The 115,622-nt window shown below is 29.4% G+C and overlaps 10 protein-coding genes and 2 non-coding genes across 26 annotated transcripts; 2 read left to right on the plus strand and 10 right to left on the minus strand.

The window, feature by feature from the left end:
* Window positions 1–12,766: 12,766 nt before the first annotated feature.
* LOC114178336 lies at window positions 12,767–16,029 on the minus strand. 11 transcript variants are annotated; one of them, XM_028064378.1, is made up of 5 exons: window positions 15,893–16,029; window positions 15,565–15,640; window positions 14,152–14,357; window positions 13,448–13,535; window positions 12,767–13,230 (listed from the first exon to the last, which is right to left on the minus strand). In XM_028064378.1, exons 2-5 carry the CDS (start codon window positions 15,618–15,620, stop codon window positions 12,936–12,938), a joined length of 645 nt encoding a protein of 214 aa, XP_027920179.1. In that variant the 5' UTR covers window positions 15,621–15,640; window positions 15,893–16,029; the 3' UTR covers window positions 12,767–12,935. The 11 variants fall into 11 exon arrangements, with proteins under 11 accessions (XP_027920179.1, XP_027920493.1, XP_027920095.1 ...); XM_028064692.1 differs by having other exon boundaries at window positions 14,152–14,362; XM_028064294.1 differs by having other exon boundaries at window positions 15,565–15,647; window positions 15,893–16,026.
* A 445-nt stretch (window positions 16,030–16,474) lies between these two features.
* LOC114178252 (phospholipase D alpha 1-like) lies at window positions 16,475–20,226 on the minus strand. The gene is made up of 4 exons (XM_028064098.1): window positions 20,065–20,226; window positions 19,835–19,900; window positions 17,126–18,998; window positions 16,475–17,019 (listed from the first exon to the last, which is right to left on the minus strand). Exons 1-4 carry the CDS (start codon window positions 20,152–20,154, stop codon window positions 16,577–16,579), a joined length of 2,472 nt encoding a protein of 823 aa, XP_027919899.1. The 5' UTR covers window positions 20,155–20,226; the 3' UTR covers window positions 16,475–16,576.
* Window positions 20,227–21,757: 1,531 nt separating this feature from the next.
* LOC114175289 (phospholipase D alpha 1-like) lies at window positions 21,758–25,011 on the minus strand. Of its 2 annotated transcripts, none has more exons than XM_028060071.1 (5): window positions 24,987–25,011; window positions 24,776–24,878; window positions 24,450–24,530; window positions 22,462–24,322; window positions 21,758–22,315 (listed from the first exon to the last, which is right to left on the minus strand). In XM_028060071.1, the coding sequence occupies exons 2-5, from the start codon at window positions 24,869–24,871 to the stop codon at window positions 21,873–21,875; spliced, it is 2,481 nt and encodes an 826-aa protein (XP_027915872.1). In that variant the 5' UTR covers window positions 24,872–24,878; window positions 24,987–25,011; the 3' UTR covers window positions 21,758–21,872. The 2 variants fall into 2 exon arrangements, with proteins under 2 accessions (XP_027915872.1, XP_027915880.1); XM_028060079.1 differs by having other exon boundaries at window positions 24,776–24,872; window positions 24,987–24,999.
* An 11,560-nt stretch (window positions 25,012–36,571) lies between these two features.
* Window positions 36,572–37,749, plus strand: LOC114163186 (ethylene-responsive transcription factor SHINE 2-like). The gene is made up of 2 exons (XM_028047334.1): window positions 36,572–36,862; window positions 36,998–37,749. The coding sequence occupies exons 1-2, from the start codon at window positions 36,783–36,785 to the stop codon at window positions 37,521–37,523; spliced, it is 606 nt and encodes a 201-aa protein (XP_027903135.1). The 5' UTR covers window positions 36,572–36,782; the 3' UTR covers window positions 37,524–37,749.
* A 9,079-nt stretch (window positions 37,750–46,828) lies between these two features.
* LOC114192384 (RNA-dependent RNA polymerase 6-like) lies at window positions 46,829–52,558 on the minus strand. Of its 3 annotated transcripts, none has more exons than XM_028082102.1 (3): window positions 52,392–52,558; window positions 48,447–51,184; window positions 46,829–48,061 (listed from the first exon to the last, which is right to left on the minus strand). In XM_028082102.1, the coding sequence occupies exons 2-3, from the start codon at window positions 51,162–51,164 to the stop codon at window positions 47,162–47,164; spliced, it is 3,618 nt and encodes a 1,205-aa protein (XP_027937903.1). In that variant the 5' UTR covers window positions 51,165–51,184; window positions 52,392–52,558; the 3' UTR covers window positions 46,829–47,161. The 3 variants fall into 3 exon arrangements, with proteins under 3 accessions (XP_027937903.1, XP_027937896.1, XP_027937911.1); XM_028082095.1 differs by having other exon boundaries at window positions 52,388–52,557; XM_028082110.1 differs by lacking the exon at window positions 52,392–52,558 and adding an exon at window positions 52,222–52,327.
* Window positions 52,559–56,993: 4,435 nt separating this feature from the next.
* On the minus strand, window positions 56,994–57,097 carry LOC114165684. Its single transcript, XR_003599755.1, has one exon. It is a non-coding gene; the product is annotated as a small nucleolar RNA Z279/snoR105/snoR108 (small nucleolar RNA).
* Window positions 57,098–64,896: 7,799 nt separating this feature from the next.
* On the minus strand, window positions 64,897–64,999 carry LOC114165676. The gene has a single exon (XR_003599753.1). It is a non-coding gene; the product is annotated as a small nucleolar RNA Z279/snoR105/snoR108 (small nucleolar RNA).
* A 1,299-nt stretch (window positions 65,000–66,298) lies between these two features.
* Window positions 66,299–67,720, minus strand: LOC114180802 (chaperone protein DnaJ-like). 2 transcript variants are annotated; one of them, XM_028067093.1, is made up of 5 exons: window positions 67,494–67,720; window positions 67,292–67,398; window positions 67,129–67,192; window positions 66,900–66,996; window positions 66,299–66,754 (listed from the first exon to the last, which is right to left on the minus strand). In XM_028067093.1, the coding sequence occupies exons 1-5, from the start codon at window positions 67,540–67,542 to the stop codon at window positions 66,676–66,678; spliced, it is 396 nt and encodes a 131-aa protein (XP_027922894.1). In that variant the 5' UTR covers window positions 67,543–67,720; the 3' UTR covers window positions 66,299–66,675. The 2 variants fall into 2 exon arrangements, with proteins under 2 accessions (XP_027922894.1, XP_027922901.1); XM_028067100.1 differs by having other exon boundaries at window positions 67,292–67,389; window positions 67,494–67,700.
* A 25,814-nt stretch (window positions 67,721–93,534) lies between these two features.
* Window positions 93,535–97,333, plus strand: LOC114184652 (short-chain dehydrogenase TIC 32, chloroplastic-like). The gene is made up of 8 exons (XM_028071970.1): window positions 93,535–93,827; window positions 95,769–96,000; window positions 96,118–96,197; window positions 96,289–96,442; window positions 96,542–96,620; window positions 96,785–96,869; window positions 96,963–97,009; window positions 97,109–97,333. Exons 1-8 carry the CDS (start codon window positions 93,707–93,709, stop codon window positions 97,280–97,282), a joined length of 972 nt encoding a protein of 323 aa, XP_027927771.1. The 5' UTR covers window positions 93,535–93,706; the 3' UTR covers window positions 97,283–97,333.
* Window positions 97,334–98,012: 679 nt separating this feature from the next.
* Window positions 98,013–99,184, minus strand: LOC114184658. Its single transcript, XM_028071976.1, has one exon. The coding sequence runs from the start codon at window positions 98,773–98,775 to the stop codon at window positions 98,416–98,418; it is 360 nt and encodes a 119-aa protein (XP_027927777.1). The 5' UTR covers window positions 98,776–99,184; the 3' UTR covers window positions 98,013–98,415.
* Window positions 99,185–99,310: 126 nt separating this feature from the next.
* Window positions 99,311–103,502, minus strand: LOC114184645 (UNC93-like protein 3). The gene is made up of 10 exons (XM_028071962.1): window positions 103,091–103,502; window positions 102,796–102,959; window positions 102,241–102,304; window positions 102,041–102,154; window positions 101,895–101,942; window positions 101,076–101,326; window positions 100,869–100,959; window positions 100,406–100,518; window positions 100,183–100,306; window positions 99,311–99,762 (listed from the first exon to the last, which is right to left on the minus strand). The coding sequence occupies exons 1-10, from the start codon at window positions 103,337–103,339 to the stop codon at window positions 99,571–99,573; spliced, it is 1,410 nt and encodes a 469-aa protein (XP_027927763.1). The 5' UTR covers window positions 103,340–103,502; the 3' UTR covers window positions 99,311–99,570.
* Window positions 103,503–105,174: 1,672 nt separating this feature from the next.
* LOC114176652 (eukaryotic translation initiation factor 3 subunit A) lies at window positions 105,175–111,865 on the minus strand. The gene is made up of 14 exons (XM_028061765.1): window positions 111,734–111,865; window positions 111,097–111,170; window positions 110,509–110,990; window positions 109,802–110,017; window positions 109,326–109,694; window positions 109,193–109,222; window positions 108,091–108,318; window positions 107,819–107,980; window positions 107,356–107,577; window positions 106,970–107,176; window positions 106,683–106,889; window positions 106,461–106,541; window positions 106,051–106,252; window positions 105,175–105,810 (listed from the first exon to the last, which is right to left on the minus strand). Exons 2-14 carry the CDS (start codon window positions 111,140–111,142, stop codon window positions 105,389–105,391), a joined length of 2,874 nt encoding a protein of 957 aa, XP_027917566.1. The 5' UTR covers window positions 111,143–111,170; window positions 111,734–111,865; the 3' UTR covers window positions 105,175–105,388.
* Window positions 111,866–115,622: the final 3,757 nt, after the last annotated feature.

The following is a 115,622-nucleotide window of genomic DNA, read 5'->3' on the forward strand; positions in this document are numbered from 1 at the left end:
ATAAATCTTTTTAATAAATTTGCGAGAAAAAACTCATGTAATATGAAATTTTTTTATTAATGTCTAGACTTCTTTTAAATTAAAAGTAACGATAGTTTAACAAATTAATTACTTATGCTAGATTTTTTGTTTTGTGTTTTGAGTTTGTACCTTCAAGAATATATACTGATTTAAATATTTTAAATATATATTAAAAAATATGATTATTAAAATTAGTGTATTTTAAAAATACAGAACATTGACAACTCAAAAAAATTAAAAGATAAACTAAATTATGAAAGTTTGTTTACACCGATAATTGTATGTTTGAATGGAAATAAAAAAATATGTGTGCTACATTTAAATGTTATTTCATGTGGAAACAATCAATTGCTTTATTCATTTTTATATATAGCAAACTCAGTTTTTATTCTTAGACATGAGATATTTTTTGTTTTTATTTTTCACACGTTATTTTATCAATATCTAGTATTCACCTTGTTATTAAAAATTAATTATTACTTTCATATATTTTATGTACTGTTTTATTGTATGCTTATTTTAAAATAATTTTTATATATAAAATGTAAACTTAACTCAATTCTTTTAATATATGATTGGCTAATTCGCTAATTAATCACATGTCTTTCTGTACCAGCGGTATATACATTAACATCTCTTTAATTATTTTGGAATTTGAATAATAGATATAAAATCATTTGTTATATGTTTGACAACAAAGTCTTGTATATTCATGTATAATTTTGATATATATTCAGTAGTGTGTGTTTGTCAAGCTGATCAAAATGTATCTAGTATACTTCAAGATTTGTTAGATCTAAATATCAATTCTAATGAATACAAAAATAACAAAAAAGAAATCTTTGAAAAAAATAATATTAAATATATTTTATTAGAAACTATTATTTTATTTATTCTAAATAGTTTTGTTTAATATGTAAAATTAAATTTATAAGTATTGGAGAAAGTTTATTTACACAAATATTAGTGAAACTAATAATATATAGAGAGAGATAGTAGTGGTAAACAAAATTACTTACTTGCTTACTTTTTAAGTAATATAAATATTATTTAAGTGTTATACTGATTTATTTATATAAAAATATTTATAAAATCTTATTCATCTCATCAATATGAAGGACTTACACATTGACATAAAACAAAGATTTCTAAAACTCTACATATATAAGATCTTAAAGGAAAATAGAGATATTTTATAACAAAATAAATTTTACTCAAAATCAGTATTTATTTAATTAAAAATGACTTATACATGTTCACTTTCCAGTGATCAAATTTGAATGAAAAAAAAAAACTACTAAAAATATCTATAAGACTTAAAAATAATAGAGAAAAATAGAAATTAAATAAAGAGACTCAATAAATGAAAAAAGTAATAATAATAATGATATAAAAATAACTAAAACGAACAAAAGTAAATATTCCTGGGTTTAAATATATTTGTTATCTTCTAACTTTTAGTGAAAATTGAAATTAGTCTTTTTTTTTTTAAATTTTGAACTAATTTAGTCACCTATCTTTAAAAACGTGTAAATTTAGTCATTTTAACTAAATTTTGTTAAGTTTATTTGACGTTTCAAACATAATTTATAATAGTATTTAAATTGTTTACACCGTTTGACATATCTTTGTTTCAATATTAACTCAAATACTATCATGAACTGTCTTTAAAACGCAAAATAAACTTAACAAAATCTAGTTAAAAGAACTAGATTCACACATCTATAAAGTTAGAGAATTATATTGTGTCTTTAAAACGTAAAATAAACTTAACAAAATTTAGTTAAAAGAACTAGATTTCCACATTTATAAAGTTAACGAATTATATTAGATCAAAATTTTAAAAAGGAGACTAATTTTATTTTTTATTAAAAATTAAAAACATATTTAACACTGTTTACGATCATGATATATGAATATTAAAAAGACTGAAAAATTGCGTTAAGTGTAACTTTATTTTAATCTGATATAATTTGAGTTCAAATTTTCTAAAACCGAATAACTTGAGCTCAATCTATCTGTTTATATAAATAGGTCAAATAATGTCTGTATAAGATATTAATGACATGACCATGTTATTACCATTCATTAAGAAAACACGTTAAAATCAAGAAACTCGTTGAGGACATTCAAGTCCACTTTGGAGGCTACAGGATCGCCATTTTTTCTACTGTTCTCTCTTTCACACCTCTTTTCCTCGTTTTTCAACAAATCAAAATTATATAGTTTGGATAACATTTTTCTGAACAACAAACTTTTAACAATTATTAATTTTCACTAAAAACAAAGTATCTTTATTGTTGTATTTATTAATTTTTAGGACTATACAAATTATTGAAAATTTTATCTTCTAATACGAAACTCTATTTAAGAAATTAATGTGTCTATTAAACTGATGTCATCACAGCATAGGATGTGGTAATATATAATGTATTAACATTTTTTGTGGAATTCAAAACAATTAAGTGATGGATGTTAAGTTTTGGTGGTTTGTGTCCTATATTTTGTCTAACTCATTATTATTGTTATCTATTTTTTATTTTTTATTTTTTGAGTCTTTGATTGTTGTGGTAGTGTTGGCTATGAAGCAACATCACCATGATTTGCCGCTGTAAGTCTTTGACAAGGAAAATAAGAGACTTTGAACTCATGCCACTTCAACTGTCACTATCATGCACCAACAATTTATCTTTATTCAAAACTCCTATTTTTACATTCACACTAACATTCATGCATACAATTTTTACATCTTTACCTTATTTTGATTTTATTAGTTAAAATAAGTTTCGTTGTACAACATTTTTTGATTTGAAAAAGAATGTCATTTAACATTCTAGTGGATATGTGATTTTTTAGGAAGAGAAAGATAATAAATATAAAAAGCATAAATAAACAAAAAATAGAGTCTACAAATCATATGTAATTGATTTTAGAAATTAATAAATATATGTGTCTTGTGCGTGTACAAGTTTTTCTTTTTAATTAATAAAAAATAATAAATAGAGTTTAAAAGGAATTATTATAATAAGTACATCTATTATTTTATATAATAAGTACATGAAATTAAATAATTATGTAAAATATTTTATATAATAAGTACATGTATTATTTTATTTTTATTTTACTGGTCGGAAAGTAATAGGGGGTGGGATATAGGGATGCTTCTTGTATATTGAAAATATTAGAAAAGTAGGATATATAAATGTTTTAGGACAATGATTAAAAATAATTAATATGTATTAAATCTTATAAAAATTCATATAATTAATTGTGATATTGAATGAATTCTAATTTAATAATTATTAATATTTTTTTTTTAAGGTTAAAATGTCTATAAATATTATTTTATATAACATTTTCTTTGATTCACATAAATAAAAAATTAAAAAATAATTATATTTTAATATTGTTAAAAATAAAAATATAATTAAATGTAAAAAATTTTAAATTAACAAAAATACCAAAAAAGAAAAATAGTGTTTTACATCCAACAAGTTAAAAATAAAAACAATTAAATATGAATGCAAGATTTCACTAAGAAAAAAAGTATTGTTAAAAAATTTGAAAGGATAATTTTATCTTTATAAAATATGTTACAAAAATTTATATTATTTTAATTAATAAAATTAATTATTTTAATTTTTAATATATAAATAATAAAATCAATAATACGTTAACCAAGTGTTTTTCAGATCCGATTAACATTCTCTTTAAAAGAATAAATAACAATAATTAATGATAAAAAATGAAAATATTTAATGTTGAGCATGTTTCTTGTTTTCCCTGAAGTTTAGTTTGGGTTTTTTTTCATCAGCAACACATTTTAAGGTTTTGGGCTGAAATGTGAAGATAGGTCCAATAACCTGATCATTAAAAAGTCCATTAAAATGATGTCAAACATGGGAAGTAGAAGACAGTAAATTACTTCTAAATACTATATATTTCATTTGTTGAGTACAGAGATGTAATGTTAATGAGATTTAAATCTATTCTATCTTTGTTTTATAATTTCTTGTACACAATTTTGTTCGGAGGCATTTAAAATAAATAAGAATTAGTTTAAAATATAATAAAATGATTTAAAATGTAGAAAATATATTTATTTTTCTACATAATGAATATATTTATGATACAATGATGATTATGAACGGATTTAAAAAGTCTATTAAACCGGTGTCAAAGAATCTTAAATTGTCGGTCCCAACATTGTGGATGAAGACCACAACTAAAGAGACATGTCGGAAACATCAAGACAAGCTTGAAATTTGAATAGTCTTCTTCACCAGAAAGAAAATTGTACTCTCAATTTGAACACCATAATTATTATTTTTTATTTATTTTATAGTATGTCCAATTCTACTCATGTTTTTCTCTCCTATTTGATTGAATTGGTCATACAATTTATGCATTTTTATTTAGTCTACATGGTCTTTTAAAGTTTATTCAAAATAAAAAAATGTTTATATTTGGATAAATATTTGTTCATGGTCTTAATTGGGAAAGAAGTTTGAAGATCCCATCAGATTATATTCTTGTTCCAACATTAGTCGTTGCGTTCATAAAACGTTAGTTTATTATTCCAGGATTCATCATATACTGTTGGAAGAAAAAGAAAAGAAAATAATTTGTTATTAAATTTAATTAATTTAATTTTGAAATATTTTGTAGGAACAAATGTAGATAAGGGAGTTAGAATGGATTTATTAACTTAAACTAGGTTTGTAAGTTATGAAACATATTATACTGAGAAAAATATGAAAAGCTAAATCTACAATTAATCAATGATATGAAAAGTTTAAGTTATATAGGTGAAAGAAAATAATTGATTTATCTCTAACATTAATTATATATTTTGTTACTAGTCAATTATTTCCCCCTTTCACATAAAAATGGTTACATTAATTTCACATTTTACTGGAACATGTTGCTTCCACAGCACTTCCATAATGTTAGTATACAACTAGTGATGCATGCTGATCTTTGATTCAAACAGTTCATTATATTAGTTTTACAATTCCAAGTCCCACATCTCTTGTGTTTTGAATGAAACCGTTCATAAGACTAGAATGAAATTTTAATTTGAAAGATATAAAATAAAGATGTCTTATAATTATAAATTAACTCTATACTGTTATGAATTAATGGTCGTCCATTGATTTATACAATTACTCATATGATTGATAATCATATTATTCATTACTCTTTATGATGTAATATTTTGTATTTACTATTTGATTTTATATCCTTTCTGGGTTACCATATTGTACCTATAAATAGGACTCGTCCTATCAGTAATTAGACACACATAAAACCAGAAGTTGCTCCCTACTCTCTCATTCTCTATTCTTCCTCTCCTTTGTCTCTCTTATTACCTTTATTTTATAACACGTTATCAGCACGAGGGTTATCCAACTGAGCGTGAAGGCATATTTTTTTTTTCTTTCTCCCTAAGAACAACGCTCTATATTCCTTAATCGAGGTTCTTTCTAATCTTTTTCTCATTCACAAACTTTATCTCATTTTTTTTTGTGTAATGATAATTGTTTGATTTATTTTTCTCTGTCATATTATTATTATTATTATTATTATTTGATTTTAATAATTTCATACATGAAATTTGATTATATTAATATTTTATGTGCTAGTTCTAAAACATGTCAAATCTTGCAAAGCTTGAATTTGCGGCCCTTGATATTTCGGGGGACAATTATTTATCATGGATTTTAGATGCTGAGATTCATCTAGATGCAATGGGTCTGGGTGATGCTATTAAAGAAGGAAATAAAGCATCTGAACAAGATAAAGCTAAAGCTATGATTTTCCTTCGTCGCCATCTTCATGAAGGGTTGAAAATTGAATACCTTACTATAAAAGACCCTTCTGTATTATGGAAAAATTTAAAAGAAAGATATGACCATCAAAAGACCGTGATTTTGCCAAAAGCTCGTTATGATTGGATGCATTTACGGTTGCAAGATTTTAAAACTGTAAGTGAATATAATTCTGCAATGTTTAGAATTACTTCTCAATTGACTCTATGTGGAGAAAGAATTACTGATGAAGATATGTTGGAAAAAACATTCTCAACTTTTCATGCAACTAATTTGCTTTTGCAACAACAGTATCGTGAAAAAGGTTTTCACAAATATTCTGAATTGATTTCATGCCTTCTTGTGGCTGAACAAAATAATGAGCTCTTGATGAAAAATCATGAGGCCCGACCAACTGGTTCTGCTCCATTCCCAGAAGTGAATGCAGCAACATCTGATCCATATAATCATGGACGAGGTCAAGACCATAATAATAATCGTGGTCGTAATTTTGGCCGTGGTCGTAGCCATGGTCGTGGTCGTGGTCGTGCTATTAATCATGGTCGTGGACATGGTTATAAAGGAAATTTCAAAGAGAAACTTCATCAACAGAAGTGGAACAAGAATGCGAAAAAGGAAAAAGAAAGGGGTGAAAATAATGGCAAAAAGGCTGAAAATATATGTTACCGTTGTGGTAGTAAAGGTCATTGGACCCGTGCCTGTTATACACCAAAGCATCTTGTTGAACTCTACCAAGAATCACTTAAAAAGAAGAATGTAGAAACACACTTTGCTTATGAAGATGGTGATTCTGATTATGGTCATATGGATACTACTCATCTTGATATTGGTGATTTCTTTTCTAAACCCGATGGAAGCATTGATCACCTTATTGGTGATGGGAGTGTTAGAAAATAGTTTTATTTTATGATTAATTTTTAAGACAATGTTTTATATTTAATTCATGTTGCTTTTATATGTACAAGTTTTTATGTTTTTATGAATAAAATCCTCTATTTTATTTTATTTTTTTTTTCTTTCTCTCCTCTTACAAAGTAATCTCTAATATTGATATTTATGTTTATATGAAGAATGAATATTGGCATTAACACCAATGATGAGGATCTGTGCCTTGCTGATAGTGCAACAACTCATACAATTCTCAAGAGTAATAAATTTTTCTCTACTTTGGTAATGCGAGAAGTCAATGTTAGTACTATTTCTGGTACTACAAATATAATTGAAGGCTCTGGAAGAGCTACAGTACTTCTGCCAAGAGGTACAAGATTGCATATTAAAAATGCATTTTATTCTCCTAAGTCCAATAGAAACTTATTAAGTTTCAAGGATATTCGTCTAAATGGATATCATATTGAGACAAATAATGAAGGAGATGTTGAATATCTTTATATCACTCAAATTGAGTCAAATAAAAAATGTGTATTGGAGAAATTATCAGCCTTCTCTTATGGCTTGTACTACACATATATTAATGCGATTGAGACGCATGTTATTGTAAGCCAGAAGCTTACAAATAAGAATGAATTTCTTGTTTGGCATGATCGGTTGGGTCATCCTGGATATATCATGATGCGAAAAATAGCTGAAAACTCATGTGGACATCCACTTAAAAGTCAAAAGCTTCTTCAGTCCAATGATTTCTCATGTACTGCATGTTCGCAGGGAAAATTGATAATAAGACCATCACCAGAAAAAATTAGAAATGAGTCAATCTCATTTTTAGAACGAATACAAGGTGATATTTGTGGTCCAATACACCCACCATGTGGATCATTTAGATATTTCATGGTATTAATTGATGCGTCCACTAGATGGTCACATATTTGTTTACTATCAACTCGAAATCAAGCATTTGCTAAGTTATTAGCACAATTGATCAAGTTAAGAGCCCACTTCCCAGATTATCCAATTAAGAAAATTCGTCTTGATAATGCTGGTGAATTTACATCTCATGCTTTTAATGAGTATTGTATGTCAATTGGAATTGAAGTTGAACATCCAGTAGCACATGTTCATACTCAAAATGGACTTGCAGAATCATTGATAAAACGTCTAAAATTGATTGCACGACCTTTACTTATGAAAGCTAATCTTCCAATGACTACTTGGGGATATGCAATTCTGCATGCTGCAGTATTGATTCGCATCAGACCAACAAGTTATCACAAATACTCTCCTTTACAGTTGGTTTTTGGTCAACAACCAAATATTTCTCATTTAAGAATTTTTGGGTGTGCTGTATATGTCCCAATTTCCCCACCAAAAAGGACTATGATGGGTCCTCAAAGACGTTTGGGAATATATGTTGGATATGATTCTCCATCGATAATAAAATATCTTGAACCATCAACAGGTGACTTATTTACAGCTCGATTTGCTGATAGTCATTTTGATGAATCAATTTTTCCAACGTTAGGGGGAGAAAGAAAGAAACTGGAAAAAGATATTGGTTGGAATGAATTATCATTATCTCATCTTGATCCTCGTACAAAAGAGTGTGAACTAGAAGTTCAACGGATAATTCATTTACAAAAATTGGCCAACCAATTACCAGATGCTTTTACTGACACAAAAAGGGTAACTAAGTCGCATATACCCGCTGCTAATACTCCAATCAGAATTGATATTCCTGTTGGACAATCTAATATAGCAAATGAATCTCAAACACGCCTAAAGCGTGGTAGGCCTTTGGGTTCCAAAGATAAAAATCCTCGTGTGAGAAAAAGGGAAAAAAGGCAAGATGGCCTAATCGAGGGGGTAAAAGTCCCAAAAGATTCTTTTGACATAATCAATGATTCGGTTCCAGAAGAACCTCAGGTACCTGAAATTGTTGAAAATGATGAGATCTCAATAAATTATGTCATGAATCATAAAATATGGAATCGAAATAAAGTCAATATTGACGAGGTTTTTGCATATAATGTAGCAAAGGATGTCATAAGTGACAATGATGATCAAGAACCAATGACAATTGAAGATTGTCGGCAAAGAAATGATTGGCCAAAATGGAAAGATGCAATCCAAGCAGAATTAGATTCGCTTGCTAAACGAAAGGTTTTTGGACCTGTAGTTCGCACACCTGAGGGTGTAAAACCTATTGGGTACAGATGGGTTTTTGTACAAAAACGAAATGAGAATGGTGAAATTGTTAGATACAAAGCACGGTTAGTTGCTCAAGGTTTTTCACAAAGACCTGGTATTGATTTTGAGGAGACATATTCTCCAGTATTGGATGCAACAACATTTAGATATTTAATTAGCCTTGTTGCACAAGAAGGTTTGAATTTGCACCTCATGGATGTTGTTACAGCCTATTTGTATGGCTCTTTGGAAAATGATATTTATATGAAACTCCCTGAAGGATTTAATGTGCCCAACAAAGCAAATTCTAAAAAGGATTATTCAATAAAATTGAATAAGTCCCTTTATGGATTGAAACAATCAGGACGTATGTGGTATAACCGTCTAAGTGAGTACTTATTAAAGGAAGGGTATAAAAATGACCCTATTTGTCCTTGTATTTATATGAAAAGATCCGAGAATGAATTTGCCATAATTGCTGTTTATGTAGATGACATAAACATAGTTGGAACTCCTAATGAGCTCACAAAGGCAATTGATTGTTTAAAGAAAGAATTTGAGATGAAGGATCTTGGAAGGACAAAGTTTTGTTTGGGATTACAAATTGAGTATTTAAACAAAGGTGTTCTTGTACATCAAGAAGCTTATATAACGAAAGTGCTTAAAAAGTTCTATATGGACAAATCACATTCACTATGCACTCCAATGGTGGTGAGGTCATTAGATGTTGATAAAGACCCTTTTAGACCTCAAGAAAAAGATGAAGAACTACTTGGTCCTGAAGTACCATATCTTAGTGCTATAGGAGCACTAATGTATCTTGCTAATTATACTCGACCCGATATAGCATTTGCTGTAAATTTGTTAGCAAGATATAGTTCTTCACCTACAAGAAGACATTGGAATGGAGTAAAACAAATACTCCGTTACCTTAAAGGCACTATGAATATGGGCTTGTTTTACCCAAATGATTCAAAATTAGATCTAATGGGTTATGCAGATGCAGGTTATTTATCAGATCCTCATAATGGTCGATCACAAACAGGATATTTGTTCACATGTGGTGGCACAGCGATTTCATGGCGATCTGTGAAACAAACAATAACAGCAACATCGTCAAATCATGCAGAAATTTTAGCATTACATGAGGCAAGTCGTGAATGCGTTTGGTTAAGGTCTATAATTCAACATGTGCGACAAACTTGTGGTTTATCCTTGGGAAAAATGAAACCAACAACGATATATGAAGACAATAGTGCATGCATTGCTCAATTGAAAGAAGGATATATTAAAGGAGACAGAACAAAACATATTCTTCCAAAATTCTTTTTCACTCATGATCTTCAAAGAAATGGTGATGTAGAGATCCAAAAGATTCGCTCATGTGAAAATCTAGCAGATTTATTTACAAAGTCTTTGCCAAGGAGAACTTTTGAGCAATTGGTTCATAGGATTGGACTCCGCCATCTTAATGATGTAAGTTTACATGAGGGGGAGAAATTAGAAGATGCAAAGAACAATATTATATAGAATGATGTACTCTTTTTCCTTCACTAGGTTTTTATCCCAAAGGGTTTTTCCTAGTAAGGTTTTAACGAGGCACATTCTTTTATCAATGGACACCCAAGGGGGAGTGTTATGAATTAATGGTCGTCCATTGATTTATACAATTACTCATATGATTGATAATCATATTATTCATTACTCTTTATGATGTAATATTTTGTATTTACTATTTGATTTTATATCCTTTCTGGGTTACCATATTGTACCTATAAATAGGACTCGTCCTATCAGTAATTAGACACACATAAAACAGAAGTTGCTCCCTACTCTCTCATTCTCTATTCTTCCTCTCCTTTGTCTCTCTTATTACCTTTATTTTATAACATATACAAAAATGTAGTTATTTAAAAAGTTTAAAATGCACTAAAAGAAAATATTATATTGTTAAAGGAAATTTGCTGATAAAAAAAATCTATCAATAAAACATTTATTGACAAATCTTACAAATAGATTTTAAAATTTTAATTATTAATAGGTATTTCTATTGGTAACGAATCTTTCAATAAATTTGTTTATAAAATTTGTAAATAAAATTATTTGATAATGCATATACGGATATTTTCATTGTTGAAATAGTAGCTTTGAACTTTGAGTGTGTGGTGATAAACTTCGCTAATAAATTTGTCGATAATTGAACTTTTTTTTTAAAATCTATTAGTAATTGAAGACAAACATCACTTCATCAACCCTAAAACTTGACCACCTTATTATTAGAAATTTCAAAAAAATTCGTATTCATAGGTATATGTGAATAAAACCTACAACGGATAAAAAATGAATATTGTAAATGAATATTCGCGGATAACGGATATGAGTATATTTTTATACCCGCATGTTAACGGGACAGGTACAAGTATCATAGTGTCCGTACCTAGGAGTGGCAAAATGGGCTAGCCCTACCCGTTTTGGCCCGACTCACCTGTGGCCCATCAAAAACGGGCAGGGTCGGGCTGAGCCGCCACCAATAAACGGGCTGGATATTGTAACCCGTCTCGTTTTCGGACGGGCTGGCCTGTCTTTTTTCTTTTTTAATATTTTTAACTTTTTGTTTATAAATCTATTTTATATATATAAATTTATTTATATAATATAAAAAAGTATTATTTTGTAATTATTTTTAATTTTAAACATAAAAAAATAAAAAAATATTATAAAACGGGTTGGCGGGCTGACCGTTTTGGCCCGCTAAACTGGTGGGCTAACGTGGGTCGGGTTACAGCGGTTTGGCGGACTGAAAATTTCAACCCGACCCACCCTTTTTTTGGCAGGCTGGCGAACCAGCCTAGCGAGCTTGGCCCATTTTGACATCCCTATCCGTACCCACTATTCTCTAATTTAAATTTAAAAAAAATAAAAAAATGATTAAAATATTAACACATTAATTTTGAATGAGTTTTTTTTAATTAATTGATTTTAAAAAATCTCAATTTATTTGTAAATTTTCATTGATTACTATTTAAATGAGTTATTTGCACTTTGTTTAAAATTTAAATTTATGAATGTTATGCATTGTATTTTTATTTGAATTTATGTTTAAAATATATTGTTCAATATTAAATTTTTCTTTTGTAAATACTCATAGGTACCCGTGCATAATGGATATCCGCATAAATAAGATACAGATACGAGAAAAATATTCATCCAACAACTAAGATATGTGGAAGCTAGTATCCGTAACCTACCCGCCCCACGTACCTACTTATTACCAGTAACTAATAAGACACGTTGAAATCAAGAAACATGGGCATTTAAGTCAACTTTGGAGGCTCCAGGCTCACCATTTTCTCTGCTGATCTTTCTTCCAATTCCACACATCTTATCGTGATCTTTTAAGAAATATAAATCATTATACTTTAAAACACTACTTTTTTTCATCATTTTGTTTTATCTGACTATGCTTTTACTATAATATCAAACACTGCTTTTCTATTAAATAATTACAAGTTTATATACAGCTGCATTTTACTACTATTTTTCCCTCTACTCTACACCCTTTCATCTTATGAAAGTCAAGTTCTTAATATTAATTGCACCATCAAAAAGTATCATTACCGTATATGCATGGTAATTTATATGGGAACCTTAAACTACATAAAACAAATTGGAGTAGCATAAATTTAACTCTATTTACAAATCGTAAAAACAGATTTAACAAATTTATATGAATCACCTCGTTAATTACGCAGAAATCAGAAATGAGGACCCCAGAAGAAAAAATAAACCCAATTAGTTAAGAGCTAACCCATTTAGCTTTTGAAAAAGGTTATCCTTGTACAATTATCCTTCTGCAAAATCTAAGGAAAAAAACCCTGTTTTGTCTGCTTAGTCATATAATCCTTCCATCTCCCAAATATCAACAAGAAATTCAACCATTTCCTGCCAGGTTATGATATTGTAATCAGTTAGGAGCATTTCCTGAATCCTTGTTCATGAATATCAACAGAAAATAACCAAGTAAGAATGCATGAATGAGAAGAAACCTGCATATGTTTCAGTTTTATAGGACAAAGTCATGTGTTTGCATCTATTTCTTTCTTGATAGACATTATAAATGAGAGAGGCTGGATTAAAATTATTAAAGAGAGAAATAGACACTAAACTTGTAAATGACCTGTCATGTACATGGAAATGAGAAGAGACAATCCAATGCATGCAAGAACTTACTCCAAGAGGAATGGGCCGAGGAAAAGCCTTGTCGGTTCCCATTAGATTCTCATAAGAGGTATTCCAACTATAAAGTCAAAACTCTAGAATTAGAACTTAAACAAACATTTTGAGAAGTGACTTTGATCACTGAATTGAATCCTATAGTTATTGATCAATTCCACCTCTCCACCAGTTTCCTGCTCTTCCACCTTATCCGTGCAAATTTTTACTTACAAAGATTTTTATGGTCAAAAAAATTAAATTCAACGAAATAACATAGATATCCTTGTATATTTATTTACCTTATTAGAGGTTCTCCAACTTCTTTCTTTTTCTGGGACCTTTTATTTCTAACCCAATATCGCCTCATTTGGTTCCAGAGAAGAAGACCTGCATATAATGTAATAATAATCAGTTGGAGATATGTTAGAAAGTGTAAGAAAATGCAAGACTGAAAGACATCAAGTAAAATGAAAATAACATCAGAGACGTGGATCAAGAGAAATCCAGAAAACTAGATTTGTACTTCAAGTTCCATATATGGCTATTACATGTAACTAAAGAGATTACATCAACTTGAAAGAAAATATAGTTTACAAGAAAAATGTACACAAATAAAGGAGTAGACAATCAGTGTCTGTGTTGCCTGAGGGAGAGAAACAAGAGAATGAAAAGCAAAACAAAAGCTTAAAGTGAAAGTTGCATGGCAGAACCAGCATTAAAAGTGTGGAATTCAAGCTATTTCAAGGCATTGGAATTGTAATTGTAACTGTCCCCCTACAGGGTCAGGGTTTTGAATTTGAAAATTCCATGAAAATACTAAGATATGTGACAGTTAGGAAATAAGTCTTGCATGGCTCTATCAACAGTTTGAGCAAGATTGTGTCCGCATCAGAGAAAATGGCTACTACCAAGATGATACAAGATGAAAAGCACCCTTAGATAATGAGATTAACCAATAAGCCAATAAAGATTATAGATAAGCTGACTTTAAGAAAATACTTGCCATCATTGACAAATTCAGAAGAATCAATCTGAATGCCAGAGCTACTTTGAGGATCAGAAGGTAAGCCAATTGATGCGACGCTTTTCTGGGATTGAAATGCCCTCTGATCTATTTCCAAAGCACTGCTGCTCCAAAAATCTTCTGATATGTTGCTCATTCCTTGGCCTTTAATCGTAGGAGGATTTGGGAAGCATCCCAGACAACTTCTGCTCTGTTACAAAGCAGGTTTAACCACAAGCTTGATTAACACAAACTATAAACCATATAATCAGTCTACCAGCTTTTATTAAAAGAAGACAGTGTTGTAGCAAAGAGTTCAATGTACCAGTTAAAAATTAAGTTGAATAACTCAACCTAGCATATGGATGTTCAGTCCATCTACTGTATTTTAGTTCTCATTGGACCTAATCAATACCTTGAGGAAATGTAAAAGCGATAGGATGGAACAACCCACTTTGAGGGCATATTCACTCAAATTATTTGGTATGATACTTTTTGTGGAGGCTTTCTCAGGTCAATTAGCGTAGTGAACAAGTATGAATTTACTCCTATATCTAGTGTCCTTCTCCTTTACATTATAAGGAAACAGACGTTGGATTTCAGTTTCTGTTTGCATACTACAGTCAAGTCAACAACAACAGTAAAAAAAATGGAAGAACAGAGGAGCAACATATGAATATGATAAAGTCATCAGCTATCAATTGGAGTGAACAAAAAAAATTACATGAACAGCAAGATACAATCAACAAGGCTTAATATAATTTCTCCTCACATTGAAACTCCCCTTGTAATTGGGGAGCCTTATCTTTTCCATGGCACACAAAAGAACTAAAGCAAGCATGGAAAAACAGAGAAAAAGGCATAACAGTTTTGTTCACAGAGCATCTTCTCAATTGACTTAACAAACAGAACCTAGAATACCACGAAACTCAGTAGGCCAGCGAAATTCTATGTTTAGTGTTACCAGATTCAGAAGAACACGATAAAGAGCAACAAGCTGTAAACTTTTTCAAATTTCCCTGATCCCCCGATCTCACACTTGATCAGAAAGCAAGGCAGTACAAGCAAAGATTCCCATATAATTAAACAATTACTAAAAACTAAAGAGATAAACCTTAAATTAAATTACTCAGCAGTGGTAAAACAGTTTAACAAGATCAAACTTTCAGTTTCCAATAATTGGAAAAGTTAGATCCCAATTTCTGACTTCATTTACTTCCACTAAATTGTTCCAAAAACAAATACCCAAAGCTCACTCAGAAATCCGCTAACGACATATCTATTAGAGGGATCTCCTAATGGTTTTGCCAAATTTGGCAGAAGCGTACAAGTGTATTGATATGAAAAATACAATCCTTTAAAAGAAATAAATTCTGGTACCGAACAAAGAAAGAGAGGGAACAAATAATTTACCCCATGCAAGCGAGAATCTGACAGAGCCAAGGTGGAACGTATCCACAGATATGCATCTACGGAATTCTTAGCAGATCTATCACCTCAAATTCCAAATCCAGGACGAAGATTATTCAGTAACGTGCATGCACGATTTTTTCTTTTCCGTTTATTTTGAAAAAAATGAAGAGGCAGAGAGAAGTTCTTCTCTCTCTGAATTTAATAAAGCAAAATAGTACTGTAGCAAATAATAAAGAGGATAAAATCCTCTGTTCTAGTTGTTGGCACTTTGGTTTCAAATAATAACAATTTAGCAGAAAAGGGATAAATTTGGAATAGAATCAACTACCACTTCAGTGAGAAACCTCAAACTCATCAACGGAATTTTATGCCCTCATATTGGAAATACAGATGGGGTTAGCCATAAATAACAGCTTTCGTTTCTTCACCAGAATGCTGAGAAGAATCTTTAGCATGATATACTATAATTAACAAATTACAGGTAATTTTTTAAATGCAAAGTATTGCTAACGAACGCATCATATCACAACTTTTAATATTCCTTAATAGTATTTTCGTTAAAACTATCCCCACTTCTTAGCGAAAAAAAAAACACAAAATTTAAAAAGTGAATTGAATTTAAATAAATTCACATAAAATCGTAGTCAAATTCTCACTCAAATCAAAAGTTTAGAGTAAAATAAAGTAATTAATTTCGTACTTAAACTAAGAGACTGTCCTCTCTAACGCATTATTAATTAGTCTATCGTGTCGACTCTATACAAAGAAAAAAGACGATTAATGATTTGAATTAGTGCTTTTAAGTTTGATTCATGATGATGAAGCAATAAGTTGTTGGTCTTAGTAATACTATACTCGGTCAACTTTAACAGAATTTGTAATTTTTGTGGATGAAGAAAAGAATTGAAATTAGAATATTTCATTTCTATTTTATTAAAAATGCAATGATGTAATGCTAACTAGGAGGTGCAAATGTACATTATTGCTCTTGATCCCTCCTTTCTATGAATACTTAGGTAGTGAGAATCGAAGGAAGGAAATATGAATAGGAACCCAAAATCCGAGCTTTGGTGTCAGGAAAATGTTCAAAACGAAGAGATGTTATGGTTCCATCGTGGGCGACATGTATAGGGTAGCGCATGAGGTGGTGGAATTTTGTAGGTTCATCAAATGTTTCCTTAGAGTACATGTCCCAGTTCTCCTCTGCAAGCCTATTCACAAGACCTATGCAATCCAAATGTTCTGGGTTGTCGAAGATTTTTGAGTCAAAACCATGGTCCCCAAGGTGCTCATACCACAGTGCACGTCGGAATCTATATATCTCCCCTCTTGGTCTTCCATTCCATGCTAGATGACGTGGTTGGAATGCACCCATTGCAATCTCACTGTCTCTTGAACCCTCCATTGATCTTTGATTTATGTTAGCAGACCCAACGATTATGTATTCGTCATCAACTGAGGGAACCAATACACACACTGTTAATCATTTGTCAAATCTTTCCCAAACATGGAACAACAGTTGAAGATCTTAACTTTAACATAATGGTGTTTGATCTCATACCTATCATCATTTTGGAATGAACATAGATCATGAACCTCCTTGAATTTTGTGCTCTTCTGTAGTCACTCTCAGGCTCTGGTTCCTGTGGAGGAGTATACTCTCCCGGTTCCTTATGCTCCCTATTGCCAAGGCAAAAAAATGTCAAATAATCTCGAGGGTGTGCTTGAATGCCGAATTTTACCAAGGCTTCAGCAATTTCGGAATACATCATCTCCATGGTTCGTCTCTGCCAATCTAATATTGCTTGAACCGACTCGCTTTCAGGTACACCTTCAGGCCACATTGGGATCACTATGTACACAGAAAACCTCTCTTTTGCTTCAATCTTGCTCACAATCTTCAATGTCAACTCCTTTGGTATAAGATGCAGAGCACCAACGTTCTCAATCACAAACTCATTAGTTGGGTGCCAAGCATATGAACTCCCTAGGAAGTACTGGTTCTCAATGTAGACGAAGTTTTTTGCACGCCTGATAGCATTAATGTACGCATCCTGAATACTTCTCTCAATCATGTTGTCTTTCCCACTAACAAGGCCTAATTCAGCAACTTCTTCCGGGGCTTGGGGAAACCCCAAAGCAGCACCACCATCAATGGATCTAAACAGCTGAACATTCCATGTGTCTTCTACTCCCACTTCTGATTTTTGTGAATCAGATGGGTGGACTAGAATGCCATCAAGATCATCAAGCGAGAATAGATGTTCCTTCCCAACTTGCTTCTCCCACCTTTGCTCAAAGTTGTACAGAACATCCCAAGCAATAGGACCTTCTAGCTTGCAATGAATGTCGTGCCATGGCTCTCTTGGACCACCTTTATCAATGGAAGCATTTGGAAAGTTTGGTTGATGGAAATCGTTTCTATGCACCGTATTCAAAGTTGAAAATAGAGGATGGTCCCTGGTGTCATACCTCCCGTCACAGAGATCAAGACCACCTATGAAACTCACCACACTTCTTCTCTTCTGTGATGGCCCTACAAAACCTGCATCAACGACCACACTCTTTTGGTGATGAGTGAACATAGTTGATATTTGAAGTTCTTGAATCATGCTTTTCCCATCATCCGGGTTCCGTGGACACAGAACACAATGCACCTTTGTGTTTCTAAAGTAAGCAGCAGTTTCCTTATCATGAGTTCCCATCAAGCCATCTTTGGTCAATTCTGGTACAGAAGTTCTGTCATTCCAAATAAGCAGAAGAACTCTAACACCTTCATCGGCCTTTTTCTTCAGTAACTCCCCGAGGGTGATATTTGATTCTTCCTTGTCCCTAACCAATGCTATTTCAGTGTAAACGGACCAACCAGTTATGTAAACAAAATGCTTAGCATCCATAATGGCAGTGTAAATGTCCTCCCAACATCTTGCGGGCAAGTAGTCTTTTCCTTCGGATATTGGAATGTACGGGACAACACCAACGCCACGTGGGGCATGAGCATCCTGGTACAAGGTAACATGACAACCTTCTCTCTGATTGAAGAATGTACGGGGAACTCCAGAAAACGGCATGCGAATTCCCTGAGACCATGAACATGTTGGGTCCTGAGTGACGCTGGTGAATTGCACGCTGACGCGGATTTTGGAGTGACCCGGCACGGGACGATGATCTTCTTCGTCTAATATCTCAACCCACCTCTTAATTATGGGGCCCTTGCGAACTTGCTCCACAGGGACATAGGCTCTTCCGATTAGAGTTGCTCCGATCGGGTTACCATCTTTGACAGTGAATATGATGTTTGAGATACGATGTGCAGAGTAGATTTCGAAGCTCTCGTTCCACTTTGGGTTTGAGGGTTGGTTTCCTATCATTCTCGTTCGTCCAACCCTTGCCTTGTCCAAATCAACTGTTGCATACAATCTTGTCCCAACAATCTTCCTCAAGTTTTCACATGTTTCCATTGAACAAAACAAGATTCTACTCTTAGTACCCTCTCTTGTCAAAATTAGTTTTAGTGTTGCATTGTTAAAATTGTTGAAAATAATTCTGCATCTCCCCCCATAATGTTATTTTCATCTCGCTCACAGACTAAATAAGTTATTTAATTGTTCGAAAGATTAGCGATGAAATTCAATTTGATCAAACAAACTTCAACCAAAATCATATTTTTCTGAAAAAGTAATTGTCGCATTTTGAGTAAATTGTTTCTAAACACTTGTTCCGTCTACAATATGAAATACTTGCCATCATTGAGTAAATTTGATCAAACAGACTTCAACCAAAATCATATTTTCTTCTTTAAAAGTTTCGATATATAAGTTTATATTTTTCATAAACACCATAATTAAAATGCTATGTATTAATAAATTTAAAATATGATTTTTAAAATTTTAATACTTTTAGGATTATTTTTTAAAATTCAAAATAATTGAAACAAAAAATCTATAAACATGAAAATTGTAATATAAAATAACTTCTCACATTTAAATTGAAATATTACGTTCTCAAAGCCCATCATAGAAATAAAAAATAAAATAAAATCCAGTATTTCTACATTTTCCAAAACTAGATATTTCACAAGTAATATTTTAAAACTTGTAACAAAAACACAAATATTGCATTCCCATATTGTCAAGTTTCTAAATTTCGAAGCCAACCCAGTCTTATACATTTACTAATGAAAAAGATGAAGTATATACGTGAGTGAAAAAGTGAAAGAAGTAATGTGATAGTGTTAAAAGATTGAAAAGTTGTTGATTGGTTAACATACCTCAGGCCTGCACAACAGACAACCCTTGACTTGGGCTAGAAATCTCTTACCCTTGTGTGTTGTACCCTTTGTTCCAATGTTTTTTAAAGCAGATGAAAAGAAGGAAAAAGAAACATAAGCATGTTAATCTCTGTGAAAACTAATGCAGAAGGCATTGACATGAACGAAAAAAGGTTGTAACATGAGATGATTGTACTGAGAAAAGTAAAGAGTTTTAATGAGATAGATACCTTCTGACAGAAATCCAAATGACATCCAGTATGCAATCTATCAACTTCAAATATTGTTACCTTAAGAATCCCGTGTAGCAGCTCAGGCATTTTCTTTCACAACTTTATATATTTGTTACCTTCTATGCTATGATCTGCACCATAACCATAGAGGGTAATCAAATTCAGTCAAATAAAATTTCAGTTTTTGACGATAATGTATATAAATAGAGAGAGAGAGAGGTGAAAAGAGAATCTTGGGAATGTTCTGTTTGAAGAAAGAGATGTGTTTGGAGAACAAAACCAAAAACTAGAATCAATTCTCTCCTTCGCTTGTAAGAACCATTTGTCTACTTCAAACGGACTAGGTAAGGTGGTTTGTCCACCACCCAAGTTACCATTTTTTGCATTTAATTAAATAAATTAAATGTATGAATTATCGAAGGTAAAAGTTTTGTCAAGTTTACCATCAAATATTTTCGTGTATAGTTCGAAAAGTACAAAATGAGCAACACTAATCATCAAAGTGAAGCAACAGGTATTATGTTTCTTTTGAGGCAAAGGCTAGGCAAGTGATCTTAGATCTCAATTTCTGGGTTAATTTACTTACATTAAATTGTTCCAAAACCAAACATCCAAAACTCACTCAGGAATATCGATGAGATCTCCTTGTGGTTTAGTCAAATTGGAAAGAATCGTTGAAGTATATTGAATTAAAAAGTTCGATCTTTTTAGCTTTTGTTTTTCTGGGACGAAACAAGGAGGAAAACAAGTAAGTTTTCCCATGCAAGTGAGAATCTAACAGAGTCAAGGAGCCAGCGTGTTACATCGAGGGTAAGGCTTGACTTAAACATAGATGACTTCAAGATAATTATGTATTTTTATTTATAAGACTAAGTTTTTTCACCTCACATACAGTATTGTATTGTGTGGGGCTAGGTTGGTGAATGATATAAATGGTATGGTCTCATCGGCCAAGTTCACAGTGACTGAGCGATCAAATCAAGAGAAATGAATTGTGAAAATTACTTTAAAGAAGATTTTCAGATATGTTGTCAAATGTTCAAAAATATTTCATTTAGTCCGTTGGTTAGTTTCTAATCACGTACCACGTGTGAAGTCAATAGGTAATGTTTTATATTTAATTTAGTTTTTATATTTTATATTTTTTTAATTTTATTTAATTTAATTTTTTTTAAAATTGAACAATTTTGTCTCTCTAAATTAAGAGAAAATTTAATTTTTATATAAATATTATATTAATATTTTTATTAAAATTCACATTTTTATTAAATATTTTTTATTGAGGATTATGATTAATTTAAAATTTGAACGAAAAAGATAAAGATGAAGACTAATATCATTGATTAAAAATTTAGAGAGGTTAAAAATAATATCATTGATTAAAAATTTTAACCTCTCAACATCTTACATCAATGATATTAATCTTTACCCTTACAATTTTTAATAAAATTGATACAATTTAATCTTTTCTGTTAAATTTCTCAATAAAGTAAATCATTCTCATTTTGATAAAAAATCATTCATCCATTTTAATTAATTTAAGGGATCGACCATATTATATCAATTTTTTCAAAATCAAAATCAAATTAAAATTAATAAAAATTAAAAGACAAACTTAATATTTTTAGACATATCTAAACAATAATTAAACCCAAATATAAATCGGATAATACGAAGAAAAGAGTTGTACTTAGACACTAAAGGCGTAACGTTTATTATGATGGAAATGGTAAGAACAGACATTTACATGAACATACATTCTTCGACACCCTCTTCCCAACAAGTAATTACATATGGTTTATAAGCTAAGTGGTGAGAATCGGAGGAAGATAATCTGATTTGGAACCCAAAATCCGAGCCTTAGTGTCAGGAAAATATTGAAGCCCCGGAAGGTTCGTTATGGCTCCATGCTTGGTTACTTCTACGGGATAACGCATGAGGTGGTGAAATTCTCTATTCTCATCAAAAGTTTGCTCAGAGTACACACCCCAGTTGGTTTCAGCAAGATTATTCACAAGCTTCATGCATTCTTCGCTTTCAGGATCGTCGAAAATGCTTCTATCATCAACATCTCCGAGGTGTTCATACCACAGTGCACGTCGAAATCCATATATCTGTCCTCTGGGTGGCCCATTACACGTTAAATGCCGTGGCTGGAATGCACCCATCGCAATCTCACTGTCCCTTGCTCCATCCATCGATCTTTGGTTTATGTTCGCAGAACCAATGATTATGTATTCATCATCAACTGAAGGAAGCAAGAGTCACCACAACACAACTTCTTAATCTCATGTCACGACCAAATACAAAAGTACTAAACAATGTAACATAAAAATGTCGGAAAACTTTGGTGCATATAAACATAAAAAAGTGGTCTTGGGTTGGATCCCTTACCTATCATCATCTTGGCATGAACATAGATCATGAATCGCCTAGACTTTTGTGCTCTGCAGTAATCAGTGTCGGGTTCTGGTGCCTCAGTGGGAGTGTACTCGCTAGATTTCTGAGCCTCACGGTTTCCAAGGCAGAAAAAGGTCAAGTAGTCTCTCGGGTGCGCTTCAATTCCAGTTCTTTGAATGGCTTGAGCTATATCAGCATACATCATCTCCATTGTCCTCCTTTGCCAATCTAGTATTGCTTGAACTGAACCACTCTCAGGTATGCCTTCTGGCCACATTGGTATGACAACATACACAGAAAATCTTTCCCCTGCTTCAATCTTGCTAACAATCTTCAATGACAGCTCCTTTGGTATGAGATGCAACGCACCAATATCCTCTACTACTATATCAGATGCTTGCCAAGCATATGAACTCCCTAGGAAATATTGGTTTTCAATGTAGATGAAGTTTTGTGCTCTTCGAATAGCATTTATGTACGCATCTTGAATACTTCTTTCAATGATGTTGTTGTTCCCACTAACAAGGCCTAATTCAGCTGCTTCTTCTGGGTCTGGGGGGAAGCCAGAAGCTGCACCACCATCAATGGATCTGAACAACTGAACATTCCATGTTTCATTATCATTGGTCGTTGCCGCAGTGGTTCGAGGGACAAAGTATTCATTAAGCATGCTCGAAGGGAATAGATGCTGATTCCCAACCTGCTTCTCCCACCTTTGTTGAAAATTTGACAAAACATCCCAAGCAACATATCCTTCTAACTTGCAGTGAATATCATGCCATGGCTCTCTTGGACCACCTTTCTTGATGGAAGCACCTGGGAAATTTGGCTGATGGAAGTCATCTTTATGCAGTGTGTCCAAAGTTGAAAACAGAGGATGTTCCTGAGTATCGTATCTCCCATCGCAAAGATCAATGCCACCTATGAAACTTGTTATTGTTCTCTTTTGTCGTTGTCCCACCGGAGCACCAACAAATTGGGTATCAACAACTACACTCTTCTGGTGATGAGTGAACATTGTTGAAGTTTCCAGATCCTGCACAATGCTTCTTCCAACATCCGGGTTCCGCGGACACAAAACACAATTCACCTTTGTGTTTTTGAAGTAAGCAGCAGTTTCTTGATCATGGGTTGCCATCAAGCCATCTTTCTTGAAGTCTGGCACAGATGTTCTATCATCCCAAACAAGCATGAGAACCTTAACACCTTCCTCAGCTTTCCTCTTGAGAAGTTCCCCAAGGGTGATTCTCTTGGGCTGCATGGGGTCCCTAATCAAGCTTATTTCAGTGTACACAGACCAACCAGTTATGTAAATAAAGTACCTAGCCTCCACAATGGCACTGTAAATATCCTCCCAGCATTTCCTAAACTCATAATTCCTTCCCGACAAGGGAATCCACGGTTGAAAACCATGTGAAACATGAGCATCTTGGTACAAAGTAACGTTGCAGCCGGTTCTTTGACTAAAGAAGGTGTGGGGAACTCCTTGAAACCTCGGACTTCTTATTCCTCCAGACCAGTTTATGTCATTCAAAACATTAGAGAATTGCATTTTGACATGGATTTTAGAGTCACTGGGAATGGGGTTGCGATCCTCGTCCAATATTGGGACCCATGTGTCCACTATGTTACCTTTGACGACTTGCTCAACTGGGACATAAGCTCTTCCAATTAGAGTTGCATCAATGGGGTCTTTTTGTTTGACAGTGAATATAACATGGGAGATCAAATGGGCACAGTATATCCGAAAGGTATCATTCCACGTGGGGTTGGAGGGTTCATCATTTACCACTTTAGTCCTTCCAACTCTTGCCTTATCTAAATCAACTGTTGCATACAGACCCGTTTGGGTAGACTGTGAAACGTTATTACATGTAAAGAATTAGACTAATCAGAAGAAATTTAAGCTTCATACTTCAAATTAAATGTCAAAAAAGCCTAAATAAATAAATAAAAATAGAGTTTCTCCAAAATTAAGGTACCCCGGGTTGGCCTTGGCATTGACAGAACAGACAACTCTTGAGTTGGGAAAGGAATCTCTTCCTCACGCTTCGATTTGTACCCTGTTTACAAAATTCAAACCAGACATGAACAAGAAACAAGAAATAATTTTCACATAATCCTTATATACTACACTATATTTGACAAATACAAAACTAGTTCATTTCTTCATTAATATCGTATATCATAAATGAAGAGAAAGGAAAATATCATTTTTTTTTTGTGTAATCGGAAAGAAAAAAAGATATGTATTGTGACTACATTTGACGAAAGAACAGAACAGGAGAATTTGGGTTAAGGCATGAACCTTGCAGCAGAGATTGAAATCGCAGTCGTTAAGAGTTGGCAGTGCATCCACCTCGTATATGGTCACATCGAGCGTTCCATGCAGCAAACGCGACATTCTGCAACTGGCGAGAAAGATATTTAGCTTTTACTTTCCACAACACCAACACATGCATGCATGTTACAGATTTTATAAAATAGCTAAAATCAATGCAAAAATGGAAGTTGCTTACATGGAAAAAGTCGACGATATACAGTTCGTATGTTGAAGGTCTCTTCATGGAATGCATTTATAGAAAGAGTAATGGATGTGATGTGATAAATAGTGTGTCTTAATTCTGAAGCAAGAGATATACTATGCAAACAAACATGGCTTTGAAGAATAGAGATTCTTTTGCAATTTCTCAACTAAGGAATTAGTTCTCACCTTAACATTCAAGGAAGAGAGTATTGTACGAGAATGTTTGTTTTCAAACATATTCCGCAGTTAAAAAGTATTTGAAGCAAGTAACAACAGTGACTCCTGTACGATGCTATGACTTTTTGTGTGTTTCTGGGTCCATTGTTGTTGTTAAGGTTCAGGTTAAGGATTTTTGTTTCTAGTGAATTGAAATGAGTCCAGTCACAAAGGGATTTCACAAAATCAAGGTACTGTTAATGTGTGAGAATGGGAAACATATGGAGAAAAATATGACAGAACTTTCAACTCTTACTTACATGAACATAACATCACCATCAATTGTGTTTTTCTCTGTGTTTAACTCAATTTGTCTATTTTTGTACAATATGTAACTATACCACGCACAGTTAAGTCCTAAAACCATACAAAATTAAAACAAGACAAAATAGTACAATGTTTAAATCTACTAATTAAATACTTAAACGGGGAAGTTTTTTACAGAACATGTTATTAAAAAATTAAAATGATTATCTCTCACACGTTAATTTTTGTTTTTATTAGTTATATTAACGTATAAGAATTGTTTTATTTTGAACTTTTTTAGTTAAATATGTTTTAATATTTCTGAAAAAAAAAAACAATTGAATGAATAATGTTTCACGGAAATCTGGGACATAATATTTGTGGGAATTTAAGTACAGGAAATACAATTTTATACTTTGAATTGGAACAAACATCTCTTAATATTTATTTCTAAAATAATAAAAATACTTTTATATTTTTTTAATGAAAAAGTATACCCTAATTTGATTGGATTTAAAAAAATTTATCTAAAGTAAATATAAAAGACAAATGCACTTCGATTCCATTTTAATTCAGCATAAATAAAGTAATACTTTACTTTGAATTGATTTTTGCGATTTTTTGTTATTATAAAATTATGAAATGCTTTTTATAAAAAAAGTAAATTTTTAATTAAAATAAATCATTTTGTATAAAGTTAGCTATTTTTGTAATTTCAGTTCTCTTGTATATTCATAGACGAACTACATCATCTTACAGTTATATCCTACAATACATAACATCTTCCTTATTTTAATTATAAATATAATATAATTAAATTAGTAACTTTTAATATATTTGTTAATACCTTGAAACTGGAATTACATTTGTTATATTTGATGAGTTAATAACTTGAATAGCACATTTTTATGAAATTTATACGTCTCGATTTAATAGAATAATTCTAATAAATAAAATGTCACATGTTTATAGGATAAAGTAGAGTAGCGACATAAGTATATAAGAATCAACCATTACAGTCATCTATAATATACCAAAAGGTTGGATCCTCGCACAACAAAATACCTTGAACATAGACTAAACATGAAACAATTTACAAAAGGTTGCTCATAGAGCAATGAAATTAAAATAATAGTTCATAAGGAGAAAGGCTCAACAATGAGTAATAAAGAACCAATGAGTCTAACTAAGTAGAAATATCTCCGTCAACATCACGATCATCCCGAGTCTCCACATCTGCTCACACCAAAGATTTGGTGATCATCGCAAAAGGAAAACCAAACAGGAAACAAACACAACAAGAAAAGGTAAGCTAAAGAAATTTTTTTTTCTTAAAATATAAATGAGCAAGCATATTATGAACAAATAAATCAGTAAGCATATAAGGCATGTGATGGCAAACAATAAAGACTCACTAACTCAATTATCCGGATACATATAAGAGATCATATTCGTTTGATGTCTGCACTTGTGGTGACCTCAACTGCTCTGCAGAGTCATTGCCAATGGGTTTCACCCTACCACGCACAAGGTTAGTCCATGATCATCTAAGGTCATTATCCTGTCAGAGTCTAGGACCTCTTGCTATTCTCACCACTTGAATCAGTCTGCTCTATGTGAGTCTGATTGATTCTTTAGAGTTTCAGGATGCAACCTTGCTTGAATCCTTATCTGATTATATACACTACAACACCACCATAAAATCTTGCTAAGAGTCTCATGGAATTATGTGTAGCTCATACCATATCCATCTTTCTCACACCAAATCCACATGTTATCTCAAAGCATTATATTCTCATGCCAATGCACAACCAACCCACCAAATTCATATTTCATTTCATACCAAGCACATAAATCTTAGCTCAAAATATCCCATAATACATACAAAGTCACTAGTTCATGCTTATAAGAGTAATTCAATCCATCCACAAGTGAAATCACAGAGTTTGGAGCAAATCTGCATCATTCTCGCTCAAGCGATAGGGTCCCCTCACTCAAGCGACAGGGTCCCCTCGCTCAAGCTAGACTCTCCTCACATGGGCGAGAGCTCAAACAGATGGTACAGTGCATCACTGCGAGTTTTCGCTTAAGCTAGACCATCTCGCTTAGGTGAGACTGCTCTCACTTGGGCGAGAATTCTCGCTTGAGCGACAATTCGCGCAGAGACAAAGGAGAGTTCTATGTTATTCTCGCTTAGGCTAGAGGATTCTCGTCTAGGCAAGAATAGCAGTTTCTCTCTTGCTCCTGCATGCAACATCAGAATCCGTCCAAAAATACATATATCATATTATCACACCATCACAATCAACATCCAAGCACTTGAACAAGAAAACAAAACCAAAACAAGCAACATATTTTAAAAACGTTCAAAACCCTAACTTTCCTTATCTTGACAGATGCTAGCCCAGCAAGAACAAGTCCCAAAAAAGAACACTACAACACAATTACAGTGGAAAACAAAACCAAGGGAGACGAAACTGAGACCCTATCATATATTACAGTGGAACCAAAGCTTCAAAAAAGAAAAAACAAGATGTAATAGGGGTTGGGGATTGACTTGTGTAGAGGAAGGAACGTTCTACTAACAGCTCACTCGAAGGAATACGTAGCTTAAGGCCTAGCAGAGCTCCTACTTCAGAAAAAGGGAGAAGGTAAAAGAGTTGTTTTTAGGTGAGGAGACAAAATGGGAGTAAAGGAGCAACTGAAAGGGGTCATGAAAAATAAGTGGGTTGACCCTGGGCCCTCTAGTAAGACTAAGCCCAAAACTTTTGAGACAAAAAGTGGATTTTACGATCTTCGCAACAACAAAAAATTTCAATCTCGAAAATTCATTCATCGGGTAGAAGAGAAACTATGTTCTCCTCATTTTCTCTTACCACAATCACCTAGACTTGTTTGACTTATGAACCTCAACATATTAACTAGTTGAAAAACCTTGCCTCTATGCTATGTGATATGGTGCTTAACTGCTTAACAGTGTAGATTGGTCTAGCCACTGCTCTCAAAGAAACTACTCAACTTCAAACCTATCGCTTGAAGAGACTTTTATGTCCCACCAACCATTTTTTATGAAATACTTTTTATAAAAAAAAGAAAAATTTTAATTAAAATAAATCATTTCATATAAATTTAGTTATTTTTGTAATTTCATTTCTCTTGTATATTCATAGACGAATTACATCATCTTACGATTATATCCTACAATACATAATATCTTCCTTATATTAATTATAAATATAATATAATTAAATTAGTAACTTGTAATATTTGTTAATTTAATAACTTGAAACCGGAGTTACATTTGTTATATTTGATGTTAATAACTTGAATAGCACATTTTTATAGAAACTATTATTTATTAATTATAGATATAAACAAAGTGGAAGAGATACAATTATTTATTAGCCAAACTAGTAAAGGAGACACTGTATGACAAAGAAATAAAAATTTGATATATTTTGATGTTGCATGTATATTACACATATATTTAAATTAACTGGGAGTTGTCTTTTGCGATAAACAAGTAGCGAAGTATTTCAAATGATTAAGCATGTGAGATTTTTTATTTTTCTATGCAGTATAAAAGATTTTAATCCATTTCTTATCTTTGAAATAGGACATGAATTGACAAAAAAGGATATAGTAGAACAGAAGTTCAATAATACACATGATAATTTGGAAATATATTACATTTTTAATCAGTACTAATTTAAAATTATATAAATTACGTTTTTTTAAGGATTGGTTATACGTTTTAAATTGATAAGACACATATGTTTAACTATGCAAAAAATATAAGTTTTTCTAAAATTATTGTGAATGTGATGTAATAGCAATTTAATTGAGGCTTTTGCTTTAATGATCCATTCCTTGGCTTGACTTTTATTATTCTTTTATTTGCTCAATAAATATTTCGGGCCCCGATTCTCCATGCTTGATAAAATTCCAAACATTCATTTTTCTACTATGTGTATGAACAGTTGAATTATATAATGAAGATGTTAACCAACTGAAACAGGTTGATAAATAATTAATGAGCACTACTTTCATTTTTTTCATTAAAATTTGAAATAAATAATTTTATTAACTAAAATAATATAAATATATATAACAGATTTTATAAAAACAATTTTTTTTAAAAATTTTTAAATAATAATTTTATGATATAAAATAATTGTTTTAGAATTTTTAAAATTTTTAATAAAAATTAAGAAAAAAAATATCTCTTTAACATTTTATTAGACTATGAAGGATGTTACAAAGATCATCTAAAAATAAATAAAAATAAACTTAATAAAACTTCAAATTAATACTTTAATTATTTTTTAAACTCTTTAAATATTTAATATTATTTTTTGTTAGTTTTTATATTAATTTAATTCTTTTATGTTTAATTATTTTTTAATTTTTATTAACATTAACAAATATATAATTATTTAATTATTTTTAAATTTTATTAATAAATATTAAATAAAATATTAAAAAAATTGTACAATATTTATTCATATTTTATTTTCTTTAAAGAGAACAAAATTATACTAATAATTATTAAATCAAATTTAATTTAATATCATAATTAACTTGTGTAAACTTTAATAGATATTAATTATTCTGGTCATTTAAGACACCGGTACCTATTATTTCATTCCTTAAAACGTTTTACACTCTACTTTTTTTATAGAGAATAAAAAAAACACCAATGACAGAGTGAAAGTTTTTCATTGAAGAGAACGCAAATCTTTATAAATAATTTCATTCCACCACTACCAAAATTTTTATAATTAAAATTTGTGAAAAACACTCAATATTTATAAGTAAAACTTTATTTTCAATATTCATTACATTAAATTAACTATTAACTACGTTATTTTAATTTAAAATTTAAAACCTTAAATTATTTATGCTTCTAAGTTATAGATAAGAACTAGGAACGGTAAGAAACCTTCGGTTACGAATGAAGATGACAAATGAATATATCTCTTTGGTTATTATTTAAATTTATCACAATTTAAACAATAAACTTTTATATTAATAGGATAAAAATAATACTTGATTTCTTAAATTGAAATAAGAACGTAAATATATGTATTTGTCATATTCTCGATGCTTGTTTTTCATTCATACTTATCGTTGTTTTAAGTTATTAAAATATTAAGGAATCTAATATTTATTATTTTTTCTTGTATTTTTATTTTTGTAACTTATTTCTAAATTTAAATATAATTAATTATAATTATTTAATATTCAATCAATTATTATTTAACATTAATACAATTGTAATTGTTTTTTAATATTTAATATTAAAAAATATATTATTTTTATATTAAATACTTATCTTACCAACAAGAAATAATAAAAAAATAATATCCACTACACAGATATCTATAAAAATATATCTAATATCCATTTGCAAATACTGCGAATACAATTTTATTTTTCTATTTTATTAAGTAATGGTAGATATTCTCTGTCTCCTTTAATTGCCGTAAGGTGACGTATACCACAACCCAGAGAATAGTCAAATTGAGTGAAATAATAAAATTGGAATTAGTTTGGAGATTTCTCAGAAATGGCCAAACATGCAGTACGGAAGTTTAATTAAATGCGATGGAAATAGTAATAATAAAAGTCACATTTCAACATAAATTTGAAAATCACGTCACATTGTTTAGTTTGACCGTCTTATTGGTAGCAGTTATTATTATTAGCTTAACTACATTCAGATTTTTTTTTATTTACTCTGCATAAAAAACTGCCGTGAATCAGTAATATTTTTTTATTTACTTTTTGCATGAATAAAATATCACGATATTTTTTATTCTAACATATTATATTTATTTAATTATTACTATCATCATCATCATTATTATTATTATTATAAAAAACACATTTGTATTAAGTTGATTATGATGTGTATATATTTGGAGAGAAACATGGAAAGAGAATTCAGGGTCTGTTATGTTTGGAGAAAGAGAAATGTGGTTGGGAGAGGAAAACAAAATCTAAAATAATAATAATTAAAATTTGCTATTTGTCTCAGACTTTTGTATTTACTGTATTACTGTTTGTATTTGTATTTCCACAAACTGTACACAAAATTAAGCTTACAAAATAAAAAAGTTTATTTCGAGACACTCTCGGTTAGAATGCTTTCATTGCACATTTGTTAACTTTAATTAAAATGCTTGATCAAAAACTTAAAGTCGTTGAAGAATTAACGACGTCATAAAAAAATTAGCCTATTTTTAAATATTTAATTATTAAATATGTTTTTAAATGACTTTAGCCTTTTTATTGAACTTTTTACAATAAGGAAACACCTATGAGAAAATAAATTAATTAGAATTAAATATATTTGAAAATTAAAATTAGTACATCTATGAAACTTTGGTCTTAGTTTTTCAACTTTTAAATATGCTAAATTTAGTTTTTTTTAATCAAATTTTATTAAGTTTATTTGAAATTTCAAATACATTTCATGATAGTATTTGATTTAACATTAAAGCGAAAATGTGTCAAACGGTATAAACTACTCAAATATTATCTTGAAATGCTTTTGAAACGTCAAATAAATTTAATAAAATTTTTTTATAAGGATTAAATTCACACATATGTAAATATATGAGACTAAATTGGTCTAATGTTTCAAGGAGTGACTAATTCTAATTTTTACTTAAAGTTAAGGAATAACAAACATATTTAACCCAATTAATTACCAGGTCAATTGCTTTATAAAGTTTACATTGATATATTTAAGGATGATGATTAACAAGAGTCTCAAATCGAGCCAATTCATAAAATTGATTAATCCATCTTATAATGAACTAAAAACGAGTTAATTCAATCTAATGTCTTTTGGCGAAAGAAAATTTTTGATAAATAAATTACATACTTATTATTTTAATTTATTTTATATATTTATTATAACAATATAATCAAAATTGTTTTTCTATTTATTTAAAATAATTAAAAGTTAAAGTGTCAATTTGAATTTTTTTTTGAATATCTAAATATTACCACTTCTGGACTTATAATAAATTTGTTAACACCCAATAGTAAATTATAAGATGGATAGAACTTAATTAAAGCTTTAGAAAAATAAAGACAACGTGTTATTTTTTGTTATAATTGAGAAATTAATTTGTGGTAATGTGGAAATTCTTTTAAGAAATGAATTGGTGGCTAAGTAACCAATAAGGATGTGGGACTTTTCTCAAATATTGAGATGTTAACAGCAGCCTCTCCTTTATTATTGATGGCCCATACGCATTTTCTATGTCTCCACTATCGCTATCACATTATTTCAACAACAGTAGGTGAAATCCACCTAATATTGCAAGGCTTATCACCAGATATTTAATAAAAATGCTTTTATCAAATTAAAGAATAAAATAAAGAATGTAATTAAAGTTTCAAATTTTTAATTATTATATCGTAACAAAATAAAAAAAGGGAAAAATTTGTGGAAGGTTCAAAATTTTGCCCCCACAATAAATAGCTCCAATGACGAAGAGACACTTGGATATGTTTGTTAAACAATAAATTAACAACCTTCTACTAAACGCCAAAATATGACGATGACTAAGTCAATTTCCATGGAATTTTGATTTTTTTTCTTTCGTAATATAGCGATTATAATTAATTTTTGATGTTTTAAAATATATTAAAAAAAATATTTAAAATATTAACACAGTATATTTCTACTATATTTTTAATATTTAGTAGGGGACAATAAAAAAAAATTAATAAAAAAATATTTAGATTTATTTTTATGAATGAAATTTTACACTTTTCTCACTATTATAGTGTACATTATTGTATCCATAAGTGGTTCATTATGCCTTAAACCACACGTATAAATAAAGTGGATAAAAATAGGAAAAGCAAAGTGGTTACCATAATCATAAACCAAATTTCAACAAATCAACTAGTATCTTTAATTTGAGCCCTTTTGTTTCAAAGTCTTTTTGACTTGGAAAAAAAATTAAAGAGCTAATTCTTTTAGGTATATTTTTAATTTTGTATTTTAGACAAAAAAACTGTTTTTCCTCCTTTTTCCTAGTAATATATATATATATATATATATATATATATATATATATATATATATATATATAAAACATTTCTATGATGATGATAAATTATTTTTAATAAAATACATCTTTAATTGTCTGAGAACTATAGGAGCGAAAATGTTGATTGTGATAAAAACAAATTTATGTGAGAAATAAGTATTTGTTAAATTATACTTAAATAATCAATAATAAAAATATCCCTTTGTTTTTTCAATTTTCAGATTTCTTGAATTTGTTTTTTCACTATTAATCTATGTATCATTTTGAAAATTTTAGATGATATTAATTCCTTTTGGTCCATTGTACTTTTCCTTTATATCTAATGCTTAACTAATTTGTACTTGTACAGCTTTTATGAAGTAAAAATAATGAGGTAAAATAAGAAATCTAATAAATTATTAGAATAAAGAATCTTTGGGATATTCATGGATCGTTATGTATAATCCATAAAATGTATAAAAAAGGATAAGTGATTTTTTTAGTTCTTTATGTTTTAGTTTCTTTTTGCATTTAAAAGTCTTAAATTTAATACTTTATGTTTTTTATTTGTTTAATGTTTTGTCCAATAAATATGTTTTTCGTATGAAACTTTTTCACATACCAAAAATTCACATTTGGTTATGAACTTGACTAGGTATGAGAACATTGCTCAAGCAACTTTTCTGGCCTGAATTTAGAAAGTTTCAAATTGAGAAAGTTAAGAAAAATTGTACTTGGGTTTTGAATCATACACCATTGGGGCAAGCTTAAATGAAACTAATTATATAAGTACTTATGGTTTTTGTGTAATAAATTAGTGCATGAAATTATTCAGTAAACGATAACTAAATTTTATGTATATTTAAATTTTTGTTTTCTATATATGTGATGTTTTATATTTAAGAGATTTATGATAATAGGGATAATCAAGGGTGTGAGAATAGTATTTTAGAGAGGTGTAGTAAACAAACTTAGGTTTGTTTTAGGTTATAATAGAAAAGTAATAAAATGGGATCAATTTAGTTGTGTGGCGTGTCATTGTAATCAATAACATTTCTTTATTTTTCTTTTTAAAATAGAAAACATGTTATTGCTTTTTCATTCTCTTTCTTCTTTCTTTTCAAATTTCCAAACCTACTCTAAAGTCTCTCTTTTTTCGTTGTTAAAGTCACTACAATACGTTAAATAAAGTTTAATTCTCTAATGTTAGAACTTCTATGGACATTAGTCACTCATCATTTCCTTTAAACTATGTTTTTCCTAGGATACAAGGAAATCCAAATAAAGAAAACTAGTAACATTTCAACTTAGGTTATGATTGATTAATTGATGCGGACTGATTTGTGAGATATTTACATATCAAATTAATTAGTACAAATAATTAAGTTAGTCAAGTTGTTCTTTTTTAGTTGATATTGAGTTGTGTTTTGTAATATTATATGAATAATGAATAATCGGGATCATGAACATAATTTAAAGTTCTAGGATTTTGATATTTTTTACGTATATTTACAGTTTTTACTTAAATTTGAAGTTGTTACTAATTTTGGTAAGTTAAGTTCAGATTTATTTTAACTTGAAACTTGAATTATAATATTCTACTAAACTTTGAACAATTACTTGATAATCATGGATAATCCAATATGTTTGGACTTCATGAAATATATAATAGGTATTTAGTTTCATGCATTTGAATTCAATATAGTTTTTTAAAAGTTGTCAGATTTTTTTAAAACTATTTTGTTTTATTCCTTTCTGTTCTTAGTGAGGTAAGAAATGTGTTAGATGCATTGTGTGAAGCTTTGTTTAATAACTCAATAGAGTTCTATATAATTCATTTATTTATACTATTTAGTTCGTTTGGTTATGTTTGTTTTGTAATTGTGATGTTTTACTTATTTTAGGTATTTTGATGAGATATTGAAGTGATGGATTTCAAATCAATTATAAGATTCCAAATTAATTATCAACTAAAATCATTTATCTTCATGGGAGTAGTTAACAAATCAATTATCTCAATTGGCTAATCAAATGGACTATTAGCAAGACAAAATCGATTATCATTTTTCAATTCAGTAAAATGGATTGGATATATTAAGTTGAGAATGTTTCAATTCAGTAATTTGTTATTCTCACCCTCTCTAATAACTTGCATGTTCATCCTTTTACTTCTTAAAAAAATTATTAAATACTTAGGCTTAGAGTTTCCAATATATGTTTTTTTTCCTTAAAAAAATTAAAACGTACACTTGTATCATTGTTATTAGTTTATTTTGAAATCGATTCTAGCATATATTAATAAAATTGGACCCAACATATATTATATGTTGGTATTATTATATGTTTTATATGTTTGGTTATATATATATATAATAAATAATAATAATATTAATAATAATAATAAAAATAATATATCAATTTTAATTATAAGAGTAAAATTTAAATTTATATCTTAATCTATTAAAACTTTATTTTTTATCTATCACATCATTTATATCACTTACAAGGTTTTACAAATTTTACCTCTAAATTCATTTACTTTCACCCTAAATCTCTTTAAAAAATACATCAGATTTCATTCTACAATAAAAAAAATAACACACATTTCACCTTCCAATTCACTTAAATACATTCTTTCGGTCTCGTTCAAATCAATACTCAACGTATCCTGTAACTGATTCCTAATAATGAAAAGAGTTAGGATTTTAAAAATCTGCATTAGTCTAAGAGAGAAGAAAATAGGGATGAGAGATGATCCTAGTTTGGGAGCTATGAAAAATAGGAGATGATGGGTGCATATGAAGGAGAAAGCTTTTCTGTAACAGATATTAGGAATCGGTTGACTCCATGGTAAAAACATTACTTGACGTAACCATGAATAAGACAATCCATGAGAAAACATTATCCGTTAAGAATTCACGTGATGGAAAGAGTGAGCTGAAAAGGTGAAATTACAGGGTAATATATATTTTTGACATTCCGTGGGTGGAAATGGAACACAGGTTGTGATTGCATAATGTGTGTGGGCAGAAGGAGGCCTACAAGGTGGTCATTAATTTGAGTTGTTAAGGAGGCATGGATTTATCAAAGTGGTGCAGGTGAAACTTTTATTGCTTCTCTACTGTTCACTTCAACTTTCCGTCCAATCTCACCGACAACCCACATATATTTCATTAACACTTGTTAAATACTTACACTACTCTTCTTTTTCTTCCTATTAATCCCTCTATTAATTCCCTTCACCTCTCTTCCTCACTCTCTCACGCGCCATTATGGTACAAGCCAAGAAGTTCAGAGGAGTCAGGCAACGCCAGTGGGGCTCCTGGGTGTCAGAAATTCGCCACCCTTTGCTGTAATCATCTCATTAATCTCCAACACCAACACAATATACAATGCTGCTTCTTCTTCTTCTTTTTCTTCTGTTTCTTCCTCTTATCTATTACTAATCCTTTCTTTCTCTTTCTTTATTTATTTCTCCTCACTGCAGCAAGAGAAGGGTGTGGCTTGGGACCTTTGAGACAGCTGAGGCTGCAGCAAGGGCTTATGATCAAGCAGCCATTTTGATGAACGGTCAGAATGCCAAGACTAACTTCCCCACTTCAAAGAACCACCCTCAACCTGACTCCGCCGCCGCCGCCGCCGCTGCCACTTCTTCTGCTGCTGCTTCTGACAACGCTTTCTTATCTCCCAAAGCTCTTTCCGAACTCCTCAGCACAAAGCTCAGAAAGTACTGCAAAGACCCTGCCCCTTCCCTCACCTGTCTCAGGCTCGATGCTGATAACTCCCACATTGGAGTGTGGCAGAAAGGTGCAGGACCACATTCTGGCTCCAGCTGGGTCATGAGGGTCGAGCTTGGCAAGAAGCAGACCCAGGGTGAATCAGCATGGTCCCCCAACAGTGGTGCTAATCACACTGCTGCAAACAGTGAAGTAGTCGTAGAAGAAGAAGAAGAGGAAGAAGAAGAGGATACACTCGCTCTGCAGATGATCGAGGAGCTACTCAATTGGAACTAGAAACAAAACAACCCTTCTGCACCTTCTACTTCTTCTGTTATTCTGGTAACCCCGCAAGGAAAAAAAAGGAACCTTAATCCGTGTCATATATAGTTTCTTTTCTCATGTCATCTCTCTCTCTCTCTATATATATATATATGTATATCACTTTCAATTCGTTTACTTTTGTGTTTCTGTAAAAATGTTGTCAAAAGTGCTGATATGACGATGCCCAGTTTGATAGTTACTTAATACACTTTGCAATATTATGATTGGTGGTATTTAAGCATCCGAATTCATCATCAAATTGGGATCAAGAAAAGGAACTCGGTGTATGTAAGTGTCAATTTTAACTATTCCTTTGAAGTAACACATCGCCTGGGGAACAATCATGGATACCATCCCGATTACTATATATACATGCATGGGTCACAGGTTTGCAATTATCGATACTTAATTCAAGCAATCATTGTGAGAACTAAATCTATTTTTAAAACAGCAACATATATTCTGATCTTAATCATCAATTTTTTTTTTCTTCTTTCAGCTTTGTACTTCTCTGTCTCTTTCCTGAATCATGTTACACTGGAATTCAGTTTCTATCTTTCCCTCATAAGCCATCACACTGTCTTACAGCTGTATGTCAAAATATATTTTACTAAGAACTATTCTTTTTTTCATCTTTCTTTTATCACATCATAGTATTCATTATTTATATTTAACATTCTATTCTTTTCAAAATAAATTTGATGTTCATCAAACTTTTTTTCTAACTCACGAATAATCCAATATGTACGATTTTTAGTATATATTGAAAGTCTTAAGATTACAAATTTTTGTCCAAATATGTATTAGATTTTTCTTTATGAACATACTTTTAAAGCACTAACTATTATTATACCATAATTATGATTATCCAAATATGTAGACGTATAATTTTTTTCTTGTCTCATTTTGTTTTTTTTTATTCACGTTATTTTATTTTCTCTCTCTTCATTTCCCTTTCTTCTTAATAAAATACATTTTTGACAAAACTTTTTAGCATGCATTTCTACTTAATAGGAATATGCTAACAGCATATCAAAAAATGCCCCCAAAATATAATTATACATTGACATACAGTTAAAATTCGTTCACATTTGTAATAATTATTTGATTGGATGAAGTTTATAGATCAACTTTAAATCTTATGCTCAAAATTATGAATGTTTAAATGTGTTATAATATTAATTATAGAAGTTGAAATATAAAATATAAAAAGTATTTAAAATTGATGTATTCAATATTAATAACTATTTAGTATTTGTGTTATTATAAAGATGTAAAATCAGCATTTTCAAAACTAAAATTGTAAAGTATTATTTAGATTTAAATGCATCTTAGGAAAGATTAAATATCTTAACAGTTTTATCAATGAGAAAAATATTTCTGGATTTGATTACCATATACATAATAAATTTATCACCTAATTTTTCGTTACAAAAAATAATTAAAATTATTTTTAAATACTTTTAATATATCATACAATATTAAAATGTTGTAACGTAATTTTTACATAATAGATAAATTGTTGTCATCTAAATAATTTATAACTTCTTCTGTATATAGACTATAACTTTTATCTGTTTTCCCCTACTTTTAGATATAAAGTCACTCTCTATACTATCTGTGCTCCTTCTTGATTTTCTATTGGTGTTCCTTGCATGTACTCAAACTACCAATTTTATTATCTTTTTTTCTACAGCAGATGTTATGTCAACTTTCTTTGAAACACATTTATTTCTATTGTTATTAAATGAATCTATTTATCTATTGCAACATTCTCATATCTATCAAATACATTAAATTTATTCTCCTGCTCATTTTTCACCACCCAACAGTGTATCATATTCAAGAACAAAAATTGTACTTCTAGGGTGAAAATTTCTTCAGTTGTACTGTCTCAATTAATAATTATAAACTCTCATCATTGTATGTTTTTATGAATTCAGAATATGAAAATAACAACATAGTCCTTTTTTCTAGATTTTGAATTGGAGGAATTACTATTTTACTGTATGCAATAGTTTAAATAATATATAATAAAGGACATAATGATTTCTTTGTATTGGAAAAATAATCTTAAAAATCTCTCTGAAATTGAATTATATTAGAAGAAGAAGAGGAAAAGTCTATGCACCTAGACACCTTTTACACTACCATTCATAAAAAAGTTTTATAAGATGACTATATCTTGTAAACTTTAAGATAACTCATGAGTCTACTTGTTATATTACTCTTATTTTTAAATATTTAATAATAATAAATTCAATATGACACACTCAGTTCAACTAAATCAAGTTTAATTTTTTTATTAAATTAAATTTTAAATATTTCATAAATTTGAGTATTTTAATTTTAAATTGATTTTTATTAAATATTTTTTACTTAAAACTTTTTATATTTTTAATTAAGTCTCTTCCGTTTATCTTTTTATTAATTAAGTGATGTAATTGTTATTTTATTACGTTATTTTGTCATCGTTAATCAAGGTGAACTAATAATATAACCGTTCCTTGTTATCTTATTATGTAAGTGAACAGTTCCTTGTTATTCAACACATTTAAAAATAATATAAATTATTTATTGTTTTTGTATTGTCTATAATATAGTTTTATATTAACCAGAAAATTACACATTTTTTAACCATTAAAGATAAATAAGTAAGATGACGAGAGATAAGATAACAATCATATTTCTCTATTAATGAAAACAATTAAACATGAACTCAATTATAAGAATTTTGAATAGTGGACACGGTTGGAAGTCACACATCAACTAAAGATAACACCAATTCACAATATATAAGTGGGTGCAATCCTTATCTTACAAGCCGGTTTTATGGGTTTGAGTTAGGCTCAAAACTCACTTCTAACATGAACCAGTGTTTGCATTTTTGGACATTTTGTTCCTTCCGATATTGGACCGCTGACTAGAGATAAGGTCAATTCAGAATATATAAGTGGATGCAATCCCCACCTTACAAGTCTACTTCTAACAAACAGACACAAAGTTTAATAAATACTTTCGTATCTCAGAAGACCTTTTCTATAATTTTCTTACAAAAAATTGTAATTTCATTAGAATATTTCTATGAATTTGAATTTTTTACAAATATTAACAGAAAATTTTTAGTAGGACATAAAATAAATTAGCATGCCTATATTCTTAGGATATCATTGTTTTCAAAATTCCTTACCTCTGAGGTTTGGTTTAGAAATTTTGAGGAAAGTTCTTCTTCCTTGTTATAAAAGGCAGAAGTTAATGTATGAAAGGGATGCAAAAGGGAAAATAACATGCACAAGGACCAAACTATACCAAGTTTTAAAGTACAAAGATAATGAAAATAAAATTGTAATGATGTGTATTTTTCTTCTTGGTTTGAGTTCTATGAAACCTGAATGTAACTTTCATTTGCAAACCTGTCCAGCTTTTTTTTTCTAAAAAAATGTTTTCAACATATTTAAGTTAATTTTAATTTATAAAAAAAATATTTAAGTTTTCTTCTTATAAACCTTTTTAAAGAGGTTTATTAAGAAGTTCTTTTACCTAAATTACTTTGCCTATAATCTCATGCACAGATTGTACATGTTTATAAGTGAAAGTTCGTACGACAACGATAAAAATTCGACTATGAAAATAATAGAAACTTTTCAACTATAAAATCACATGCCAGACTCCATTTTCGTCTAAAAGTAACTGTGATAACAATTATATTGATGTATCTAACTTCCAAGTTGAGCAATAATGGAAAGGCTGTGGGGTTTTCTTTCAAAAAATCATGTGTTAGCGAGTCAATGCAATTTAATAGACTATAAAAATGATGTCACTTAGTTTTTTAAAATCAGCAACCTATCTTTTCTTTTACAACCAGATTCTCTGTTGTTTGAATGTTGTTATTTTCTGAACATTAAAAATATATTTTAATCTGTTGAAATTAATGATAATTAATGTGTTATAAAAATACAGTAGAAAAACAGTACAAAAAAAGTTCAACCGAGAATCCAAATTTTTGAGCAATTAAACTGACTTCAAATTACGAATTTTTTTGTATTATTCGTACTTTTGACATGCAATTATTCTAATGTTTTAAAATATACTAAAAATTTTATTAATACATCAAAATTAATATACTTTGAAAACACGACATAAAAATAATATTGAAATAATAACAAATATTTCAAAAGAAGTTTATCATAAAGATACAACACCAATAAAATTGAAGTTCAATCCAAGTAACAAATGGATAGAATTAAATGCTAATTTGCGTATTTAGTTTTTTAAGCAACAAAATGAATGGAAGGTGGTGGTTATAAGGCATGATCTAATTTTTGTGGCCTACATTTAGTAGAAGTTAGGAAGGGTAGATGCCACGAATTTTGTAGTATATGATAAAGAAGAAATTGACATAAAGGAGGAGATGACACAAGTAGCTGGATCATCAATAAATGCTCCATGCATCAAGGAGCAAAGTAGTATATGCACACTGTTTCCATTACTATGATGAGAAACCCTTTTTATTTTTTAGGGTTAAATTTCAAGGTCTTGGCATTGCAATAGTCATCATGCTATATTAATGTCATTGATTAAAGGTTGTAGAAACCACCCTACACATCGTCTCAACAGTGTCTTCATGTACTTTTGTGGGGGCAACTCCTATTCAACCATTCATTTCACACAAGTTTAGTTGGTGGCCGTACATCGCCATTTTCCAACCCTCTTTCGTTTTATGCAATTTCAACACACATTTTCATGTTTCTCAAATCAAAGCCTTCCCTTCTCAACACCACAAGATGCCAAATCATTCGTACATATATACTTTATAGTTTAAGAGGATGCACAACAGTAGTAACAAGTGAAATCAAATTTCTTTCGATTTATAAGAATGTATTTGGATAATTTGGTGGAAGTTTAAGTCTAAAAATGAGAAAGTAGTGCACCATATAAGGATCAAGGCCCATAAATCCATTGTTTTAAGGTTTTAAGTTGAGAATGATATCAATGCCTTATGTAGTTGAGTTCAGATCTCATTAGTGTTTGATCTCCCCAGTGATACCTCTCCTTATAAAACTTAACAAGTGATATCAGAGCCGATGGTTAAAACTGGCTCAGACGACCCATAAACTGCCTTAATAACATATCTTAACAAAATTTGTTATAAAAAAAAAATGTCCTTGTAACCAAATAAAGGCAATAAAGACTTTTCCAACATATGCATTGAGAACAAATAAGAAAAAAAAATCAAATGACAATGTAAACAAGTACAATGAAGAACCTTTGGATGAAAAAAATCAGACTCGTACAATGAAGAATAAAAATATCAATATCACATCATTATAATAATTAAATCTTTATCTTTTGGTTTATATTTCTTAACATGAAATATTTTTTAACATGAAAAATATAGAGATCTAAAGATAAAATTTGCAAATCTAACTAAACTAAAGAAAAAATTTCTCTGATCAATAAAGAACACAACCAACAAATATATAAAATGCACACAATTAAATAAAATAAACCAAAACATTGTTGTAAATGTTGAAAACACAAACAAAATCTATTTTTTGTGGCGTATATGCTCAGTGGTCTTAAAAACTTATTCATAATGTATTGTGAATCCCTCATAATATAACAAGAATTTTTCAATTATTCTCGAAAAACTCATAACTAGTAAGATAATTTCTTAAAGAGTAAGTAAATTCAGGATTATAAAAGAATAAAAAGAAAGAAGAAAAGTGGTTAAGAGATGAGCAAATGTGTCTCAAACAAGTGCTCATATTGAGCAAAAATTAAGATGATTTTGGCACTTAACTAGTTTTGATGGTTGATAGTTTTATGATAATTAACCCCAATGTAGTTTGTTTTTGCAAAATGGAACACCAAAATAGACAATCAAAGGAAAATAAGAAAAATTGACAAAAGTACTACAAAATTGGGCTAAATTGTGTTGATGCGGCTGAGCGGCAATGATGAGCCACAAAGCTTTTGGAGAGTCCTTTTTCGGAGCTCTTTGGTAGAAATTTTTAGGAGAGTCTTAAGGAACTTCTACAGTATATTTTTAGAAAATTATGGCCACTCAAAGCTTTGTATTTGTTATCATCATGAGAAGCTAAACTCTCTAGTGTTGAGAGATCATGTAACCCTTTGAACTCTCTTGTACTGGTCCTGTTTCATTTATCTAAGAATGTTTTTGTCTACATGTTTGTAAATTAGTTTATGCATATTGTAGATAAATTGATCACTCCTCTTATATCACTCGCTTGGGATTGAGTGAGAATTGGTTTCAAGTGATGGTCCAACTAATTCTCCTCCTAATTTTAGATGTTAGGAATATATCTAAGGCCCTAACTAGTTATAGATCCTGAACGTGAAGCAAGTGGTTCATTCAAACAATCACTAAAGAATCATATTGAAGTTTGATGATCTTAAGCTTTAGATGTCATGAATAGATCTAGAGTTACATTTAAAGAGCACTTTGGAGACATGAATAATTGCATCTTGATGTATTAAAAGATGATTAGTACAAGAGAAATAAATGGCGAAATCAGATCTCAACATGTCTTATTATATTTCAACTCTTTTAACTACAATATGTTTTAGTTCAATTCTCACACAACTCAACCATTGTTTTAATCCAATCAAACAAGTTTTAAACATTATGCATTCTTCTAAATCTATATAGATACGACACTTGTTGTACTACATTTGTCCAGTATATTTGCTGGAAGATTGATTGCGTTTTGAGCATAACTGGCTGCTCCAGAAGAGAGGGAAGTGATCTATATATAGAGAGGTTTGAGACTCCTAACTAACAAAAAGATCCCAAGACTTGCAAAGAAGATTTCTCTACACGTCTTTGGACAATCCTACAAATTAAAACCTACAAAATTGAATCACTATTGTGGACAATTCTTTTTCATATCTCTAATCGATAATAACCTTTGAAAACTAAAAATCACATGAACTTGTTCAATCAGATCCAACAATGAATGGATTTCCAATTATAATTTAAAACTATGCACCTTCGTGGATAAGAGAATCACAAAGAGTTTTTTTTCTTTTATATGTATTTATTATCATACTTTTAGTAATGAGTTTTTTCCACACATAACGCAACTCTAATTTTATATTTAAATAAGTAAAATAAATTGTTCTCACCTATGACAATATCTGAGGTGAATGAAATTCTCAGAAAGACGGATTGCTTTTCAAATAAAAAATCGAATTCCTAACAAAACTAGAAGAGATATCCATATGCAAAAAATATTTTGATACTTAAATCAGTAAAAAGACATATGTAGTAAAAATGTATAAAGTATTCAACTACTTATATATAAATTTAAGAAGCCCATCAAATTTGTTAATATTTGATACGTGATAATAAATATATAACAGAAAATTAGGTTATGACACCCATTTCTGAGATTTTTTTAAGTCATCTAGGAGATTATTAAAATATGTATTTTCATGTATATGTATATGTATATAAACATCAAGATTAAATATCTTACTACATGCATAAGAAGTATAGATATTTGTGAATTATATCACACAACATTAATTAACATCAATTATTACTTTACAGCCACCAACATATCATTCTTGATGTGTACGCACAAAATTTAAGTCTCTTATATTTGTGCAGATATAAACCACATGATACCAACCATAAGCTCTTTTCAGTCCAATTTGCACAGTCTAAAAATATTTATTTATGCTTTGAGTCTTAGAGCCGAATACATAATTGACTTATGATGTCAATTTACTTACTTTGGATGATTTTTTAACAAATATTTATAAGAAAAATAAAATAAAATAAGTCAAGTTTCTCTCAAAAATTAAAATAAAGTGATATACATAAGAATTCTAAACAAGAACTAAATTAAAGTTATCTAAACAACTAAGCATCTAAATATATACTTCAACAAAATTATTAAATAACAATCAAATTTTAGAGACAAAATATTTAATCATTATATTTTGACTAAGTTAAACATAATTTTATAAACTAAAAATTATTAATATCTAAAATAGTTTTTATTATTAATAAAAAAATATAACTGATTTGTGAATTAGAGTCTAAATTGATTTCTAACATTAGTTACCAAAATTTGAATTAACTTACTATTATTTAAAGGTCGGATCAAGTTCGATCAAGTTCAGATTAGGTTAGTTAGACCCCAAGTGAGACTAATACAAATTGAGTCAAATTTGGCCAAGTTGACTTCGGTCTGTGTTGGGTTGTAACACTAGATTGAGGTCACGCCAAACTAAATTGGATTGATCTCACATCATGTTAAGTCGAGTTTACTCAAACCCAAGTTGAACATGATTGATTCAGACTTAGATTGACCCAAATTGTGAAAACTAAAATATGAATTTGAAAATATGAAGAATTTAATTTTCTTTTTGGGTGAAATTCAAAATTCTTTTATTTTGAATAATTTAATTACTGTAATGAATTTCTAAAGTTTTAGTTTGTTTCAAAATTCCTTATCTAAACAACATATTTTGTCCTAAGATATTCCAAGTTCTCTTAAAATGACATATAAAAACACATTTTTAGTGTTGTGATATAGTATAAATAAGCAATACTTTTAAAAAAGTTTAGGATGTGTAAAATTTACATTATTTATCTATCCTTAAATAGACATTAGGGATAAAAAAAATTAGTGATTTTAAATTTTTAAAGGAGGAAAAACAAGGAAAAATATCTTTCAAATATTAAAAAGAAAGTTCATATATTTTATAAATATTGAAAAGTGATTTCTAAATAAAAAAAATGCAGAAACTAAAATAAAAACACACCCATTGTAAAGAGAATGAAACAATGAAAATTGAAAGTAGTCATTTTTTGAAATTTTAGATTAATTTAATCTCCATATTTAGAAATGCATAGATTTAATCCTTTTAACTAAATTTTGACATTTCAAATGTGTCTCTGAGCTAACATTAAAGTGAGAATGTATCATGAAAAATGTTTGAAACGTCAAATAAACTTAATAAAATTTGATTAAAATGACTAAATACACACAATTCTAGAATTGAGAGACTAAATTAAACAAAAGTTTCAAAGATGGATTAATTTAAGTCTTTACTCAAAGTTAAGGGATAAAAAACATATTTAACCTAAAATAATAATATATTTTGTACATTTTGCCTAGGTAAAGTACTTAGTAAAGCACAAATTGAAACATAAATGTATACATGTGCAATGTAATTCTGCCACATGAACCTCACTGCTAACTCATGACCCGCTTTAATTCTATGGCATATAGTTCTAAGAATTTTAACAATAATTATAAGCTATTGGCTAGAATACATATGAACACTTCACACAAAGATCTGATGGTACAATGTACGTTTAGAAAGCTGAAGCAACATAATATTTGAAATCACACTCAAAAGACTAGTAGTAGAACATATACTCAACGTACCAAATGAAACTAACTACAGTCTCAAAAGCAAATGCAATTCCTGGCTTGGAAACAATCCCAGACACAAATAAATTAGTTTAAGTGAAGACACATCATAAGTGATATACAATACAACACATGCTCAGGAAAACATTCGGGAATGGCAGAGTGGCCTTGTGGCAGGAGCAAGATAGATCAATGGAACTATAACCTTTCTGATAGATACTTTGCCAGAGAATCAACTGGCTTAGTTGAATCAAAATTTCCAGATTTCCGATGGCGTTCCCTTATCTTTGTGCGAGCTAGGTAATCAACTGCAATCCAAGGAAAACTCAACATCACCGTGCTTCCCAAACTATCAATCTCTTGGTTCCCTGGGGATTTATCTTGCAGATCAAGGGACTTTTTGACCCAATGAGGATGATATGTCACCTGATACCAGGCCGAAGCTTTCTGCTCATACAACGAATTTTTTTCTTCCTCGCTTAAATCTCCAACATCTGAACTCAATCTCTCAAAAATGTGCCTAAATTCCTTTTTCAGGGCACTGTAGGAGTGCTTCAGCCTCTCCTTAAGCTCCCCTTGCTTCCTACTGTTGTATTTTGGCATGGACCATATCTGTCCAGTGACAACTTCCTCTTCTCTTTTCACTTTATATTGACCAAGTAACCCACTCAACTGGCCGTCATATGCACATTTTTGCTCCCACGACTCAACAAGAAAATCAGCAGATCCTGGAACCTCAAGATCTTTATCATATGGTATATCGCCAGTCAGAAAGTTCAAATAGGGTGCATCAATATCTTCATCATAAGCATCTTTGATACGCCGGTAAAGTCTACCCAGAATTTTCTTCGACCTGTAAGACTGGTGATTCTCTTTCCCCATAAAATCAGGGTACAGTTTTGGTTTCAGATGATGAGGCATGGTGACAACCTTCCCGGTCTTTGGAAAATCAACAGCAGTAGCTGCTAGCTCCGCCAAGTGTATGCATTTCTCATCCAATGCACCATAGTCACTGGAATCAGCATGCACCACATGTGCGTTGCAGATAGCACCCAAATTTTCATTTACCATGTTTCTGACAAAAAATTCTATGATGTCCTGCAGTGAGAAAGACAAAAACTCTTTAAATTGCGGACTCATTTTTGCAATACATCGTCAACAAGAAAAATCACACCATATGTGATACAAGACAAACTAGAGAACAAGATGAAGAGCATATAAACATGTGCAAGAGAACACATTTGCAACATATACCTCAAACTCTATGATTTCATGTGACTGTGTGTAGAATTAGATCCAAGTCTCATTCAAATTACTAATCAAATGTGTGACATTATGAATAATTTATGCATAAAATTAACAATACTAATTTAATGTTCTCCGTGTATAGAACAAAGCATATATATATATATATATATATATATATATATATACTGCTAGTTAATAGGGATCTTAATGCAATGACATTCAAAAAAACACGTACTCGAGTCATGACTTGACGTGTCAGAAGTTTGCTTTCTACAGCGGCATACTCCATAGGTATCCAGCTCCTCTTACTAGGTGGAATGAGATTATCATCCCATGTGACAAAATATAGATCCCCGTCAAGGTCACTTCCAGAAGCTTCATTTGTATGTGGTCTGTCACCCTTCTGAGGAAAAACAAGACAATCACATAAATGATGTAAATCGGGGGCATCAACTGCCTCCAGAACTCGTACATCACCTGGATGAAGACAAGGATTTTTGGCTATAACCACAAAACCTTTAACTACTTGCAGGTTCTTTGTCTCTGAAAACCTTGACCCATGCTTTGAGAAACAATTCTCAAGAGAAGGAGTAGACACTTGAACAAAGCACTGCCCCTGTTCAAGCACACCACACTCATCTAAGACTCCCATCAACCATCGCCCAGATGATACAAAAATCCTGGACTTTTCTCTGAGTCCCCAAAGCTGTGCAGCACGTGTAGAAGTTAACATACCTCTAAGATGAGGTTCTGTTAGGGGACTGAAGCCGCAACTTAACATTATTGCTGCAGCATTCCCATGCTCAGCACATGATTTGGTAAGAACGTCAAAAGCGATATCTGCATCCACAAGCATTTGGTTTAACTTCCAAAGCATTGCCTCCTGCATTTGCCAAAATATATCATCAGGCACACCCAGTGCTGAAAGCAATGTTATAATCTGCCTGTTAAGAAAACCAGGCTGAAACCTAGTCCAAGCACAGATCTCCAAGATAGTATGAGAAGATTGAAACTTGTCCATACTAGGCCTCAAAGAAAGTCTGATCCCATCCCCTTTAGCAGGCCAAGAAGCCACAACCCCTTTAAAACCAGCGTATCTGATCTGGTAAGCAGAGGGTATATTGTCCAATTTCAATTTTTCTGCTACTTCCCTTGCAAGATCAGGAGAGATAATACCAATTCCATCAGAGAAAACGTAATTATTCCGCTCAACATCAGGTAGCGAGAAGTTCACCTCATTTGCAACAACTTCAACTGTTGCATAGGTAGATGAGAAGCATTGTCCCATCCTAGCAGCACACTTTGCAACATTCTTCTGATTAAACTTGCCCATCCAACTCCGTATTTCATCACATCTTATCTTTCCTTCAGCAAAAAACCAAGCAGAACGATCTCTAAGTTGATTGGATGAAAAGGCTAAAAATGAATATTTTCGGCCACAAAAGGAAAATCCCTTTTCCAAGATGGTCTTTACCCTATTATATATTTTTGTCTTTTGAGGGAAAGAGTTTGATGTGATTTCCTTCACAATAGGAGCAACATAATAGTTAAGGGCATTCACATTAATTGTCTGCATGCCTTCATCCATAAAGGTGACTCTCAAGAAACAATCTGAAACTTCTCTGAATTTTCTGAGAACCCTGTTGGACAGTTCAACTTCAGGTGGTATACAATACGCTTTTGATGGAGTAATAACCAATCTTCTAACCTCAACCACATCATCCAACTTTTTAGAGATCTGATAAAGTTTTGGGTTTCTATGCAACCATTCTTGAACTAATTTTAGCCTCTTAGTTGCATCAAATACCGGGCGCTTGTAAGAACATAAATGCTTCAGGGCAGCCACATTGAGCTCCTTAGATTGATTTCTTAGCAATTCGAAAAACCCATCAGACAACCTGTGTTGATTGAATATGCCTTTATGTACGATAGCATTGACCAAAAACATTACGTCAAAAGAAATGTCCTTCTGATAATCTACATAAAAGAAAGCATCTGACATCGGCCTGCCAAAATCAGGTTCATTCAGTGCCCTTAGGGTGGTCTGTTTAGGTGGAAGCTCTTGTGTTTGCACTCTCTGAGCTTTCAGATAAAGCATGGCCTTCATCAATTTTGCACCATGCCGAGGAGGGATTGAAATTTTATAAAAATTGCATCGACCAATTGCCCCACTGGGAGTAAAATCAGTGGTTCTAATCCAAGGATCATCATCATCCAGTAAATCATATGGTACTAAATCTTCAATGTCATCCTCGGCAGTTCTGTACCAAACCCAAGGTGAAGAAGCTAGGTGTAATAAAACAACGAGATACGATGTATCATTATATCTCCTTATCTCATTAATGTCTCTAACCAGGAATCCCACCTGAAAATCACACTTTATAACTGCCTTTTTCTCTATACCCTTGAATGAGAATGCAGTATCTCTAGTGAAACAAAACCTGCACATGCCATCAAAAGGATCCACAAGAAATTTTACTCCTTTATCAGGTCCTTTCCAAGCAACAGAAAACTCCCATGGGCTAACCAATGTCCCAATTTCAACAATTACATCAGACATCTTAAAAGGAGTTTTAGTTCTCCTCCTTTTATTCAGGAAGTATGGATTTTCTGGTCCACAGCTGACCTTTAAGGATTCATTCTTTAAAAACATATCACAACTACCTGAAGCATTCAGGGCAGCAGTCACAGATTCTGAAGATGCAAAATGCACGAAGGCATGAGGCTTGACTTTCATATAGTCATCTGTTCTCGTAATCTTTGCGGTATCAGTGATATTAAATTCTGGATATGACTCTGGAGGGGTCCAAGAAGTCTTTAACCTACACCTGTAAACAAGTCCAATTTTATCCTCCAAATAATTCACCAGATCACTTGCTTTTACCTCACTGCCAAATCCACCAATGCTGATCTGAGTCACCACTGAATCGTTATCACTTGCTTCTACGTCCATGCCTCAATAGTCAGCAAATTCTAAGCCACAAAAATTTGCATGTTAGATTAACCTTTTCAAAAAATTCTATCAAGGAAAACCTTCTTCACAGACAGTCACCACATATCTTACCTCACCACTTCTACATTATTTCTATGCTCCAAAAAAATATGCACTAATAAAACTAACCTTTCAGAAACAAATTGCACCTTGAACAGACCATCACGGCCTGACTAAAATATGAGAACAAAATTTCTCACTCTAACAGTTTATAGTGCAGCAGAAGAATGAAACAATTTAACTCAAATCAAGAAGAATTTGATTAAAATTCTTTAAAATAATTACATTATTAAGATTCAGATTGACTAAAATAATTACAAATCAGAGGTTTTAATCATGTGTTTGGATGGGCTTATGGCAAATTGATTTTGAATGCAAGGTTTTAAAAAAGATTTCAAACTGAGGGGCAATGGCCACAACTTCTGACATTTTTGACATCATAAGGCCGCAGTTTTTAGTAGAATCCAGAAGAAGGAAACCACGGCAAATATCTTCAAAAAGAAAACTCATAACAAAACAGAAAATGAATATTTGAAATAAAACTCCCTAGCTCAGCTACTAAATCAATAATTGAAATAAAATTACAAGAATATAATGAGATATAAGAAAGACTTTAACAGTTACTTAACAAGAAATCTTGACAACAATGCCTTTTGGAGTACTCACTGCCGGAGATATTAATTGAAAACTAGTTAACTAGTTTGGTTTTTGGGTTTCATTTAGTTGAAAATCGTAGTTAGTCGGACTGTTAGACTATCTGTTCTATAAACAGAGTTAATTCTCTATAATTTTGAATCTTTTATCATTCTAATCAATACAATTAGTTTCTTTCTTGGTACTCCATTACTGTTCTTTGAACTATGATTAGGGGCCACATCAAATGGCTGTAACATGCATCTCCTATCATAAAATTCTGACACCCACAATTCAAAACACAATCAAATACCAAACCCAATGCCAAAAAGAAAATCTGCAGACAAAAAGAAGAAAGCAGAGCCCATTAGTGCCAAAAGCTTACCCACTAACGAAACTAAAGTCAAGACACCGTTTTTATCAAATCAAGAAACGCTGAGTATTACTGGCAATAACACCCTTTTGTTTAGAAAATGGTTGATAAATTCAGGTTCACAATGTATGCATATTTGAAAAAGAGAAGTGAACTATGAAGATAGAAAGCGATTTACCTGCCTGTGTTTGAAGGTGTGGAGGGATTGCGATTGGGCAGTGGAATTGCAGTTTGACGAGTCAAGTGTGGTCCGATTTATGTTTTCGGATACTTCCTCACGAAGTTTATATTATTTGCATACATAAAGATTCTGTGAGTCAGTGTCTTTGTTCTGTTTCTTTTCTATTCAACTGCTACATTGCGCTCTCCACCCTCCAATCAGTGTAGCCATTTTCATTTCACTCTTAGGGCTAAAAACAATTTAATCACAGTTAAAATATTTGTTAGAGATAATAGCGAATGAAAATAATTAATATATATTATTTTATGTAACTTTGTGTATTAATCGTAATAAATAATTTCAATATTTAAAATAATTTCAATAAAAAGAAATAAGATAGAGCATAATGCAGTCCAAATTGATTTTTTTTTTTTTGCTAAATTGAAATAATTGTTCTACTGCAATGAAAAGTAAATGTAAATTTTGTTTACAGAATTATGTTCGTATAATTTTGACTTAAAATAATTATGTATAATTTTAAAATCATCATCGTCAACCTTATTTTCATTGAATAAGTTATTAAGAAAGTAAGTACGATAAGGAATAAATAAGAAATAAATATATTTATTTGTGACATGAATAATTTAATGTTATACGCCTTTAGTTTTAAATATTTGTAAACTACGTTTTGCATTGTATTTATTATCTTTCTATTTTTATTTAAAAGTATCATTTCAATTATTTTTTGTTTTTATTTTTAAAACAACAACATATATTTAATGTGTGAAAATTAATGTAGAAAAGTGATATCAAATCTTTTGAATGCACAATTTAAAAGTAGTAAATATGTCTTCTTTGTTTTCAAAAGGAAAGCATGATAATAAATCTTTAAATATATATTGTCCATTTTGACTACATTTTTTTTTGGTAATATTTAATCTCATATTTTTAAAATATGTATTATTAAAATAAATAAATAGAAACTTATAAATACATATTTAATAAATAAAATATATTATATAAAAAAAGTTGTTCTTTAATTTGCATGTAATGTGTGTCTCCTGTTTATACCAACATGACATGTTATATAACCTTATATCTTCCAATTTCATTAAGTTATGTACTGAATTACTTCATTCTTTTATTGTTGACGTTTTGACATTACAATCATGAAAGATCCTTCTATAATACAATCATGAAACATCCTCCTATGATAAAATATAATGAACTTTTATTATATGCTTATTCCCTTTGATAGAAACTGGACCATTTTAATAGGATGAATTGAACAAAGTTCAAGTCAACTTCATGGCAACACACAAAAAACTTAATTGGATAGATTCTTGCATTGAGTGCAACCCAACTTTTTTGCATATCCAAACCAAACAGAAAAAAAAGCAAATATTATAAACCCTACAACAAAAGAAATAAAAACATAAAAAAAAAATTGAATTGTGCTTGTACGAGTTTTATAAACTTTTTCTAAAACTCAGGAAATATCATCTATAATTTCCAAGAGTAAATAATAATAAAAAAAACATACGGCAATGGTTACAAAAACTAATATTTTCACAAATATCAAAGATTAATGATGTGTTCATTTATGGGTGAGTAACTATTGAGAGGAAATGAAAACGATTTATTAGCAAGTGAGATTTGAGTTTTAATAGACAGATTTGAGAGTAAAGAAAGGTGGAGATTTATAGGATACACATATTTTTCAATTTCGTTTAAAGTGAGATCATGTTTTCTTTATTATGGATGACAATATGGGTCAATCCGACCCGTTTAGGCCTATCCCACACTTGACCTACAAATTGTGGACTGGGTTGGCCCATCCCGTGTTGAAAAGTTTGGTCCGTCTCACATAAGTTCTGGCTTGCGAGTCGGTTTGTTTTTTTTCTTAATTCTTATGATATAACTTTCACTGTTTAACAAATTGAGAAACGTTAACAAGTTCACAAAATTAAACAAAGACTTTGGAAAGTTGAATGATAATTAATAATTCAACATTTCCATCATATTCATATTTGTACTTTGAAATACACAGTGTATTCTTCAAATTTTAGCATATTTAAAAATACATAACACTTCTTTTTCACTCATACAAAAATTTAGAATGTTCATGCAAAAATTCAGAAAAAAAGTAATCAATATATAAAAATGCAAGTTTTTTTTTACCTAGAGTACGAGTTATGCAAGTCGAGGTTTTGGGTCATCATGCTTAATATTATCACTCCTATTCTTCATGTGCATGGTGTGTTGAAGCATTGCTTTTTCTTTTCTTTTGGTACATTGTTCCGTGCATTCCCCAAACCCAAGATGAGGCACACCCAATTCCCCAAACCTAAGATGCCTCACATCCAACATAAGACATAAACATAAGAGGCCGTGTCTAGAAACCATGAATTATGAATTTATGTGTTTTTTGAAGCTGCAACTTTTATGGACATCTATGTTCAATGTTGCGAATTTTATGAACATATAATGTATTTTGTTAAAATTCCAAAACAATTTTTATGTTTAAATGGAAGTGTTATAAAATTTATTGTTGTTGCTGCTATGTATCAATTATTCATGAACTAAATAGTGTTTACCGATAGATACGATAATGATACTAAATGGATGGAGTAGCTATAAATTAGCTACTTGCCTAGTGTTTATCAACAACATGGAAGAATATTATTTTGGAACTTTTATTTTAAAGATAAGGACATATTTAAATTCCATATTCAGGTTGCCATGATAGATTTTTACGAAGGAATAACAAACTTTTCCGATTTATATCAATAGATAAATCCATAACTGATAGATTTCTATAAACACAAAATTTCCATTCATTTAACCTTTTCATCATAATGCAAACAATGCAACACAATCACTACAGGATCATAATAAATAAACTTACACCTAGACTACATACATGGCCTACTTAGAACCTACTTAGGGACATACTACTTCAATCTTTTCATTCACATTCATACAACCCATTCTTTTTTCGTAGAATTCTCAGTAATATTGACAATAGGGTCACATTCAATATACCAAAAATACAAACATCCCTATCAATACTTTCACCCATTTCTTTAACACTTTAACATCTTTCTCTAAATTAAATATCTTCTTCCTTTGTCTCAAACTGGTAAAATTCATTTGGTCACTAACATCTTTAATGCACCATTTGAAGTAATTGTATCCAACAAAATTTTCACTTTCACTATATTATTCAATAGAAAACATAACATGAGGGTTAGGACAAAGGTAAAACAAACCACTATACAAAAGAAATTTTTCATTAATGTTAACTTATAGTTAAGACAACCTTAAAATTGTTTTCCCGCATTCTTTATAGTCTTTGTCGTTCTCAACAATGCAAACTCTCCATAATTACCAATGTGTGTTATCCTAAAACCCCTCGACCCAACACCACTAGAGGAAATGTTATGATTTTACATCCTTAAGGATTGCATGAACAAGATGAAAATGAAGGATACATAATCATAACTCACCTTAAATATGTGTAAACCAAAACCCTAAGATAAAGACAAACTAGAATGGATTAGTACAACTTTCACATTTTTTCTTTATAAAAAGATAGTAAGTACGTCACCTTTTCGATTTCTACTTAATAGCATGTCATTTATTTTAAATTAACAAAGATAATCAAATAAAATGTTTTTTTAAAAAAAATAGAGGACTGAATTAAACAAATAAAAAACTTGTGTCTATTAAAAAATTCAAATAAAATTAGATGACCAAATTAAATATTAAGCCTATATTAAAATTAGTTTATAATAATAAAAATAATGTCATTTTATAAATATATTGTTTTATAACTTTTCAAAACTTATTATATCTATTAAATTATTACTGAATTTTTATAAATATACGTTTCATTTCTATTTTTTATTATTTTTATTTCTCATTTTCCCATATTTTAAACGGAATATTTTTAATAACGGAAAATATTTTTAATATACCTTCTCAAGTACTGTCTTTTGTGAAAGTTCAAGTTTTTAAGTGTCAGGAAAAAAAAAAGTTGAACAAGAGAGGAAAACCTTGATTTTATACTAGGTAGTGTGTACATAGCCCACCTTTTATTAAGTTTTTAAGAAGTCACAATTTAATTCAACACATCCAATAAAAGATTAGGGTTATCACTTAATATAAAGATATGAAGTCACCACTAACATAATATGAGTAAAGACTTCTCCCAGAAAACACGAAAATTTAAATAAAAAGATAATGAAATAACTCTAAATATAATTAAAAATGTTATTTAATATCCAAATTATGATATTAATAATAATTATTAGTATACTTTTATTTTTTTAAATTAATTTTTAAAAAGACAGAAATATTTATATAAGTGTTATTAATAATTATAAGATAAAAATATTTATAAATATTATCCATGATTGATAATATATTTAAAAAAATATTTAAATTTTAATGTTGTTAAAACTAAAATATAATTAAAAATAAAAAAATTAATAAAAAATAAATATTCTTATATTTTAATAAGACTGTTAAAATTTTACAAAACTTAAAAGATAGACAACAAATCAAACATCAGATAAAATATTTAATTAAATTTTAAAACAAACTAAAATGGCATGAATTAGGGATCAGAAAGGTCAGAACGAGAATGCCACACAGTCGTAACCAGGCTGGAGCGGGCATCCCTCTTGCATATTAAATGCAAGTATTTACCACTCATCACATCCCATTAACTGCCTGAAGGATCATACTTACAAAATACAAAACTTTAAATAATTATACATCTTAGTTTATCTCTGTTTTATAGTATTGGTCGATGTGGGACTTATCTACTTCATAACACATGCCCTTCGACGTAATAGAAAAAGAACACATTGAATCAAAGTTATTCGGATAATAAGTATGTGTTGTGAAAAGTGTATTGAGATACAATTTTTTTTCTAATGTTAGTTTTTTTAAGTGTTCTTAAGTTTCCTAAACCATGATAACAAGTAGTGGGACTGTCTGTGAGAAGTCTATTATACTATTAGTGAAAATTTATATGAAATTTATAAAGTATTTTATAATTTTGTTTATACAAAATTATTTATTTGCAATAGAATGAGATTAATGAATTTATAATTTTATATTTATAATGAAATGAGATATATAAATTTATTTTTATAGAAGATTTAATTAAGAACTTTTAAGAGTTAAGTTATAATAATTTGAATTTAATCTTATTAAAGTAACTAAATTTAAAAATGACTATCCATATTTTCTTATCAATTTTCTAGGTCCTTAAAACATAAAATTTAGAGAGTCTACTCCATGTTTAACTCTTAATGTCTTAATATATGAATTATAAATATAAGTTTACTAAGACTAGATTCCTCTAAAAATTTATACAAAAATATGAGTTTTTAAAAAATGAGAAAAAAAAAATTGAATGAATATGATTGAAAAAAATTCGGACAAGATATTAGTTGTTTCATCATTTCTCTTGTACTTTCTTATTTCACCTTTTTAAAACATTTAATATAAAAAAAATTCACAAACATTTATAATTCAATTTATTTCTAGGTGAGAAATTTTTACATAAGAACAAGAGAAACACATATTTAGGAACAAAATTGTGAGTGCGAGCAACCACACCTTGAGATACCTTGATGTGAAAAAAAGATTAGTCAAAAAAATCATAACAAGGGCAATAATAACTCAAATGTCCTGAAAAAACAAATATCTATATACAAAACATTGATTATATATATATAGAAAAATCAATTACAACTGATTATCTATTGAGTTATGTATTATTATATATTGAGTATCAATTAATATATAATATATGATAATCAATTATATTATATCTGTAATATAATATAACAAATAAAATGATAATAATCTATATCATTCCATAAAGAGATAAACTAGTTTGATGTAAACATTTTATTTTTCAATTTTATTTTTAATAACTAATTTTTTGAAAGAAATAATTGTCTTATTAATTTTATTTTGGTATAATTAGTCGCATAGTACCCAGTTTGGTACTGAAGTTTCTAATTGGTACCCGGTTTTAAAAAAGTCTCAATTACGTACCCAAATTAGTTTAAGTGCACCAATTGAGTCCAAACCGTTAAATCTTCCGAAACGGCGTTTAGAAAGTGGTGAGGTGGCAGTGCAGAAGCGATACGTGTCAAATAATAAGACATGAGTGGTTGAAATTATAATTGTACAGTGTCCACGTGGTATTTACATTTGAAGGAGATTTGCCCCATTTTTGTTGTCTTCTTCCTCCCGTAGTATCTGCCCTAATCCAGATCAATTTTTTCTGCATCAATATCCGCACAGTGATTTGGTTTTTTCTGCATCAATATCTGCATCAATATTCGCACAATATCTTGTGCCCTAATTTGGTTTGTTCTTCCACTCGTTTTCCAATTCCGCAATGTCTCGTAAAGAAGGTTGTGGCTGTTCTTCGTGGGGTTCACAGCAGCAAAGCGTCTCCTCCCCTGGTGGTTGGAATAGGGGTTTGGGTGAAAGACCAATGTGTTATTGTGGGGAGGTAGCTGTGTTGAGAGTTGCGAAAACTATTAGGAATGCTGGAAAAGAGTTTTGGGGCTGCCCCAACTTCAAGGTTTGTACATTGATTTTAATTTCTTTTTCATTCATTTTGCAGTGGTGGACTGTAATCAGAGGCTGTGTGTTTTTCTTTGTATTTTGTAAGCAGCGGAGTGGTGGCAATGATGTATTTAAAGGGTGCAATTACTTCAAGTGGTTGAATGAAGATAATGGAGATGAAAAAGATGCTACCATTGCTAGACAAAGGAGAAAGATATACCATATGGAAAAGTCACTTGTAATTTCTAGAAAGTGGGTTAGGTTTTTAAGTGGGATTATAATTTGTTTGGGTTTGATCAATGTAATATTGGTTTGGAAGTTGATACACATCCCATGAAGTGCTGTAAAATTCAGTTCTGTAGTGAGTAGGAAGTTATGTAATTGGTCTGTATTTTGTTGTTTGCTTTTGTAATGAACTGTTTTTAAATGGACGAGAAGTTTGAGAAAGTGGTTTGTATTATTGATTTATAATGAACCATGTAAGTAATATAAAATGAATCATATTCAGAACAGAAAGGAATGAAGCATATAAGTAATCCAAAATGGTATTAATCATAAATAACCATGTTCTTCAAAATACATAACCCCTACACGAAAATACATAACATTGTTCTTCCAAGAAGCTGCTGCACATTAAACTTAACAAACAAAATGACCATGTTCTTCAAAATACATAACCCCTAGACCAAAATAAATAACCATGTTTGGGTTAAATAGGTGCTGCAATTACACATTAAACTTAAGAAACAAAAAAACCATGTTCTTCAAAATACACAACCCCTACACCAAAATTGTCCCAACCCCGTTCTTCCAAAAAGCTGCTGCAATTACACATTAAACTCATTGCTTCGAAATTGGACCCCTCCTATATGATATTTTTTCTCTGAATGTGGGCCTTGTTGGTGGGTCACTGACATTGCATGAAGAAATCTGAGTTGTTTGAGTTCCATGTTGTGGTTGTGATGGTAGAATAGGCGCAGTTGCAGTAATCTGTGATTGAGTCACCTGCTGTGCTTCAACTGGTTGTGTTGGCTGAGATTCAGTGGGTTGCACTGCTTGCCCTTGGTGGGATTGAGTACCTTGAGTTTCACTTGGTTCTGTGCCTCCTTGTTGTGTAGCAGATGGAGTTGGGGTTGGTTGCTGCTGAGGTGGAGGTGCTTGGGGAAATTATTTCGTTTGTGTCCAAGCTGTCTGCATATGGCACACCTTTTACGCGTTCCACCTTGTCGTACTTGTGTATCATCCTTCCTCAGCTCCCAAGACTCCAACCTGCGTTTCTTTTTTGGTCTTCCAGGAAGGATTCTTTTGGTAGGAGGCAAAACATCACAGTATGATGTCATTTCCCATAGGTGAGGACCATTAACGGGGTAGATCATTGACAAATAAGTCTCTTCATAGGTTGACTTCAGAAAGTAATGTGGCAAGTAATCCTCTCCATTCAAATTTAGGAATCTCATGGCAGTCAAAGCATGACAGCAGGGGATTCCTGTTATGCTCCATTTGCGGCAGCTACATTCCCGTTTATCTATGTCTACTACAAACTTTTCCCCAGTGATGCAAGTGTGACTGACCTCAAACAGCTTTTCCCCAGACCAACTGCCAATAAACCAAAACCAAAGTGAGAGTCATGCACAAACGAAAAATGAGAAATAAACAATGAACATTTTACCTTGGTATCCAATACTTAGTTTTTTCAGTCTCCTTCTCTAGTCTGCTTTTTATTTTTGGGCAAATGGGACCTTCTACTGCAGCTATCTTTTTCCTATTTGATGCCCATCTTTTCATGAGATAAATGCGTATTTCTTCCATCATGGTAATGATGGGCTTACTCCTTGCATCCACTATTGTGCTATTGAAACCCTCAGACATGTTGTTCACAACTGTATCACAGGCTGGTCTTGGTACGAACCTTGATCTCGACCAAAATCTAGTTGCAAAAGACAGAATGATAATACCATAACCAATAAGACAAAATGATAATACCATTACCAAATAGAAAATAATAACATGTTTTTTATACACTTGCCTCGGGGAATCTGGATCAGGTGCTTAAAAGCATCTAAATTCAATTCTTTAATCTCCCTCATGACAGCCTCCCATGCTTGAGGATGTGTGCAATATGCTGCTTTCCATAATAACCGTTTCAGATTTTTGCCTGGAAACTTCTTCCTGAAATTAGAATATATGTGTCTAACACAAAACCTCTGATCCACACCAGGCAACAATTCCTGCAATGCTGGCAAAAGTCCCTACAAGAAATGAAGTGGAAATGATCTCATTAGTGGATAACAGTTCAAATAAATAACTTTAAACAATGTAGCAATTAAAATATGTTACTTACTTTTTGCTGGTCAGACATAAATGTGAATGTCTGACAGAACTGAGCCCCACCAAGGTCTTCTATGAGCAATTCGAGAAACCAAGTCCAAGTCTCTTTATTTTCTACTTCAACTACCGCATATGCTAATGGTAGCATCTGATCGTTGCCATCTCTGCCCACTGCAGTTAACAATTCCCCTCCATATTTTCCCTTTAAGAAACACCCATCCACTCCGATGATAGGTCTACAAGAAATGAAGCTATCCTTTGAAGCTTTAAGACAAACATACAGCCGCTTGAATATGGGATTGCCTTCATTCTCATCCACATGAACTTTAACTGTTGAACCTGGATTTGACTTTAGCAGTTCATGAGCGTAATCATACACTCGCTTATATTGTTCTCTGAATGATCCATCAATGTTAGCATATGCCATACTCTTAGCCCTAAAGGTGGTAGACCTCGACACACCAATATTCCATTTCCTCCCTATTTTGTTCTTCAGATCAGTTAGCTTAATATTTGGGTTCTCTTTTAATGTCTTTTCTAGTCTCCCACTTAACCACTTAGAAGTCATTAAACGGACATTAAATTCTCTACTACATGTGTGGGTGTTTATAATCTTCCTAAGTTGCCATGTATTTTGTGCAGCCTTATAAGCACAATACGCATACCATTTACACTTACCTTTGGCACCTAGACACTTCACACATATTCTTCTTTTATCATTTCTGAATATTTTTAGTTTCCTCCCACTATGGAGACCATAAGTTCTTATTGCATCTGTAAATTCTTCCTTTTCAGCAAAATAGGTTCCAACTTCCCAATTGTAGTCCTCCATGCTTTTAGGCATTGAAAAAGTCCCAAAGTGACCGTAGTTGTCTCTATCCTGATCTGTTGAATCACTATGGTCACCACTATCTAATGTTTCAGACTCCCACTCATTATCAGAAATCCCTCTGGCATACACATTTTTATCTTGTGACATTGTCCCAGTACTAGCACTTGCACCAGGCATTTCATGGCATCCAACACTAACCTCGTGTAGTTCATCATCCATGTCATCTCTATCAATCCTAACATCATATAATTCGTCCTCATTCATGACATCACCTTCAGACTCAGTCCAACTACTAACCTCGTACTCATCATCCTCCTCATTGCCTGTCTCTCCACCAACTTCATGCTCACCATCCTCCTCACCAACTTCTGTATTCACCTTATCAGCCAAGGCCTCCTCACCATCCCGAACACATACTTCTTCATTACCCACACCATTCTCCTTATCAGGCAACTCCTCTTCACCATCCCAACACATACTTCTTCATTACCCACACCATTCTCCTTATCAGGCAACTCCTCTTCACCATCCCCAACACATACTTCTTCATTACCCACACCATTCTCCTTATCAGGCAACTCCTCTTCACCATCCCCAACACATACATCTTCATTAGCCACTCCAATATCCCCATCACGTGATTCATTTTCAGTCTGAACAGCAACTTCTTCCCCAGCAACCCCACCATCCCCCTCCACAGCAGGTTGGTCCTCTATCATATGAACAACTTGAGGTTCACAAACAAAGTGGACCACATACAGGTGCACTTGACCATTCAGGGTGGCTATGTTCACCATATGACACGCACCTCTATCATCATTGAGCAACTCCAACCTTCCTTCCAACACAGACCCCCCACCCACCGAAAACCACAATTCCTTCACATTCACATAACCCATCTCCCTCAAAATTGACATAATCTCAAAGAAAGACCATCTGTCAGGGTCACACAACAAAGTACTACTATCTCCCACGTATTTCAGTGAACCCTCATTCACAAACCTTCCCCCATGGTGAAACACTACTTCAAAATTTTCGTCGTTCATGGAACTACTATATGCCTAACTTTATATCCCTGCCACATATACAAAAAAACCAAACAATAACACACAATTTACACTCAATACCACTAACACACCAACACACCGACAATAATTAAGAAACAGGGACCACACCACATGCCCAACACCGTCACCGTCACATGTAATGGCGGACAAACCAATAAAGTTATACTGACTCAAAGGCAACAAAAATAGACAACATTGAAAGTAAAAATGCTTGAAATACACAGCGCCTAAACACGTAAATAACAAATCTTCACAAAAAACAACCCTAACATTAGAACCCTAATAACAAAATCAAACAAAAACACAATACTAACCTTTCGTTATCAATGGCCGACAAGTAGTTCTAAACTCTCCGCTTCAGTGTTCCAAATGCACCTTCAATTTCTCCATCAACTCGCGAACAATCGAGCACCACTTCGTCTCCCCTACCTCACCTTTCCCCAATTTCACCTTTTTTTCCAGCGTTTTGCCACTTCTTTTTAACTTCTCGCCCCTAATTCTTATTTTCTTTCTTTTCTTTTTTTATTTTCGTTCTTTTTTTTTCATTACAAGACATATTGAATATTCTGCCCCACATTTCCACGTCAGTCAAAATTGATCACCACGTGTTCCAAATTTAATTCAGAGACCAACCACTATCAGTCAACGTTAACCTTTCTAACGGCGTCAAGTCAAATGGACTCAATTGGTGCACTTAAACTAATTTGGGTACGTAATTGAGACTTTTTTTAAACCGGGTACCAATTAGAAACTTCAGTACCAAACTGGGTACTATGCGACTAATTATACCTTTTATTTTTGAAGTGATTACTTTTAAAATTTAATTATTTTTTATTACTTGATATTTTCTAAAAATTTAATTATTTATTTAAATTTAAATAACCATCACAATAAAAAATTACATACAAAATATAAAAAAAAAAAACTTTTTTTATAAACTTTTTTTATAAAATTATTTATATTTACTTTTCATACATATAAACTAAACATGTATTTTTACAAATAGTAAATAAAAATAATTATAAATTAAATTTTTAAAATATGTAATAATAAAAATTAATTAATAAAAAATTGTAATTAGTAATTGATTAAAATTATTTTATAATAATAAAAATATTATTTTTTATTTAATAAATATATTATTTTGTAATTATTATATTTATTAAAATTTTCCTAAATTTTTATAAATACACGTCTCAATTATCCAGTTTCATTTCTTTTTTTTCTCATTTTACTTTTCATTTTCACATCCTAAACGAATTATTTTTAATATATCTTTCGCAAGTGCTGTCTCTGTAAAAGAATTCAAGTTTAAGTGTCACTGAAAATAAAAATAGTTGGAAAAGAGAAAACCTTTATATTGGAGGGAGTGCACATAGTCCACTTTTATTATGTTTTTAAAACGTCACAATTTATTTGAACATGTGCAATAAAAGACTATCACTTGAAAAAACAACAAAATAATGCTTTGAATCCACTGGCATAACATTAGTGACGATAATAAAACATTCCTAGAAAAAATCATTACATAATTTGAAAGTAGAAGATAAATTAAATTAAAATATTAAAATAATTAAATTATATATAAATAAATAAATAAAAATAAAATAATTATAATTAACTAATATAAATAATAAAAGAATTATAATAAATTAAAAAATTTATCTAACTTCAGAAGAAATTAATAATGGCATTAAATAGGGATCAGATAGGTCAAAAAGAGAGTGCCCACTGTCGTAACCAGGCTGGGGCAGACACCCCTCTTGCATATTAAATGCAAGCATTTGCCACTCATCACATCCCGTTAACTGCCTGAAGGATCATGCTTTAGAAGGATAAAACTTTAAATAATTATAGGTCCTGGTTTAGCTCTATTACATAGTATTGGCGATGTGGGACTATTTTACTTCATACCACATGTTCCTCGGGACATGATAAGGTTGCAAAAAATCTAGTTAAAACAGGCTGAATCAAAGTTACTGTTTGATGAATTAGCATAGAATATTTGGATATGATCCATCTAATTACAGAACTACAGCATTTGGTCCATCCACAATTTATGACTTGGGCACCAAGTGAATTTTTATCAATCCTAAACATCCTATAGTATTAGTAGTAGTAAGGAAAATGTTCAAGACTTGAGATCAAAAGTTGAACTATATTATTTTAACAGTCTTCAGGTCTTCATAGTATTATACGGTTATCACTCACAACACGGTGAAGCCTAATCATATTCTCTGTGGAACATTACTGATGTTCCAACTTCAGTATTAATATTCTAATTCCAGAACCTGAAAAATAGCATTTTTTGTTTCCTTTATTTACTTTTAGTCTAATCCTCTCAACTCTACTAACATTCTTGTGCAAAACTGAACAATTGATCAATCATTAGTAGAGTTGCTGTCATGAAGTTCTGGAAGATCCTCAAGAGGCAGATCCAGTAGTTCTGTAGAAAAATACTTGGAGAAACAATTGAAGTTTGTGTCCGAAGATTTCTCACTCCACTCCTTGAGGATGCTAATGAGCTCAACCATTTCCTCGCCCTTTTTCTGATTTTATGAAATTCTGAGGGGGTTTGGTGATGAATTTGTAAGCAGATATAGGGAAGATATTAAAGAAATATGATAACACTGGTGCACTACTTCGCTTGTTTTTTATCCAAACAAAGTCCCTGATGCATGTTCTAAAAAACTTGCTGAAATTGATAACATGAACACTTTCATCAGCAGAAGATTAAGTGTGGTTGGATTACTGTTTGAGCATTCAAAAGTCACTTGAAGAACATTCAGAATCACACTGACTTGTTTGGCAATTTCTTTTTATGTTTCATTGAGTATTAAAGTATTAAAGAGATCCAAAGTGTGATTATATTCAAAGCAATCTTTTCCATGCATTGGATAAAGTTTCAGTTTCATTCAACCAAATCTAACTTTTTCAACGGTAAACACACACTAACTTGGAATAAATTAGGAGTTGAATTCAACTCTAAGCTAGCATCTTCTCACTGCCTCTTCTGCATCACTAGACTTTATAATAGGTTTAAAAATTCTTCTACTTATATACTACTTATCTTATTTTTTGTACTTAATATAAAACTTCCAATTCACCTTGAATTGTGTTCCCCTTGTATATTTGATGACCATCATAAAAGAAACAAACCCAAACTTGAAAATTGAAGCATGCCTTGTACAAGAGTATTCCCCCAAGTGCTTAAAATATATAGTCCCACGTTGGATTGAGTAACTTTAAGTAATTTCAAAAGGACTAGCAGAGCTAATATGATGAGTTTTGTTTAAATGAAAGGAATCTCAGAGAGCTGTCGCAGCCACACTGTTATGTTTTTTGTTTTTAAACAACCATTGAAGTCTTCAAGTGAACTTACAAGTACCAAATATAAAATCTGCAGAGTGAAAGTGTTGAAGACATGTATATGTGTGCACAGACATATAAGTATTCACAGCAATTCAAGGACTTTGTTCCTACTGATCGTAAGTGCTCAAGAAGCCACCAACAAAGCCTGCACCATTGCAATTTCCGCATAACATCTCCTTCCTTCCTCTACAAAAAACAGAAAAGATTGTAAGGTGAAAAACAAAATGTTGTTCATACACCATTCAAAATTCAAAGACAAACCATTGAAGAAGTGAAATTTTAGAATGTATGAGATAGAACACAAGCAAAATGGAATGGTTTATTTAGGTACCCGCAAAGCCAACAGGAGTCACCAGCTTTAAACTGTCCATTGAAAATATCAACAGAGTTCACCCCATTGCCTTTGCATTGAGAGCATTGAACTGCTCCTGTTAATCACACAACAAAACCAAAACTTTCAAATCATAGATACTTTTCTTTTCTTTTTCTTTTTGTCTTTTTAAGTGTACTATTTCAAATCCTTTATACATCTTCTGGTTCTAAAGTCACAAGCATCTTACCATTCCCATCACAGTCAGCACAAATCACACTATTCGGTTTGGTGTTTCGGTCTTCTTTTGCAGCCTGTGTGAATAGAAACTGACATTAGCTTATACAAACATGGGATTTGAATCTCCTCGTGTGTCATTTCTAAAGGAAACTTATTTGCAAATGAAAATGTACCTTAACAATGACAGGGCGATATTTGGTAGTGAGAGGGCCAATAAACACATAATTGACTCCAATATGCTTTGAATTTGCATGGCTTTCTATGCTAACACCTAAGGATTCTAAAGTTTGAGCACAGAAATAGCTTACTTAGAATCAAACGACGAATATAAAGATATAACACAATACAGAAATTAATATATGCAGACGGGTGAACCTGATGGTGGTGTAGCTCTTGGGGAACTTAGGCACAGGGCAGGAAACATTGGAAGATTTAGAGTATAATAAGACTGTAATTTGTTTAAGTTTGACAGCGTAATGAACAATTGAAGTGATAAGGTTAGATAATTAGGAGCTGTTGGAGACTCAGAATGAGAAAAATGGATTGAGATATTAGTGAGATATTTTTTTCTTTTCTATGGTAAGAATGGAGCTCAATTATGTTATGTCCCAACTCGTTTTGATTCTAGAATGATTATTCAGTCCTGTAGGACCCACTCACTCACTTTGAAGGCGATGTTGTATGGAGCATTAAAATTTGAAATCCACTCTGTTTTATTTTGTGTATATCAATTTTCATTTTAATACATGTAAAATAATTAAAATAGCAAAACTTTTTTTCAACTTTAATTAATAAATAAAAATATTTGAATGTAAAATTTTAAATGTTAACATAGTTGAAGTGTATATTAGAAAACGTAATTTTTAAAAATATATAATTTTCAAATATCAAGTATTTCTATACTACTTTTACATTCGGTATTTATGAATATTTATTAAAATGAAAAGGTAAATACAAAGAAAAAAATAAAATTAAATATTTCATTACATGTATGTGTGTTTGTTTGTATTTTGATTGCTATTGCCATTTAAACAAATTTAAAAAACGCAACAAACTTTCACCCCTAGTGTAACCCCATTACCTTCATATATTGTTTCACAAAAGTGCAAAATTGGTATTTAAACTGTATGTTATTTATAAAATCTCATAAATATACATTAAAATATATACAAAAACATATAAATTTGTTATTTATGACATTAATAAAACTACTTTAATATATTATATTCATAGTAAAAAAATAAATAGTTGTCAAACATGAATATTTGAATAATTCTTAATTTGTATTACTTAGTTTCAATTATTTACACGTTAAAACATGGTCACGACATGTCAAAATATTCGCATAAAGAACATACAAGTAAATTATCTAAATTCATTAGTATACAAAATAATTATTAATCTAGAATATTATTAAAGAAGTTTTTAAAAAATCTCATGAAATTGGATTTCTCTTAAACTCACATAATTAATAAAACATCCATCGATTTTTCATCACATAATATTTTCATCTACATCTATGTTCACCGCATAATATTTTCATCTACATTATATTATCAATCATTCATTTGTGTTTTAATATCAATTGGTCACTTGATCTTAACATTCACTTAATCATTGATACATGATTCCTCCTAAACCACCTTCTTATGACTTTTCAAAATTTTCATTTTTATAATTCACTATGCATTCATTTTCCAAAACACAATGAACATCAAAGGTTATAATACAAATACTAATCAATCTAAAATAATTTGTTATATATATATATATATATATATATATATATATATATATATATATATATATATATAATTGAAATTATACCTCTTTTATGTGACATTCAAACACTATTTTCAAATATATCTCATGTAAAAATAACATTATAAAAACTTAACTCAAATTAGTAAATCTCGCTGAACTCGTTGTTTTCTATAAGATTTAATATATTAAGAAATTACAAGTACCCATGTAGTATAATTTTCATCACATGTAATACTTGTCAAAATAATTCTCATTCCCAAATCAATCCATATCTATACCAAAAGGAATGAAAGGCCAAATCCGGGAGCATCCTCCTTTATTTTCCTATCTAAAAACATCATGTTGGTATGAATGCAATTTAAGGCAAGTTTTCCACTTTAGATTTTGTATTAGTCTTTCATCTCATACTGTCAATGATTTTTTTATTTATGTAATTTTAAATGGTTCCCAATGTTCCATGTCACTGTAGTTCTCTAAGGCATTTTCTTTCTAACACTTAACATTCAGAAGTTTTGACGAACGCCATATCAAAATTTAAAAGTCTAATAATGTATAGAGGTGGCAATTTGGCCCAGCCCACAGGATTGGGTCCTGGGCCATGTGGACTAGGGCCAAAAAAGCCCACATTGAAAAAAAAACCCCTATCAAAGAAGTCCACAGGGCTAAAAACTTTACAAAAGCCCTGTGGGCTTGGGCCAACCCATGGGCTTTCATCTTTCACATGAAAAATATATTATTTTTTAAAATATATTACTATCTGTGGGACAGACCAAACAAACCGGACAAACACGACAACCATAATAGGTCGAACAACTCGAACCTGCATGACGACCTCGACAAGAACAACGACTTGAACGGGCCCGGTGATCCCAAAAGGCCCAACGACCCGAACGGGCCCGACGACCCGGACGAGCCCGACGACCAGGACAAACCCGACGACTAGGAAAAACCCGACAATACGGACGGGCAAAACGACATGAATAGGTTTTCTTAAATTTTATTTTCTTCAACTTTTTGAATTCTTTTTTAAAATTTTATCAACTTCTTGATCCTTTTCAAATCTTTAATTATATTCTTGAAATAGTTTTTGCAAAATTTTACTCATCATATTGAGTTCTTCTCTTAAAATTTTGAAAATCTTTTTCTTGAAATCTATGTTATCATTTTTCCTAATTTTTTTAAACTTTTCAATTTCATTAACTTCTTGAATTACTTATTTTTACACTTTCTTTACTTAGCTTTCTTTTCTTCAATTTTATTTTCTTAAACTTTTTCAATTCTCTTTAAAGTTTTTATCAACTTCTTGATTCTTTTCAAATCTTTAATTATGTTCTTGAAATGGTTTTTGCAAAATTTTACTCATCATATTGAGTTCTTCTCTTAAAGTTTTTAAAATCTTTTTCTTGAAATCTATTTTCTGACTTTTTCTAATTTTTTTAAACTCTTAATTTTCATTAACTTCTTGAATTACTTATTTTTACACTTTCTTTACTTAGTTTTCTTTTCTTGAATTTTATTTTCTTAAACTTATTCAATTCTTTTTAAAGTTTTTAGCAACTTCTTGAGCCTTTTCAAATCTTTAATTAAATTCTTGAAAATGATTTTTGCAAAATTTTACTCATCATATTGGGTTTTTCTCTTAAATTTTTTAAAATCTTTTTCTTGAAATCTATTTTCTCACTTTTCCTAATTTTTTAACCTCTTCATTTTCATTAACTTCTTAAATTACTTATTTTTACACTTTCTTTACTTAATTTTCTTTTCTTCAATTTCATTTTCTTAAACTTTTTGAATTTTTTTTAAAGTTTTTATCAACTTCTTGATACTTTTCAAATCTTTAATTATGTTCTTGAAATGGTTTTTGCAAAATTTATCTCATCATATTGAGTTCTTCTCTTAAAGTTTTTAAAAAATTTATTGAAATCTATTTTCTCACTTTTCCACATTTTTTTAAACTCTTAATTTTCATTAACTTCTTGAATTACTTATTTTTACACTTTCTTTACTTAGTTTTATTTTCTTCAATTTTATTTTCTTCAATTTCATTTTGTTAAACTTTTTGAATTTTTTTTTTTAGTTTTTATCAACTTCTTCATACTTTTCAAATCTTTAATTATGTTCTTGAAATGGTTTTAGCAAAATTTTACTCATCATCTTGAGTTCTTCTCTTAAAGTTTTTTAAATCTTTTTCTTGAAATCTATTTTCTCACTTTTCCTAATTTTTTTAAACTATTAATTTTCATTAACTTCTTGAAATACTTATTTTTACACTTTCTTTAATTAGTTTTCTTTTCTTGAATTTTATTTTCTTAAACTTTTTAAATTCCTTTTAAAAATTTTATCAACTTCTTGAGCCTTTTCAAATATTTAATTAAATTCTTGAAATGATTTTTGCAAAATTTTACTCATCATATTGAGTTTTTCTCTTAAAGTTTTTAAAATATTTTTATTCAAATCTATATTCTCACTTTTCCTAATTTTTTAACCTCTCCATTTTCATTAACTTCTTAAATTACTTATTTTTACACTTTCTTTACTTAATTTTCTTTTCTTCAATTTCATTTTCTTAAACTTTTTGAATTTTTTTTAAGTTTTTATCAACTTCTTGATACTTTTCAAATCTTTAATTATGTTCTTGAAATGTTTTTATCAAAATTTTACTCATCATATTGAGTTCTTCTCTTAATGTTTTTAAAATTTTTTCTTGAAATCTATTTTCTCACTTTTCCTAATTTTTTTAAACTCTTTATTTTCGTTAACTTCTTGAATTACTTATTTTTACACTTTGTTTACTTAGTTTTCTTTTCTTCAATTTTATTTTCTTAAACTTTTTCAATTCTTTTTAAAGTTTTTATCAACTTCTTGATCCTTTTCAAATCTATAATTATGTTCTTTAAATGGTTTTTGCAAAATTTTACTCATCATATTGAGTTCTTCTCTTAAAGTTTTCAAAATCTCTTTCTTGAAATCTATTTTCTCATTTTTCCTAATTTTTTTAAACTATTGATTTTCATTAACTTCCAATTACTTATTTTTACACTTTCTTTAATTAGTTTTCTTTTCTAGAATTTTATTTTCTTAAACTTTTTAAATTCCTTTTAAAGTTTTTATCAACTTCTTGATCCTTTTCAAATCTTTAATTATGTTCTTGAAATGGTTTTTGCAAAATTTTACTCATCATATTGAGTTCTTCTCTTAAAGTTTTTAAAATCTTTTTCTTGAAATCTATTTTCTCACTTTTCCTAATTTTTTTAAACTCTTCATTTTCATTAACTTCTTGAATTACTTATTTTTACACTTTCTTTACTTAGTTTTCTTTTCTTGAATTTTATTTTCTTAAACTTTTTCAATTCTTTTTAAAGTTTTTATCAACTTCTTGATCCTTTTCAAATCTTTAATTATGTTCTTGAAATGGTTTTTGCAAAATTTTACTCATCATATTGAGTTCTTCTCTTAAAGTTTTTAAAATCTTTTTCTTGAAATCTATTTTCTCACTTTTCCTAATTTTTTTAAACTCTTCATTTTCATTAACTTCTTGAATTACTTATTTTTACACTTTCTTTACTTAGTTTTCTTTTCTTGAATTTTATTTTCTTAAACTTTTTCAATTCTTTTTAAAGTTTTTATCAACTTCTTGATCCTTTTCAAATCTTTAATTATGTTCTTGAAATGGTTTTTGCAAAATTTTACTCATCATATTGAGTTCTTCTCTTAAAGTTTTTAAAATCTTTTTCTTGAAATCTATTTTCTCACTTTTCCTAATTTTTTTAAACTCTTCATTTTCATTAACTTCTTGAATTACTTATTTTTACACTTTCTTTACTTAGTTTTCTTTTCTTGAATTTTATTTTCTTAAACTTTTTCAATTCTTTTTAAAGTTTTTATCAACTTCTTGATCCTTTTCAAATCTTTAATTATGTTCTTGAAATGGTTTTTGCAAAATTTTACTCATCATATTGAGTTCTTCTCTTAAAGTTTTTAAAATCTTTTTCTTGAAATCTATTTTCTCACTTTTCCTAATTTTTTTAAACTCTTCATTTTCATTAACTTCTTGAATTACTTATTTTTACACTTTCTTTACTTAGTTTTCTTTTCTTGAATTTTATTTTCTTAAACTTTTTCAATTCTTTTTAAAGTTTTTATCAACTTCTTGATCCTTTTCAAATCTTTAATTATGTTCTTGAAATGGTTTTTGCAAAATTTTACTCATCATATTGAGTTCTTCTCTTAAAGTTTTTAAAATCTTTTTCTTGAAATCTATTTTCTCACTTTTCCTAATTTTTTTAAACTCTTCATTTTCATTAACTTCTTGAATTACTTATTTTTACACTTTCTTTACTTAGTTTTCTTTTCTTGAATTTTATTTTCTTAAACTTTTTCAATTCTTTTTAAAGTTTTTATCAACTTCTTGATCCTTTTCAAATCTTTAATTATGTTCTTGAAATGGTTTTTGCAAAATTTTACTCATCATATTGAGTTCTTCTCTTAAAGTTTTTAAAATCTTTTTCTTGAAATCTATTTTCTCACTTTTCCTAATTTTTTTAAACTCTTCATTTTCATTAACTTCTTGAATTACTTATTTTTACACTTTCTTTACTTAGTTTTCTTTTCTTGAATTTTATTTTCTTAAACTTTTTCAATTCTTTTTAAAGTTTTTATCAACTTCTTGATCCTTTTCAAATCTTTAATTATGTTCTTGAAATGGTTTTTGCAAAATTTTACTCATCATATTGAGTTCTTCTCTTAAAGTTTTTAAAATCTTTTTCTTGAAATCTATTTTCTCACTTTTCCTAATTTTTTTAAACTCTTCATTTTCATTAACTTCTTGAATTACTTATTTTTACACTTTCTTTACTTAGTTTTCTTTTCTTGAATTTTATTTTCTTAAACTTTTTCAATTCTTTTTAAAGTTTTTATCAACTTCTTGATCCTTTTCAAATCTTTAATTATGTTCTTGAAATGGTTTTTGCAAAATTTTACTCATCATATTGAGTTCTTCTCTTAAAGTTTTTAAAATCTTTTTCTTGAAATCTATTTTCTCACTTTTCCTAATTTTTTTAAACTCTTCATTTTCATTAACTTCTTGAATTACTTATTTTTACACTTTCTTTACTTAGTTTTCTTTTCTTGAATTTTATTTTCTTAAACTTTTTCAATTCTTTTTAAAGTTTTTATCAACTTCTTGATCCTTTTCAAATCTTTAATTATGTTCTTGAAATGGTTTTTGCAAAATTTTACTCATCATATTGAGTTCTTCTCTTAAAGTTTTTAAAATCTTTTTCTTGAAATCTATTTTCTCACTTTTCCTAATTTTTTTAAACTCTTCATTTTCATTAACTTCTTGAATTACTTATTTTTACACTTTCTTTACTTAGTTTTCTTTTCTTGAATTTTATTTTCTTAAACTTTTTCAATTCTTTTTAAAGTTTTTATCAACTTCTTGATCCTTTTCAAATCTTTAATTATGTTCTTGAAATGGTTTTTGCAAAATTTTACTCATCATATTGAGTTCTTCTCTTAAAGTTTTTAAAATCTTTTTCTTGAAATCTATTTTCTCACTTTTCCTAATTTTTTTAAACTCTTCATTTTCATTAACTTCTTGAATTACTTATTTTTACACTTTCTTTACTTAGTTTTCTTTTCTTAAACTTTTTCAATTCTTTTTAAAGTTTTTATCAACTTCTTGATCCTTTTCAAATCTTTAATTATGTTCTTGAAATGGTTTTTGCAAAATTTTACTCATCATATTGAGTTCTTCTCTTAAAGTTTTTAAAATCTTTTTCTTGAAATCTATTTTCTCACTTTTCCTAATTTTTTTAAACTCTTCATTTTCATTAACTTCTTGAATTACTTATTTTTACACTTTCTTTACTTAGTTTTCTTTTCTTGAATTTTATTTTCTTAAACTTTTTCAATTCTTTTTAAAGTTTTTATCAACTTCTTGATCCTTTTCAAATCTTTAATTATGTTCTTGAAATGGTTTTTGCAAAATTTTACTCATCATATTGAGTTCTTCTCTTAAAGTTTTTAAAATCTTTTTCTTGAAATCTATTTTCTCACTTTTCCTAATTTTTTTAAACTCTTCATTTTCATTAACTTCTTGAATTACTTATTTTTACACTTTCTTTACTTAATTTTCTTTTCTTAAACTTTTTCAATTTTTTTAAAGTTTTTATCAACTTCTATTTAAAGTTTTTATCAACTTCTTGATCCTTTTCAAATCTTTAATTATGTTCTTGAAATTTTTTGCAAAATTTTACTCATCATTTGAGTTCTTCTTTAAAGTTTTTAAAATCTTTTTCTTGAAATCTATTTTCTCACTTTTCCTAATTTTTTTAAACTCTTTTTTCATTAACTTCTTGAATTACTTATTTTTACACTTTCTTTACTTAGTTTTTTTTTTGAATTTTATTTTCTTAAACTTTTTAATTCTTTTTAAAGTTTTTATCAACTTCTTGATCCTTTTCAAATCTTTAATTATGTTCTTGAAATGGTTTTTGCAAAATTTTACTCATCATATTGAGTTCTTCTCTTAAAGTTTTTAAAATCTTTTTCTTGAAATCTATTTTCTCACTTTTCCTAATTTTTTTAAACTCTTCATTTTCATTAACTTCTTGAATTACTTATTTTTACACTTTCTTTACTTAGTTTTCTTTTCTTGAATTTTATTTTCTTAAACTTTTTCAATTCTTTTTAAAGTTTTTATCAACTTCTTGATCCTTTTGATCAAATCTTTAATTATGTTCTTGAAATGGTTTTTGCAAAATTTTACTCATCATATTGAGTTCTTCTCTTAAAGTTTTTAAAATCTTTTTCTTGAAATCTATTTTCTCACTTTTCCTAATTTTTTTAAACTCTTCATTTTCATTAACTTCTTGAATTACTTATTTTTACACTTTCTTTACTTAGTTTTCTTTTCTTGAATTTTATTTTCTTAAACTTTTTCAATTCTTTTTAAAGTTTTTATCAACTTCTTGATCCTTTTCAAATCTTTAATTATGTTCTTGAAATGGTTTTTGCAAAATTTTACTCATCATATTGAGTTCTTCTCTTAAAGTTTTTAAAATCTTTTTCTTGAAATCTATTTTCTCACTTTTCCTAATTTTTTTAAACTCTTCATTTTCATTAACTTCTTGAATTACTTATTTTTACACTTTCTTTACTTAGTTTTCTTTTCTTGAATTTTATTTTCTTAAACTTTTTCAATTCTTTTTAAAGTTTTTATCAACTTCTTGATCCTTTTCAAATCTTTAATTATGTTCTTGAAATGGTTTTTGCAAAATTTTACTCATCATATTGAGTTCTTCTCTTAAAGTTTTTAAAATCTTTTTCTTGAAATCTATTTTCTCACTTTTCCTAATTTTTTTAAACTCTTCATTTTCATTAACTTCTTGAATTACTTATTTTTACACTTTCTTTACTTAGTTTTCTTTTCTTGAATTTTATTTTCTTAAACTTTTTCAATTCTTTTTAAAGTTTTTATCAACTTCTTGATCCTTTTCAAATCTTTAATTATGTTCTTGAAATGGTTTTTGCAAAATTTTACTCATCATATTGAGTTCTTCTCTTAAAGTTTTTAAAATCTTTTTCTTGAAATCTATTTTCTCACTTTTCCTAATTTTTTTAAACTCTTCATTTTCATTAACTTCTTGAATTACTTATTTTTACACTTTCTTTACTTAGTTTTCTTTTCTTGAATTTTATTTTCTTAAACTTTTTCAATTCTTTTTAAAGTTTTTATCAACTTCTTGATCCTTTTCAAATCTTTAATTATGTTCTTGAAATGGTTTTTGCAAAATTTTACTCATCATATTGAGTTCTTCTCTTAAAGTTTTTAAAATCTTTTTCTTGAAATCTATTTTCTCACTTTTCCTAATTTTTTTAAACTCTTCATTTTCATTAACTTCTTGAATTACTTATTTTTACACTTTCTTTACTTAGTTTTCTTTTCTTGAATTTTATTTTCTTAAACTTTTTCAATTCTTTTTAAAGTTTTTATCAACTCTTGATCTTGATCCTTTTCAAATCTTTAATTATGTTCTTGAAATGGTTTTTGCAAAATTTTACTCATCATATTGAGTTCTTCTCTTAAAGTTTTTAAAATCTTTTTCTTGAAATCTATTTTCTCACTTTTCCTAATTTTTTTAAACTCTTCATTTTCATTAACTTCTTGAATTACTTATTTTTACACTTTCTTTACTTAGTTTTCTTTTCTTGAATTTTATTTTCTTAAACTTTTTCAATTCTTTTTAAAGTTTTTATCAACTTCTTGATCCTTTTCAAATCTTTAATTATGTTCTTGAAATGTTTTTGCAAAATTTTACTCATCATATTGAGTTCTTCTCTTAAAGTTTTTAAAATCTTTTTCTTGAAATCTATTTTCTCACTTTTCCTAATTTTTTTAAACTCTTCATTTTCATTAACTTCTTGAATTACTTATTTTTACACTTTCTTTACTTAGTTTTCTTTTCTTGAATTTTATTTTCTTAAACTTTTTCAATTCTTTTTAAAGTTTTTATCAACTTCTTGATCCTTTTCAAATCTTTAATTATGTTCTTGAAATGGTTTTTGCAAAATTTTACTCATCATATTGAGTTCTTCTCTTAAAGTTTTTAAAATCTTTTTCTTGAAATCTATTTTCTCACTTTTCCTAATTTTTTTAAACTCTTCATTTTCATTAACTTCTTGAATTACTTATTTTTACACTTTCTTTACTTAGTTTCTTTTCTTGAATTTTATTTTCTTAAACTTTTTCAATTCTTTTTAAAGTTTTTATCAACTTCTTGATCCTTTTCAAATCTTTAATTATGTTCTTGAAATGGTTTTTGCAAAATTTTACTCATCATATTGAGTTCTTCTCTTAAAGTTTTTAAAATCTTTTTCTTGAAATCTATTTTCTCACTTTTCCTAATTTTTTTAAACTCTTCATTTTCATTAACTTCTTGAATTACTTATTTTTACACTTTCTTTACTTAGTTTTCTTTTCTTGAATTTTATTTTCTTAAACTTTTTCAATTCTTTTTAAAGTTTTTATCAACTTCTTGATCCTTTTCAAATCTTTAATTATGTTCTTGAAATGGTTTTTGCAAAATTTTACTCATCATATTGAGTTCTTCTCTTAAAGTTTTTAAAATCTTTTTCTTGAAATCTATTTTCTCACTTTTCCTAATTTTTTTAAACTCTTCATTTTCATTAACTTCTTGAATTACTTATTTTTACACTTTCTTTACTTAGTTTTCTTTTCTTGAATTTTATTTTCTTAAACTTTTTCAATTCTTTTTAAAGTTTTTATCAACTTCTTGATCCTTTTCAAATCTTTAATTATGTTCTTGAAATGGTTTTTGCAAAATTTTACTCATCATATTGAGTTCTTCTCTTAAAGTTTTTAAAATCTTTTTCTTGAAATCTATTTTCTCACTTTTCCTAATTTTTTTAAACTCTTCATTTTCATTAACTTCTTGAATTACTTATTTTTACACTTTCTTTACTTAGTTTTCTTTTCTTGAATTTTATTTTCTTAAACTTTTTCAATTCTTTTTAAAGTTTTTATCAACTTCTTGATCCTTTTCAAATCTTTAATTATGTTCTTGAAATGGTTTTTGCAAAATTTTACTCATCATATTGAGTTCTTCTCTTAAAGTTTTTAAAATCTTTTTCTTGAAATCTATTTTCTCACTTTTCCTAATTTTTTTAAACTCTTCATTTTCATTAACTTCTTGAATTACTTATTTTTACACTTTCTTTACTTAGTTTTCTTTTCTTGAATTTTATTTTCTTAAACTTTTTCAATTCTTTTTAAAGTTTTTATCAACTTCTTGATCCTTTTCAAATCTTTAATTATGTTCTTGAAATGGTTTTTGCAAAATTTTACTCATCATATTGAGTTCTTCTCTTAAAGTTTTTAAAATCTTTTTCTTGAAATCTATTTTCTCACTTTTCCTAATTTTTTTAAACTCTTCATTTTCATTAACTTCTTGAATTACTTATTTTTACACTTTCTTTACTTAGTTTTCTTTTCTTGAATTTTATTTTCTTAAACTTTTTCAATTCTTTTTAAAGTTTTTATCAACTTCTTGATCCTTTTCAAATCTTTAATTATGTTCTTGAAATGGTTTTTGCAAAATTTTACTCATCATATTGAGTTCTTCTCTTAAAGTTTTTAAAATCTTTTTCTTGAAATCTATTTTCTCACTTTTCCTAATTTTTTTAAACTCTTCATTTTCATTAACTTCTTGAATTACTTATTTTTACACTTTCTTTACTTAGTTTTCTTTTCTTGAATTTTATTTTCTTAAACTTTTTCAATTCTTTTTAAAGTTTTTATCAACTTCTTGATCCTTTTCAAATCTTTAATTATGTTCTTGAAATGGTTTTTGCAAAATTTTACTCATCATATTGAGTTCTTCTCTTAAAGTTTTTAAAATCTTTTTCTTGAAATCTATTTTCTCACTTTTCCTAATTTTTTTAAACTCTTCATTTTCATTAACTTCTTGAATTACTTATTTTTACACTTTCTTTACTTAGTTTTCTTTTCTTGAATTTTATTTTCTTAAACTTTTTCAATTCTTTTTAAAGTTTTTATCAACTTCTTGATCCTTTTCAAATCTTTAATTATGTTCTTGAAATGGTTTTTGCAAAATTTTACTCATCATATTGAGTTCTTCTCTTAAAGTTTTTAAAATCTTTTTCTTGAAATCTATTTTCTCACTTTTCCTAATTTTTTTAAACTCTTCATTTTCATTAACTTCTTGAATTACTTATTTTTACACTTTCTTTACTTAGTTTTCTTTTCTTGAATTTTATTTTCTTAAACTTTTTCAATTCTTTTTAAAGTTTTTATCAACTTCTTGATCCTTTTCAAATCTTTAATTATGTTCTTGAAATGGTTTTTGCAAAATTTTACTCATCATATTGAGTTCTTCTCTTAAAGTTTTTAAAATCTTTTTCTTGAAATCTATTTTCTCACTTTTCCTAATTTTTTTAAACTCTTCATTTTCATTAACTTCTTGAATTACTTATTTTTACACTTTCTTTACTTAGTTTTCTTTTCTTGAATTTTATTTTCTTAAACTTTTTCAATTCTTTTTAAAGTTTTTATCAACTTCTTGATCCTTTTCAAATCTTTAATTATGTTCTTGAAATGGTTTTTGCAAAATTTTACTCATCATATTGAGTTCTTCTCTTAAAGTTTTTAAAATCTTTTTCTTGAAATCTATTTTCTCACTTTTCCTAATTTTTTTAAACTCTTCATTTTCATTAACTTCTTGAATTACTTATTTTTACTTTCTTTACTTAGTTTTCTTTTCTTGAATTTTATTTTCTTAAACTTTTTCAATTCTTTTTAAAGTTTTTATCAACTTCTTGATCCTTTTCAAATCTTTAATTATGTTCTTGAAATGGTTTTTGCAAAATTTTACTCATCATATTGAGTTCTTCTCTTAAAGTTTTTAAAATCTTTTTCTTGAAATCTATTTTCTCACTTTTCCTAATTTTTTTAAACTCTTCATTTTCATTAACTTCTTGAATTACTTATTTTTACACTTTCTTTACTTAGTTTTCTTTTCTTGAATTTTATTTTCTTAAACTTTTTCAATTCTTTTTAAAGTTTTTATCAACTTCTTGATCCTTTTCAAATCTTTAATTATGTTCTTGAAATGGTTTTTGCAAAATTTTACTCATCATATTGAGTTCTTCTCTTAAAGTTTTTAAAATCTTTTTCTTGAAATCTATTTTCTCACTTTTCCTAATTTTTTTAAACTCTTCATTTTCATTAACTTCTTGAATTACTTATTTTTACACTTTCTTTACTTAGTTTTCTTTTCTTGAATTTTATTTTCTTAAACTTTTTCAATTCTTTTTAAAGTTTTTATCAACTTCTTGATCCTTTTCAAATCTTTAATTATGTTCTTGAAATGGTTTTTGCAAAATTTTACTCATCATATTGAGTTCTTCTCTTAAAGTTTTTAAAATCTTTTTCTTGAAATCTATTTTCTCACTTTTCCTAATTTTTTTAAACTCTTCATTTTCATTAACTTCTTGAATTACTTATTTTTACACTTTCTTTACTTAGTTTTCTTTTCTTGAATTTTATTTTCTTAAACTTTTTCAATTCTTTTTAAAGTTTTTATCAACTTCTTGATCCTTTTCAAATCTTTAATTATGTTCTTGAAATGGTTTTTGCAAAATTTTACTCATCATATTGAGTTCTTCTCTTAAAGTTTTTAAAATCTTTTTCTTGAAATCTATTTTCTCACTTTTCCTAATTTTTTTAAACTCTTCATTTTCATTAACTTCTTGAATTACTTATTTTTACACTTTCTTTACTTAGTTTTCTTTTCTTGAATTTTATTTTCTTAAACTTTTTCAATTCTTTTTAAAGTTTTTATCAACTTCTTGATCCTTTTCAAATCTTTAATTATGTTCTTGAAATGGTTTTTGCAAAATTTTACTCATCATATTGAGTTCTTCTCTTAAAGTTTTTAAAATCTTTTTCTTGAAATCTATTTTCTCACTTTTCCTAATTTTTTTAAACTCTTCATTTTCATTAACTTCTTGAATTACTTATTTTTACACTTTCTTTACTTAGTTTTCTTTTCTTGAATTTTATTTTCTTAAACTTTTTCAATTCTTTTTAAAGTTTTTATCAACTTCTTGATCCTTTTCAAATCTTTAATTATGTTCTTGAAATGGTTTTTGCAAAATTTTACTCATCATATTGAGTTCTTCTCTTAAAGTTTTTAAAATCTTTTTCTTGAAATCTATTTTCTCACTTTTCCTAATTTTTTTAAACTCTTCATTTTCATTAACTTCTTGAATTACTTATTTTTACACTTTCTTTACTTAGTTTTCTTTTCTTGAATTTTATTTTCTTAAACTTTTTCAATTCTTTTTAAAGTTTTTATCAACTTCTTGATCCTTTTCAAATCTTTAATTATGTTCTTGAAATGGTTTTTGCAAAATTTTACTCATCATATTGAGTTCTTCTCTTAAAGTTTTTAAAATCTTTTTCTTGAAATCTATTTTCTCACTTTTCCTAATTTTTTTAAACTCTTCATTGAATTACTTATTTTTACACTTTCTTTACTTAGTTTTCTTTTCTTGAATTTTATTTTCTTAAACTTTTTCAATTCTTTTTAAAGTTTTTATCAACTTCTTGATCCTTTTCAAATCTTTAATTATGTTCTTGAAATGGTTTTTGCAAAATTTTACTCATCATATTGAGTTCTTCTCTTAAAGTTTTTAAAATCTTTTTCTTGAAATCTATTTTCTCACTTTTCCTAATTTTTTTAAACTCTTCATTTTCATTAACTTCTTGAATTACTTATTTTTACACTTTCTTTACTTAGTTTTCTTTTCTTGAATTTTATTTTCTTAAACTTTTTCAATTCTTTTTAAAGTTTTTATCAACTTCTTGATCCTTTTCAAATCTTTAATTATGTTCTTGAAATGGTTTTTGCAAAATTTTACTCATCATATTGAGTTCTTCTCTTAAAGTTTTTAAAATCTTTTTCTTGAAATCTATTTTCTCACTTTTCCTAATTTTTTTAAACTCTTCATTTTCATTAACTTCTTGAATTACTTATTTTTACACTTTCTTTACTTAGTTTTCTTTTCTTGAATTTTATTTTCTTAAACTTTTTCAATTCTTCTTGATCCTTTTCAAATCTTTAATTATGTTCTTGAAATGGTTTTTGCAAAATTTTACTCATCATATTGAGTTCTTCTCTTAAAGTTTTTAAAATCTTTTTCTTGAAATCTATTTTCTCACTTTTCCTAATTTTTTTAAACTCTTCATTTTCATTAACTTCTTGAATTACTTATTTTTACACTTTCTTTACTTAGTTTTCTTTTCTTGAATTTTATTTTCTTAAACTTTTTCAATTCTTTTTAAAGTTTTTATCAACTTCTTGATCCTTTTCAAATCTTTAATTATGTTCTTGAAATGGTTTTTGCAAAATTTTACTCATCATATTGAGTTCTTCTCTTAAAGTTTTTAAAATCTTTTTCTTGAAATCTATTTTCTCACTTTTCCTAATTTTTTTAAACTCTTCATTTTCATTAACTTCTTGAATTACTTATTTTTACACTTTCTTTACTTAGTTTTCTTTTCTTGAATTTTATTTTCTTAAACTTTTTCAATTCTTTTTAAAGTTTTTATCAACTTCTTGATCCTTTTCAAATCTTTAATTATGTTCTTGAAATGGTTTTTGCAAAATTTTACTCATCATATTGAGTTCTTCTCTTAAAGTTTTTAAAATCTTTTTCTTGAAATCTATTTTCTCACTTTTCCTAATTTTTTTAAACTCTTCATTTTCATTAACTTCTTGAATTACTTATTTTTACACTTTCTTTACTTAGTTTTCTTTTCTTGAATTTTATTTTCTTAAACTTTTTCAATTCTTTTTAAAGTTTTTATCAACTTCTTGATCCTTTTCAAATCTTTAATTATGTTCTTGAAATGGTTTTTGCAAAATTTTACTCATCATATTGAGTTCTTCTCTTAAAGTTTTTAAAATCTTTTTCTTGAAATCTATTTTCTCACTTTTCCTAATTTTTTTAAACTCTTTTTCATTTTCTTCATTTTCAAACTTCTTGAATTACTTATTTTTACACTTTCTTTACTTAGTTTTCTTTTCTTGAATTTTATTTTCTTAAACTTTTTCAATTCTTTTTAAAGTTTTTATCAACTTCTTGATCCTTTTCAAATCTTTAATTATGTTCTTGAAATGGTTTTTGCAAAATTTTACTCATCATATTGAGTTCTTCTCTTAAAGTTTTTAAAATCTTTTTCTTGAAATCTATTTTCTCACTTTTCCTAATTTTTTTAAACTCTTCATTTTCATTAACTTCTTGAATTACTTATTTTTACACTTTCTTTACTTAGTTTTCTTTTCTTGAATTTTATTTTCTTAAACTTTTTCAATTCTTTTTAAAGTTTTTATCAACTTCTTGATCCTTTTCAAATCTTTAATTATGTTCTTGAAATGGTTTTTGCAAAATTTTACTCATCATATTGAGTTCTTCTCTTAAAGTTTTTAAAATCTTTTTCTTGAAATCTATTTTCTCACTTTTCCTAATTTTTTTAAACTCTTCATTTTCATTAACTTCTTGAATTACTTATTTTTACACTTTCTTTACTTAGTTTTCTTTTCTTGAATTTTATTTTCTTAAACTTTTTCAATTCTTTTTAAAGTTTTTATCAACTTCTTGATCCTTTTCAAATCTTTAATTATGTTCTTGAAATGGTTTTTGCAAAATTTTACTCATCATATTGAGTTCTTCTCTTAAAGTTTTTAAAATCTTTTTCTTGAAATCTATTTTCTCACTTTTCCTAATTTTTTTAAACTCTTCATTTTCATTAACTTCTTGAATTACTTATTTTTACACTTTCTTTACTTAGTTTTCTTTTCTTGAATTTTATTTTCTTAAACTTTTTCAATTCTTTTTAAAGTTTTTATCAACTTCTTGATCCTTTTCAAATCTTTAATTATGTTCTTGAAATGGTTTTTGCAAAATTTTACTCATCATATTGAGTTCTTCTCTTAAAGTTTTTAAAATCTTTTTCTTGAAATCTATTTTCTCACTTTTCCTAATTTTTTTAAACTCTTCATTTTCATTAACTTCTTGAATTACTTATTTTTACACTTTCTTTACTTAGTTTTCTTTTCTTGAATTTTATTTTCTTAAACTTTTTCAATTCTTTTTAAAGTTTTTATCAACTTCTTGATCCTTTTCAAATCTTTAATTATGTTCTTGAAATGGTTTTTGCAAAATTTTACTCATCATATTGAGTTCTTCTCTTAAAGTTTTTAAAATCTTTTTCTTGAAATCTATTTTCTCACTTTTCCTAATTTTTTTAAACTCTTCATTTTCATTAACTTCTTGAATTACTTATTTTTACACTTTCTTTACTTAGTTTTCTTTTCTTGAATTTTATTTTCTTTTTTTCAATTCTTTTTAAAGTTTTTATCAACTTCTTGATCCTTTTCAAATCTTTAATTATGTTCTTGAAATGGTTTTTGCAAAATTTTACTCATCATATTGAGTTCTTCTCTTAAAGTTTTTAAAATCTTTTTCTTGAAATCTATTTTCTCACTTTTCCTAATTTTTTTAAACTCTTCATTTTCATTAACTTCTTGAATTACTTATTTTTACACTTTCTTTACTTAGTTTTCTTTTCTTGAATTTTATTTTCTTAAACTTTTTCAATTCTTTTTAAAGTTTTTATCAACTTCTTGATCCTTTTCAAATCTTTAATTATGTTCTTGAAATGGTTTTTGCAAAATTTTACTCATCATATTGAGTTCTTCTCTTAAAGTTTTTAAAATCTTTTTCTTGAAATCTATTTTCTCACTTTTCCTAATTTTTTTAAACTCTTCATTTTCATTAACTTCTTGAATTACTTATTTTTACACTTTCTTTACTTAGTTTTCTTTTCTTGAATTTTATTTTCTTAAACTTTTTCAATTCTTTTTAAAGTTTTTATCAACTTCTTGATCCTTTTCAAATCTTTAATTATGTTCTTGAAATGGTTTTTGCAAAATTTTACTCATCATATTGAGTTCTTCTCTTAAAGTTTTTAAAATCTTTTTCTTGAAATCTATTTTCTCACTTTTCCTAATTTTTTTAAACTCTTCATTTTCATTAACTTCTTGAATTACTTATTTTTACACTTTCTTTACTTAGTTTTCTTTTCTTGAATTTTATTTTCTTAAACTTTTTCAATTCTTTTTAAAGTTTTTATCAACTTCTTGATCCTTTTCAAATCTTTAATTATGTTCTTGAAATGGTTTTTGCAAAATTTTACTCATCATATTGAGTTCTTCTCTTAAAGTTTTTAAAATCTTTTTCTTGAAATCTATTTTCTCACTTTTCCTAATTTTTTTAAACTCTTCATTTTCATTAACTTCTTGAATTACTTATTTTTACACTTTCTTTACTTAGTTTTCTTTTCTTGAATTTTATTTTCTTAAACTTTTTCAATTCTTTTTAAAGTTTTTATCAACTTCTTGATCCTTTTCAAATCTTTAATTATGTTCTTGAAATGGTTTTTGCAAAATTTTACTCATCATATTGAGTTCTTCTCTTAAAGTTTTTAAAATCTTTTTCTTGAAATCTATTTTCTCACTTTTCCTAATTTTTTTAAACTCTTCATTTTCATTAACTTCTTGAATTACTTATTTTTACACTTTCTTTACTTAGTTTTCTTTTCTTGAATTTTATTTTCTTAAACTTTTTCAATTCTTTTTAAAGTTTTTATCAACTTCTTGATCCTTTTCAAATCTTTAATTATGTTCTTGAAATGGTTTTTGCAAAATTTTACTCATCATATTGAGTTCTTCTCTTAAAGTTTTTAAAATCTTTTTCTTGAAATCTATTTTCTCACTTTTCCTAATTTTTTTAAACTCTTCATTTTCATTAACTTCTTGAATTACTTATTTTTACACTTTCTTTACTTAGTTTTCTTTTCTTGAATTTTATTTTCTTAAACTTTTTCAATTCTTTTTAAAGTTTTTATCAACTTCTTGATCCTTTTCAAATCTTTAATTATGTTCTTGAAATGGTTTTTGCAAAATTTTACTCATCATATTGAGTTCTTCTCTTAAAGTTTTTAAAATCTTTTTCTTGAAATCTATTTTCTCACTTTTCCTAATTTTTTTAAACTCTTCATTTTCATTAACTTCTTGAATTACTTATTTTTACACTTTCTTTACTTAGTTTTCTTTTCTTGAATTTTATTTTCTTAAACTTTTTCAATTCTTTTTAAAGTTTTTATCAACTTCTTGATCCTTTTCAAATCTTTAATTATGTTCTTGAAATGGTTTTTGCAAAATTTTACTCATCATATTGAGTTCTTCTCTTAAAGTTTTTAAAATCTTTTTTTCAAATCATATTTTCCACTTTAAATATAATTATTTATTAATTTTAAACTTAACTTATTTACAAACTTTTTTTTATAAAATGATTTATCTCTTTCTTTTTTTTATTTGTCAACAGTTATTCTCTCATTTTTTCTGGTATATTTATTTTATTTTAATAAATAATTTTAGTTTATATATTAACTTAATAACATTACATTATCATCATCTACTATATTTATCAAATTAAATATTGAATAATTTAGGTTTAAATACATTTTCGTCCTTATTTTCGTAGTGTTTGTTGCGGATGGTCCTTATTTTGACAAAATGTTTAAAATAGTCATCATTTTTACCGAATGTTTAAAATGGTCCTCATTTTCGCAATTCGTGTTTTATTTGGTCATTTTCTGTGACACCGTTTAAATCAGTAATAGAGCAATGTACATGTGTCACTGTTTGTATTAAGTTGCATTGGGGTGTGTTACATGTACTGTACAGGTGTGGTAATTCATAAACCATAACATCACAACAATCCAAGCACAAACAAACCCCAAAATATAATTACGAAAACCCTAACCTACGAGCAAACACAACCCAGAAAACCCTAAACCCACTTACCTCGTTGATGATGATTAACTGGAAAATTGAAATGAAGAGCGCGACTGCAATCCAACGATGAAATGACAAGTATTAGCTACTTCCTCTGCAAATTCGAGCTCAAGAAAGACGATTATGAAGAAATCGCCTCCAACAATGAAGAGCGCGACTGCAATCCAACTTAAGCCCTAATTGCAAAAATTCTCCCAAATTGAAAAGTTAACATTAATTAGTCATTTGTACAGTACACGTAACACACCTCAATGCAACGTAATACAAACAATGCCACTTGTATAATGCTCCGTTACTGATTTAAACGGCATCACAGAAAATGACCAAATAAAATACGAATTGCGAAAATAAGAACCATTTTAAATATTCAGTAAAAATGAGGACCATTTTATACATTCTGTCAAAATGAGAACCATCCACAACAAACACTACGAATATGAGGATGAAAAAGATATTTAAGTCAATAATTTAAAATGAAGATAGATATGAAAATAGGAGATAAGATAACATACACACTCATTATATCTTCGTACTGTATTTGAAAAGTTAAATATAATTATATTACTAAGTTGGAAAATTTTTGTAAAAATGGAGAAAATTCAAAGAATACCCCATACTCATTTGTTCTTCTGCTTGATTGTGTTTTCAGAATACACTAATTTTAATATTTTAAAATATATTATCAACTTTTATTAATGTATTAAAATTAATATACACTATAAGCGTATAAAACAATAATACTAAAGTTCTACCAAAGAAACTTAACTGAGAATATGTTCTGACAAGATTTGTGGTCTTTGTTTCTAAATATTGATTTTTTTAATTTTTGGGAGTCGGTGGTGCCATTGTGGGTACCCCTAATCGTGTCCATGCTAAAGCCTATTCTGCTGTTGGTGCTGTTTGAAGGAAAGCCATGAGCATGTGGAGAATTAAATGATTTATATTTAACCTGTTTATAGTTCCAATGGCAGATAAGGATAAGAAGAAGATAATTTTTTAGACTCGCTCCTATCTTTTAAATTGAGGAAAAATTATAAATTTAGTGTACTTTTTGTTGTAATTTATTGATATGATAAATATTAAAAAAAAATAACCGTAGGTAATTTGTAGTTAAAATGAATAATTTTCCAATTAAAAAGTAATGTCTCGATGTATAGTTAGCTTATTTTAATTGGATAAATAGTATTTTTCAGCATAACTTCTACTTTTTTTTTAATTTGATATACTAATATTTCACGATTAAGAGGAGTGAATCGGTTTTGACAATCTTTACCCAATTTTAACATTTTCAAAATTGTTTTGAAAAACCTTGTTAAAGTAATTGAAACAATATAATTAGATGTTTAAAGTTTAGATTATTTATACCATGTCAAAAATATAAAGGAGAAGATAAAATTACACAGAAAATATTTATACTGGTTCGATTTTTTAGAGTCTACATCCAGTTTCTCCTAGCAAACCACAATTAAAGAATTATTTCACAACATCTCAAAGACTTACAAGATTTACAAAGTTACATAGCAAATCTTAACTCTAAGAAAAGAAAACTATACAAGCAAAGTTATACCACACACTCGTTTCAAACAAAATAGCAAGCTTAGACCATACACTTGCTTCAAACACAATCAACCAATAATACAATGAATTTCAAACTAAAACAGAATACAAAAATACAACTTAGAAATCAGATTGAATACACATTTGTCAAATTTTGAGTTTCCAGTTCCAAGAAAATATTCAGCCCACTTTCTTTTTCTTTTGGTTGAAAAACGTTAATGCAGCAAGTGCAGTGATCTATTTTTATATGAATCAGCAGCTGTCTGAAAATACCTAGTTGACTAGATTATTTGGCTAGTTGACTAGAATAGTATCTTAGTCGATTATCAAGACAACAAAACAACACTTCTTAACTATCACACATATACTACTAGTCTTTTCGACTAAGTGTGATGCAATTAACACATACATCATGTCATATATCATGTTCACACACACACACACACACTTGTATGTCTTATTTGAATTTCAACATTCTCATGCTATCATTTTTTTCTTATGAACATCATAAAAACATTACAGATACACTAGCAATATTTTTAACTTAAGTCGCCCTTAATATGACTTCATGATCACTTTTGTTTATTAATAAAATTGTATTTAGTGTCGTAATATTATCTTTTTCCTAAATTATTGTTGTACTTGCAAATATACTAAACAAACACTTATACATGCAAGCATGATTGAACTAAGAAAATTAAGGTCTAGATTAACTAAAAAATAACTAAAATCGTTGACATTTATTTTTTGAAAGTTACTAATTTTAGCAAATTAAAAAAATACACAAATTTCATAAATTTTCCTAAATTCGCAAGTTGCCAATAAATTAAGTGATGGTTGCGGCTAAAGTGTAGTTAGTGTCACAGCCACAAAGCAACACAGCTTTCATGCCGTTGGCCATTAATATGTATTCCTAACCTCAAATGCTTTATTTTTGCACGAGCATATGGGTGCACCTGTTTTTCTTCCATTTCCTTCTCCATAATTGATCATGGAGTTCTTATCAGTCTTCAGTTTTATATTCAACTAAATGTAATGAGTCAAATCCATAACAGGTTTTATATAATTTTTAATCTAAAACTTTTACATAATATACTTATGAATTTTTTCTTTACATTTGTTCTAATTGTATATTTTTTCATACCCCAGTTTTAATAAGTTTACTTGGGTATTTATTTTATTTATTTTCTTTTCATTTTATCACACATTAACACTTATTCCTCCTTTCATTATATTCACAACAAGGTGAGCAAAATCCTCAGTTTAAATTCCCAAAGTACTTTCATTTATTATTAATATAATTTTAAGAAAGTTCATCAGATGAACAATAACTAACACTTTATTAAGAGCAATTAAATACTACTTTTGAAATGTTCACTAAGTACTTTCATTTATTAATAATAATATAATTTTAAGAAAGTTCATCGGATGACTAGTAAATAACGCTTTATTAAGAGTAATTAAATACCATTATTACCTTTTTTTTTCCCAAAAAGGTATCACATATTTAAACTTCATTATCTTTACTGAATAAAGCAAGCAACTCTTTATTATTTTTATAGTAATGCATCATTACTACACAATTCTATTTCTTTCTTCCATATCGCTTTCATTATTCTCTCTTCTTCGTGTTACTTAGAATTAAAAAAAAATACTGAATAAAATCAATAATGGAAATCCATAAACAATTTTTTTGAAGGACAAAATTTGAATAAAATTATAAGAATGTTAATGAATTATTTAATTTAAATAAATATGGTGAGAAGCTTGAGGGTATGATTTTCTTTTGGCTTTTTTTATCAAATTACAAATATGAGTTCTTTTTAAAAAAATTTACCAAAAAGATAAGTCGTGCTTATGAAAAACAACTTCAATGTAAAGATGTCGATATCAAAAAGAAATTAAAAATCGTAAAAGAAATGACAACTTCAATTCAAAAATAAAAAAATAATTATAGTTTGATTGCCATAAAAGATGATGACTTCAACTTAAAAATAAATTATATTAAAATTGTCATAAGGTATGATAACTCAGAGTGAAGTCCTCTGTAACTTGGCCAACATGTACTTTTTTTTGGAGGAAACTCATATACGTAATTTTAAAATTTAATTGATCCTGTTTAGTAAAAAAGTCAATTTCTTTTTATAAAAAATATATATAATATGGCATGAAGATGTAGTTTGAATGAAGTGGGAGCAGTGACAATAACAATCACGAGTGAATTGATGTCACAATTTTAATGATAAAGTTTTTGGGAAAGGGGATTCTTTGTGTGGTCCATTTACCTTTCCCACAAGGGAAAACAAATAAAAACAAAACCAACTATATCATCATTTCACTTCATTGTATTCTATTGTAGTTTGGTATGGGTCGCAATTCACAAAAATTCAGCTCTACCATCGTAATTCATTAAAAAAATAGAAAATGAAATGAAAAACTAAATAGATATTTATGAGAATTAATTATTTTTCTTTCACCTTGGGAAGATAGCCTTTAGTAGGATTGGTAGAGAGCAATAAATATTGTGATTTGTTTTAGCCGACCTAAGTCTCTCTTAATTGAAAGGACCATTAGATAGATATGTACTATACTATACTACCACGTGTTATAAGATCATGGATATTTTAAATTATTTAAGTAAATGTTGGATGGTTTTGGAGTTAGGATCACATTTAGTTCATGAATCTTGTTGATTAATGTTATTAAAGATAATTAATATTCATTTAATCTTATAAAAATATATAATTAAATTTGATATTAAATAAATTATTAGTACAATTTTATTTTATTTAAAAGATAAAAATTTTGTGTATTTAATATATTTTTTAATATTTATCAATAAAAATAAAAAATATATTTAAATAATAAAATAATTATAATTTAATGTTGTTAAAAATTAAATATAATTAAACATAAAAAATTTAAATTAAAAAGAAATCAGTAAAAAAATAGTGTTAAACATTTAAAAAATTTATAAAAAAAAATTAACTAAAGTAGAAATATTCTTTTTAGTAAAAATCTTAAAAATTTCAAAATACTTATTTTTGTTTTGTATTTGGAAGTTATTGTCTATAAATTTGAAAAAGTATTTTGATCTTTATAAAATATGTTATATGCATTTATGCCATTTTAATTAATATATTTAATTATTTATACTTTTAATATAAAAATGATGAAATCAATGGATATTAATTATTCTTTAATTATAGTATTAAAGACACCGGTTACTATTCTCCTTATTTTATTACTATAACTGTTTTGAACTTATTATTTTTAACAAATTATTGCGTCTCGGTAATGATTTATAATTTTAGTTATTGAAATTGAAGTAGAGGCTTTCGAATGAGGCATGGGTTTTAATTATTGAATGAAAATAATGGTGTTTGTGATATTAGATTTACTTTTTACTTAATATTTTAATATAATGAGTATTTCAGAAAAATAACTTTAAGGTAAATTGCTTCCCAAAAATTACCGAATTATATATTTTATTAAATAAAAAATTGCTTAACTAGATGGTGAGTAATTAACAAATATTTTAGTAAGTTAAAAGAAAAAAAGTATGTAAGTTACCATTAAATTTAATTCAAAACAATGTGAAACTTTGATTATATTGGAGCAAGTTATTTATTGAGTATAAGTGACTTAGAACATTTTTATTAGTCCTAAGATAGCATCACTAGACTTTGGAGCTTAACACATATAACATACTGTGGGTTAAGAAAGACGTTTGTTTATGAATTACCATTGACCTTGATAACTCAACAATATGTGATTGTAAACTTATCTTAGTGTCCATTTTATATTGTAAATGACATTTAAATATTTCAGTAAACTCCATTTATATTGTACATTCTTTTACTAGAATAAAAGAAAATACTATTTGCCCTTTTTAAACATCATCTTCGATTAGTAATTTTAATTATTTAGCTTTTTCTCTTATTGTGTGTTTTATTATTAATCTCCTATTTTAAAATATTCAAACTAAATTTAAATAAAAAAGTAAACGAGTAAACTTTTATTATGTCGATTATAGCATTGCATACTTTTAAATATAATTATTGTCTACAGTATTGTCTTACTAAACTAATATACATATGTTATCAATATTTTATTTTAAAGTGAAATGATAAAATAATAAAATAGATATTATAAATAGTGCAATAACTAAAATAAACAAACATAAATAAAAGACTAATCAGTAAACCCTTACCTTAATTAAGGTAAAGAAAAGAAAAGATACAAGGTACAATTCATGTGTACATTTTGAAAATGAGATTTAAGAAGTTGGAAGCAGTCACATAGCACTTTCATTAAGCTCCTTAAATAGGTATGTTTACACGAAACTAAACAAGTTTTGTAAGCAGTTCAAAAACTTAGAAGTATTTATAAGCTGACATAACCCTAATTTTGGTGTAACTTACTACAACTTAACGCAATAAAAGGATATGGCGTGTTGAAGAAGTTGTTAAAAACAAGTAAGTTGAATAGTTTTGAGGCACACCTTGACCATAAATGAAAAAGAGTTGATTGGTAGGTAAGTGATTGAATGTGTGAACAGAGTTTCAACGGTGATAATTAAATGCAGTTCAGAATAAGAGAAGGATTTACAATCTGTCATGGCAACTGCCCCACTCTTTTTAGCTTTGATTTTTCATAATCTATTGTCTGCAACTGCATAATGTAATCCTATATATATCTACATATCTGTGTATATATATATATATATATATATATTTGTAAGACAGTGCTGAGTTTGTGTCACAAGGCTCCGAGGTTTCACATTTTGTTGATACTATGGTGGGTGTTATTTCGTTGGTAACAGGGATGGTTGGTCCAAGTGGATTTGGATCAGCTTCCACTGCAGAACAAGTTACTGAAGGAATCGATGGTGCCAACCTCACTGCGATTATCACAGGTCAGTTTTAACACATATATATGTATCAGAATCTTGTTTTATGTGTTCATGTTATAACAATCTGAGTTCTTACGTGCATATATAGATATTAGAAACGATTTAGAGTATTCCAGCTTCTGCATAACTGCATCTTCTTCAGGGAAGCTTTTGAGCTTTTGTGATATAAAAGTTGTTTCTGACACGGACAATAACCTGCGGTTGAACTGATGTTTGAAGTTGAAATTAGTATATATGTTTATCTCTTTAAGGTTTCACTGACAAAACTGTGATAATAGTTGTCAAATATGTCCGCTCTTAAGTATTTGTGGGAGCATGAAGTTGATGTTGAATTTGTAGGTAGGTGTGTGGAAAAAAGTATTATAGGTAGACTTTTATGAGGTTTTTTTTTTTTTGTTTTTTTCAACGCGGCTTTTTGTTATGAGTTGCTTATTAACACAATAATTTAGAAAAGTAAATATATTATTTTGTTTATTGGATATTAGAAGGATGAGAAAATTGAAACATGTATGTATGTACAAAATTTACCTTATCATAATCACTTATTTTTAAAGAGAACTTTTTTTATGGTACAAGGCGATTTCTACACGTATTATTATTCTCCTTTATCACTCTTAACTATATATGTTTTAAAATCATAAAACAAAATTAATATATAAAAAATATAATAAAATATTGAATTATTTTATTTTATATAATAAAAAAATCATATAAACACTAAAAAATAATGTATATTTATATTATTTATAAAAGATTATAAGATAATTTAACATTTTATTTATTCTTTTCTCTATTTCATTTCTCGTCTAAAAAAAATTCTACCCATCTCTTCCTTTTACTAATATCACACCCGACCAATTCTTATCATACTAATATCATTTCTATATTTTTTTTATAAATAATAAAATCTTTTTTTTTTCCTTAATGTTTTTCAAAATTTATTTTAAATATTTCATCAAAATTTGACATGTCTTATTACATTAATTTGATCTGCGTTAATATTTTTTTCTTTGTCATCAAATGATAACGTTCACGGGTGATATATAGTGATGTTGATCATTCAATGATTTATCACATTATCCTGAGAGACTAATGTCCTTTTTAAAGCAAAATATAAAATCGTTCACCACAAATGAAAAAATTTAAAATTAAGATTGGGAAACTTTTCAATTAAAGACTCAAAGATATATGTTTAGTTCATTTTATTTTAAGAAATAATTGTTCCTTTTTTGCTAATTTCTAATGTTTTTTAAATGAGTGACCATTTTTCTTAATTTCATATATTTTTATATTTCTTTTATAATTTTTCATTATCATAAAATATGAAAAGTTATATTTGTACAACATATCTGATAACTTAAAATTTCAATGTTTTAACTTTTTATCACTTTGACTTTTTACGGAAGAATTTTTTTAATCCAAAAGTATACTTTTAAGTTTAAATTTTATATCTCGGTTTTAAAAAATATCATGAAGCAAAAATTTATAAGATTAAATTACCGTTTTAATTATTTTTTAAGTAAATTATATTAATATATTTTAAAATAATTTAAAACAACGTTTTGTTTTATGTATTTACAAAATAGTTTTTGATCTCTCGCCAATACTAAAACTCGGGATTTTAAATATGTTTTTAAATTAAAGTTTAAAAAACGTTAAATCAAGTAAATGTATCACACACCATTTTCAGAATTCAACATCATACAAACAGAATAAATAATATCAACACAATCACAAAATTAACAAATACATATGCCACTAAATTTAACCAGTTACCTTGTATTAGTGTGATAAAGTTCTTTGAAAGTATGATATTGATGGATAGCTCGACATAAAATTGTTCCATTATTTATAATTGCTTCGAATGTTTGAAAGAAATGAACTTTACTTATATTTGCTGTGATGTGTTGTAATAATTAAGAACTCAAAGTAATTCTCACACAGGAGGAGCAAGTGGAATTGGGTTGGAGACAACACGAGTGTTGGCACTTCGAAAGGTTCATGTGATCATTGCAGTGAGAAACATGGTATCTGCAAAAGAAGCTAAACAACGTATACTAGAAGAGAATGAGTCTGCACGAGTCGACATAATGAAGCTCGATCTGTGCTCACTCACTTCTGTGACATCCTTTGTCGACAACTTCATAGCTCTTGATCTTCCTCTCAATATCTTGATGTTGGTTTTCCTTTTAATGTTACATCACATTCTATCTCATCCATGCTCAATGTCATTGAGTTAGTCATTTTTCAAGTATATGAATCATAAGTTCATAACATTGGCTTTTCATATCAGAAACAATGCTGGAGTAATGTTCTGTCCCTTCAAACTCTCAGAGGATGGGATCGAGATGCAGTTTGCAACAAACCATCTTGGTAAAATCTCAACATTCTTGTATGACATTTTATTTTAGTCCTTAGTGGTAGTAAAAATGATGCCTTTTCTCATCTTTTTTTGACATCTCAGGTCATTTCCTGTTGACAAACCTGCTTCTTGAGAAAATGAAACAAACTGCACAAGCCACTGGAATAGAGGGCAGGATCATAAATCTGTCATCAATTGCCCATAACTACACTTACATAAAGGGGATTAGATTCAATAAGATCAATGAGCGAAAAGGGTATTTTATTTTCACTTTGCTTCTGGCCTGAACTTTCTGCATCATGACAGTGATTTTTATCAGTGGAACATCACAGTTTTTTGTAACTATTGCTTTCAGTTATGGTAACAAGAAGGCTTATGGACAGTCCAAGTTAGCAAACATACTGCATACAAATGAGCTTTCTCATCGCCTTCAGGTCATACACAATGAATGTGTTGCATGCACTTTATGATCGCATTTTGTTTTCCAATGATCATATTGATAAAAGAAACTAGCAAAAGGTTTTTTTCCTTCTTTGATGATACCAAAATTGAGCATGCAATATTTTATCTGTTTGTTCTTCTTGATATTTGAGTGCAGGAAGAGGGTGTGAACATCACAGCAAACTCAGTTCATCCAGGAGTAATAATGACACCTCTTATGAGACATTCTTCTTACCTTATGCGTATGTTAATTCTCCTCAAAAACAGAAACAAAACTACACAACTAAATAACATGCACTTTTTAAGTTGTAACACAATACTATGAATTCTCGCAGACTTCTTGAAGATCTTCACCTTTTACATATGGAAGAACGTTCCTCAGGTATGTTTTTCCGTCATTTTAAAATTCGAATATTGGTTCAGAATTCGAAATATGTTGTCACTAATCATAGGTTAATTTCTGAAAAAACAAAAATCGTAGGGAGCAGCCACGACATGCTATGTTGCTCTCCACCCAAACGTGAAAGGTGTAACTGGGAAGTACTTTGTGGATTGCAATCTATGCAAGCCAAGTGCGCATGCCAAAAACAAACATCTAGCAAAGAAACTCTGGGATTTCAGCAACGAGTTGATCAAATCGATTTTAAGAGTTTGAATACTCTCGCTGCTTCGTGTTTTCCTCCTTAATTAGTGACAAAAGCCTCTTGCAGTCTATGCAATAAGAAGAACGTTACAGATACATATAATTACAGTTTGTTCTCGGAGGATGTTTCTGAATTTGATTTCTTCAGAATTTTCTAGAAGAAATTCATTGAAAAAATTTAATACCAATGAGTCGTTAACAAACCACATAAGAAATCTTGTGCACCTGACTAACTGACTACTAAATTTCAGTGACTTTCATAATCATAAATCATTGATCCTGTTTATAATTTAAATAGTTTTTTTTAACTTAATTAATTGATTAATTATTGTATCATAAACAAAGTAATCTTCGGAGTCTATCTTCATGGAGCTCCAATCATCAATAGTCTAAAAGGTTTTGGATCACCTTCCACTTATGCCCAGCAAACTGTTCTTGAACCAAAAATCATATTCAATGACCTCTATTGTAGACAAGTTGGATTGTAACCAAATTAGAATATTGTTGTCTCGTCAAAAAAGAGAATTTTTTATTGTTTCACTCTAGCATTGGCAGGACCTACTTTATATAATAAGATATTATAGGTTTTGAGGATCTCGTGGCTATTGAGCTTCCTAAGATCTAATCAAGGTACAGAAATACATTATTTTACACCGGTAACCTTGTTCTGGAATTTAAAATAGCATTCCATTTTATTACAGGAATCTTTGCCATTTTTATTCCTTGAAATGAAAATAACAGCTATAGAAAATTATTCGCCGTTAGTATTGAATGGAATATTTATTTTAACTGAAAAGTAAGATTGATCATTGACCTCAATCTAACTCCCCATATGATCAGCATACCCGAAAGACAAATAATTCAGAAATTTATTACGAACACATCATTGCTAACATTTGACAATTTCCTTGTGTGGATTTCAAAAAATAAATAATCTCGTATATACAGAAGCAACCAGTTTAGCCCAGTTTCACAGCCAATCTCCACGTCAGGCCGTGTTCATCAGAAGCTCTTCTCAGCAGCAAAATTATCACATAATCTCGAAATCTGTTAATTTCAGGTGACACATAATCGAATTTTGTTAATTCTTTTGTCTCAGATAGATATGATTTGATCCTAAGAGGAAGACCCAGTTAAGTTGCATCTCAACGAGTTTGATCATGCTCCCACATGCCCGCAGCTCGGACCACGCAAGCAGAAGCCGCAACAATGGCTGCTGCAAAGACGGGTGGAACGATTAGGTCAACCTTGGACTTCACGAACATGTGAGGAGGAAAACACAGGATGTCTCCTGGAACATCCAAGGGCATTCTGATGGACCCATCAGTGCTGCACTTCTGAGAGAACGAAGAGGAGGGGGATATGGCAGAGACAAACGCCACCTGCGGTGAGATAGAAGCCACTGCCGCCGTCAACGTTAGAAGTGTTATCCAAGTGGCAGCATAGGATACAATAGGCCATGTGATGTGCAAACGGACCAAGCTAGAGAACCAGAAAAAGGACATGGTGGGAAGCTCTTGGTGGTTTGATAAGATAGTTGATGCAGTCTTTATAAATAAGACAGGAATGCAGTGAAATTGGTGCGAAACCACCTAATCATAACTTCTTTTCAGTGATTTTGGTATGGAAAAATGGTATGCGATGGACCAATGAGCATTGAAGTGGAGGATGACTTTAGAGAGTCATATGATGGGCTTGCTGACCAAGTTCAGATTGTGGATTTGGCCATACAGACCATGCTTTATGATTATAGCTTCGGTTTAGTTTTTGAGAGACTTTCGCAACATTAAAATTAAGAGCGTTCTACACGTGGAAACAAAACAGGGTAGTTGGCGGATTCGTTGTTTCCGCACTTTAGTTCACAAAGATCAAATCAGAACTCTGCTTCCTGTTAATGTGTTTGGTAGTGAGAAAAAGAAAAATCGATCATGAACTTCCGTGAGAATTTATGAAAGAAGCTGTGTTTTTCTCTTTTCTTTACTTGTTCCTACCTAGGCTATCTTTTAGTGAACAACTATAAATAGACACATTACACAAAGGTTGGGATCCATGTTTACTAGAAAATTTACATAAACAAAAGTGTAAAAGCAACTATTAATTGCTTCCACGGAATCACGTCCAGCCAGCGGTAACAAATGTGTTACCAAACACACTGAGAGATGTCACAGATTATACAGCTCATTCAACTGAAGGAAATTTCACCATAAAATAAAGACAGTCCAGATTGGACGTGCTACTCGCGAGAAGACAGAATGAAACAATGTATACAAAAATCTATAGTGTATGTAGTTGAAGCAGCTTTAAATTCGGAGACTCGTGGAACGTGATGTGTTCCCCACCTTTAGAGCAAGCCATAGAAAAATGCAGAATGAGACACAAAGGAAAGCAAGCATAATCACAACCACGGATTTGAACGACATGAGCGGGGCGAAAAAGAACACGATAGCAATTGTAGCGCTTTGCCATATCTTTAGCTGAGCAAAAGCCCCTTCCTGCACCGGAAGCAACAGAGACTTGACATTAGAGGCAACTTAAACTAAGATCATACTAGAATAAACTTTTCCATAAATACTTTCGGAGGGAAAAGAAAATGAAAGATAACATCAACTGATATTTTCTCGCATATTAAAATCAACTTATGCATTTCATCTTGTGGAGAAGTTAAATTAGTAAGTTTCTACAAAAGTTAAGTATACAAAACTTTATGGAGAAATTTATCCAAGAACACAGTTGTTAAGCCAAAATGTGGGGGAGGGGGGGAGGAGGAGGAATAGATTGATAGAGAAAAAGAATCAAGCAGAAAGCATGTGCAATGTGTGAAGAATAAACGAGGAACAAGCAAAATAAAATAACTGAACAAAACAGCAATGCAGAAGCAAGGTAAACATCTTAATAGGGCATCATTTGTATACCGTGTCCTGCTTAAATAGTATTCCAATCAAAGCATTTAGTTGCGTCATTAAAACTCCATCACCAATGCCCAATAAACAAGCCAAAAAGAGTATGTAAAGAGTACCAAGCAATCCGCTACTTATGCTGCATCAGGAGTGGGAAAGAGAGATATAGGCAAGATGAATATTGGAAAATAAATTAAATAAGATCAACTTCATTCAAAGAAAAATAATTACTGCTTACCTGAAGTCTAGCAGAAGTAAGATCAATACGACTGCCTGAACAAAAACACCGACAGAAACTATTTTTGTAACAGACGAGAGACCAGAGGTGAGACGACCAGCAAACAGAGAACACTGACATATTCATAGAAAATAAGAAAATAAAGTAGATCCCATTACAACATATTTTGGTGTGGCAAGGGGCTCTACATGTTAGAACCACCATGAAAAAACATATAACACAGCAATTTCCTTGTCCACATGTTAGAACCATAGTGAAAAAATTTAGAACATGGCAATTTCCTTGTCTAGAAAGAAATTGGTATCAGTTACTCGAAGACATTTCAGAATATAAAATAAGTAAATAAATAAATAAAAAATGAGGAAATAAGAGACAGAAGCTTGTTCACATGATATAACCAAAGCTAATTATTTTAAACAACCAGCAATGGCAAGGAAATATAGTTCTGCATTCCTGTACTTACTATTCCATCAAAAGCCCCGTAGGCTGCCATTGAACTACCCACACCAGAAATACCAATTGCAGGAGTTACAACATACTTGGTAAATTCAGCCCTGCCAAAAAGTATTTCGTTAACAAACAAGGTATAACAAGAATAAAAGGACACTAAATCATAGAACCATTATTGAAAATCCAAAAGAATGAATGCCTTATAATTCATAAGAATTACCACACAAATGCTTGTTGTAGACCTGAATATGCAATAAGGGGTATGAGCAACAACATCTTTATATCAGACAATGCATTGGCAAGTGATTTAGATAGGGACTTCAAGGACGCACATGCACCAGCATCTGAAAGCTCTTGTTCCCCCTTACTATTAACACTCCTTTTGCGCAAGAAGCACATTAATATTGTACCAAAAATCATAATGAAAAGGAATACAATAAACAACAAAGTGGTTCCTTTGGTACTTCCCCCCTGCATTAATGAGAAACATAATCAAATAATGGAATGTGTACTATATTTTAAATAAAAAAGCTTGTCAAATGAGCAGTTATTGTTCAGGGTACAGGGTAAAACTGAGCTCATATTTACATTTCCTCAAAATTGCATATCATACATATTAACATCTTTTCATGTATTAATAATAAATAAATTGGGAAATTAAAAACAAAACACAGAAATGCTAAATTACAGTGTTTGAAAAATAAGTGTTTCCTTCATTGGTTAAAATTCCTCCAAGTTTCAATAGTTTGGAAATGAGACACCAAATAGAAAGTGGCATGATTTTTATCTAAAAGTGTGATAGCACTTCTTTGATAGAAAAGCTAAATACTATTTCTATTCAACCAATTTGGACCAGGGGTTCCATTATCATCAAGTTAGTTGAGGTTTTTTCCTTTTCCTGAAGATATTTCACCAGTGGCAATTCCTGAAGATATATCTAACAAGGCAAGGGTATGCTTGACTAATATCATGAACTGATGGTTGAAATAAACAGAGTAAAATAAAATTTTGAAAATGGGAAAGGTTAACCACCACAAACCTGCTGATCGTCACTCAGTAGAGCAAATGTAATGAGATTTCCAATAAACTGCAAAACGGGTATTTCCTCAATCAATTTCAAATTCTAAGAGCTTTTTTTTTTTAATGAAACAAAAATAACAGCTGAGTTCAAAATAATATGATCACCTGGTGAAGTGCATACACGGCCCAGAATTCCCCATTCAAGTCACCAATTACTGCACCTTCATGCAAGTTGTTATCTGTAGAATGGCTGCGTGCAGCAGAAGTGAGATATGTTCCCTGACAGGTCAAACTACGATAAGTAAAGATGCAGGTGACCAATGACAAATTGAAGGAGCTATAAAATCTTCACAGGTTACATGTACCTCTCCAACCCAAAGTATGGAAGCACAAAACCCAAGATACACAGAAGCAGGGACCAATGTATACCTGCAGGAATCATTGCTCAATTGTCAAGGATATGCATATAAATTTGTATCACTACATAGTTATAAACCAAAAAGAAATCGTACTCCCATGTATGAGCAACAACCATAAACGATGATAAAGAAACGTAGATTCTTGTTCACATAAGTGTCACTCATTTGAATTTTGGTGCCTTGGGAACCTAGTAAGTTTAAATACATGGACCAATCCCATGGGAAATAAAGACCATCAACCGTTTAAGAATGGAATATATAAGAACTATAATTCAACTAATTGAAAATATAGAGATAGTAAGACTAAGTTTGACTATCTTAGAACCAACAACACATTTTATCCATGTGAAATCCATCATATATATATATATATATATATATATATATATATATATATATATATATATATATATATATATATATATATATATATATATGTATGTATGTATATATATTAAGTTTTTAGCCGCAGAAAAATCGAGATAGGTAGATAGTAATTACCAAGTTGGTTTCAAGTTGGCAGCCACATAGAGGACATAGCCAGTAGTCCCAAGAAGCAGAGCGTTCTTAGAGCCGAGAACTCGCACCACCAAAGAAGCAACCACGGAGAAGAATGTGAAAGACAAATACAAGATCCCGAGAGAAGTGGTGCCTAAGCCTTCCTCCTGAAGCCAAAATTCAAACACAATTGAAATACTAAACACTGAACCGAACCGAGACCGTTACTCCGGGACCTCGATTTCCTACCTCGCAAACCAAACCAAACCGAACGCAAAAGAAAACGAAAAATACTGACAGTGTTGAGAGTGCTCTGCAGATTCTGCGCGGCACCGAAGGCGAGAAAAACCAAGAGAAAGGCCAAGCTGAGGATGTGAATATCCCAGGTGTGAGACGTGGTCCTCGCCGCTTGCGGCGGCGAATTGTCGGCGACGAGCGGCGTCTCTTCGTCGCCGGGTATCGCAGAGGCCATTGGTTGAAATTGCAGCTCACGATTGGAGGATGGTTGGATATAAATATTCCCAAATTTGCTTTCGTCAGACGTCATGATTCCATTAAGATCCAAACATGAAAGATATTTGCCGTCCCAACTTCGCACGCTACAAGTCGCATCTGAAACTTTAACACACTTCCATTATTTGGTATTTTTATGACTGGCGGATACAGATCCTAAGATTCCTTTTTCAATTGATTAGCCCAAGAAATTAAAAGACATAAAAGAAAAGTCTTCTTCTTATTCGCTTTGAATACGTGCATCACCATGACGCTGACATCTCTATTGTTGGCTTTCTCTCCGTCTTCACGTCCCAACATTTTCTAGGTGTAAGAGTGTTGCTGGCGTAGCCATTTTTTAATTATTCCTCTCTTGGATTGTTGCTTTCGGTTACTTCTCCTTGTTTAAAGATTGTGGCAAATAGATAATAGATTCCACAATAAAGATTCAAAAAAATAGTGAAGCCTTTGGATTTAGTATATTCATTGAATTTAACGAAACATATGCATGTGAATTGTTTCAGGAAAAATTAAAAAAAAAAAAGGCATTTGCAACCAAAGGAAAAAACAAATACTCAGCACCATAATTCCCGATCTAGCCACATTTAGTGTGCCAGTGTGAATTCCGGTGTGGGTTAACCCTAATATACATACACTGTGTTTTCTTTAAATTTATTTTTTAACTATTTAAAGTATAATTGCTAACAAATAATCTAATGACGTGCTAAATTCAGTAAACAGCGTTAAATTTATTAATTACTTAATTAATAAAAATCAATAATCCCATTTTAATTAAAGTTGTAAATATTAAATAAATAAATTACACTGTAATAAATTTGTCAATGTTATTTGGTTTAGTTTTGATGAAAAAAACTTAAAATAGGGGATTTTATTACTGATATCGCATGCAAAACAGAATTAAAATTTTGAGCTTGCTTAGGTTGTACAATGAGCTTCCTTGACGACAAATACCACTACCGTATTGGTTGACTGAATTTCATTTCATCCTTTTCATGCACTCCTTCTGTTTGTGACACAATGTTTTATTTATTTATTTGTTTATTCACTCATGAGCCAACCACTTAGTGTTTACAACTTTAACTAAAATGCAGTTATTTACTAACATTAAATTTATATAATTTAATATTTCAAGATTGAATTCGAAAATCAACAAAACAAATTCGGCCACCTCCACCCAAAACAACCTTGATATGACTAGATTGGGAAAATGGGGGTCAAGTACTATAGGAAAATTTGTTTCTTTAATATGCTCAGAAAAGCTAAGGTGTGAATAGGAATAAGAAAATTATTATGCTCAGAAAAGCCACCTATTTAGATTAGATGCACATTTAATCTAAGTGGGTCACCTACGAACTAGGTGAACCCCACATACCGGTGAATTCTACTGTTATACCCACAAATATCTAAACTTCGAATAGAGATCGTGAACACACGGGATACCATATAATCCAACTCAACTATACCTTTAATTTTCCCCTAAACATTATCTCCACAATTTCACTTACGATTTATTTACTTTCCACAAATCATAGACAGTTTGTTTCACCAAAAGATAATTAAAAAATAAAGAATAAAATTAACATTAACGTATTCGTCTCTTTGCACTTAGACTTTTCCTTTATATATTCTACTTCCCAAATTTCTACTATATTTCCAACCAATTTGTTTTCACTTCCCATCTCAACATTAATCAATCGATTATTTAAGAGTTCATTTTACAAAGGCGCGGGAAGAATGACGAGATGTATTTTGCAATGTAATTTAAATCAGTGCAACAGTTGTTGTATTTCGAATAGAAAATAAAGATAAAATAGGACGACAGTAGCAAGGCTACTGGTTATTTTCTACGTAAGAAAATAGGATGAAAGCTGAGTCTAATAAGTTGATACTTCGATTACCATTTTCAATCCACTCAATCATAAATAGAAAATTTTGCTGGCATGTTCCTCGATACAATAGAGGACTTGTGAGTATTAAGAAGATAATAAATTTAACTCAGCATCAAAAAGAATTCTAGAACATAAAATGGGAGAGTACATAGAACTCCAAAAAGTCACCAGCAATAATTCAGGGCACAAAATGTTCAACGCGGATTCCTGGACCAAGAAGATGATGACCTTGAACCTCCACCACTAACATAACTACTTCGCCGATCATCACCACCACGCCACCTGTCACCATCCGGCCTGCTGCTACTGTTACCACCCCAGCGGTCTGTTTCCGGAGGAGGAGCAGTGCCTGTTCTTTCAGCTCTATCTCGCATGAACTTAGGCACATATTTCCCTGGGTTTGGAGCTGCAGCGGCAGCGGCTGCAGCTGCAGCAGGAGCTGTTACAGGTTCCGATTGCCGCGCAGGAGGAGCTGCTTCAACACTTCTGCCTAACAATGCTTCTCTCCTTTGTCTCTCTTTTTCTTCAAGTTCCCGCTCTCTCTGCCTCTGTTTTTCAGCTATCTCCGCCAGTTTTGCTAAGCGTTCAGCCTCTTCCTTCTTTCTCCTTTCAGCCTCTGAATTACAACAAAACATGGATAAATACAAACAGGTTATTACTACATTGTGCGTTAAAGATGGTATAATTACCAGGGTTGCATTTGCATTTCCTTGAGATAAAAAAAAATTATAAAAGGTGAATTGAAAAACAAAACATGACAATCTTGGTGATTTTTTTTTAAAAATATTAAAACTTAAAAAAAAATCCAAACAAAAAAGTATATATTGAACTTTTCCTACAAAGAGCAAAAAAATACCTTCACGTTTCCGTGCTTCCTCCTCCTCACGCATTTTTTGTTGTCTCTCTTCTTCTAATTTGAGATAATACTTCAACTTCCTCATTTTTTCCCTCTCCTGTCTCCTTGACTGCAAAATCCTAGAGATTCGCTCTTCCCGTTCTCTTCTTAATCTATTAAACTCTGCTTGGCGATGACTAACAACTCGGACCTCATATATCTCCTGCATAATAAATTAAAAAATAAGAAATTAGCCTAAGGCAAGACCCTGCTTTACAAGGCTAAACTAAATAATAGTTGATAGTTGTCGCAATTTGATGGCCAATGGCAATAATAGGAAGTAAAAAAAAGGCCTTCGCAATTCATAACCTATAACATCTATCCTCCAAAAGCAAACAATTTGAGAAGCTGAACAGATTGCCCACACTAACCTTATTGCCCATCATTCGAGCAAGCCTCTCCTTCTCCTTGAGATCTCCCTCATGCCTCTGTTTGCTCAGTTCAACTTCTTGCTGCATCATTAATAGTTTGATTCAGTTAGAAGATATAAATTGGCTCAAATAGAGTGTTGTAGGAGGTGATGATAAGGAATGTGCAAAAGCAATGTCAAAGTTACACAAGCACAGATGCAAACAATAGTAATCCACACATACCTGTTGTTCACGCTCATGAAGAAGTCTCTCTTCCACTAAACGTTGTTGATACGCAGCTTCAATAAGGGGAGCAGCTTCCTCTCTTTTCGCTCTTTCCAAATAATCCATTGTTTTCGCTAACTTCTGCAACTTCTTTTCCATTTCCTGTCTTTCCCGGAGTTGTTCAGTCAAAGTTAACTCCATCAAGGTCTGCTTGGTGATTTTGTCCTGCAGATAGTGTTTATAGTCAACATTTGCAGACCAACAAATCAAGAATTTTATTTAACAAAACGCAGACTTCAACTTACTCCCTCTATGATTGGCTTTTTCCCCTTCTTTTTGATACGCTTTTCAGCTTCCTGAAGTAAAGCTTGAGCTTCTTCAATTTCCCTCTCTTCTATCTCCCTAAGGATCCTCTGATTCTTCCTCTGCTCATACTCGGTGGCAAGCCGTCTTTGTTCTGCTTCTTCAGTTATTTTCTGAAGTCTTAGTCTTTTTGACTCCTCCTCTCGTTCCTTTAAAAATAAATATTAAAGAAAAAGTTAAATAATTTCAAAAATATCCAGAACTTATAATATCCATTAATAAAAACTGGTATCTTAGGTCAATTTGTTACAGAAATAATAAATTTTAGAGCTTACCCACAAAAAAAGCAGACAGAAGAAAAAAAATGTTATAATTCAGAAATGCATACCATTTCAAGAAGCTGCCGTTCTTGTTCTTCTTTCCGTTTCTCAATGATTGATTTTCGAGCAAGAAGCCTCTTGTGTTCTTTGGCAACAACCTCAGTCAAAGTTGGAAGTAAAGCTCCAAGTTTAGATGGTTTCCTATCAGGAGGATAAATCATTTGTCGGGCCTTATTTAATTGTTCAGCAAAATTGGCCAAGTGATCCCTTAAGCCATCTGACTCGAGACTCTGCATTATAAATGAAGCAAATTGCCATAAAACAACAGATAAGTAGAACTGTGGTGACATATAGCAAACTAGATAAACATGATGATTCACAACAGCTGATACTAGACATTTCATAACATTGTTACAAAAACAACTCATTTAACAAGAAACCATTACACAGAAATAAAAATGATAAAAATTTTCTGCAGAACTACCAATTTTAGAGGGGGGGGCAACCACAACAAAAATGAACAAAACATACCGTTTTGCAAAAGATCACAACATTTTTCATGTGATCAACTTTCATTGATACAAACTTCTGCTTTACAGCATCTACGGCAATCTTTTCAACTACGGAAAAGTCAAAGAACGGGATCATCCCAGATAAAGTCTCTATCTTCATTGTCTGGTAAACGTTGGACACCTAGAACACAAAAAGGAAACACATTAACATGCAAAATCACAGAACAGAACGGAAAACATGTTTACTATTCATCCACAACATAACAAAGGAGCACAAAAAGGAAAATGCACCTGCTGCAGCAACCTCATGGTAGCTAGTCTTTCCAATGCTGGGACATATTGAGACAACTGTACTTCGGGAACAGAAGAAGCTGTAGAAAGCTTGCCTCCTAACTTTGAGATTTTAGTTATCAAGGGCAGCGCTTTTACTGCAAGATCTGAGGGATGAAATTCATGTTCCAAAAGATGGTAAACATCTTTCACTTCCTGAGTCACACAAGACATCACTCCCTTGGATGCCTGTAATGGACCAACAGACACAAACTGTCTAAGTTTGGCAGCATTATTTTGTAATGAATGCATTTAACTTCAAAAATACATTTAAACCCTGGTAACCCAGAGTCCACTCAACTTCCAAAATACATCATCAATAGACCCTATGCAATACAGCAGGCTTATAATTGAAGCCAGTATGTTCTGGAAAAACATTTACGACATTGAGTACAAAACAATTGAATCACCGTAACTATGACAGTTAAGGAGAAGTCAAATCAATCAACATCGTCACTTGAGAAATTGAAAATAATTACAATGTTCAGATTCCATTATTTATTGCAAGTCTTTTTAAGTTAGTAATGTTAAGTTGGCAACTTCTGCCACAATTACCATAAACTAAATCATATTCTGTATCTTGCTTTCATTTTATCCTCCCAATCTTAAAGCCATAACGGTGAGTGAAGACTGCAGTTAAATAATTATAATGCAGCAAATATTTACAGGCAGCAGGTGAAACATACAAGTGACAAAGATGTGAAAAAAAATCAAACAAGCTGCAGCAAAGAGAACGAGATCTATTTGTAACTTGGCACATGGACACAATAAGTTGATGAAGAACACCAAATAAAAGTCACTAGAACATCAAATATCAAATATAATATATAATATACAAAGGAAACCTATCCGACAAATGAAAAATTGTTTTTAGAAGTAGATATCCCCAATTCAAAAATAAAACGCATATGCATCAGTGTATGGTAATTATAATTGCAACCACAAGTGTGAACACAATATAAACAAATAAATTCAAAAATAACATTAAATATTGAAGAGCCAAATAAAACGAATTCAAAACTTTAAAAAAGAAAAAAAGATGAACTTAAAAAGAATATCTTACCAGTTCAGCAAGAAGTGATGATCTTGAGAGCTGTGAGCAAACCAAAAAGGAAACATAAGCAAATAGTAAGATTAACAAAAGAGACCTCCATATGCTACTTTAGGACAAGTACAATAGAGAGGAAGTAATATACCATTTCTCTGCTTTCAGGTTTAGTCTCAAGATTAAAGCCAATGAGATTGGCCATCCTCAAATTTCTCTCTTTTTCATGCTCCAGTTCCAAGTGAGACGCACCATGTGTACGGTCATGAGGAGGCACTGAAAGTGCAGCAAGAACAACAGATGAAGCTATTAATTGCAAATCCTTCTGACTCAGGTTCTTATTGAAGCTTTTTTGCAATAAAAAGAGCCTGAACCATGCATATGCATGATAAAGATGACTTGACGATATCCAAAATATTTCTGTCAGCTTCACATAGTAAACAACCATCAAGGATGGCTTGGGAGTTTTCTTGACCAAGCACATCAGTCCATGTATATCCTCCACTGATCTGAAGGCTTCCTGCACACAGAATCAAAGTTAGGTTATTGCCCAAAACTCTCAATGCCTTTTAACATTAACAAAACAAACATGTAACACATGCATAAATAAAAATGAGAAATGCCAACCTGCCAGAGTTCAAGTTCAGTGGCAATTTTCAGCTGCTCAACTCTAGTATCAAGATACAATTGTAAGCTTTCAGGTGCTGAAAGGTCAGGCCTGTCTCGTTGGTCACGGTATTTGTTGAGATTAGCCAAATGGTTTCTTATGATTTCGCACAGTCTGCGGAACTCTGTTGTTCGTTTATATTGCTTGCAGAACTGGAAAGCTCGATGAGCTGTCATCTGCAAATAGCATTAGGGTGCAATGGGAGTTCAGGTTTTAAAAAAACAAAGGTAATCCTTCTTAAATTATCATTATTATCTAGAGATGCATGTAACAGCTGAAAAAAAAGTATAAGAATAGAACAGCAATATATCCTAAAAAAATCAATCAAATGCTAACAGTTAGAATGCATGCCACTTTTTGATGTCTACATTTAGTACACTGTAGAATTCAGGAACACCATAGTAAAAGAGAGGATATTTGCCAGTCTATCAAAACAAGCCAACCACCCCATTCGAAGAGAAAATGAATAATTAAGAAGTCAAGAACCATTAGTAGTAAAAAAGAATAAATATCAAAACTATATAGCTTAAGATCTATACTTTTTTGGGTTAAGAACCATTAGTAGTAAAAAAGAATAAATATCAAAACTATTTAGCTTAAGATCTATACTTTTTTGGGTTAATATACTAATATAAAACATCAAGTTTTAAAAAAGATGAAGAATTACAGCGTATAATGCTTCCAGTTTTGAGTTGTTTCGCAATAATTCAAGCACTGTCCTGTAAGTTTCCCAGAGAAATTTAAACCATGGGGTAACAAGCTCCCGATCAGATCTGTCCTTCCCTTTCTCACCACTGACATAACTCAACATCAAGTCCTCTGGCCTTTTATCAGCCTCTAAATCATCAACATCAAGGGCTTCTTCCAACGCTTGTGCTTGACTCCGAGCTTGTTCAGCTTTCTCAGTTGACAGGTGCATAAAGTGTTTGATCACCTCCTCCAGTGAACTAACATTGACTTGCTGACATATTATCCTATACTGAATAAGCCCATCTTTTGCAAATCGGCCCTTGCGCATGTCAACACAAAGTTCAACATACTTAAACATAATCCTTTCAAGTGTCTTCTGCCATGCTCTGTATCTCTTTGAGGTAATGAGGTCATGAAGAGTCTGTAGAGCATCCTGCTTCTGCCCAACATTGATTAACTCTGCAAATTTACAAAAATTGTCAGAATCACTCAACTGCATCATTACCATTATACCCAAACGTTATACATAAATCACAAACGTTATATAAGTATTTTTTTAACTAACCTTCGGCCCTTTTGAGAGCATTCTCAGGCTTTAGGAAAGATGTCATATTGAACACTCCCGGTAATATGACACCCCTGTCCAGATACCAAAAAAAATACGCACAAATAAGGGTAACAAACAAAAAACAGAATAAGGATAACAGCCAAAACACAAGAAGACATCTAAAGTAAAATTTTCATCACAAAGATTCACAGTTCAGGGTGTAGAAATCAAAATAAATATATTACATTCGTAAACTGAGGAATCAAGTAAATTTGTCTACTTTCCCTAAATCAGATAGGGATTGGATGGATGGTGAAAAAATGAGAAACAGATTCACGACTATCGTAATTGAAATTAACAGCGTCTAGGAGACGCCACACCCAATAAACAGCAGATAAAATGACGAATTGAGAATCAATAAAAGTGCAAAGTGTATTAGGGTTGTAGGAGCGAACAGAACAAAGAAGGATTCACAATTTTCGCGATCTGATAAATCGAAATAGCGAAAGATGGTTTTATCGTGCTCCACCGTCACTCGTAGTGGCGAAGGTGCAGAATCGTCTAGAACGATAGGGTTTGAAATAAGGGTAGGAAAGGTATAAAGAAAAAATAGCGATACATACGGAAAGGAAAAAGAAAGGAGAGAGAAGAAAACCTGAGAAGAGAAGAGAAGCGAAGAAAATGGTTGGATATGGCCGCACTTGTTCAAGTGGCGCCGTGGTTACCCTAGAAGACGATGGGAGCACAAAAGAGTAGAGTTTTGTTTCAAGTGTCTGTTCCAATTTGTTAACATATGGGCCTGTATTTAATACTTGGTTGGGCCTATCTCAGTCCACTCTTATTGTATTTTGTGGGCTGATTATTTTGTGTGATTCGACCCATAACAAAATTGAATATATTTATATATATTTATTCCTTTTTATCTATATATTATTAAGTTTTCTTTTATCAAATCAATAACTAAAGTAATTACCACGAGAATATTTAAACAAAATAATTGTGTAATATTTTTTTAATGAGTAACTAAAGCGATTATAATGAGTATATGATTTGGATAATTCTGTAATATTTGATTCTTCGGTAATAATTTGTTATTAAATATATTAATGGTATTTGAGTACAATGACACTGAAAAAAAAATGCGGCATATAGATATAATAAATAAATCCGTTTTTTATCCGAATTTATTTTCGTTTTAGCGATAAATTCTGGTATTATCTAGGTATAAGTATGAAAAATTTTCGACTTTTTTAATTGGACATGTGGATGTACATATTCCCACCACAGTACATATCTTCACTTAAATTATTAAAATATGCACAAATAATTAAGTAACCATAATATATATATATATATATATATACTTTCTATTTTTTATTTATTCTAGTTATTTGGTTTGTTATAAAACTCATTCACATATCCACTATATTTTTTATAATATCATGTCCTTTTTGTATGTAAGTATGTTAAAATGATGTATGTCAATTAAAAAAAATATGTCTCACATTTGAATATTTCTATCTTTTAAAATATTTTTATTTATTATATATTTTTCTTTCTCGTAAGAATGTTTAATACTCTCAATTTAAGTGTTTAATAACACAAACCTTTTATTTACTAGGTAATATAAAAAAAATTTTACTTATTGTTATTATTTTTTGTTTCATTTGAAGAATTCTTTTGTTTCGCTATTACAATTTGAGTTAAATATGTTTTTGGTTCCTCAAGTTTCAGTGAATTTTGGAATTAGTCTTTCATCAAAACTTTATACCAATTTAGTCATTCATCAAAATGCGTGAATTTAGTCCTTTTAACCAAATTTTGTTAAGTTTATCTGGCGTTTCAAGCACATCTCATGATACTATTTAAGTTAACATTGAAAAATAATGTGTCAAACAGTATAAATAATTTAAATACTATCATAAAATGTGCTTGAAACATCAGATAAACTTAACAAAATTTGGTTAAAAGGACTAAATTCACGTATTTTGAAAGATGAATGACTAAATTGGTCAAAAGTTTTGATGAGGGACTAATTCCAAATTTCGCTGAAACTTGAGGAACCAAAAACATATTTAATCCTTGCAATTTTGGTTATTTCTCAACCATTGAGTATATATGTTGATATTTGAAAAGTTTTCTTAGAATTTCTAAGTATTTTACATTTATCATACCCATTAATTATACATTTGTTTTTTCTTTGTGCATTTTTTCAATAGTCTCTCAAATTGTTTCTAAACATTTGTTAATTTTTTAATATTTTTTTATTTTCATCATGTAAATATTATTTCGATATATTTTATTAATTATTTTTATTTTCTAACTCATTATCAATCATACTATAATTTTTCATATAATATATAAATACATTTTATTTACTACAATATAAAAATTTAATGTAATTGTCATGAATATTTTTTTATCATCATCCAACATATATTGGAGTTCAAAAGATACAATATCTATGTTAAAATTTTATTATTATGTTTATTATTTGTTCTTTGCATCATTTTCACCAAATGATGTATTATAACTTTTATTAATGTATAAAAAGAGATTCATTAGAATTTAAAAATTGAAGTAAACAAACATTTAAAATATATTTTAATTTGAATATTTGTTTTCCTTTTATTTTTAAAAAATATTTTTAAATTTTATCAACTAGATTTGATTAATGTTTGCAAATTTAATAAATGTTTGGTTCTCATGAAATTTTATTTGGTATTATAATCTAAAATGTAAACAATTATAATTTATTTCAAAGTATTTGATATCAAAGAAATAATCATCCGTATTGAATATTTGATAATATTATCTTTCATTTATAACAATTTTTATTATTTTTAAAAAATGAATTAAATTAATATTGAAGTAGTAAGAAAACGGGTAGGACAAGATTATATCCGTTACTCGGTGAGATGGGGATGAGACAAAAATTTGATACCCGTTGAATTTGAATATGAAGATGAAGATGAATTTTTTCTACGCAAATGAATATGACATAGCAAAACCCATTCCCGGTCCGCTCCGTCCTATGCATATGATTATATTTTATATCTATTTATCTTAACATTGGAACAAGGATAAATTTGCTAAATTTTCATTAAAAAATTTATTTTAAACCAAGTAAAACAAGATAATGAATATATTATAACAAGATAGATCCATACTATATATTTCACTAATTCGAATTATAATTCTATATTAGTTGTTTTTTCATTACCCGATAAATTTGAAAACTTTCGATTAGTTTCTTTTTCGATTGAGTCTTAAAATAGTAAAAGATTTTAGTAATAACTTTTCACTGTCATTATATTTAATAATTTAATTGTTATCAATAATATTAAAAGATTTTAATAATAACGGTGTCCCAAAATATGCATTATATTTAATGAAAAATATTTTTAAAATAAATTAAAAGATAAAAGTATATTCTAAATTATAAAATATAACATTAGATAATAATAAAATTATTAAATTATTAAATATAAAATATAAAATATTACTTATAATTTTAATTTCGAAACTTTCTGATTATTTAATTTTAAAATTCATATTTTTATATTCAATAATTTTGTATTTTTTATAATATCCTAATACCATGATTTGGAAACTTTTTTTTTTTAATTTTATAATTTTGTAATTTTATTGTTTTTTTTTTGTTTTATAATTTCATAAAAGAATATAAAATATTAACTGTAAAATTAATAATTATAAAATTATGAAATTAAAATTATAAATTATATTTTTTATTTTTATTTTTTTTAATAATTTAATTATTAACTATTTATCTAATTTTATATATTTTTTATCTTTTACTTTTATATTTTTTTTATTAGTTAAGCAAAAAATATATAAGTTGTGTTTACAGGTTAAAAAGCAAATCAATCTCCTAGAATGTATCTTATATATATGACAAGAAGGTAGTTGTTACAATTAGACGAAGAAAAGTGTACATTATCCATATCTATGAATAATTGGTTGATTTTTATAATTATATGATAATTGTTTTTGAATATCAATATTTTTATTACTTTTTTATTTTTTAGATTTTATAACTATTTTTAATATAATTATTCTATTTTTATTTTAAAAAATACCTTTACTAAAAAATTTCAAATTATTTATTTTTATAATTACTTTCATAAATCTAATAATGCATTTCGATTATAATACTAATAATAAGAGTGAAAATCATGATCCGTAAACACAACAAATATGTTTCTACTAGTTTATTATAAATAATATCCTTATTTTATAAACAGAAACAGCTTTGACATGTTGTCAACTAATATGTGACTATTTTATTAGTTTTTTTTTTTTAAATTCAATTTTTTTGAAACATTTTTTAATTATTATTTATCAACCAAATGATAAATATAAATATGAGACATGTTCGAACTAACAATTAGTGTGACATATCCAAATATCATTTTCACTTGATAAATAATAAGACACATTCAGATACATTGATAAATAATATATTTCAAAATAAAATAAAAAAATCACATTTTGCTCTCACCAAATATCATTTCACTTGATAA

This window comes from Vigna unguiculata, chromosome 1, assembly GCF_004118075.2.
Source record: "Vigna unguiculata cultivar IT97K-499-35 chromosome 1, ASM411807v1, whole genome shotgun sequence".
NCBI classification, from domain to species: domain Eukaryota; kingdom Viridiplantae; phylum Streptophyta; class Magnoliopsida; order Fabales; family Fabaceae; genus Vigna; species Vigna unguiculata.

Coding starts and splice junctions, on each gene's coding strand:
- LOC114178336 (XM_028064378.1), bottom strand. CDS start 15,620: ATGCATATCTGTGGATACGTTCCACCTTGGCTCTGTCAGATTCTCGCT. Junction 13,536..14,151: donor TTCTGAATTTGTCAATGATG/GCAAGTATTTTC, acceptor CATTATATGCAG/GTCTTCTTCTCTGGAACCAA. Junction 13,231..13,447: donor GTTGGAGAACCTCTAATAAG/GTAAATAAATAT, acceptor TTGACTTTATAG/TTGGAATACCTCTTATGAGA.
- LOC114178252 (XM_028064098.1), bottom strand. CDS start 20,154: ATGCCTGAGCTGCTACACGGGATTCTTAAGGTAACAATATTTGAAGTT. Junction 19,901..20,064: donor ATTTGGATTTCTGTCAGAAG/GTATCTATCTCA, acceptor ATTGGAACAAAG/GGTACAACACACAAGGGTAA. Junction 17,020..17,125: donor TCATTCCAAAATGATGATAG/GTATGAGATCAA, acceptor TGGTTCCCTCAG/TTGATGACGAATACATAATC.
- LOC114175289 (XM_028060071.1), bottom strand. CDS start 24,871: ATGTCGCGTTTGCTGCATGGAACGCTCGATGTGACCATATACGAGGTG. Junction 24,323..24,449: donor AATGCCAAGGCCAACCCGGG/GTACCTTAATTT, acceptor AACGTTTCACAG/TCTACCCAAACGGGTCTGTA. Junction 22,316..22,461: donor TCATGCCAAGATGATGATAG/GTAAGGGATCCA, acceptor TGCTTCCTTCAG/TTGATGATGAATACATAATC.
- LOC114163186 (XM_028047334.1), top strand. CDS start 36,783: ATGGTACAAGCCAAGAAGTTCAGAGGAGTCAGGCAACGCCAGTGGGGC. Junction 36,863..36,997: donor GAAATTCGCCACCCTTTGCT/GTAATCATCTCA, acceptor TCCTCACTGCAG/CAAGAGAAGGGTGTGGCTTG.
- LOC114192384 (XM_028082102.1), bottom strand. CDS start 51,164: ATGGACGTAGAAGCAAGTGATAACGATTCAGTGGTGACTCAGATCAGC. Junction 48,062..48,446: donor CACGTCAAGTCATGACTCGA/GTACGTGTTTTT, acceptor TTCTCACTGCAG/GACATCATAGAATTTTTTGT.
- LOC114180802 (XM_028067093.1), bottom strand. CDS start 67,542: ATGTTTCCTGCCCTGTGCCTAAGTTCCCCAAGAGCTACACCACCATCA. Junction 67,193..67,291: donor ATCGCCCTGTCATTGTTAAG/GTACATTTTCAT, acceptor CTATTCACACAG/GCTGCAAAAGAAGACCGAAA. Junction 66,755..66,899: donor GACTCCTGTTGGCTTTGCGG/GTACCTAAATAA, acceptor TGTTTTTTGTAG/AGGAAGGAAGGAGATGTTAT.
- LOC114184652 (XM_028071970.1), top strand. CDS start 93,707: ATGGTGGGTGTTATTTCGTTGGTAACAGGGATGGTTGGTCCAAGTGGA. Junction 93,828..95,768: donor CCTCACTGCGATTATCACAG/GTCAGTTTTAAC, acceptor ATTCTCACACAG/GAGGAGCAAGTGGAATTGGG. Junction 96,443..96,541: donor AAGATCAATGAGCGAAAAGG/GTATTTTATTTT, acceptor TATTGCTTTCAG/TTATGGTAACAAGAAGGCTT.
- LOC114184658 (XM_028071976.1), bottom strand. CDS start 98,775: ATGTCCTTTTTCTGGTTCTCTAGCTTGGTCCGTTTGCACATCACATGG.
- LOC114184645 (XM_028071962.1), bottom strand. CDS start 103,339: ATGACGTCTGACGAAAGCAAATTTGGGAATATTTATATCCAACCATCC. Junction 101,943..102,040: donor CCGTGTATGCACTTCACCAG/GTGATCATATTA, acceptor CCCGTTTTGCAG/TTTATTGGAAATCTCATTAC. Junction 101,327..101,894: donor TACTGAGTGACGATCAGCAG/GTTTGTGGTGGT, acceptor TCATTAATGCAG/GGGGGAAGTACCAAAGGAAC.
- LOC114176652 (XM_028061765.1), bottom strand. CDS start 111,142: ATGACATCTTTCCTAAAGCCTGAGAATGCTCTCAAAAGGGCCGAAG. Junction 106,253..106,460: donor CTCGAATGATGGGCAATAAG/GTTAGTGTGGGC, acceptor TTTATTATGCAG/GAGATATATGAGGTCCGAGT. Junction 105,811..106,050: donor GGAAGCACGGAAACGTGAAG/GTATTTTTTTGC, acceptor GTTGTAATTCAG/AGGCTGAAAGGAGAAAGAAG.